This window comes from Coregonus clupeaformis, chromosome 20 (genome assembly GCF_020615455.1).
Source record: "Coregonus clupeaformis isolate EN_2021a chromosome 20, ASM2061545v1, whole genome shotgun sequence".
Classification (NCBI taxonomy): Eukaryota; Metazoa; Chordata; class Actinopteri; order Salmoniformes; family Salmonidae; genus Coregonus; species Coregonus clupeaformis.
In genome coordinates, this window is record NC_059211.1 from 2,360,613 (window position 1) to 2,484,928 (window position 124,316).

The following is a 124,316-nucleotide window of genomic DNA, read 5'->3' on the forward strand; positions in this document are numbered from 1 at the left end:
GTGATACAAAGGAAATAGAATGGGGTTAGGGGTTAAACTGGTACTTGATGGATCATGAGTAATGTCTTTCCTACCTGGAGTTGGATATGCACATTCTGGATTTATGAACATATTACAGTAAGTACCTTGAAGTACTTGTACTGTATGTGAATTTGTCTAAACAACCCAACCTGAAATCACCTGTTTTTTAAATGCATACTTTCCCAGTAGAGAAAATATCATTAAACATATCAACACAAAAATATAAACACAAATACTTGAATTAAGGAGCGCCAATAACGTAATGTGAAGTCTTTTGTAAAAAATAAAAAAATAAATAAAAATGTCTGAGTTGTACACTTCCAAGCTTGTTGAGGTCATCAGTTTAAAAATATATTTAAAAATATTTTAAAGTGGAGAGAAAAAAAAGTGCAAAAATAATTTGGGTTGTGTGCTTGAAAGTCAAATGTATGAGTTTGTGTGCAAACAACTGTGTGCTTGGCAGGCTGAGGACTGTTGTCATGTTCTATTCAGTATGTTGTGTATTGACATTGTTGTCTGTTCTTTTATTCAGTTTATTTTTGTCAAAAACTATATTCTAATAGACATTATCTTCTAACGTTGCACTGAGTGTCTTCTACTCCTCACTCAGCTAATCGTAGAAAAACAAGACTAAGTACTGAGGGGAGAGGGTGACAATTCATGTGTAAATGTTTACTCAAGGACTTCATGGAAAAAAAAGTTTGTTTTATCTGTAAAATGTTGATCTACCTTATAGTGGCTTTTATTGTGGAATAATCCAAAACAAGGATTATCATTGAGTATTGCACCATTTTCTTCTGATTACATTCACATTTAATGAAAAATAAAATACAAAAAAAAATACAAAATGAAAAATCGATAAAACAATCTAAGAATTGTGGCCATAGATAGTAGGACTAGTAATCCCTATGTTAACTTCATGGAGAAATGGAAAGGGATCATGTGGGGAGGTGAGTTTGTTACAAGACTCATTTCAGAGGTGCCTATCTTTTCTGTTCTTTTTTTGCAAAGCCACCCATCGTTTACAAACATTTCATTTGTCTGAAGTTGAGGAAAAATGAATTTATAATGGAATGTTGAAAAAGACAAATTCCATCTTCCATCAGATGAACATTTTTAAAAACTTTGCAAAATTAAGATTTATGCTACTTTCAGAACTCTGGGATTGATCAGTGTTGTGTCGTATTTCAATTTCTTCTTTTTTTTGATGTCGACAGACTATGTATGTATTGATTTATTTGATTTTTGTTTGTAAAAAGACAACGCAATTTGCTAACTATCTTGCACACTCAAAATACGTGGATCTTGTCTCGGGAAGGCCAGGATTTCTAGAGTTCCAACTCCACCATTTCTTATAAGTTTTAAATTACAATAACTTTGAGAAACGTATCTCCAAGCACTGAAAGTTAGGGATTTAAATAGAATATGAAATACCATTGCTAAAAATCCGTAGCGGTTACATATTTACCAAATAAATGACTGAAAATGAACTTTTTGAGATACAAAAAGTGGAGTGCTTTACATGTAAAAAATCTATGTAGAAATTGCTTTACATTTAAACAAAAATGATCAATGGTTTTGATTGTCAAAAGGCAGTGATAGTAGTATGTTTTACTTCTATATTTTCTTTGAGGTTCCATCTTGTAACGTTCAGGAGCATTGTGCATTACTCTCTCCTGTCTTTTATGTCTCTTCCTGTGGCAGGTATTCAATGAGTTAAGAGATTCTAATGTCCAATAGATGGTTTTCAGGAGACAGATTTGAAGTGGAGGGGGAAAACAAAAGCTGGTTTTTAAAGGATCATGATCTATGCACAAGTGGGAGGGAGAGTCCAGGCCTGCTTTTCTCTTGGGGCCCGCGACTCGTACTCTGGGGTTCAGGGTTTGATGTAGGGGCGTGTCTTTGTGCTACAAATTTGCTATGTTAGATTTTCTTCCCCCTCATTATCATCAGATTTATGGCAAATCGTTGTATTGCTTCGCCATGCTGTGTAATCCTTAACCAATGAGCGCTTATCCTTCTGCTAAAGCACTGTGGGTTATACTGAGAAAAAGCCTGTGACTTTTAAGGCTGTCCGGTTTTTGTAAGGGGAGGAGGTACTCTGCCTTCTGCCTTTTTTTTTTTAAAACGTTAAGGAGAAATGTCTGTACTGAGAAAGTTGTGGCTTTTAAATGTTCTTTTTTTCTCCTCATAATGTGATTGTTAATGACATGCACCGGAAAAAACATGTTTCCATGAGTTATGGAGCTTCTTTCGGACTATATTAATAAATTTACATTTTTCTTGGCTGTTAAAAAGCGTCTTGTCGAATTCTTGTGTAGTCTTTACTGTGGGTTTGATTTTTCATGTGGACATTAGTATTAATGCACCTCTAGAGACAAGGAAGCCACTAAACTAGATGCATATGGATAAGGACGCAACTTTAGTCTACTCACCACTGTCCGCATTGAGACCAGGTTTTCCTGGTCCCATCCGGTATGCAAATGATTTGACGCCATAATGTTTTCACTGTCCAGATCTGTCTACACTTGATATCCAGACAATGTGTACCTGACTATCTCCTGAGGTGATATAATCACAATGCATTTAATAGTCTACACCTGTCTCAGAATGTGGACAAGCTCCAGACAAAGGATGCATGTCAGCACCAGGCAGGGGCGGTGTGTTCATTAGGGCGATATGGGCGACGCACTGCCAAACGGGAAAAGGAAGGGATTTTTTTTCTAATCAATTATATCACGGCAACAGTAGTTATCAGTGTTCTAATCTAGACGTCTGATCTGCCACTAAATGTCCAATCAGGCTAAAGTCGTGCTTCAAATGGCCCCGCCCCTTTTGGGGCGATTTCAGTCAGGTTGAAAATCGCCCAGGGGTCTCTCAGACTATCATGTAAAATCTTTTTTTCAAATATCAGAGCTTTCAATACAATCTCTATGGGTTTCTGAGGGCTTGCACTTACGTCATACGTAACATAACCATGAACGTAACTAAGAAAAGAGCGGGTAGCAGCGTCAATCAATTCACGTACTACTATCAACATGGCTAGCGTTCAGTGCAACTCGATTGTCTCTTTGAAAGAAGTTCACATCAAAGACCATTCAAAACGAGCTACTGGAGTGTATGCTAGCGGTCATGAGGGAACATATTGTGGAGGAGGTGAAGTCGGCGAACTTCGTAGCTATCCAAGCTGACGAGACCACGGACGTTTCTACACAGACACAGCTGGTGCTTGTGCTGAGGTACATAGATAGCAACCACAAAGTGCAGGAGCGCTTTTTGAGTTCCTTCCCATCTCGGAATCAACCTCAGTCTCAATCGCCAGTGTGCTTTTGGAGAGACTGAACGGTCTTTTGCCGACGACGTGAAAGTCAAACTGGTGCACTGGCACTGTACCAGGTTCTCATGAGCTACAACCTCCAGGAGACGTTCTCTGAGACTGTGACTCTGTTGAACATCCTCATAACTACTCCCATGACAACAGCTGAAGCTGAGAGATGTTTCTCAACTTTGACACGAGTTAAGACATTCTCGCGAAATTCAATGGGCCAGGAACGTCTGAATGCACTGGCCATGCTTTCCATGGAGAGGGAACTAGTCCTCAGCATGCCTGATTTCAATGAGAAAGTCATTGACCGCTTTGCTGCATTGAAAGAGAGAAGAGAACAGTTTCAGTACAAGTAATGTAGCCTCTCTCTCTCTTTGTCCCTCCCTGTCTGTCTCTTTAACACACACACACGCCCAAATCAGTTCACAGTTGATGTTGTTTAAAATTGTTCTTTTTCATTTTAAAAAAAAGTGAAAAAAAAAATAAAATCTGTTCATGTTCATTTTTACAAATCTATACAATTGGCCAGAATATGGTTGTTCATATTTACAAATCTATACAATTGGCCAGAATATGGTTGTTCATTTTTACAAAGCCATACAGATAGCTGTGTTTACCTTTTCTAGAAATTATTTTCAAATTCTGTTTTCAGGCAAAATGTCTATCACTGTTCATTTTCACAAATCTATACAAGAGGGCAGAATATGGAAGTCTATAAAAAATTTCTTATTACCAATAACTTGCATCAATGTTTTCAGTAGCCTCTATCAAAAGCTCCTGCTTGCTTGTTGTGAATTATGCTCAGGTGCACATATTTCCAATTCAACCATGAGGCAAAAAATGTGGTAAAAGCTCTTGTTGATCCTGCAATCTGAACAAATACCAAGATGCTGTATTTTCAGCTGATATTTCATTTGTTTATGGAAATGCATATTGTTTATGCAGTGTTGAGGAATGTGAAAGAACACCCTTGATTATTTTTACTGTGATAACTTATTTTGCTTTTGTAAGCCAACACTTTTGAGATCAGTCAATAAATGCTTCTGGCATTGACTTATATGCTGCCCCTGTCTTCATGTTGTTGCTGGACATATCTTTTTTTAAATGTGTGTAGGTCACCTAAATCATCAGAAAAATTGCCCCCCCTGAGAATTTTTTCAGGAGCCGCCACTGGCACCAGGTATAAATTGGCATTTTGTAAGTCCTGGTATTGGGATGGCCACGATTCTTGTCTGTTTCCAGCACTGATCCAATAGGAATATTGATCCAACCTCCATGATTGGCAATAATGACAGTTCCCTGTGGACTGGACAGTGAGCATGGATAAATGTAACATGTCAAAATACTACACAACACTAAAGATAAGTATTACACTTTCTTGCTTATAAAATACCTTTAAAAAAGCAAAGCAGGGCTACATTGAGCACGCCTTGTCTACAACATTCACATCAAATACGAAACATCCTTGTTTAAAACTCCACAACAGCATTTACAGTACACCACACTAAGTTAGGTGGGTTAAGGTGGATGTTTGTTGTCCAAATGTAAGGTCGTGTAAGTAAGTTATAGTCCAGACTCCAGTTTATAAATGAATAGTCAAACACAGTGTTGGTGAGATTGGGCCGACCTCGTTCCTCACATCTCCCCAGCAGTTTCAGATACTAGTGGTGCCCCTTCGGGCCTCTCATAGTGGTTTTCCTGTCGAGACCTCAGAGGGGGGTTGTCATAGGCGGAAGCATCCATTTACTCCAGATGCAATGGGGGCCTCATGTGGTAAGAGGGGGCACTTTTCCATTCCCGTTGGGGGGCCGCACCCCGACCATCTCCTCGTAGATGGAAGCCTGGTGGGGCTGCGGTTTGACACGGTCGCCTTGGGTCTTACGCTGACAGAGGACAGAAGCCAATCAGAGAAGGCAGCAGCTGAAAACAACTAGTGAAACTAGTATATTTCCTATGTGAAATTCTGTGAATAGTAAGAGGATGGCTGTTTTTTATTCAAAGTGGCATCCTTCCTCAATGTGAGGTGTTTTACAAATCACTGTTACTTAGTCATACCTGTCAGAAATCAATGTTATGGTACTGCTACTTGAGGACTACAGTAGCTACCAAATGATTAATAAGTATCTAAACATAACAATATCATCTCTCCCCAGTCTTCAACCATAGAGGTTACAGTTGTGGCTGTAAAAGGTTACAGTGTGGCTTTATAAACTCAGAGTGAAGAATGGTTTGTGCATTCAAGAAAATGTTATATGAATTATTGCAAAATGTGAGGTTGTAATACTTTTTAAATTATGACCTCAGGAAAGCAGCAGAAAACTGGAGTGGCTACCATGTATATATTTGATCTAAATAATATTCTGTGCATCAATCCTTTTCTCCATAGTCAGTAGGTTACAGTCCTACTCACATAATGAGCCACTCCCAGGGCGATGAGGAAGATGAGCAGCAGCCCCACAGCAGCAGAAAGGACATAGAGCAGTGGAACATAACCGGTACAGCTACACGTAACACCTGGGGAAACAACAATAATGCCCAATATGCAGTATCACACTTAAAAGCCTTACACAGAATGTCAACTCACTTCCTGAATTAATTGAATTGAAAATAAATTGACAACCATTCATATACTGTGTATGTTGAACATGAAATTAATTACTAACAGAACCATGCCTGTTTGATAATTGTTACCTGGGTTACTTGATTGGCTACTAGAGTTAATAAACAATACAGCGTCATGGAAACAGCTTCCACAGATGGCCTGGACATTTACTGGCATGAATTTACAGCTTAAAGGGATAGTTTGGGATTTTGGCAATGAAGCCCTTTATCTACTTCCCCAGAGTCAGATGAACTTGTGGATACCGTTTTTATGTCTGTGTGCAGTTTGAATCATTGCGCTAATGCTAGTTAGCATTGGCTCACGAAACTACTTCCAACTTCATCTGACTGTGGGGAAGTAGATCGGGTTCCTTGCCAAAATCACAAACTATCCCTTTAAAACCAAAACCACTGACCCCAATTTCCTACTGCATCTGTCTAATGTCTAGTTTCAAAGTGAGTATAGAGACCGATGTGGTGAGGGGAAGTGGATAGATAAGACTTTTCGTGAAGGTCAAAACCTTGCATAGACACACAAAGCTTAGGCACATAAAATGGCCCATTTGAGATGTGTAAGCTCAACGAATGAACAAGCCTTAATAAATCAAGTGTTATGTTTATATCCACAAGCCCTATGATAAATCAGGTGTTTTATTGGGGTTGAATCCACTAGCCCTATGATAAGACCCACCTTGCACAGACACAAAGTACACGTGTCTCCCTAGCCTGGCGCTGTTGTCGGGCCTGCCGGGGAGCAGCAGCTCACAGCTGTAAAAAGCACTCTCTTCCGGCTGCATCTCTAGCAGGGTGAGGTTGTAGGCCAGGCCACCCAGCCCCGTGACCAGGTGAAGCCTCTCTTCTGGGGGGAACGAGGCAGAGGAGGGGAGCTTGGAGTGGAACAGCACCTCTACTGGATCCCGGTTCCACCGCCTCTTCAGGCATACCCCCTCCATGGCCGAGGGGGAACCGTAGGGGGCGAGGCAGGGGAGGACAGCTGACCCCCCGGCGCACGTCTCTATCAGGCCTACATCCATCTTGTTGTCTGGGGCATCTTCTCCACATGGGAAACAAACACTAGTATGACTGGCTATGAGGGCGTGGGAGAGGGGAGTCTGTTGCTAGAGCCAGGGCTATTCTTAGGAGGAAGCAGTGGCAGAATGCATGATAACATGAACAGTGGGGCTCAGCTATGGCATCAGGAGTTGTTCCAAAAAAAAGGGGAAAACACACAGGCTACTGTGACTGTTTAACACACATATCATGATGCCATCAACTCCACTCGCATCAAGAAACAAAAAAAAGGAAATAGGAAATCAATGGAGGAATCCATAAAGAATACTCACCAGCATCGTTGACGTACAGGAAGAACTCCATCTTGCTTGGAATCGTTTGATCGAAGCTGGTGTCGGGGAATACAAACTCACAGTAGTAGAGGTCCATGTCTGTTCCCTTCAGCTGGCTGAGGGTCACATTGACCCGGTGAGTACTTGGGTCTCCGGTGACATGGATGCGCTGTTTGACATCAGGGTAAAGAGCAGGCTTTTGTGCAGTATACATGAACAGGACCTCTCGGTTGGGCTGCAGCCACTTGCGTTTCAGGTAGAGCCCAATGGGCTTGGCGGCATTGAACTCAGAGATACAGTGGAACTCTACAGAGTCACCCTGCGGTCTCTCCATGAATTCCATATCACAGAACACTAGAAGGCAAGATATAGAGAAGGTAATACAACGTTAGCTCCCCGTTAGTGTCATTGGTTGTTTATGGCTTGTTGGTGGTCATATAAGGGAAGCCCACTGTACTGAGGCATTGTTTGGACCTTCCTAACCTGGTCAAGAAAGCATCTGCATAATGATCTATAGGCATTAAAATACTCCATGATAAAATTATCCCAAATTTGCAATGGCAGATTATTTTTTTGGCCAACACCACAGGAGGTTGGTGCCACCTTAATTGTGGAGGACAGGCTCGTGTTAATGCCTAGAGTGGAATGGTATCAAATCAATCAAACCCATGGTTTCCATGTGTTTGATGCCATTCCATTCACGCCAGCCATTATGAGCCATCCTCCCCTCAGCAGCCTCCTGTGGCCAACACAGTTCCCAAATAAACTAACCCCACACCAAAAGTGACAGAAACACAACTTACCCAACACAGTATGTGTGATGAGCAGCAGCCAAAATCCTGTCAGATGAAGATCCATCAGGACTTCCCTTGTTCTTATATGATGACGCTTTCACACACTTAACAGCATGCAGTGAGCCTCAGAGACATAAGTGGAGTAGTAAACTACAATTGTTGAGTGTGACTCACTGACTGACTGGGGGAGGGTCTCAGCCAGATAAGAAAATGGTGATGACTAGTTACAGGAACTTCTAAATGCTCCTCCCCAAACCTTAACGCTAAAGAGGAAGAGATGTTTCTAAATTTCTCCTCATCACTAGTGTCACAGCAAATAGCCAAGCCTACCATTAGTATTTACTACAAAACATGTATTCATTGTTAAGATGAGATGGTTCTGCAAATGCAAAATACTGAAACCAGACAGTGTTTTGACCTTATACTAAGAGTATAAAATACTGTGAGTATTTAGCCATTTGTAAAGCTTCAAAAATCAGTCAATTTCAGCCAAATACTGCTACTAAGAGAAAATGTAAAATATATTTAGGTATCAACCATCAACACATTAGTTACTTTAAGTTGTTTAAGGTTTATAAAATGTTATGAAAGTTAAAACATACCACAAATTACTAACTATTTACTGTAATGTCGTGGGAGATATTGGAAGTTCACAACCCAACAAGAACATCTAGTGGTCAGTTTACAAAAATGGTTCAGCTGTCCTGTTCCTGGTTTTTTTAACAAGATATGCTTGAAAAAAAAACAGACATACTAAAAATTGTACAGTATACACATTTATTATTAATAATAATACAGTGACTGTTTTGATACAAAGCATTTGGAATTTGCATTCATTTTACATTGGGATACATTTATGTATGCACATCAGCAAGGGGAGAGCAACTGTGATACTGCCTACATTGTCTTGTGAAATTACCATCACGTCTATTTGCTTTATGTGAAATGTATAGTTAGATGAGCAAATAGGCTCATGTTCCCTTTAAAAGGATGGTATAGTATGCACGTTGACAATTATTTATAAACGGGGGAAAATTCAATTATAATGGTGAAGCTAAACATAGTAACAGCTTTATGGAGTAACAGTTTTAAGTATTAGTGACAGCAGCATATCCAAGACAGTTTTGAGCATTGTTGTGGAAGTTGGAAGACGAGGTGTTTCCTACGTAGAACATTTTGGACACGTGTTCAAAGGACGACATCTAACAGGACAAATACTATAACCCATCATTATTAATAATCTGTAATCATAATGATCATAACTTGAAAAAACTTCAAACTGTCATTAGTGTAATATTGTCTGGCAGTGTTTTCAAATGAACTTGTCAATCATTATTTTACAACTGCCATGTACAGTGCCTTCCAAAAGTATTCACACGCCTTGACTTTTTCCTCATTTTATGTTACAGCCTGAATTAAAAATTGACAAAATTGAGATTGTGTGTAGTGGAATGATAGTTTGAAATTTTCACAAATTAATTAAAATGGAAAGCTGAAATGTCTTGTCAAAAATAATTCAACCCCGTTATGGCAAGCCTAAATAGATTCAGGAGTAAAAATGTGTTTAAGTCACAATATAAGATGTATGTACTCACTCTGTGGGCAATAATTGTGTTTAACATGATTTTTGAATGACTACCTCATCTCTGTACCCCACACACACAATTATCTGTAAGGTCCCGCAGTCGAGCAGTGAATTTGAAAACAGAGTCGCCAAAGACCAGGGAGGTTTTCAAATGCCTCGCAAAGGGTATCTATAGGTAGATGGGTAAAAATAAACTAAAAAGCAGACATTGAATATCCCTTTGAGCATGGTAGTTATTAATTACACTTTGGATGTTGTATCAATACACCCAGTCACTACAAAGATACAGGCATCCTTCCTAACTCAGTTGCCGGAGAGGAAGGAAACCACTCAGATTTCACCATGAGGCCAATGGGGACTTTAAAACATTTAAAGAGTTTAATGGCTGTGATAGGAGAAAACTGAGGATGGATCAACAACATTGTAGTTACTCCACAATACTAACCTAAATGACAGTGAAAAGGAAGCCTATACAGCATAAAAAATATTCCAAAGCTTGCATCCTGTTTGCAATAAGGCACTAAAGCAAAACTGCAAAAATAAACAGAATAGAGCTAAGCACAGACAAAAACCTAAAGGAAAACCTGGTTCAGTCTTCTTTCCAAAAGAGACGCACAAATTCAACTTTCAGTAGGACAATAGCCTAAAACACAAGGTCAAATATACACTGGAGTTGCTTACCAAGACGACATTGAATGTCCCGAATTGCCTAGTTACAGTTTTGACTTAGATCTGTTTGAAAATGCATGGCAAGACTTGAAAATGGCTGTCTAGCAATGACAAACCAAATTGACAGCGCTTAAATCATTTTTTAAAGAATGTGCAAATATAAATGCAATCCTGGTGTGCAAAGCTCTTAGAGACATACCCAGAAAGACTCAGCTGTAATCGCTACCAAAGGTGATGCTAACATATGACTCAAGGAGTTGAATACTTATGCATGAGATATCTGTATTTCATTTTCAATAAATGTACAAACATTTCTAAAAACATGTTTTCACTTTGTCATTATGGGGTATTGTGTGTAGAAGTGAGAAAAAATATATCGATTTAATTCATTTTGAATTCAGGCTGTAACAACCAAATGTGGAATAAGTCTAGGGGTATGAATACTTTCTGAAGGCACTGTATATATCATAGCCGATGTGAAATCCTACTTACCAAATGAGTGGGGTAAAAATGTGTCCAGTTTCCACCGAACTGTCTCCTTCACCACCAGACAGGAAGAGGCAACAATGGCACACCACAGCATTCAATATTCATTACATTTGTATTCAACCAAATTGTGTAACAAATCTTGATAGCAAGTACTTTAGAATGATACATCTACAATACTCAAAACAATATGTACAAATCTTGGAAAAACTCCCACAATGCATTATTTCAGTGTGATTCAATAACTAGTTAATACTTAACGGTACATCCGGTGCAAGATACAGCCACACTATGGTAAGGGAATGGGTACTTACAGATATAACTGACCTGTTTCGCAAGAAATCTGTGTTTTAGGCTGAAAAGCAGATAAGGACATTACCATCAAAATAGACATGGTACTGTGCAAAAGGACTTACAAAATGTTGCAAATGCTCTTTTGATTTTAATATGCTAAGCAGTGTTTCCCCTAGTATTATTTTCAGCAGCGGTGGCAAAGTTAGCATGTGGGGGCGGTAATGGGCGTGGCAAATGGCCCGGTTTTAGAGGCCCTCTTGGCCACAGAGAAACTGTAACTGGTTCTAAAGCAAATATTCTGCAATTCTACACATTTTGCTATGGGTCGGAGAACATTTTACAGTTTTAAAGCAAACTTCCTGCAATTCTTCACATTTTGCCATGGCTTATGCTGTCTTCATAAACTACCTAAATGACTCAAACATACCAAAATCAATAGGGGCCCAATGCCATGACATTTTGGGAATTATAGATTCTCCGACTGTCTAGTTTTAATTTAAGCGATTTTGTTGTTCTCAAATATATTGCTCCATTATTGTTTCTATATACCTGGTTTTAGTCATTTAATCAACAAAAAAATTGCAGTGGTGGCCACGATTTAGCAGCGGCGGTGTGCCGCTGCTAAATGCATATAGGGGAAACACTGATGCACCATAGTGGAATAACACCAAATAAGGCCCTCTGACTTGAAAAGGTAGATACCCGGAGGACATGAGTAGGTGGTTTAGGAAAAATACACCCGACATCAAGTAAAATGTATATTTATCATCAACCACACACACAGTAGAGCACTTGCATGCAAATGTTAGTGAACCTAAGGTGAGGAAAATAAACTCATTCAGGGTGCAGGTATTAAATGATTGATTACTATTAAAGAACATCTAGGCTATAAACGTATCTGCATCAAGACAATGTGTATATTAAAACATGTTTAAAAATACCAGAGATCTGAAATGTTGACATCATTATTTGAGCAATATTTCATAAGTAAAACATTTATGTACAAACCTTCATGATGAAGGTACTAACCTCCATGGTACAAACCTTCATGAAGCCTCATCCCCATCCACAGGTCAGGAAGAAAACAGTGTTGGATTTTAAGTGGGTTTTATTACAACAGATTGTTTAAAACAGTACAGAGAATAAATTCACACAAGTTACCCTTTTGATCATGGAATAAACCTGAAATAAGAATGAAGCTAGAGACTGATAGATAATAATCCATAGATCTGGTGGTAAACTACTAAACAGTTGGAATCATCGTCATAAAGGAGGTCCCTCACCAACCATACGGTTGGGGACAGGGTGTCCAACAACACCTAAGTGTGCTGTGAGGGCCTCGCCACCGACTTACTCTACACAACAGAAAATCATATTTACAGGAAACTTGCCTTTTTGTAAGGGGGGGGGGGGGCGGTACGGTACGATCATGTTACTCCAGCAGCGAGCAGTCAAAACAATATGAACCATATTTAACACACTTCACTTCTACAAACCTGAGTGAAACATGAGAAGAAAAACACCATACATGTATCAAATCTGCACAACGACAAAGTTGTCATCATCAAGTTGTTTTGTGTGTTGTGTGTTTCTATGTTTTTTCCCCCCATTAAAGATGTAATGTTAAATGTCCGTGTGCTGCGTATATATATATTTTTTTTCATCAATACTTTTCTTCACCATCACTGGTTGGTCTTACTGCTCATTGGCTTGGGCTAGTTTTAAAAAGCACAAGGTGAGAAAAGGTTTAACCTCCAAACCTAGTGAGGGGTCAGGTCGTTGCGACTGCTTCAGTATCGTCCGGCAGGAGACATGACGGGGGGCCGCATGCCCATGGGAGGCCCTCCTTGGTATCCCATCGGAGGGCCCTGCCCATACGGAGGCATCCCGCCCTGCATGTAGCCAGGCATGCCCTGGGGGGGACCGCCATACTGACCTGGAGGGAGGAGGAAGCATATTAAAACATCACGCTCACAATGCAAAGTGGCAAAAGCAAAAACATCATGTTTTTGTTTTTGTTTTTTGTTCTCTACCATATGTTTTGACTGGTATGACACTTGGTCTTTCATGCCATCACAAAGGCTACAAGTTTCTCTCCTCCAGTTCATTTTTTGGTCTGGTGATGCCATAACGTCTCTTACCATGCATGGGGTGCCTCATGCCAGGCTGCTGGGGGGGCATGCCCTGCTGTGTGGGCATCATGCCGCCCACAGCCGCCACAGGAGGGGCAGACATGTGGACCTGCCCCTGCCTGGGCACGTTACGCTGGTACCGGGGCAACTGAGCCCGTCGCTCCTCCTGTTACCGGGCAGACAAACACAGAGGGGATTCTTAAACATCACGCAACTCTAGCCTATCCCTTTCAGTGCAACGGCAAGGACAAATCACACAACTCAATTACATATTTGACTACTTTGTTTTAAACAAATATTACAAGTATCAAAACAGTAACGCGACAGATAAAAGTACTTTATCTCATTCATTACTTACTGTGAAAGGGCAAAACGCAAAGCAGGAGCAACTTACCAGTGAGATATCCTCATCAGGGTGGATCAACTTACTGGTTGCACTCGTGGTGGTGAGGGTGGCTGGCTTACTGGTCACTGTGGCGGGGGGCTTGGCCACAGTGTTACTAGGGGGGTTAGAGGAGGAGGCAGAGGACTGGGTGTAGGCGGGGAATGTTGCTTTGGGAGGGTCGGAGGAGGTGGAGGGCGCGCTGTGGGGCACAGCTCCAGAGGCACTCTGCTGGGCCTGGGAGACAGGAAGGAAGAGGCACTGTCAGATGGGTGAGTGACTCAATCACACACAGATTACAATGCTGTCCTCTCATAGGAATCAGATATTTAGACTTTTGACCCATTGATTCCTTAAAAGTGCTTCCTAAATAGAATTTCTGTCCCATGATTTTTGATCACAACAAGCGATTGGTTGATTCCTCAGATTTTTATGAGCAGAGTGCACTGTACATCAAATTAACGCTGAGCCGATTAGCACTTTCAATGACTGGAAAATATCAGGATTCCACAGGTGGTTATATTCATATAAAACTGCACTTTCAAAAAGTCAGTTCAGCATTTTTTCCGCAAAGGCTGAAACACTCAAGAAACACTTGCGTCATGTCACACATTGCTGATAAGCATTGCATTGTGAAAAATACCATCTGAGGAAATCATGCTAACAAGTCACAGGAGGGAAAAATAAGCTAAATGCAAGCTGTGCCTAATCAAAATACATTTTAAAATCACCAATCCAGTGCTAAGAAAACGAAGGAAGGCCACACACAGGCATGCAGCAAGTCCTCCCAAGGGAAAGCCGAACGTCAGCTCATCCTCTTGGTGGAGCGATTCATAAAAATGCATAAGGAATGTCAAAAAAGCCTGCCGAATATGTTACCTTAACTTGTTTATATGTCAGAACAGTACGTTTGTAGCATTCTCAACCAAATAAAGCTGATATGCTGCATGCCACAAGCATCTCTATGGGACATTAAGTGAAACAGTCCTGCCTACTTGTGGAGAGTTAGAGAACCGAGGCTTAGAGGCAGCAGACTGAGAGTCTGCAGTGCTACTGGGAGAGGCTGTGATGGTGTTTGGAACATGAGAGCCCATCTGAAGCATAAAGAAGAGAGGCAGAGTGTGAACAACACTAGCAGAACCTAGAGTGAATACTAGCAGAGGGCAGTTGATAATGAGCTATAGTTGACCATTGTTCCTTACTATGGATGCATTACTGATACAACGCTGCTATCTATTAGGCTTGGGCGGTATACCTGGGTATTTGGAAATAGCCACGGGATGGTTTTTCAATAACGTTGAAACTATTTATTTGAAGTTTTTTAATACATTTTAATATTTGTAGCTACTTAAGTAAATACCTGCAGTCAACTTGTGCAATATGTTAGGAGATAAAGATTGCGTTTTTCATTTAACATAATTGTTCATTATGAAGATTACTGGTAGTACCCAGTCACATGGTTTGTTTACAAGCACACAATAACAAGAGACCAGAGCCTTGAGTCACTCACTGTTGTGCAGCACACCCCAAGGTGATCTATTTACAGTATGGAATTCACAACTAAATGTTTGCCAGCTAGATGACGCCACGTGTAGCTCAGTTGGTAGAGCATGGCGCTTGCAACGCCAGGGTTGTGGGTTCGATTCACACAGGGGGCCAGTATGAAAAAAATGTATGCTCTCACTAACTGTAAGTCGCTCTGGATAAGAGCGTCTGCTAAATGACGTAAATGTAAAATGTAGATGTCTTAACTTTAACTTAACTGTCTAAAATGTGCTAAATGCTCTGCAGCTGTACATTTGGTTTGTTAATTTAGTAGCTAGTTAGCTATCTAGCTAAGTGGTTAGCTTCTTACAAAATCAAGCTTCGCTTGCCGTTATCAGCAGAGAATCCCCTCCTGGATCAAGAGACTTGCCGTCTAATATTTGTTTTGTAGCTGCAGCAAACTGTAGCATTTTTTAGTTACTTTTATAACTTTGTGAGCTGGGATGTCGGTCCTGAAAATTGTTTAGGTCAGAGACTTTCTTAAAATGTTCGCAATGTGACAGTTAGCATTCTCTATGGGATTTTACATGTACTTGTTAGTATTGCTAACCTTCAGATTTTAAAAGCTCAGTGAATTTGAAAATAGTGCCCCTTGTGTTCAGTACCGGTATTACCGAATATCCCAATATGGCACAAGATCGGTATGAAGGTATGACAATCTGGATACCGCCCAAGCCTACTCCCTATCATTAATGATGATACTCTGATAGTATGCATGTGCCTGAGATGAGCGCACCAGTACAACCTTCAGACAGTGACTCTTAAAATAAGCACTTCATCTTACTACAGAGGAAATCCTCTTGGTGAACTACTCAATGGACACTATTTAAATAAGGTAAACCAGTTATGACAAGCTACACCTCCATCTCACCTCGCTTCTAGGCGAGGAGACCCACCTGTACTGCGCTGGGGAACAGGGGCTTGCTGACGGCAGCAGGGGCTGCTGCGGCGGGTCGGGGCATCCCTGCCGCGGAGGGGGCCTGGCCCATGTGGGGCATACCAGGACGGTGACCCATGTGGGGTGGCATTCCTGGAGGACAAGACATCAGGGCTCAATATCAAATCACAGTTCTTTCTCAGGAAGTTAGGGAATCCATTACAAATATCATAGCAGATGCTTTCTAGGATATATTTGAGAGTGAACATGATTCTGTGCTACTAGAGCTGGGACAATAAACCAAAAACGATCAAACTTATCGTGGACATTTTGCTGATATCGTTCATTTCTATAAATAACCTATAGGGCCCTACTAGAGAAATGTGAAGTTTGAAACTAAATAAGTTTGCTAATATAGGTGATTGATAACTGGACAATTGATAGCTACAACATTCAGAGAAGTAGTAGTAGTTTAAGGGTAATATTAAAACAATAACTGTGGAGCACATTAATGTTATAAGCTTATCATTTAATAGATCTTTGTTTATGTCGCCCAGCTCTATGCGCTATGCTAGTTTTGTGAAATTGTCAGCTCTCACAAGCCTCATATAGGAGAATAGTCCTAGATGAGAGAGGGCCACATTGCTGTATCCCCTGTCAATGCCAGACCACCCCACTGGGTACAGAGTGACTGGAGTAAGGGAGGGGAAAAGGGGTACCACCTAGGACAGTGCTTACCTGGGGGCATACCGGGAATCCCTTGCATCATTGGAGGCATCATCCCTCCCATCCCGTGCATCATGCTGTAAGGAGATCAAACCAACAGGTGTGAGTTATAATCTAAATGAGCAAATCTAACTGTCTGAAGCTGTAATAATGAGGCGATTCTTCAGTGACGGACCAGTTCCGTGAGACATTTTCCTCCTGCAGAGTGAGCAAACGCACCGTGGCTTTGTGTGTTTTTGAGAGGGGAAATGTCACCCACTGAGTAGTATGAGTTAGTATTACATTTTAGTCATTTAGCAGACGCTTGCTCTTATCCAGAGCGACTTACAGTTAGTGAGTGCATACATTTTTCATACTGGCCCCCCGTGGGAAACGAACCCACAACCCTGGCGTTGCAAGCGCCATGCTCTAACAACTGAGCTACAGGGGACTATTGAACAAAATCCTTATCCTGCAAGCCTAAATATTCCCCCTCTTGTCTCAACTACTGATAAAAAGCAATGCCTTAATTGTCAGTTTGAATTGGAGCTGAATGTGAACGGGACGCTCACATTTTCCTATACAGACTGGGGTGACGCAGTACTCACCCTGGTGGCATTCCGTGCATACCAGGGGGCATCCCATGCATCATGGGCGGGACACCGTGTCCTGGCATCATAGGGGGCATTCCTGTATTGGGAAGAAAATCGATTTTAAACAATACACCAGGTATAGTTTATAAGCCATTATATGGTGATGCTGGAAATTTATATTTTCCAGTTTGTGGTTTGTTCAGAACGGGCATGATTCATTCACAATTCAGAGCAGTTGAACATTTTTGCCAATCATCATTACTTCATTCGAATGTCTTCCTGGCAGAAAATAGCAATCGTATGGCCATTCTGCCCATGTTCTACCTGAGTAAGCTCCTGGTGGCATGCCGGGAGCCCTGGCCCCGGGGGGCATGCCGGGCTGGGCCATGGGAGGGACATAGCTAGCCTGGGGCTGGGCAGTAGGCATCTGCTGCTGAACGAACGAAGGGCCTGGAGCATCATCATCCTCGTCATCCTCATCAGAGTCATCCTGATTCTGCTTCTTCTTCTGGCTCTCTGTAAACACAAGGTAAAGGGGTATTTTAGTCATGCAGTATTTCTTTAAGATGATTTGCCCTGAGACATGGCTGTAGACTTCTATTGTCAAACTCCCCCCATGTCTCACTACAAATGCAGGGAAGGATGTTGACACTAACCCTGTTTTTGTTCTAACGTCCGTCTCCTCTCCTGCATATCCTTCTCTGGAATTCCTTCCATGCCATAGATTTCCAATTCTATGTCTACCCTTCCAGGTATGGCGTTGGGGACCCCATCGATGGTCTCTTTGTGAACCTGAAACACACACAACATCAATGATTCATATCACAAATAAAAGGTTTGACAACACAGATGAATTAATACCCAACATGTTGTTAATGTGAATACCAACCTGCATACAGTGGATTGCCAGCCCTGGACCAGTGTACAACTTCTTGTGACATATATGGCACTTAAAATGTTTGGCCTTTTGATGTTGGATGAGGATCTTTTCATCATCGAAATCTCGATTACAATACCTTCAAGTTGTGAATTAAGGAAATTTCAGACAGAAAGTATAAACTAACGTTAGCAAGCTAGCTAATGTTAGATGATTTCATTTAATTCAATCGAGGGTGCTTGCTCCCTGCTATTACCCCTTTATTTCTATATATATATATATATATATATATATATATATATATATATATATATATATATATAACTACTCTTTGAGCACAACTTCTGTCCACCATCTATGACAGACAAAGTATGCCGACTAAGCGTCATAAACTGGGTAGCTGCATAGAGATAGCTAATTAGCTAACTTACATAATTAATACAATACCGTGCTAACTAAAGTCTCTAGTTAGTTAGCTAACGTAGCTATATTTCCGGCTAAAATGTTTGTCAATATACACCATCAGGTTTACTTTGTTGAAATAAAACTAGAAGAGAGACTGTTGGAAATTGAAATTGCCACAAAATTATTACAAAAAGACGATAAAGTGCGAACAGGTCTTGTGAGGCCTACAGTATCTTACGCCGCTAGCTAGCTTGCTAAGCACTCGAGCCATCACTTTCCTTTCATGATTCGCGTTTACTCTATTCCCCAAACCAAAGGATACCAGCACCATGGCTTCATCTGCTTCTTCTTCTTTCGCCCCATTTTCAGATAGTACTTAGAAACCTAACGTATAATAACAAACACTGAAATTCGTTCTTATTATGTGATAAACATTAGCGACATGCTTTATGACAACGCCGAAAATGGCGCTTCTTCAAGTGGAGGAAGTGGATTATGATAGCACCCACAATGCTGTGCTGATGGAACACGTGCAAATTTCCCCTAAACAAAAGTGATTTAAATATGTCTTTACACTATTTTGACGAAGTTGTACATTTTTGGGGATTTAATCGGATATAATCTGAAATTAAAAATCATACCAAATTATTATATGCTTTCATGTTTTTCTGCTCGCGTCATTTCAATGCATTCTGTGCTGGTGTAATAAGTTAAATGTCCACATGGGGACGACATTGCACCATACTATTGTATGGTGATGAAGAGGGCGTCAATACTGTTGTCAATTTAAATTTAGATCCATATAGTCATTGACTGAGACCTACTGACTGATGTCGTGACTTGAATAAATAAGAATATATTGAGTTGCGGGCCTATCCCTCCTTATAATAGAACAACAACAACAATACTGAATAGTCCATGCTCGAATTCTCAGCACCAACGTGCAATGCATGCCATGTATTATGATATGGATGTTCAATTTCATTTGATTCAATAAAATGTTATACAAAATGTATTAGATCAGCACATAGACTCAATAGGGCCTATATTGTGAGTACCCCAGCCCAGTGCCTTGCATATAAGCCAGACTAATTCGAATAACTGAAAACCTTACCCAATGCTGTGCTCAGCTGTCTGAGCAGAAAGGAAACAATACATCTACTTGAGAGATTCTCCATCTTCCCCCTCCCTCCCTCCCTCTCTTTCTCTCCCAGGTGAATGATTAATTTGGAAAATGGGATATTTATGCAAGTGGGCAAACACAACAGAAGTCGATTTCAGGGCTCCTAATGAATGTTTCATTGTAGGCATTGGGAGCTGCTGTTGTTTCCCATATGGCAGTGACTAGACTGAAGAGAGACCACTGTGGCAAACCTACCTTCTCTGAATGAATTAGGGGCCACTCTTGTGTCCCAAGCATTTTTTTGTTGGTAATATTTAGTTTTCCTTTTTCTTTTGTTTTTATTTTTTACAATAAACAAAAACATACATAGACAAAAACAATAGACAACTTAAAATGTATATACATTTCCACAAATATTAATGATATCACACTTGCTCAGACCCACATGTTCCCACCATATTCACACCCAATGTTGTTTCTAATGTTTGTAAGACCCATTTTACTTCAAATTGTTTTATGTTGTTTCTGTCTGTAGCCAGATTTTTTGAAAAAATATTTAAATAATAAGGCATGTAATTTCGTTCTTTATGTTCCAACACTCCCTCCATCAATTATCAGTTATATTTCAGTCTTGGTTCCAATAGTTGATATATAGGGAGGGAAAAAAGTATTTGCTCCCCTGCTGATTTTGTACGTTTGCCCACTGACAAAGACATGATCAGTCTATAATTTTAATGGTAGGTTTATTTGAACAGTGAGAGACAGAATAACAACAAAAAAATCCAGAAAAACACATGTCAAAAATGTTATAAATTTATTTGTATTTTAATGAGGGAAATAAGTATTTGACCCCTCTGCAAAACATGACTTAGTACTTGGTGGCAAAACCCTTGTTGGCAATCACAGAGGTCAGACGTTTCTTGTAGTTGGCCACCAGGTTTGCACACATCTCAGGAGGGATTTTGTTCCACTCCTCTTTGCAGATCTTCTCCAAGACATTAAGGTTTCGAGGCTGACGTTTGGCAACTCAAACCTTCAGCTCCCTCCACAGATGTTCTATGGGATTAAGGTCTGGAGACTGGCTAGGCCACTCCAGGACCTTAATGTACTTCTTCTTGAGCCACTCCTTTGTTGCCTTGGCCGTGTGTTTTGGGTCATTGTCATGCTGGAATACCCATCCACGACCCATTTTCAATGCCCTGGCTGAGGAAAGGAGGTTCTCACCCAAGATTTGACGGTACATGGCCCCGTCCATCGTCCCTTTGATGCGGTGAAGTTGTCCTGTCCCCTTAGCAGAAAAACACCCCCAAAGCATAATGTTTCCACCTCCATGTTTGACGGTGCGGATGGTGTTCTTGGGGTCATAGGCAGCATTCCTCCTCCTCCAAACACGGCGAGTTGAGTTGATGCCAAAGAGCTCGATCTTGGTCTCATCTGACCACAACACTTTCATCCGGTTCTCCTCTGAATCATTCAGATGTTCATTGGCAAACTTCAGACGGCCCTGTATATGTGCTTTCTTGAGCAGGGGGACCTTGCGGGCGCTGCAGGATTTCAGTCCTTCACGGCGTAGTGTGTTACCAATAGTTTTCTTGGTGACTATGGTTCCAGCTGCCTTGAGATCATTGACAAGATCCTCCTGTGTAGTTCTGGGCTGATTCCTCACCATTCTCATGATCATTGCAACTCCTCGAGGTGAGATCTTGCATGGAGCCCCAGGCCGAGGGAGATTGACAGTGCTTTTGTGTTTCTTCCATTTGCGAATAATCGCACCAACTGTTGTCACCTTCTCACCAAGCTGCTTGGGGATGGTCTTGTAGCCCATTCCAGCCTTGTGTAGGTCTACAATCTTGTCCCTGACATCCTTGGAGAGCTCTTTGGTCTTGGCCACGGTGGAGAGTTTGGAATCTGATTGATTGATTGCTTCTGTGGACAGGTGTCTTTTATACACGTAACAAGCTGAGATTAGGAGCACTCCCTTTAAGAGTGTGCTCCTAATCTCAGCTCGTTACCTGTATAAAAGACACCTGGGAGCCAGAAATGTTTCCAATTGAGAGGGGTTAAATACTTATTTCCCTCATTAAAATGCAAATCAATTTATAACATTTTTTACATGCGTTTTTCTGGATTTTTGTTGTTGTTATTCTGTCTCTCATTGTTCAAATAAACCTACCATTAAAATTATAGACTGATAATTTCTTTGTCAGTGAGCAAACGTACAAAATCAGCAGGGGATCAAATACTTTTTTCCCTCACTGTATGTTTTTAATAGATTATCAGTTGAATAGGCTCTCTGCAAGCTTTTGTATATCTTACCTATCTATCATATGAGTATCTGTTTCTGACTCAAATAGGATTCCCTCAACAGTGATCTGATGTCCAAAAGCTTTCAGGTCGAAATTTTGTGATGTAAAACTTTTAAGTTGCATATATTAGAAAATGTCTACATTGTTCAGTCCAAAATTACTTTTTAATTAGGTAATGGAAATTATTGTATTTCCTATGATCACGTCATCTACAGTTTCTATGTCTTTAGTTTCCCATGTGGGCCAATCTATCGGTGAATTCGGAAAAGCTATCCAAAGATTGTTCCATAGGGGTATGTTTTCAGGAAGTGATATTGGTTCTTGTAGAATCTGTTTCATGTTCTTGCATGTTGTTACAGTGTTCTTAACTATGAAGTTGTTAATGTTCTTAACTCCATCCTTTGAAAACAGACACGTGAAAAGATTCTGGGGATGAGCATTCGCATCTTCAATATGTACCCATTGTTCCTCTTTGGTGCATTTAACAATACAATTTTGTGGTCCTCTGTAGCTCAGCTGGTAGAGCACGGCGCTTGTAACGCCAGGGTAGTGGGTTCGATCCCCGGGACCACCCATACACAAACATGTATGCACAAATGACTGTAAGTCGCTTTGGATAAAAGCGTCTGCTAAATGGCATATTATATTATATTATATATATTATATAATATGTTGCAAGTAAAAGCCTTGAGTGGCGAGTTGATACAATTCCAAATCTGGAAGGTTAAAACCACCCTCAGATTTAGGGACAGGTAAAGCTTTCCTATTTATTCTATGATTTTTATTTGCCCATATGAAGTCTGTTATGGCAGAGTATACTTTTTTAAAGAATGTTTTCTGTGGGGTAATTAGTATTACCAAAAATAAATATACAAACTTTGGGAGCCATGCCATTCTAAAGAGGTTTATTCTACCTGTAAAATGTATCGGGAGATTGATCCATTTAATTAGATCTGCTTTCAAGTTGTTGAGTAATGGGATAAAATTATCTTTCTGTATTTTTTCTTTGTTGTAACCTATTAAACATCCTAAGTCTTTAATATTTTTGTGGTCCACATAAAGGATTGCTGTAGATCATGAGTTATTATTTTTCTTTTTCCTATTGGCATTATTAACGTTTTTAGAGTATTCCGAAAATATTTTTAACAAGGGGTGCATTGAGTTGTCAATATTAGTCAGGTATATCAGGAGATCATCGGCAAATATATTACTTTATATTCATGTTTACCAATACTGATACCTGTTACGTTTGGGTCCTGTCCAAGCGGTTCAATTGCCAGTACAAACAGGAGGGAGGAGAGAGGACATCCCTGTCTCGTGCCCCTTTCTAAAGCAATTTCATCAGATGTATTATTTGTGCATATTTTTGCTTTAGGATATTTATATAATATTTTTATGAAATGTATTATTTCAGCTGGAAAGTTGAATGCTTCCAAAGTTTTGAATAGAAAAGGCCACTCAAGACGGTAAGTAGAAAGCCTTTCGACATCAACAGCCATTATTGATGTCCTCACGCATTTAATTGATTACTGTGACATCCATTGTTTTCCCCAAAGCCTCCTCGGCCACTCAGGCTAGAGCTCTCTCCAAACGCCATTTGTAAAGTTAATCCGGTTTTGTGACTGAACCATATTTGGTCCGAGAAGGTCTCTTCGCACAACAGGGGGTCGGGTGAGCCCTGACAACTGAGAAATACTGGTGTTTAGATATCTTCACAACACTGAGGCCTTTTCTCTAATGGTCCCTTATTGTCTCCATGGTTTGCCTGTGTGAAAGGGGCCTTAGTCTACTCTAGACAAACACTTTCTACATCAGTTTGCTGAACAGTCATCTCAGCTAAAATGTGTCTGGCTGGGGTGGTTGTGCAATAGGGTTATTGTGTGTGTGTGTGTGGGGGGGTGCGGGGGGGGACAGTAAAACAAAAGGCATTGAATGAAAATGGTCTTTCAAAACACTTGTGCAGGTTGAATCATAAATAACACCAAGAGGTCAGAATACGTTTCATTATAAAAACAGTTTAATGTATTCCAGTATTTACATATAAAATCTACAAAATATGCACGTTATAATATTGTCAGTTACCACTCTGTTCCGTGTCATAGACCTTATTATATACAATCAACAAATGTTTAATACACAGGATATTTTATACATCACAATGTAGACCAATTCAAGAAAATCATCAACCAGCTATTGTATGTTAAAATATTCATTTGTTAATAATTAGTCTTTGTTATTATTCATTATGTGTGAAGCCGTGTAACGTGAGGTTAAGTTAAAAACACGCTTGAGCTAGCCTCTGTGCCAGTCTGTTTCTGGTACCATGTCAACTCCATCATCATGCCAAACAGCTGTGGCTTGACAACGACAGCAATGGAGTTTGTAAGAGCACAAACAGATCTGGGACCAGGCTAATTTGAGCCTTGGTTGGTTGAGATGCGACGTGTTCTCCTGTTGAAGCAAACCCAGCATCCAATACAACATGGTTTAGCTTTCTCCTTAAGGGCATTGACAGTACAGTACTAATTGAAGGCTAACTCTGGAGAGAGGGATCTATTTACATGTAGCACCGTGTCCGTGTCCACAGTCTGTAACAGAGTTAAATATTGGATACATATCAATAAGTCTGTGCCAGAGGGAGAATGCTGACGTTCAACTCAACCAGTACTCATCCCAAAAGGCAACATATTCCGCTATTAATAATACAGTGCATGTTCTCTGTAGTGCTCTGTCTTTTGTATGTTATTGGTTAAGGGATGGTTTTGGCAACAGTCAGGAACACAGAGGATTTGAACGGCACTTTATCTCTGTTTCAACTTCCATTTTCATTTGCACATAACAAAATAATGTAAGCCAGTGTAACCCGTATGATACTGTCCACTCCTCCAATACTGTCCACTCCTGCAAACTGTGCATGCATGCCATACTGTATAGATGACAACTCACGCGCACGCACGCACGCACGCACGCGCTGCGCACGCGCGCACGTACGCCGCACGCACGCACGCCGCACACGCACGCACGCGACGCACGCACGCACGCACGCCGCGCAACGCACGGCGCACGCACGCACGCACGCACGCACGCACGCACGCACGCACGCACGCACACGCACGCACGCACGCACACACACACACACACACACACACACACACACACACACACACACACACACACACACACACACACACACACACACACACACACACACACTTCTTTGAGGTGACCAGGGTGTTTGACACAGTTAAGACTTACTTAGAGCAAGATATGTGCTTCCATACCCCTTTCTTTTAATGAATGGCACACACACCAAAGGCAATAACAAAACATAAGCCTATTCTCCCTGCAAATATCTAGCTTGAGTACCCACCTCTTTCTGCTTTAGCCATTTGTCTTTGTCTTGCCAAACATATTGTGAAAGGCAGCAATGTAGCATCGTTGAATGTAGAAACAGTCAGGTAACCAGACAAAAATCTGGAAGTTGGAACAAAATCATGTCACATCAGATGTACTCAGTACAGTATAACATGTCAACAGTGGAACATTTCATAGCTTCAGTTCAGACTTACATATAACAGTACTATAGTATGACAGATTGAAGACACCTGTGTATCATAACAATCTCCAACCCTATGAAATTGTCCTTTACTGAAGCAAGCTGTCATAATAACCTCTTTCTTAGAGTAATAGGCACCATTGGGTTTAAGAGGAGGTGCCGCCATACTCTGTTCTATACAGTACTCTAGAATGAAGATACCAATTCTGAAGTCTTGGACCTAGACTGTTCTGTTCCATTGGATCTGAAGTACGTAGTTGGCCCTCTCAGTCTTCTCTGAGATTTCTCTGAAAAGCCCAACTGGCTTAGCATGCAGCACTGCACTATTGAGACCAGTCTAGTTCGGAGGCCTGGAGAGCTGGAGAGCTGGAGGGGAGGGGGCGAGGCAGCTCACGTAGCCCCCTCCGGAGTTCATGGCGTGGGGGGGAGCCGGACGTCCAGCAGGCTGTAGGCAAAGACGTTCCAGAAGACAGCACAGAGGACAAAGAGGAAGTAGACGGAGAAGAAGATCCAGAATAGAGACTGCTCCTGGAGCCGCTGCTCGTAGTTCTGGAGGACTACAACTCCCAGGGTGAGCCCCACCATGACACCCCCCAGGTGGGCCACGAAGCTGGGGTTGGGGCAGGGCGGGAAGGCCGGCGGGTAGAACCGCAGCCACACGGCACGGCCGAACTCCACACTCACTGATGAGGGTGGAGAGAGATGTGTTACGATAATGCTGGTAATAGTAATGTTTCCATAGTGAACAAGTGATATTGTTATTTTTATATTACAACCTTTTTATTTTTAGTTTATTGTAAATACTGCTATGTTTATCTCTTACAAATCATGGTAACTCGCCAAATTGTAAGAGTATGCTTATACTAAAGTGAAAAAGAAGAAGTTGGTTATGTACTATAAAGGTTAAGACCACAACAAACCTGTCCTCGTTGCTCACATTAATCTTACATGGGTGGGTCTGTTCTTTCTATGCTTCTATTGCTAGCCACAGGGCCCTTCCTGTCTACAAACCTACATCCACCACGTTACTAACTAGGTCAAGAGCAAGGTTGTTGTAACAGTACGCAAGGGTGGAGGTCCCTCTAGCGACTTAGTTTTTTAATGATCCAAATAAACCGTGTGTTGGTTTTGATTACCTGCAGGCCGTAGCTAGTCCTTCAGTGCTGTAGGGACTGGGGTATCTCAGATAGGATTTTAATATAGAGAAACTTCAGAGTTTAGACAGACTTACTGCAGACCAGAGCCATGGCCATCCGGAACAGCTTAAACTGACATTTCATTCCTGACCAGTTCTGGGGAGAGAGGAGCAGAGTGAGTTGATGAGAAAAGGAGTGAGAGAGAGTGCAAGATGAAGGGTTTATGATTCAGGCCAGGAGTTTTCCCATGTTAGATAACATGGACCTGGGTTTGTCCCTGACCACGTAGCCTGACCAGGAAAAACTCCTGGCCCTATTAATAATGATACCACAATCCATGACACTAAGCCTCTTTCATTAAATGCTTAATACAGTAATGTAACAGACACTTTTATCCAAAGCGACTTACAGAACTGTCAACATTCAGAGTGACACATAGATTACAACAATAACATATCTTTCCCCTTTCATGATAGCTTTCAGAGCCAATAAAGATATCACGTGATGACCCTTGACCTTCTCTCTTTTCTTGTTGTTGTAGGAGGAAGGACCCCTGAGGACTGTGAAGGGCCCATCAGTGTAAATACTTGATGACTGGGACCATCCTATTATATAGACAGCGGTATGGCCTTATGGCCCCTACTTCTAAGGTCATGACCTTGTAGGGTAGTATGCATGGACTGAACCAATCAGAGCATAGCTAAGGTCAAAGGTGAATTTACATGCAGCCTCGGAATGGGAGAAAATCAAGTTATATGACCATGATCTAATTCCCATCCCTGATGGGATGTGTACACTCTTCAACTCGACACAGTGCACACACACTCACGTGCAACACACACACACACACACACACACACACACACACACACACACACACACACACACACACACCCACACCCACACCCACACCCACAGAGATACACTTTTCAACACTAGATAGTCGACACACACTTCCTCTCTTTGTAAATGGGAAAGCTGAAAGGCAGGAATGTATGGAATCCATAGACAGACAGAGCACCTGCTAGGCCCCAGAATGCCCTGCTTTGATGCCACATGATGTATGTCTGAACATGATAGTTATCTCATGACAAGAGAACTGCTCTGACACACACACACACACACACACACACACACACACACACACACACACACACACACACACACACCCTTACCATGACGACGTTGGCCAGGTGTGCTGAGACCAGGGCGTAGACTCCTCCAGACGACCCCACCACCGGAGCAGTCATATCAGTGACAGACACGGCCAGGGAGCCTGCCAGGGTCAGAGGTCAGAGGTCAGAGGTTAGAATCAATCAAATAATCAATCACCTTCATATTCACTGTATCAATAGGGCAATTCATATTCAATATGTCAATTCATATCCATAGCCATAATGTATCTCAGAGCAGCTTCGAATAATAATCATTGATTCAATGAGCAGCTTCAAATAAATAACATTCATAGGTAGAAACAGTAGACACTGTATATGAATGCAGTCACTCCTGATGTTTTTTGTTGTTGTGTTGAAGCACAAACAGAGGCTTACATTGGTCAATGAGTCGCCATTGATCATTTTAAGAATAATATGTATCAACACAGTCTGTTAGTAGACTGTTAGTGTTACACTGAATAAAGCTTACCACTGGTACCATTGTGGCACCAATTCAACCCATTCACAGAAGAGTCAACCATTTAAATTTTTATCCAGAGCGACTTACAGTTAGTGAGTGCATACATGTTTTTTGTTTTTTTCATACTGGTCCGCCGTAGGAAACGAACCCACAACCCTGCCGTTGCAAATGTCATGCTCTAACAACTGAGCTACACGGGACTAAATTGTCCAGGCATTGAAAGGAGTGAATATGGGGCAAGTGAATGATTGAATCCCCAGTGAACATTGGTGTAATACAACCAGAGCAACAGATACAACCAGAGCAATAGAGAACTGCTTGCTGAGGGGGGAGAGAGAGTTCATAGTATTCCCTAGGAGAGTGTGTGGACAGAGGAGTTCTGACACAGACTCTATATGCAGGCATATGTGCACAGACACACACAAACACATGCACGCCCGCCCACCTACCCCCACACACTATACCCCAGGGGTGTATCCTCCCCACTCCTTAGCTCAGCGACCATTGGCCGGCTTTCTTGAATTATGGATGCTAACTACATGAGACGCACCTGTCTACGCAGGGGAACATGTGATGAATGATCTCCACTGTGTGTGTGTATATAGGTATGGCTGCTGTCATGAAGAGTCTGCTCTGTGGGAGCTTCACTATAGTAGCCCTTTCCTGCAGTCACATGACCTAGTGGCCTCATGGGTGGAATGTTATTAACGTTATACTTTTTTTAACGCCGAAAATCCGGTGATTCTATGTCAAATGGTTTTGTTATATTTCAGTCTTCTGTGACGTATACAATATAAATTGTAATATTGGGATGCAAACTCAAAATTGAATACATTTCAACTCTATATCTGACATGGTACAGTTGTCTTATTTTTCTTAAGCCCATAAACACGTGTGTGAGTTGAAAACTTTTGTTTCAAAGTAGATTTGTTTAAGACTACCAAGAAACAGTGTGTGACCAGGATTTAGCCCACTGCAGTAAAAGGTTAAATCACCATACCATAATAAGTAATCACAATCAAGCTGCTATTTATGGAAGGAAAACAGCAAGGGGTATTTTTGTATTTTGTATTTATTAAGGATCCCCTTTAGCTGCTGCCAAGAAGCAGCTACTTTTCCTGGGTCCCGCAACATTAAGGCAGTTATATACAATTTAAAATGTACATTACATTTCATAACACTTTTCACAACACATTAAGTGCATTCCCTCAGGCCATTACTCTACTACCACATATCTACAATGCAAAACCCATGTGTACGTGTGTGTAGAGTGCGTGTCTTATCATGTGTATGTGTAAGCGTGTGTCTGTGCCTGTGTGTGTCTCTTCACATTCCCCTCTGTTCCATAAGGTGTATTTGTATCTGTTTTTTAAAACTGAATAGAGTTCCATGTAGCCATGGCTCTACGTAGTACTGTGTGCCTCCCATAGTCTGTTCTTGACTTGGGGATTGTGAAGAGACCTCTGGTGGCATGTCTTGTGGGATATGCATGGGTGTCCGAGCTATGTGCTAGTAGTTTAAACAGACACCTCAACACTTCTTACAAAAACAAGTAGTGATGAAGTCAATTTCTCCTCCACTTTGAGCCATGAGAGATTTACATGCATATTATTAATGTTAGCTCTCCGTGTACATTTAAGGGCCAGCCGGGCTGCCCTGTTCTGAGCCAATTGTAATTTTCCGAGGTCCCTCTTTGTTGCACCTGACCACACGACTGAACAGTAGTCCAGGTGCGACAAAACTAGGGCCTGTAGGACCTGCCTTGTTGATAGTGTTGTTAAGAAGGCAGAGCAGTGTTTTATTATGGACAGACTTCTCCCTATCTTAGCTATTGTTGTATCAACATGTTTTGACCATGACAGTTTACAATCCAGGGTTACTCCAAGCAGTTTAGTCACCTCAACTTGCTAAATGTCCACATCATTTAGTACAAGATTTAGTTTAGGTTTAGGGTTAAGTGAATGATTTGTCCCAAATACAATGCTTTCAGTTTTGAAATATTTAGGACTAACTAATTCCTTGCCACTCATTCTGAAACTAACTGCATCTCTTTGTTAAGTGTTGCAGTGATTTCACTCGCTGTAGTAGCTGACATGTATAGTGTTGAGTCATCCGCATACATAGACACACTGGCTTTACTCAAAGCCAGTGGCATGTCATTAGTAAAGATTGAAAAAAGTAATGGGCCTAGACAGCTGCCCTGGGGAATTCCTGATTCTACCTGGATTATGTTGGATAGGCTTCCATTAAAGAAAACCCTCTGTGTTCTGTTAGACAAGTAACTCTTTATCCACAATATAGCGAGGGGTGTAAAGCCATAACACATACGTTTTTTTCCAGCAGCAGACTATGATCTGACAAAACAGCTCCCACAATCTTTTTATCATCAATTTCTCTCAGCCAATTATCAGTAATTTATGTAAGTGCTGTGCTTGTTGAATGTCCTTCCCTATAAGCATGCTGAAAGTCTGTTGTCAATTTGTTTACAGTAAAATAGCATTGTATCTGGTCAAACAATTATTTTCTCAAAAAGTTTAATAAGGGTTGGTAACAGGCTGATTGGTCAGCTATTTGAGCCAGTAAAGGGGGCTTTACTATTCTTGGGTAGCGGAATTACTTTTGCTTCCCTCCAGACCTGAGGGCACACACTTTCTAGTAGGCTTAGATTGAAGATACGGCAAATAGGAGTTTCAATATCGTCTGCTATTATCCATAGTAATTTTCCATCCAAGTTCTCAGACCCCAGTGGCTTGTTATTGTTGATAGACAACAATCATTTTTTTCACCTCTTCCACACTCACTTTACGGAATTCAAAATTACAATGCTTGTCTTTCATAATTTGACCAGTTATACTTGGATGTGTAGTGTCAGCGTTTGTTGCTGGCATGTCATGCCTAAGTTTGCTAATCTTGCCAATGAAGGGGTGAGCCCAGGCACAAACACACATACAGTATGTGCAGTGGTGGAAAAAGTACCCAATTGTCATACTTGAGTAAAAGTAAAGATACCTTAATGGAAAATGACTCAAGTAAAAGTGAAAGTCACCCAGTAAAATACTACTTGAGTAAAAGTCTAAAAGTATTTGGTTTTAAATATACTTAAGTATCAAAGTAAATGTAATTGCTAAAATATACTTAAGTATCAAAAGTAAAAGTATAAATCATTTAAAATTCCTTATATTAAGCAAACTAGACGGCACCATTTTCTTGTTTTTGTAATTTATGGCTAGCCAGGGATACACTCCAACACTCAGCCATCATTTACAAACGAAGCATGTAAGAGCGGTAGCTTAGTGGGTAAGAGCGTTGTGCCAGTAACCGAAAGGTCGCTGATTCTAATCCCTGAGCCGACTAGGTGAAAATCTGTCGATGTGCCCTTAAGCAAGGCACTTAACCCTAATTGCTCCTGTAAGTCGCTCTGGAGAAGGGCGTCTGCTAAATGACTAAAATGTAAATGTAAAAATGTTTAGTGAGCCCGCCAGATCAGAGGCAGTAGGGATGACCAGGGATGTTCTCTTGATAAGTGTGTGAATGGACCATTTTCCTGTCCTGCTAAGCATTCAAAGTGTAACGAGTACTTTTGGGTTTCAGGGAAAATATATGGAGTAAAAAGTAAATTATTTTCTTTAGGAATGTAGTGAAGTAAAAGTAAAAGTAGTCAAAAATATAAATAGTAAAGTAAAGTACAGATACCCCAAAAAACTACTTAAGTAGTACTTTAAAGTATTTTTACGTAGTGTACTTTACACCACTGCATATCTGAAGTCATACAAATACTGTTCATGCATACAAATACACATGTATGTACATATGTGCACGCTCACACACAAACACACACACACACACACACACACACACACACACACACACACACACACACACACACACACACACACACACACACACACACACACACACACACTGAGACCAAGTAGCCACTAAATCATCACTTAGAAGTTTAACAGTACATCACATCATCAACTAACTAGAAATGTATGAATGTACTGTATTAACTGAAATACCTGAACTAGTTGAAGTAGCTAGTGCTCTTCCTGAAGTAGGCTCTTACCAGGTGTCATTTAGATCAAAGCAGAGGAGGTGTGTGTGTGTAATTAAAATGTATTTAAGCATCAATCACTGAATGGAGATCTAAGCAGATTATTACATGTTTCCTGAGACACACACACACACACAAACACACAGAAACAGAAAGAGAGAGAGAAATATACACACACAAAGAGAGAGACACATACACCTGTTAGACAACAAACACCACCCTGGTTCCTCTGCTCAAGGTGTGTGTGTGTAGACAGATGGAAAGACCATTATTACCACAATTATCTCTGTTAATATTATTGTTTTATCACTGTAACAACACCCACACCCACTAAAGGACTTCCTTCCCTTTGTAGCCTCTCTGGAGGCCCTCTGGGTCAGTTGTTGGGTGAGAAACTGACGTGTCATTTATCTTGTTTGTTGGTTAAACTTCCAAACTAGGACACAGAGATGAATCCTGCTGCCAATGAGGGAATACTACGTTTGGCCACATTATCTACACAGCATCAGTGCTACTCATCATCAGAGACAGGTAGTGTTCAAAGTTACTGACTGTCCTTTAAAACTTCAGAGTCATCTTATAATAATCAGATACAGAAAGTGGCAATTCAGTGTTTCTCTCTCTCTCTCTCTGTGTCTCTGTGTGTCTCTACGTATAATAATCAGATACAGAAAGTGGCAATTCAGTGTTTATCTCTCTCTCTCTCTGTGTCTCTGTGTGTCTCTACGTATGTGTGTGTGTGTGTGTGTGTGTGTGTGTGTGTGTGTGTGTGTGTGTGTGTGTGTGTGTGTGTGTGTGTGTGTGTGTGTGTGTGTGTGTGTGAGAGTGTGTGTGTGTGTGGGCTTGTATTACTATCCTCGTGGGTACCGGAAATCCCCAAAAGTCCCCACAAGGATAGTAAAACAAGGAACATTATCACTTGTGAGGACATTTCGCCGGTCCCCACGAGGACAAATACTATTTTAGGCTTAGGGGTTAGGTTTAGGGTTTGGGTTACAATTAGGGTAGGGCAGGAATTAGGGTAAGGATAAGGGGTTAGCGTTAGGATTTATGGTTAAAGGAAAATAGGATATTTAATGGAAAACAATTTTAGGTCCCCACAAGGATAGTAAAACATATGATGTGTGTATGTGTTTTTGTTGTTTGTGCAGGCATTCGATCATGAGTCTCTCTAAGTATTGACTTCTCGCTGGTCACCTGAGTCCCTTTTCACCTCTGACTCTGAGCCTTCCCACCATAACAACATTATCCCAGACAAAACAACACAAAGACAACCTCCCTACACACACACACACACACACACACACAGACACACACATACACTCCTCCTTCCAGTGGGTCGATATCTAATTAACCAGCAGGTTCCCGTGGGGACAGTGACCCTCTCAGTACCACCACTATCTGTGTGTGAGTGTGTGTGTGTGTGTGTGTGGGGGGGGGGTTATAGATACAGGCCAATACAGCTGGGGCCAAAAGGCTTCTGTGTACACACCAGATACAAAGCCTCATACACATATAGAGTATTTATCTCCACAAACACACACCAACATAAACACAAACACACACGCCAATGTAAAATAAACACACACACACACGGAATGGGAGATGTGATCATTTAATCACCATTGCACTCTCTGCTGGCAATCCCTTACCCTGCCCTTCTACAGCTTCTTCCCACTCACCCACAGGGCTGTTATATCCCTGCTAAATATCCCCACACGTCTCTCAAACATCATCAATTTTCATCCAAATATTTCCACTCCAAATATTTCCTGAGCATTTAGTTCCCAGAGGGCAGCAGGCAGAAATCCCTGATAATATTTGTTTGGCTCCAGAGGTAGTTGAAGCTAAAGCTGGATTATCACCACTCCTCATGTACACTGCATGATGAGTACGCAGTGTAGAACATACCCCATGGTCATATGGTAATCACTGAGCACTGAGCCACAATGAGCCAAGCCTGAGCTGGGCCGGGGGGAGAGGGGAGAGAGGAGGGAGGGGAGGCAGAGGGAGATAGGGGAGCCCTGGGCGTTCAAATGACATTAGCAGCTAATGTCACTAGGGAGCTAGAGATGACATTTGCCTTCAAAGCCTCTTCCTCTCTCTGATGCATAACATCCCAGTAGGCTTGGTCCTTTTGCTCTCTCTCAATGTTCATGGACCTCCTATGGAACATGAACAAGTCTCTCTCTCTCCTTTACCTCCCTCCCTCAATCCCTCCTTCTCTCTCTCGCTCCCCCATTCTCTCTCTCTCTGGAATGTGTTTTGAGATGATTCACTTCCCCCTCTCTCTGTTGTCCTGGACCAGTGGGGGAACATTGACGCTCAACATTGTCAGAAAAAAAAACAAGCCTTTGAAGAGACGCAACAAGAAACCCTGTCAGAACACAAGCCCATCTGTCCCAAACATCCGTGTTTTCTGAATGACTGTTATCCAAACACAGTGGGGTGAAGCCTGATAGCAGGGGGTTGAATACACACACCTACTCAGATGGGACCAGGCCCGTTTATGAACATGAAAGCTGGGAGATGTGTGTGTGTGTGTGTATGCGTGCGTGCACCTGCACCCTGTGTGTGTGTTCATCCGTCAGTTTGTGTGTGTACCCTAATCCAGTACTCACCTGCCAGTACGCCACACACGTAGACCAGTCCTATCCTCAGCGCTCCATGGACCATCTCCAGAGGGACTCCCACCAGCAGCTGCATGGCCATGTTCAGACCCAGGTGTTCTATCCTGCTGGGACACAACACACAGCCGTTAGTTAGAGGACAGGACACATCCACAGTCATATACAGTTTATGGTCATATTATATATTTTATCTGTAGAGCAATGTTTCAATCCTGGGAGTAGAAGGCCTGATCTAGGATCAGGTCCCCCTGTTCATGTAATCTAAATAAAATCAAATTGTATTTGTCACATGCGCCGAATACAACAGGTGTAGACCTTACCGTGAAATGCTTACTTACAAGCCCTTAACCAACAACGCAGTTTAACAAATAGAGTTAAGAAAATATTTACTGAATAAACTAAAGTTAAAAATAAAAATAAAAGTAACAGAATAAAATAAAAGAACAATAATGAGGTTATATACAGGGGGTACCGGTACCGAGTCAATGTGTGGGGGTACAAGTTAGTTGAGGTCATTTGTACACGTAGACAGGGGTAAAGTGACTATGCATAGATAATAAACAGCGAGGAACAGCAGTGTAAAAATGCTATTAGTCCGGGTGGCCATTTGATTAATTGTTCAGCAGTCTTATGGCTTGGGGGTAGAAGCTGTTAATATTAGGTTGGGTGGGGGACTCAGGTGCAGAGACGGACACACGGACAAAGAGGGTGGATTAGGATGTAATTTATTCAGCGTGTCTTGGCAGAGAGAAGCAGTTCAGGGTGGAGTAGCTTCAGGCCGGGGTAGGAGCTGAGTGGGGTGGAGAGCCAGTAGTCCAGAGAGCTGGATGACGAGGATATCAGACAACAGAGGAGCAGGTTGCGGCGTGGGAATGGCAGGCAGGCAGGCAGCAGGAACAGACGGGATCTGGTCGAAGGAGAGACAGGTTACAAATGTGGCAGAAACAACTATAATACTGAGAGAGTACAACTAAACTGAGATTTGCTGTACGGAGCCAAGTTACCACAGGTGGTGTAGGAACGAACTGGCGCTGGAGAGGTGTCCAGCCCGGGTAGATAACTGCTGGTTGATTGATGACAATGAGCCGCAGCTGGAAGTAACGGAGCATGAGAGAGAATGGCCACGCCCCCTGACCTAGATCCTCTGACTGGGCTGCACAGCAGGGGGAGACAGACACAGACCACACACACACACAGGGGAAAAAGGAACAGGGAAACAAGCGGGAACCGGACCAACAGTGCCGAACCGTAACAGTACCCCCCCCTCAACGGGCGCCACCCGGCGACCCACCCGGCTTGTCAGGGTGGTCCCTATGGAAGTCAGCCACCAGCTGCGGATCCAGTATAAATCGTCGGGGAATCCAGGACCTCTCCTCGGGACCGTATCCCTCCCAGTCCACCAGGTACTGAAGCCCTCTACCACGCCTCCGGACGTCCAGCAGTCTCCGCACCGTGTAGGCTGGATGGTCGTCAATAATACGCGGTGGCGGAGGGGGATCCACAGGCGGACACAAAGGGCTGGAGGAGACCAACTTCAGCTGGGACACGTGAAATGTAGGATGGACTCTCATGGCCTGGGGAAGCTTCAACCGAACAGCCGAAGGGTTGATGATGGAGTCGATCTCGAAAGGACCCAAATACCGGGGCGACAGCTTACGGGAGTCAGTGCGCAGGGGATGTTGCTGGAGGAGAGCCAGACTCGCTGACCAGGCTGGAACTGGGGAGCGACTACCCTGTGCCTGTCCGCCACCCTCTTGTTACGCTCTGCTGTCCGTAGAAGGGCCTCACGGTGTCCACCCACACCTTGCGGCAGCGACAGAAGGTTATCCTGAACTGACGGGGACGGCTAACTCCCTTTCTTGAGACGGGAACAATGGCGGTTGATACCCCAAAGCCGCCTCAAAGGTGAGAGGCCGGTGGCAGATGAGGTGAGGGAATTGTGGGCATATTCGACCCACGGGAGATGTTTGGCCCAGGTGGACGGGTTCTGGGATGTCACACAGCGTAGAGCAGCCTCCAGGTCCTGATTGGTCCTCTCAGTCTGGCCATTGGATTGGGGATGGAAACCTGATGAGAGACTGACAGAGGCACCCAGAGCCGAACAAAACTCCTTCCATACCCGAGAAATGAACTGTGGACCTCTATCGGACACTATGTCCACAGGGATTCCATGGGGACGGAATACATGTAGGACAAAGAGGTCGGCTGTCTCACTGGCAGACGGTAATTTTGGTAATGCAACAAAATGGGCAGATTTAGAGAATCTGTCCACGATGGTGAGTATGGTGTCATTACCCTCAGACATAGGAAGTCCAGTGACGAAGTCCAAGGCCACGTGAGACCAAGGACGACTCGGGACTGGGAGAGGCCGCAGCAGGCCCGAAGGAGCCCTGTGGGAAGCCTTATTTTGGGCACAGATGGAACAGGCCGCCACGTACTCCCGGACGTCAGCCTCGGCGGATGGCCACCAAAAGTGCCTCTTAAGTAGCGACAGTGTACGGTTCATACCAGGGTGGCAGGAGAATCGTGAGGTGTGGATCCAGTTGAGCACTTGCGGCCGCACGGCTGCGGGAACATAGAGAAGGTCGGGGGGCCATCGGCCGGTCAGGTTCCAACTCTTGTGCCGATCGGACGAGGGACTCGATTTCCCAGTGAACAGCCGCCACCAAACAGGAAGCGGGCAGAACAGGTTCAGGATTGCTGAAGTCTTCATTGTCTGTAAACTGGCGAGAGAGAGCATCAGGCTTGACATTACGTGTGCCAGGACCGATATGTTAAAATAAACTTGAACCTGCTGAAGAACAGAGCCCATCTGGCCTGGCGGGAGTTCAGCCTCTTGGCTGACTGGATGTAAGCCAGGTTCTTGTGGTCTGTCCAGACTATGAAGGGTTGCTCTGCTCCGTCTAGCCAGTGCCTCCACTCCTCCAACGCCAACTTGACAGCAAGCAACTCCCGGTTACCCACGTCGTAGTTCTTCTCAGCAGGGGTCAATCTCCTGGAGAAAAAGGCCACAGGATGGAGCTTCTGGTCCGTGGGGAACGTTGTGACAGGACTGCCCCCACCCCGAATCAGAGGCGTCCACTTCCACAATAAACTGCAAACTAGTGTCTGGATGAATAAGAACAGGTGAGGTGGTGAACAGTTCCTTCAATGTACTCACAGCTGACTCGGCCTCAGGCGTCACAGGAATGGCACCTTAGGGGAGGTGAGCTTGGTCAGGGGGGCAACCACTCGGCTGAAACCCCTGATGAAGCGGCGGTAGAAGTTGGCGAAGCCCAGGAAGCGTTGTAGCTGCTTCCGAGACGTGGGTGTGGGCCACTCCACAACCGCTCTGATCTTGTCAGGGTCTGGTGACACTTGTCCCCGCTCGATAATAAAGCCCAAAAAGGGGACGGACTGCCGGTGGAACTCACATTTTTCTGCTTTCACATACAGTTTATTTTCCATGAGGCGTTGGAGAACCAGACGGACGTGGGAGACGTGTTCATCCTGTGACTTAGAGAATATTAGAATGTCATCCAAATAGACAAACACAAAACGGTGTAGAAAATCCCTCAACACATCGTTAACCATGGCCTGAAACACTGCTGGGGCGTTAGTGAGACCGAATGGCATGACTAGGTATTCAAAGTGTCCGAGAGGGGTATTGAACCCAGTCTTCCATTCGTCTCCCGGCCTGATCCCTAACGAGGTGGTAAGCGTTACGTAGGTCGAGTTTGGTAAACACGGTGGCACCATGAAGGGGTTCAAATGCTGAGTTGATGAGAGGCAGGGGTACGTATTTCTGACTGTGATGTTATTAAGTCCTCTGTAGTCAATGCAGGGCGTAATGTTTTGTCCTTCTTCTCAACAAAAAGAACCCAGCACCAACAGCGGAAGATGAGGGACGAATGATGCCAGAGGTTAGGGGAGTCGCCTATGTAGGTTTCCCATAGCTTCTCTCTCAGGACGGGACAGATTGAAAAGCCGACTGGACGGCAAAGGGGCTCCAGGCAGTAACTCAATAGCGCAATCGTATGGCCTATGAGGTGGTAGTGAGAGTGCTTTGGATTTACTGAATACCTCGGCCAGGTCCAGGTACTCCTCAGGGACTGAAGAGAGGTCTGGGGTTTTGACAGGGGAAGCAGGGGAACCTACCGAGGGCGGAATAGCCGACCCAAGGCAAACAGAATGGCAGTGAGTGCTCCAACTGTGTATTTTGTGGTTTTGCCAGTCAATATGGGGGTTGTGAATGCTAAGCCAAGGGAAACCGAGGATAAGGGGGAGGCCGAGGAGGAGACTACTTTAAACTGGATGGTTTCTTTGTGATTGCCGGACAGCATGAGAGAAACGGGGACAGTTTGATGGGTGATGTTGGCAAACTGATGGCCGTCAATAGCGGTTACTGTTATAGGCTTAGGCAGGGGCTTAACAGGGATCTCAGCCTGAGTGACCAGGTTAACGTCAAGGAAACTATCCTCAGCACCAGAGTCGATGAGAGCAGCTAGTGGGAGAGATAGATTCCTGAACTGGACTGTAGCTGGGATAACTAGACGGGGTGCTGTGGGCATTGAGTCAGGTGTAGCACTTTCGCAAGTATGCCCACTTTTACCTGCGAGCTTGGTCTTTTGGGCGAACCGGACAGTTAACCAGGAAATGAGTGCGGTCCCCCACAGTACATGCACTCACCAGCCCGCATGCGCCCGTTCCTTTTCGGCAGGGGACAGACGAGCACGGCCCAGCTGCATGGGCTCGTCTAGTTCCGTGGAGGGATCCGCTGCGGTGTGGACCCGACCGCCCCTCTCCTGTCTCCTCTCCCGTAGCCTGTTGTCTATTCGGTAGCAAGGGAAACGAGAACATGAAGGTTAGCAGGCTCATCAGCGAACAGCTAGTTCATTCTTAATCGTGTCACTTAGACCGTTAACAAACGCTCCCTGAAGAGCTTCGTCATTCCACTTGGAATCGGCTGCCAAGGTCCAAAAATCAATGGCGTATTCAGCCACGCTACCCGTGCCCTGTCGTAGCTTCAATAGTCTCTTTGTGGCGGTCCCGGCATGGTCCGGGTGATCAAACACAACTTTCAATTGAGAGGAAAAATCGTCAAACGACAGGCTGGCAATCTGCTGAGTAGAAACAAGCCGCTTCTGCCCAAATCAAAGCTTTGCCCCTCATTAACCCCAGTGCGTAATGTACCTTTGAGGATTCCGTGGAGAAAGACAGGGGCTTCTGTTGGAACACCAAGCGGCACTGAAGCAGGAAACCACGGCATTTGTTCAGGTCCCCGGTGAAAGGTTCGGGTGAGGTTGTAGGGGGTTCCCGAAGGGCAGGAGCGGAAGCCGAGCCTGGAGCCACTGTAGGAGGAACAGGCGGAGGAGAAGCAGAGGGGAGGAAGGGTAGTGAGTGTTACCAGGTTAGCTACCTGAGAGGTGAGATGAGATACTTGATCCAACAACTGCTGGTTGTTATCCACAAGAGTCCGGATGAGTTGGTTGTGTTGTCCCAATAACATTCCCTGTGAATGGAGGGCGCGTTGTACGCCATCACCCGTTGTTTCATGTGGCATCTCTGCTGAGTCCATGTTTGGCCAGTTCGTTTCTATTAGGTTGGGTGGGGGACTCAGGTGCAGAGACGGACACACGGACAAAGAGGGTGGATTAGGATGTAATTTATTCAGCGTGTCTTGGCAGAGAGAAGCAGTTCAGGGTGGAGTAGCTTCAGGCCGGGGTAGGAGCTGAGTGGGGTGGAGAGCCAGTAGTCCAGAGAGCTGGATGACGAGGATATCAGACAACAGAGGAGCAGGTTGCGGCGTGGGAATGGCAGGCAGGCAGGCAGCAGGAACAGACGGGATCTGGTCGAAGGAGAGACAGGTTACAAATGTGGCAGAAACAACTATAATACTGAGAGAGTACAACTAAACTGAGATTTGCTGTACGGAGCCAAGTTACCACAGGTGGTGTAGGAACGAACTGGCGCTGGAGAGGTGTCCAGCCCGGGTAGATAACTGCTGGTTGATTGATGACAATGAGCCGCAGCTGGAAGTAACGGAGCATGAGAGAGAATGGCCACGCCCCCTGACCTAGATCCTCTGACTGGGCTGCACAGCAGGGGGAGACAGACACAGACCACACACACACACAGGGGAAAAAGGAACAGGGAAACAAGCGGGAACCGGACCAACAGTGCCGAACCGTAACAGTTAAGGAGCCTTTTGGACCTAGACTTGGCGCTCCGGTACCGCTTGCTGTGCGGTAGCAGAGAGAAAGGTCTATGACTTGAATGACTAGAGTCTTTGACAATTTTTTGGGCCTTCCTCTGACACCGCCTAGTACATAGGTCCTGGATGGCAGGAAGCTTGGCCCCAGTGATGTACTGGGCTGTACGTACTACCTTCTGTAGCGCCTTATGGTCGGATGCCGAGCAGTTGCCATACCAGGCGGTGATGCAACCGGTCAGGATCCTCTCGATGGTACAGCTGTATACATTTTTGAGGATCTCGGGACCCAAGCCAAATCTTTTCAGTCTCCTCAGGGGGAAAAGGCATTGTCGTGCCCTCTTCACGACTTTCTTGGTGTGTTTGGACCATGATAGTTTGTTGGTGATGTGGACACCAAGGAACTTGAAACTCTCGACCCGCTCCACTGCCCCGTCGATGTGAATGGGGGCGTGTTCGGCCCTCCTTTTCCTGTAGTCCACGATCATCTCCTTTGTCTTCCTCACGTTGAGGTAGAGGTTGTTGTCCTGGCACAACACTGCCAGGTCTCTGACCTCCTCCCTATAGGTTGTCTCATCATTGTCGGTGATCAGGCCTACCACCGTTGTGTCGTCAGCAAACTTAATGATGGTGTTGGAGTCGTACTTGGGAGTACAAGAGGGGACTTAGCGTGCACCCCTGAGGGAACCCCGTGTTGAGGATCAGCGTGGCAGATGTGTTGTTGCCTACCCTTACTACCTGGCGGCGGCCCGTCAGGAAGTCCAGGATCCAGTTGCAGAGGGAGGTGTTTAGTTCCAGGGTCCTTAGCTTAGTGATAAGCTTTGTGGGCACTATGGTGTTGAACGCTGAGCTGTAGTCAATGAACAGCATTCTCACATAGGTGTTCCTTTTGTCCAGGTGGGAAAGGGCAGTGTGGAGTGCGATTGCAATTGCGTCATCTGTGGATCTGTTGGGGCGGTATCCGAATTGGAGTGGGTCTAGGGTTTCCGGGATGATGGTGTTAATGTGAATCATGACCAGCCTTTCAAAGCACTTCATGGCTACCGACGTGAGTGCTACGGGGCGGTAGTCTTTTAGGCAGGTTACCTTCATTTCTTGGGCACAGGGACTATGGTGGTCTGCTTGAAACATGTAGGTATTATAGACTCGGTCAGGGAGAGATTGAAAATGTCAGTGAAGACACTTGACAGTTGGTCCGCGCATGCTCTGAGTACACCTAATCTCATGAATTATGATCTAAAAGGTCAAACTGATCCAAGATCAGCACTCCTACTCTGAGATGCTGTATGAATCCGGGCCCGGACATTTGTTTTAAGTCTCTGTATTGGATGCCTCTATAGCTTTTAGGATCCATTTGTAGGAGAGTAAGTGACATACAGTAATTTAATCTAAATCAGAATACTCTCTACCCCCTCCCACAATGAGCACCAGACTAAATGTATTATCAGCCGAGTCCAGGTTAATCTGGTTTAATTAGCCTATACTGGCCAGATAATGTGTTCCTAGGTAATAAAGAACTCTAATAAAATGCTAATAGAACGCTAATAATTCGTAAATTAAATTAGCCCAACCCAATGGTTGTAGAAAGTGATGGATGGATGGATGGATGGATGGATGGATGGATGGATGGATGGATGGATGGATGGATGGATGGATGGATGGATGGATGGATGGATGGATGGATGGATGGATGGAGGGATGGATGGAGGGATGGATGGAGGGAAGGCAATGTGTTGCTGAAAGATAATCGTGCCCACAGAGCAAGTAAGACATTTAACATACATTGGTTATCTAGTGAACATACTGTAATAGTCTCCCCTGGGGGGGCTTACAGCAGCTCTAGGAAGCAGCTCATACCGCCATTATCAACAACAACACATGTTTAAAGGGCCAATGGTGACTGGGAATAATATGCTTGTGGAGGGAAAGGAGTTAACATGTAGGCTTTACTACAACATCCGAACTAGGCCAACTGTATTGCAGCAGTGCTATCCACTGGTTTTGGCTCTAGTGCTAGTGCATCAACATTCTGGGAACACTTCAGGAACAGCAATAAACCTCCGGTAAACCTTTTGTAGATGATGTCTCAGTATTGATCCAGCATTGCTTGGCTCCTGCTGCCATGTGCTGGCAGTTGACACGTTTGATGCGTCATCATTGGCTGAGATTTTAGCTCTGTCCTCTCAGTCCAACGATGGTGCTGGATCCCTAACAGGCTTTTACAGTGTCCCTCATCTCCTCTCTCTATCTATCTGACTGGCTGCGTAGTGATCTCTCTGACTGTGATATGTCCGACATATTACACCCCTCCACAATGTAATCCCTTCACTGGCTCAACAACACTGCTGATACCCTCCCAATCCTACAACAACACAAACAGAATGCACATACAGTTGAAGTCAGAAGTTTACATACACCTTAGCCAAATACATTTAAACTCAGTTTTTCACAATTCCTAACATTTAATCCTAGTAAAAATTCCCTGTCTTAGGTCAGTTAGGATCGGCACTTTATTTTAAGAATGTGAAATGTCCGAATAATAGTAGAGAGAATGATTTATTTATATTTTCTTTCTTTCTTCACATTCCCAGTGGGTCAGAAGTTTACATACACTCAATTAGTATTGGGTAGCATTGCCTTTAAATTGTTTAACTTGGGTCAAACGTTTCGGGTAGCCTTCCACAAGCTTCCCACAATAAGTTGGGTGAATTTTGGCCCATTCCTCCTGACAGAGCTGGTGTAACTGAGTCAGGTTTGTAGGCCTCCTTGATCGCACACGCTTTTTCAGTTCTGCCCACAAATTGTCTATAGGATTGAGGTCAGGGCTTTGTGATGGCCACTCAAATACCATGACTTCATGGTCCTTAAGCCATTTTGCCACAACTTTGGAAGTATGCTTGGGGTCATTGTCCATTTGGAAGACCCATTTGCAACCAAGCTTTAACTCCCTGACTGATGTCTTGAGATGTTGCTTCAATATATCCACAAAATGTTCCTTCCTCATGATGCCATCTATTTTGTGAAGTGCACCAGTCCCTCCTGCAGCAAAGCACCCCCACAGCATGATGCTGCCACCCCTGTGCTTCACGGTTGGGATGGTGTTCTTCGGCTTGCAAGCTGCCCCCTTTTTCCTCCAAACATAACGATGGTCATTATGGCCAAACAGTACCATTTTTGTTTCATCAGACCAGAGGACATTTCTCCAAAAAGTACGATCTTTGTCCCCATGTGCAGTTGCAAACCGTAGTCTGGCTTTTTTATGGCGGTTTTGGAGCAGTGGCTTCTTCCTTGCTGAGCGGCCTTACAGGTTATGTCGATATAGGACTTGTTTTACTGTGGATATAGATACTTTTGTACCTGTTTCCTCCAGCATCTTCACAAGGTCCTTTGCTGTTGTTCTGGGATTGATTTGCACTTTCACACCAAAGTACGTTCATCTCTAGGAGACAGAACGCGTCTCCTTCCTGAGCGGTATGACAGCTGCGTGGTCCCATGGTGTTTATACTTGCGTACTATTGTTTGTACAGATGAACGTGGTACCTTCAGGCGTTTGGAAATTGCTCCCAAGGATGAACCAGACTTGTGGAGGTCTACAATTTATTTTCTGAGGTCTTGGCTGATTTCTTTTGATTTTCCCATTATGTCAAGCAAAGAGGCACTGGGTTTGAAGGTAGGCCTTGAAATACATCCACAGGTACACCTCCAATTGACTCAAATTATGTCAATTAGCCTATCAGAAGCTTCTAAAACCATGACATAATTTCCTGGAATTTTCCAAGCTGTTTAAAGGCACAGTCAACTTAGTGTATGTAAACTTCTGACCCACTGGAATTGTGATACAGTAAATTATAAGTGAAATAATCTGTCTGTAAACAATTGTTGGAAAAATTACTTGTGTCATGCACAAAGTAGATGTCCTAACTGACATGCCAAAACTATAGTTTGTTAACAAGAAATGTGTGGAGTGGTTGAAAAACAAGTTTTAATGACTCCAACCTAAGTGTATGTAAACTTCCGACTTCAACTGTATCTGTCCACAAACAGCACAGGACAACCCTCCACTAACTCTACAGGTAGGACTACTTTTTATTGTATTTTTTATTTTAGGGGGTCTAGGACAAATTTTGTAGATTACCATTGACCAAAGACTAAGCCATTTCCCAGACACTTAAGATTTGAACGGCATCTCTGCTCTATCACGTTTCGGCTGCTTAACTCCTTATGTTATCATCAATGTAAAAGCAGGATTTGACTTATTTTCCCGCCTTTAAGCTGGCATTGAGTGTACTGTACAGCAGCTCAGTGAAAACAGCATTGCGTTCTTTGTTTTCCTTTGTGGTTGTCTAGAGAATGACAGTGATCCATGTATTTGTCTGTGCCATTGTGTAGAGACAACGGGATGTATTCTCATAGGAACGTGTGTGTGTTTGTGTGTGTGCATGTGCATGTGTGTGTGTGTGTGTGTTTTTGTGTGTGTGCTTTTGTGTGTGTGCTGTGTGTGTGTGTGTGTGTGTGTGTGTGTGTGTGTGTGTGTGTGTGTGTGTGTGTGTGTGTGTGTGTGTGTGTGTGGAGGCATCCCTCTTGGACTGGTTAGCATTGGGAAATGAATAGTCCTTTTAATCTCCAGTGGAACGTCCTTGTGTATTTGGACAAAGCCTTGCTCCTCCACAAGCCAATCAATATCGCCCTTGTCTCATTGTCAACTACAATGATTCTCTCATTCTCTCACTACACCAAGAGGACTCTTGGACGCTTCAACAAAACAACTCATAGATTTTATTCTGTTTGGGGATTTGTTTCTATGGATACCTCCGCTGTAGGGATTTTAAACCAATGTGTTCATAATATCTGAGGCTGAAACACATTGGGTTTTTTGGCCTGGTTTTGGCATGCTATCGTTGCTATGTTATAAATGGGAAGGTTAAACTATGTCCACTAAGCTGGGAGAGAGAGAGGGACAACTAGGAGAACTCCTGTCTTTTGGATTCTGCTGTGGCACCCACACATGTCAGTGCTGAGTGCAGGCTCTGTAGGCATGAAGGACACGTGTGTGTGGATTCTGGGTGTGTGGCAGTCACAATACTGAACGACCTTTCCTACACACACTGCTGATAGAGAGCCAGAGCTTTGGGACGTTAGACATTTGGTTATATTCCCAGCAGCCTCCGCCTCTCTCAGAGCTGTGTGTGTGTGTGTTTAGTAATGCATGGCTTGCCACGACCATGTGCTCTCATGACGAAGCAGATTTGGTGTGTGTGGGAGCATAATCATTTGGAAAGGAGACAGCTGATACTTAAGTAATATCACGACACACACACATCCAGGAATAGATTGAGAAACACTGCTCTACAGAGCCATAGAGTAGATATGACAATGTATTTACAGTACACAGTGCATTCGGAAAGTATTTAGACCCCTTGACTTTTTCCACATTTTGTTACGTTACAGCCTTATTCTAAAATTGATTAAATTATTTTTTTCCCTCATTAATCTACACACGCCATAATATGGATTTTTACCAAATAGGGCTATCTTCTGTATACCACCCCTACCTTGTCACAACACAACTGATTGGCTCAAACGCATTAAGAAGGAAAGAAATTCCACAAATTAACTTTTAAGAAGGCACACATGTTAATTGAAATGCATTCCAGGTTATTACGTCATGAAGCTGGTTGAGAGAATGCCAAGAGTGTGCAAAGCTGTCATCAAGGCAAAGGGTGGCTACTTTGAAGAATCTAAAATCTAAAATATATTTTGATTTGTTTAACACTTTTTTGGTTACTACATGATTCCATATAATAATAATAATATAATAATAATATGCCATTTAGCAGACGCTTTTATCCAAAGCGACTTACAGTCATGCGTGCATACATTTTTGTGTATGGGTGGTCCCGGGGATCGAACCCACTACCTTGGCGTTACAAGCGCCGTGCTCTACCAGCTGAGCTACAGAAGACACATATGTGTTATCTCATAGTTTTGATGTCTTCACTATTTTTCTACAATGTAGATAATAGTAAAAATAAAGAAAACCTCATGAATGAGTAGGTGTGTCCAAACTTTTGACTGGTACTATAAGTATTCAGACCCTTTGCTATGAGACTCGAATTTGAGCTCAGGTGCATCCTGTTTCCATTGATCAACTTGATTGGAGTCCACCTGTGGTAAATTCAATTGATTGGACATGACTTGGAAATCGGGGGAGAAGGGCCTTGGTCAGGGAGGTGACCAAGAACCCGAAGGTCACTCTGACAGAGCTCCAGAGTTCCTCTATGGAGATGGGAGAACCTTCCAGAAGGAAGGACAACCATCTCTGCAGCACTCCACCAATCAGGCCTTTATGGTAGAGTGGCCAGACGGAAGCCACTCCTCAGTAAAAGGCACATGACAGCCCGCTTGGAGTTTGCCAAAAGGCATCTAAAGGACTCTCAGACCATGGGAAGATTCTTTGGTCTGATGAAACAAAGATTGAACTCTTTGGCCTGAATGCCAAGTGTCACGTCTGGAGGAAACCTGGCACCATCCCTGTCGTGAAGCATGGTGGTGGCAGCATCATGCTGTGGGGATGTTTTTCAGCGGCACGGACTGGAGGACTAGTCAGAATTGAGGGAAAGATTAACAGAGCAAAGTACAGAGAGAAAACCTGCTCCAGAGTGCTCAGGACCTCATACTGGGGCAAAGGTTCACCTTCCAACAGGACAACGACCGTAAGCACACAGCCAAGACAACATAGGAGTGGCTTCGGGACAAGTCTCTGAATGTCCTTGAGTGGCCCAGCCAGACCCCGGACTTGAACCCGATCGAACATCTCTGGAGAGACCTGAAAATAGCTGTGCAGCGACGCTCCCCATCAAACCTGACAGAGCTTGAAAGGATCTGCAGAGAAGAATGGGAGAAACTCCCCAAATACAGGTGTGCCAAGCTTGTAGTGTCATACCCAAGAAGACTCAAGGCTGTAATTGCTGCCAAAGATGCTTCAACAAAGTACTGAGTAAAGGGTCTGAATACTTATGTAAATGTGATATTTCAAATTTTTAATACATTTGCTAAACATTTGTGTGTAGATTGAGGAGGAAAAAAACAATTTAATCAATTTTAGAATATGGCTGTAACCTAACAAAATGTAGAAAAAGTCAAGGGGTCTGAATACTTTCTGATGCACTGTAGGACTGTACATGACTGTGACACGCACATCCAGGACTTGATTGACAAACATAACAGAGGATAGGCTTCGGGAAGAGCCAGGGGCGGACTGGGACCAGAAATCGGCCCTAGCATTTCTAACAATAAAAAAATGGACCAGCCCATCTGGCATTTACCCGAAATGCCAGCTGGCCAGTCTGCCCCAATATTCATACTTAGCATTAGCATGCACGGTCAATACATCACCAAATACTAAGTAGTATGCAAGTGTGTATATTGGGACATAATCTGATCATAGGGGGGCATAGTCTTACCCTCCCCGACCCAGGCTAGGTACCCACCCTGCATGCATGAAGGCGTAGCTGACGTATCTCCAGGCCTGAATCCGTAGTTGGGGGTGGTAGGGCAGCGGGCCCCTCAGGAAGTGGGGACTGGACACCTGCAGCACCCAGCGGTCCAACTGCAGACCATAGTACATGAACACTGCCACCTAGAGGACGGGAGGGGAAGTTATTGTAGAGGAATATAAGATCTAGCCTGGGTACTAGCCTAAGAGACACATTTTAGTTTTCATTCTTCTGTCTGGCACCCAGGCTGGGGTAACACAGAGATATTTAGGTTGCCTCCATGAACAATGTAGTTTCACAGTAGTATAGACTGATTTCAAAGGCTTATCTCAATGGGGAGTTGGGCAAAGCCAAGGGCAAAATATAAATGATACTGTTGCTATCTCCCAGTCCTACCAAGTTAGAAGAAAAGAAGGACAAACTTTACAAAAGGCAATTCACACTATCTTGAAAAGAGAAGTTGAACGATAGGGTTCTCTTGGTTATCAAAACCAATACTTTACAGCATCAAACCCTCATCAGAAGGGTTAAGCCCTAAATCTCCCAGGGGCACATGCCAACTTTACACTTCAGTCGAATATTCACTTAGTCTCCCATTGACATTCATGCATGACTAAGGGAAATTTGACTGAAGTAGAATTTAGGATTTACCCCTACATGAGTGGAACCTTACCTCAGCGATGGTGATAGCCAGGATGAGCCAGGGTGGTGGGCAGCAGGTGTAGCTGTCGAAGTACCACTTCCTGTCGATCTCCCGGGGCAGGGTCTCGTAGGCGATGTGCCTCACCAGCCTCTGGGACAGACCCAGACCCACCTCCTCCCCCAGGGCCCCGGCCCCCTTCAGCTGACGACTCCCCTGGAGGATAGCCCGCCGGAAGCTGTTGCTGCGCTTGCTGGACATCTAGCAGGGAGAGGGGAGGGAGGAGGGAGAGAGAGAAGTAGAGAGAGATTTATGGAGAGGGAGGGATGCGAGAGGGGAGAGAGAGGAATAGAGAGAGAGAGATGGAGAGAGTGAGACTGTTATGAGCGAAATTCCAACCTTACAGGTCTTGAAACTATTGCTGGCTTCTCTACAACACCCTAGTGTGTCGTCATAGCTCCCCTACGTTGTGAGCCCCTCCATCCTACATCCCACTGTGACAGCAACCACGCTGCCAGACCCTCCCACCTCGCCCCAGCAACAGAATGCCTCTGTCGTCACCTAGCAACCGCTGAGCCCTTCTCCTCGTCCCAAGTACTGGCGGCAGCTGCCTGACAACGCAGCCCTTCTACCCAGATTAGCAATATTCATGGTCCTCCTATGGAACATGGAATGTGGACAAGTCTCTCTCTCTCTCTCCCTCATTCCTCTCCCTCTCTCTCTCTCTCATTCCCCTCTCACTCTCACTCTCATTCCCCTCTCTCTCTCTCTCTCTCTCTCTCTCTCTCTCTCTCTCATCCCACTCGCTCTCTTTCTCTCTCTCTCGCTCTCTCTCATTCCCACATCTCTCTCTCTCTCTCTCTTTCTCTCTCCGATCCTAAAAGTAGTTTACAATAGCACCATTCTTCAATCTATAATGACCATTCAAATTGAATAGATCCACAATTATGTGAGTCTTGATTGCAGTCAAGCGATAGTGTGGGATTCTTCATGACTGTAGGTTACCATGGCCACTCCCAGCCCCAAAGCCAAAAAGAGAGTGGGATCAAACAGTACCAAACACACACATTCTGCACCACACGCACACACACACACACACACACACACACACACCCCACACACACATTCCTCTCCAGGTCACCCCACATGGCCCAACCCCATAAAGACACAGTCTTCTTTCTTCCAGCAGTGCAGGGGCGATTCTTGTCCTCTTTTCTCTTCTCTTCAAAAAGAGAGAGAATGGGAATGTTGTTCTATCTATTCACCCACAGCGAAGAGAGATTGGTATTCATCCAGCAAGGACTGAGGGACCAGGGACAATCTACTGCTATACTGGGAGATACTGTCAGGGAGAGGAGTGAGAGGAAGAGAGAGGAGAGCGAGGGGCGAGAGGGAGGGAGAGGAGAGCGAGGGGCGAGAGGGAGGGAGACGGAGAGAAGAGGCAGGGAGATAAAGAGAGCGAGAGAGATAAGAGAGAGCTAGGCAATAACTCCCAATCACGCTGACAGCTTTATGGAATAGGCAGCTGTGCAAAGTAAAGCTAGAACTGCAAATAAACCCCAGCAAGCCTGTCTCCCACTCCCACTGCCACACCTCCTCCTCCCTCTCTCCATCTATCCTTCCCTCACCCTGCTTGGCTTCTGTTGTGGTTCCAGTGAATGTGAAAGCCATGGGGGGTGAGGGGCGGTCTTTGTGGGTAACAATAGCAGCCACGCCCCCCAACACACACGCATACACACACACACACACACACACACACACACACACACACACATATCACTTGAGTACATGCTCCTCATTCCTCTCTGTCCCACTTCCAGTTCCTCGCCCTGACCTTTGACATGACCAGGACCGACCAATCAAAGATCCCCTTTCACAAGTTCCCACAGGCCCGTTCTCAGCCCACTGTACAAGACAATGGACAGCTTTGCAGGAAGCGGAGAAGACAAAAAGAGAGAATAGGAGAAAGGGAAAGTGAGAGGGGAGAGTTGGGAACCTTCACAAACCCACCCCCCACCGGCCACAACTTTAAACGTTTCCAAACAATTGATTATTTCTCCAGATGACTTCACCGTCCAGGGTCAAGAGTTCAAACTCTCAAGTTAAACACAACAGGAGCTAGACGACGTGTGAAAGTGCCAATTTAGACCAAGCTGTGTTGTCTTGTCTAATACCATGGAATATCCATGGAGACTTGGGTGAGTAGAAGGATGATAGTGGCATAGATGCATTTATAGAGGGTTGATATCATAAGACCACTTCCTCTCCACTATATGTCTCAACATGACCAATCGGTGTACAGTATAATCAATGCTATGCTTATACAATCATTATGGTTATCAGTTACTATGGTAACAGGAAGTGACTCGTGACTCTCACCAGGTTGACAAAGTCCTGGTAGCAGATCTTTCCATCTGCGTTGCCGTCGGCGAGGGCCAATAGAACCTCCAGCTTGTGAGGGTCCAGCTCCGAGCCGTGGGCCGCCAGCAGGTCCCTGAACCGCTCTGTACTGATGAAGCCTGAACTCTCTGGGTCGAACTGGAACACACAGGGAGAGACATACGGTTAGAAGTTCTGTAGATAAACACAGAGCCAGGGACGTAGACACATGCAGGCAGAGACACACACACACACACACACAAGAGACTTGACAGATGTAGTCAAACAAAGCACATTTACAAAGACACAATGCACATACACACAAGCCTTATCGCATAGAGACACACAAAGGTTATTATCACAAATGAATTATAAATTAAGTCAGTATATAATCGCACAGTACAGCCTTGTACCGAACATTCAACACTGCCAACAAAAAAACAAGCCAAAAACCTATAAAAAAACATTTTGTTCATAATTTATGCTGCTTTGTAAAGAATTTAAATGAGCCTGAAAAGCTCATCTGGTGAGATTTAGCCTTGTATCATATTTATGGCTTTGGATTTCACAGGGAATTACTGTGGTGGGAAAAATCTAACCAGCAGCCATTTTGTTTCATTTATTATTTTCATTAATCACATTCAGTAGCTGAGGAAAGATCCAATAACTTCTGAGAATTTCCACAATTTAAAGAAGTTAGCTAATGTTGTGTATTTCAGTTCAATGTCAAGTGTACTGAAATGTTTAGATGCACTTTAAATAAAGTTTGATTTTATCTGACTATTTAAATACAGTTGAAGTCGGAAGTTTACATACACCTTAGCCAAATACATTTAAACTCAGTTTTTCACAATTCCTGACATTTAATCCTAGTAAAAATTCAATTTCTTAGGTCAGTTAGGATCACCACTTTATTTGAAAAATGTGAAATGTCAGAATAATAGTAGAGAGAATGATTTATGTCAGAAGTTTACATACACTCAATTAGTATTGGGTAGCATTGCCTTTAAATTGTTTAACTTGGGTCAAACGTTTCGGGTAGCCTTCCACAAGCTTCCCACAATAAGTTGGGATTTTGGCCCATTCCTCCTGACAGAGCTGGTGTAACTGAGTCAGGTTTGTAGGCCTCCTTGCTCGCACACGCTTTTTCAGTTCTGCCCACAAACTTTCTATAGGATTGAGGTCAGGCTTTGTGATGGCCACTCCAATACCTTGACTTCATGGTCCTTAAGCCATTTTGCCACAACTTTGGAAGTATGCTTGGGGTCATTGTCCATTTGGAAGACCCATTTGCGACCAAGCTTTAACTTCCTGACTGATGTCTTGAGATGTTGCTTCAATATATCCACATAATTTTCCTTCCTCATGATGCCATCTATGGTGTGAAGTGCACCAGTCCTTCCTGCAGCAAAGCACCCCCACAGCATGATGCTGCCACCACCATGCTTCACGGTTGGGATGGTGTTCTTCGGCTTGCAAGCCACCCCCTTTTTCCTCCAAGCATAACGATGGTCATTATGGGCAAACAGTTCTATTTTTGTTTCATCAGACCAGAGGACATTTCTCAAAAAAGTACGATCTTTGTCCCCATGTGCAGTTGCAAACCGTAGTCTGTCTTTTTATGGCGTTTTCAATAGGCAGCAGCAGCCTCTAAAGTGCTAGTGATGGCTATTTAACAGTCTGATGACCTTGAGATAGAAGCTGTTTTTCATTCTCTCGGTCCCAGCTTTGATGCACCTGTACTGACCTCGTCTTCTGGATGATAGCAGGGTGAACAGGCAGTGGCTCGGGTGGTTGATGTCCTTGATGATCTTTTTGGCCTTCCTGTGACATCGGGTGCTGTATGTGTCTTGGAGGGCAGGTAGTTTGCCCCCAGTAATGCGTTCGGCAGACCGCACCACCCTCTGGAAAGCCCTGCGGTTGTGGGCAGTGCAGTTGCCGTACCAGGCGGTGATATAGCCCGACAGGATGCTCTCAATTGTGCATCTGTAAAAGTTTGTGAGGGTTTTAGGTGCTAAGCCGAATTTCTTCAGCCTCCTGAGGTTGAAGAGGCTCTATTGCGCCTTCTTCACCACACTGTCTGCGTGGGTGGACCATTTCAGTTTGTCGGTGATGTGTACGCCAAGGAACTTGAAGCTTTCCACCTTCTCCACTGCGGTCCCGTCGATGTGGATAGGGGGGTCCACCCTCTGCTGTTTCCTGAAGTCCACGATCATCTCCTTTGTTTTGTTGATGAGCCCTCACCTCCTCCCTGTAGGCGGTCACGTCGTTGTTGGTAATCAAGCCTACTACTGTTGTGTCGTCTGCAAACTTGATGATTGAGTTGGAGGCGTGCTTGGCCCCGCAGTCATGGGTGAACAGGGAGTACAGGAGGGGGGTGAGCACGCACCCTTGTGGGGCCCCAGTGTTGAGGATCAGCGAAGTGGAGATGTTGTTTCCTACCTTCACCACCTGGGGGCGGCCTGTCAGGAAGTCCAGGACCCAGTTGCACAGGGCGGGGTTCAGACCCAGGGCCTTGAGCTTAATGATGAGCTTGGAGGGTACTATGGTGTTGAATGCTGAGCTATAGTCAATGAACAGCATTCTTACAATGAACGGTATTCCTCTTGTCCAGATGGGATAGGGCAGTGTGCAGTGTGATGGCGATTGCATCGTCTGTAGATCTATTGGGGTGGTAAGCAAATTGAAGTGGGTCTGTGGTGACAGGTAAGGTAGAGGTGATATGATCCTTAACTATTCTCACAAAGGACTTCATGATGACAGAGGTGAGTGCTACAGGCAATAGTCATTTAGTTCAGTTACCTTTGCTTTCTTGGATACAGGAATAATGGTGGCCATCTTGAAGCATGTGGGAACAGCAGACTGGGAAAGGGAGAGATTGAATATGTCCATAAACACACCAGCCAGCTGGTCTGCGCATGCTCTGAGGACGTGGCTAGGGATGCCGTCTGGACCGGCAGCCTTGCGGGGGTTAACATGCTTAAATGTCTTAATCACGTTGGCCATGGAGAAGGAGAGGCCACAGTCCTTGGTAGTGGGCCTCGTCAGTGGCACTATGTTATCCTCAAAGCGGGTGAAGAAGGTGTTTAGCTTGTCTGGAAGCGAGACATCGGTGTCAGCGACGTGGCTGGTTTTCTTTTTGTAGTCCGTGATTGTCTGTAGACCCTGCCACATACGTCTCGTGTCTGAGCCGTTGAATTGCGACTCCACTTTGTCTCTATACTGATGTTTTGCCAGTTTAATTGCCTTGCGGAGTGAGTAGCTACACTGTTTGTATTCTGCCATATTCCCAGTCACCTTGCCATAGTTGAATGAGGTGGTTTGCGCTTTCACATTTGCGTGAATGCTGCCGTCTATCCACGGTTTCTGGTTAGGGTAGGTTTTAATAGTCACAGTGGGCACAACATCACCTATACACTTCCTGATAAACTCAGTCACCGTTTCAGTGTATACGTCTAAATTATTTTCGGAAGCTACCCGGAACATCCCAGTCTGCGTGATCAAAACAATCTTGAAGCGTGGATTCCGATTGGTCAGACCAGCGTTGAATAGTCCTTAGCACGGGTACTTCCTGTTTGAGTTTCTGCCTATAGGAAGGGAGAAGCAAAATGGAGTCGTGGTCAGATTTGCCGAAAGGAGGGCGGGGGAGGGCCTTATAACCATCCCGGATGTTCGAATAGCAATGGTCGAGGATTTTAGCAGCGCGAGTACAACAGTCGATATGTTGATAGAACTTCGGCAGCCTAGTCCTCAAATTTGCTTTGTTAAAATCCCCGGCTACAATAAATGCAGCCTCAGGATATGTGGTTTCCAGTTTGCATAAGGTCCAGTGAAGTTCTTTGAGGGCCGTCGTGGTTTCGGTTTGAGGTGGGATATACACGGCCGTGACCATAACCAAAGAAATTTTTCTTGGGAGATAATACGGTCGGCATTTGATTGAGAGAAATTCTAGGTCGGGTGAACAGAAGGACTAGAGTTCCTGTATGTTACTACAATTACACCATGAGTTGTTAATCATGAAACACACACCTCCGCCCTTCTGCTTCCCGGAGAGATATTTATTCCTGTCTGCGCGATGAACAGAACCCATCTGGCTGGACCGATTTCGACAGAATATCCCAAGAGAGACATGTTTCCATGAAACAGAGTATGTTACAGGCCTTGATGTCTCTCTGGAAAGAAATCCTTGACCGTAGTTCGTCGACCTTGTTGACCAAAGACTGAACATTAGCGAGTAGAATACTTGGAAGCGGTGGGTGGTGTGTGCGCCTCCTAATTTGAACCAGCAGACCGCTCCGAGTGCCTCTCCTCCTCCGGCGATGTTTTGGGTCAGCCGCTGGAATCAGTTCAGTTGCCCTGGGGAGAGCAAACAAAGGATCTGCTTCGGGAAAGTCGTATTACTGGTCGTAATGCTGGTGAGTTACCGCCGCTCTGATATCCAATAGTTTTTCCCGGCTGTATGTAATGATGCAAAACACTTTCTGAGCTAATAATGTAAAAAATAATACATAAAAAAACAAAATACTGCAAAGTTTCCTAAGAGCTAGTCGCGAGGCCGCCATCTTCGTCGGCGCCAGGATAACAATCTCTAGGAGACAGAATGCGTCTCTTTCCTGAGCGGTATGATCGCTGCGTGTTCCCATGGTGTTTATACTTGCGTACTATTGTTTGTACAGATGAATGTGGTACCTTCAGGCGTTTGGAAATTGCTCCCAAGGATGAACCAGACCTGTGGAGGTCTACCATTTATTTTCTGAGGTCTTGGCTGATTTCTTTTGATTTTCCCATGATGTCAAGCAAAGAGGCACTGAGTTTGAAGGTAGGTCTTGAAATACATCCACAGGTACACCTCCAATTGACTCGAAATATGTCAATTAGCCTATCAGAAGCTTCTAAAGCCATGACATCATTTTCTGGAATTTTCCAAGCTGTTTAAAGGCACAGTCAACTTCTGACCCACTGGAATTGTGATACAGTGAATTATAAATGAAATAATCTGTCTGTAAACAATTGTTGGAAAAATTACTTGTGTCATGCACAAAGTAGATGTCCTAACTGACTTGCCAAAACTATAGTTTGTTAAAAAGAAATTTGTGGAGTGGTTGAAAAACGAGTTTTAATGACTCCAACCTAAGTGTATGTAAACTTCCGACTTCAACTGTACATCCTGGTCGTCTATATCATGACCTTTCACCTCCTACCCACTAAGGACTTCCAAGGGTCACAAGTCCTTGGCTCCACCCCCACAACAGTCTCTCACGTTCAGCAGAAGCAAGTGCCAGACATCCCACACTAGGAATTCTTCACACTCACTCCTTAGTTCTCTCTCTCTCTCCAATGACGCATATACAGCACAGTGACTGCATCAGTGAATCAAAGAGAACAGTATCAATAGAAGCAATAGTCAACTTAAAAATACAGACACTGGATTCAAGACTCATCTCATTCAAATAGGTGTTTGTTTTTTCTCATACCAAATGTTATATGAGCAAACCTTCTTACACATTACCTCAATCCTCTCTGCTATGAGTGACAGTAATTCCAATGGAACTCAAACAGAATTGAATGGAGCCACTTTAGACTTCAGAGTTGTCTGTTCAACGGACGGTTAAATGGCCTAGATTTGAGTCCTCTTCTATTCCTGGATGCGCTTGTGTTTGATTTGAATGTCAGGTTGTTTGTGAATAGGGTCAGAATACAGCTGTCGTGCGTATAGTGTGTGACATATAGACTAAATGAGCAGTGAATCCAATTCCATCGCCCTGAGCAAAGCCTCAGACAGTGTGTTTGCCTTCTCCATATGCCACGTTTGGCAGGCAGCACAATGGAAGACAGGCAGAGGCCATAGAAATACCATCACAGACCATTGACTTGAATGGGGATTCCCCTTCTAGTTATTAGACAGGTCAGTACATCACTGGGGCCGAGCTCCCTGCCATCCAGGACCTCTATATCAGGCGGTGTCAGAGGAAGGCTCGAAAAATTGCCAAAGACTCCAGCCACCCAAGTCATAGACTGTTCACTCTGCTAACGTCCGGCAAACGGTACCGGAGCGGCTCTCGGACCAAGAGACAGTTTCTACCCCCAAGCCATAAGACTGCTGAATAGCCAGACGTCTAAATAGTCAATTAATGGTACCCGAACTATCTGCACTGACTCTATCTTGCACTGATCCTACGAACACTCACTAGACCTTCTATACACTCCATATACACACTCTCACACACACACTACACTGTCACTCCCACTACATACGCACACACACATGCATACCGACACAACACAAACACAAACACATATACTGTACATACACACACACTTTTACACTCATCATTTGCTGCTGCTACTCTGTTCTTTGTTTTACTCTTATTATTATCTATCCTAATGCCTAGTCACTTTACCCTGCCTTCATGTACATATCTACCTGAAATACCTTATTATTATCTATCCTGATGCCTAGTCACTTTACCCTGCCTTCATGTACATATCTACCTCAAATACCTTATTATTATCTATCCTGATGCCTAGTCACTTTACCCTGCCTTCATGTACATATCTACCTCAAATACCTTATTATTATATATCCTGATGCCTAGTCACTTTACCCTGCCTTCATGTACATATCTACCTCAAATACCTTATCATTATCTATCCTGATGCCTAGTCACTTTACCCTGCCTTCATGTACATATCTACCTCAAATACCTTATCATTATCTATGTTTTGATTATATTTCTATGGCAGTAGAATGGCAGGATGGGCATAAAGGGATGTTCCATTTTGCTCTTCAGAAAAACAACTGCGAGATGACAGTTGACTCTCATGCAGTCCTTTTCTATGGTAATTCCAAAAGTCATTGTTTAAAGACGCTACAATATGGTTGGAGCATTTTGGTGAAATTATACATGATAACTATAAAGACTGCATTGGTGCTAAATAAACAAGTTGAAATCGACCACATTGACTCTTTCCTGAACAATATCCATATTCATATACTGGGAAAATGAGGTCAGGCATCAGGATTAGGTGATACAACCTCAACCCCCTACTTTCACACACTGGAGACTGTGTAAACACACATACACTCCAACACTATATCTGTCTTGATGCAGTGCTCACACACACACACACACACACACACACACACACACACACACACACACACGCTCACACAATCATACACACATGCACACACACACACCTTCCCTGAAAATGAAAGTGAAACCAAACTAACCTTCTCCTGCAGGATGTCTGCCAGTTTCTGCTGGGCACCCAGAACCATATCTGATGTGTGCTAGCCAGCTAATAGTCACAAGAGACTAGTGTCTGTGTGTCTAGTCCAGTCCTGCTGCTCTCTGTCTCTCTCTGTTAGTATCTACCAGACTGTCTGGTCCAGAATGAGAGCTTGTTTACCCCTTTGACGGATTACAGTCCCATATTGAACCCCCACCCTCCAAACCCCCTGTTCTTAGCCCCCCCACAGACCCCCACAATACAACCCAGCCCCAAACCCCATTTTAGCCTACATTCAGATCTCAGACCCCCTCGCTCTCTCTCACATCCACAAACACGCCCCTAAGTAGGCGCATATTCACATACTCTATCTCTAACACACACTCTCACATCTCTCTTAGACACACACTCCTACAACTCTCTCTCAAACTGAAACTAACACACACACTTTCTCTCACATGCCTACACACTCTCACTAAGACCCACACATACACATTCCCACACACCAGCTCCACATCCAGCCCTTCATACTCCAGTTCACACTCTACTGGCAACAGGCTCACTAGCAGGCGGGGATGAGTGTGATGTGGGGAACCCCTCCTTAACAATGGGGGCCTAACGGAAATTTCATGCACGGTTTACCCAATCCCTTTCCCCCAATAAGACCCTATTTCCCCTCATCCAGTTGAGGGCTTCACATAAGACATAGGAAAGACACATTAGAATATGGGAACAGCCCTGATGATGACATAGACACATTAGAATATGGGAACAGCCCTGATGATGACATAGACACATTAGAATATGGGAACAGCCCTGATGATGACATAGACACATTAGAATATGGGAACAGCCCTGATGATGACATAGACACATTAGAATATGGGAACAGCCCTGATGATGACATAGACACATTAGAATATGGGAACAGCCCTGATGATGACATAGACACATTAGAATATGGGAACAGCCCTGATGATGACATAGACACATTAGAATATGGGAACAGCACTGATGATGACATAGACACATTAGAATATGGGAACAGCCCTGATGATGACATAGACACATTAGAATATGGGAACAGCCCTGATGATGACATAGACACATTAGAATATGGGAACAGCCCTGATGATGACATAGACACATTAGAATATGGGAACAGCACTGATGATGACATAGACACATTAGAATATGGGAACAGCCCTGATGATGACATAGACACATTAGAATATGGGAACAGCCCTGATGATGACATAGACACATTAGAATATGGGAACAGCACTGATGATGACATAGACACATTAGAATATGGGAACAGCCCTGATGATGACATAGACACATTAGAATATGGGAACAGCACTGATGATGACATAGACACATTAGAATATGGGAACAGCCCTGATGATGACATAGACACATTAGAATATGGGAACAGCCCTGATGATGACATAGACACATTAGAATATGGGAACAGCCCTGATGATGACATAGACACATTAGAATATGGGAACAGCACTGATGATGAAATAGACACTGAAACGTGTCCTCTTTTTTGTTTATCACTTATTGCACTTTGCACTGGTACGTTTGGCATTCTTTTGAGTATGGAATTACATCTCGGCTTCCTTGGGTTTTCCTCTTTATGTTTGAGTGTGAGTACCTGCTGAACTCTATTACCATGGCATACACACACAGGGACATATCATTATGTTGTACTGTCCATATTCAAATGTCAATCTCCACCCAAAATGTAATATAGGCTAAGCCAGGACTTGCTACTGCCTCCTCCTGACCATGGGGGTTGTTTTGGGCACAACAAAGGGGTGTGGGGTGTGAGACAAACCCAACAGATTGTTTCCCTGGACCAATGATAGAGTATTATGCAGGCCTTTATTTGATACATACACACACACGCGCACATATCCAATAATCCTGCCATTTGGGCTACTCCATAGCCTAGTTTCAAGGGCTGAGGAGAGGAGAGGAAAGTAGAGGGAATGAGAAGAGAAGAGAAGAGAAGAGAAGAGAAGAGAAGAGAAGAGAAGAGAAGAGAAGAGAAGAGAAGAGAAGAGAAGAGAAGAGAAGAGAAGAGAAGAGAAGAGAAGAGAAGAGAAGAGAAGAGAAGAGAAGAGAAGAGAAGAGAAGAGAAGAGAAGATTGGGGACAATGCTAGGCTGGGTCCTTTGCCTCATTTTTATAATGCTGCATATTAAGAAGCTTGAGGCAGCAGCCCTGGAGAGTTTAGGGAGTTCACCAAGCCTAACAGCACAGTCTGAAATATAATTGGTTCAAGTCTAATTTTGAGCAACCTTTTTCCCTCTATATGAGCTGACCACAAGGTCGTTCCTCCAACCTATTTAGATCTAATATCTTTCTAACATTAATACAACAGATGAATCCATCCAACACGTGGGGAAATGTGATTCTGTTAGCCCTCCAGCCACTCTAATATACATAAGAGTGTTCAGGCAGCTACAGACATAGCCCTGTTGGAGTGATGTAAACCAGTCAACCCTGATATAATGACTCTACCACATCCACTGGGTGGGTGACCTCTGACCTGAACTTAATATGGGTCACTGTCCAACAGGCCCTGCCCTGCGCTGAGATAAACCCATGAGGCACTTTCTGGAACAGTGACCACCACCTCAAAGGAGAGCGGTTAACTGGAGTATAGGATAATGTAGGGTAATGATGTAGGATAATGAAGTTCAATTGGAAAAGACAACTGACAACTCAGTTTTGTGCAACTGATTGCTCACAAATTGTTATGTGGTTAGTTGATATTTAGGCTAAATCTTAAATCCTCTCTTTTGTGAACTACCATGGCAGGTGTCTCCCTGAAGCATGACAGCTGTAGGTGGATGTCCCACTCAAATGGTTAAAATTCATAAAGTCCTGAACAATGGAAAAACTACCGTGTCAACCTAGAGCTGGGCAATACGGACCAAAATCTATATCGCGATAAACTGCCTGAATTGATGTGATAACGATGAATAGAACGATACTTTTACAACAATGTGCACCACAGTCTTATTAATGATCCTTTATACTTCTACTACTAGTTTGATGGTTGTAGCCATCAGTTGTCCCCTAAACAATCACCCATATTAGCAAACTTATTTCATTTCAAACTTCACATTTCTCTAGTATAGGCTACTTATCGTAACGATATCAGCAAAATGCCTGCGATAAGTGATCGGTATGGTCGGTAATTTCCGGTTTATCGTTCCAGATCTATGTCCATCACAAAAACACTGGAATAAGTTCACAATTCTACATAGTCTATTCAGTGAAGTTGAATAATGAAAGTAGTATTTTAAAGTTTCACCTACAATGATATTATCAAAAATAAATAGAGACGTCTCATTCACATTCCTTTACCACCTACAGGTTGCCGTGGTAACATGCTTGACTTGGCCGATCGGCACAGTAATAAGCCCCGTGTAGCTCAGTTGGTAGAGCATGGCGTTTGCAACGCCAGGGTTGTGGGTTCGATTCCCACGGGGGGCCAGTATGAAAATGTATGCACTCACTAACTGAAAGTCGCTCTGGATAAGAGCGTCTGCTAAATGACTAAAATGTCAATGTAAAATGTGATAACATGCGCGACCTGACTGTCTGTAATAACACGCATTCCCCTTAGTGCAGGGGTTCACAATTCACATAACTGCGGTGTTATGCCACTAATGGTACCCCATAGAGATGACAAAAGACTGCTGTGGAGCTGAGGGAGGCCATTAGTGAATATATGTTCCCTTTGGGGGCTTCCTGTACTCTGCATGATGGGTGATGACCTTTAACAGGTGATTAGGCTAGCTGTTAGCTCAAGGCTTGTGAAAGTTTAACAAGACACCAACAACCGGCAAAGTCAAAATTGCTCTCCATCCAGCTTTATAAAAGTTTAAGAAGCATATGATCTACATGCTATTCTAGAGAAGGGTTCTACCCTATCCTATTGGCTTCAACTAAATGACATAGACTACAGTAGCTACATGAAACAATAACATATCTACATTTTTTATATGACCCTCGATCGGCCTCATCATCTCAATCACTCAAGGCATGCAATGAATTATACTGCTGTAGAATAACACCTGACACCTACACAGTAAGGTCATACAGAATTATAAATGCATTAACATATAGGGAATATATTTATCTGTAGGCTCTTAGTCTCCAAAATGGCACCCTATTCCCTATGTAGTGCATTACTTTTGACAGGAGCCCTATCGGCCCTGGTCAAAGTCAGAGGAGGACTGGCCATCTGGCGCCTCAAGGGAAAAAATGGGCTGGTGTGGGGGCTCAAGGGAAAAAATGGGCTGGTGTGGGGGCTCAAGGGAAAAAGGGCTGGTGTGGGGGCTCAAGGAAAAAAATGAGCTGGTGTGGGGGATCAAGGAAAAAAATGGGCTGGTGTGGGGGCTCAATTAAAAAAATGGGCTGGTGTGGGGGCTCAAGGAAAAGAATGGGCTGGTGTGGGGGCTCAAGGACATAAATGGGCTGGTGTGGGGGCTCAAGGAAAAAATGGGCTGATGTGGGGGCTCAAGGAAAAAAATGGGCCGGTGTGTTAGAAATGCCAGGAACGATTTCTGGTCCCAGTCCTCCCCTGTCAAAAGTAGTGCACTATATAGGGAATAGGGTGCCGTTTGAGACACAGCCTAGAAGTGTCAGCTGCAGTGGGCCATTACTACACATGTTCATTATGCCATTGATCAACAGTGAGTTACTGATCATGATAGATGAAGAACTGGTGAGGGGCAGGCAGCTGAACATGCTGCAGGGTCATGGGACTGGGGGTCACACACACACACACACACACACACACACACACACACACATGAACGAACGAGTTCACACACACACACTCACACACACACACACACACACACACACACACACACACACACACACACACACACACACACACACACACACACACACACACACACACACACACACACACACACACACACACACACACACACAAAGTTAGAGTGCTCCCTTGACATGATCCAATTAGCTGGTCTAATTAAAAGCTACTAGACTGGTGGGGGAGAAGCTTGTTTCTCTCTCTGCTAATTACAGAGCAACACTGGGGAGGACAGGAGTGTCTCAGGGCTGTGATTCTTTCTCTCACACACACACAAGTGCACACACGCATTCACACACACCCACGCATGCATTCACACACACACGTGCATGTTCGCCCACACACACACACACACGCATGCACACGCACACGCACACACTCACTCACTATCCCATCTCTCCTGGTAAGTGGTGTGATTGTAATGATCACGTCCTCCAGTCACGGAGACTGATAGGATCTGACTCCAGAGGGAGATGGAGAGGAGTGTATGTGTGTTCCAACAGCACTCTTCACTTAGCTACATTTACTATTAGATCACTCACGAAGACACACACACATGGAGTGATTGATCTAAGTGAGCAGCAGATGTATACTGAACAAAAATATAAAAGCAACATGTAAAGTGTTGGTCCCATGTTTCATGAGTTGAAATAAAAGATCCCATAAATGTTCCATATGCACAAAGAGCTTATTTCTCTCAAATGTTGTGCACAAATATGTTTACATCCCTGTTAGTGAGCATTTCTCCTTTGCCCAGATAATCCATCTACCTGACAGGTGTGTATCAAGAAGCTGGTTAAACAGCGTGATCATTACACAGGTGCACCTTGTGCTGGGGGCAATAAAAGGCCACATGCCAAATGTGCAGTTTTGTCACACAACACAATGCCACAGATGTCTCAAGTTTTGAGGGAGCGTGCAATTGGCATGCTGACTACAGGAATGTCCACCAGAGCTGTTGCCAGAGAATTTCTCTACCATAAGCCTCCTCCAACGTTATTTTAGAGAATTTGGCAGTACGTCCAACCGGCCTCACAACCGCAGACCACATGTATGGAGTCATGTGGGTGAGCGGTTTACTGATGTCAACGTTGTGAATAGAGTGCCCCATGGTGGGTGTGGGGTTATGGTATGGGCAGGCATAAGCTACGGACAACGAACACAATTGCATTTTATCGATGGCAATTTGAATGCACAGCGACACCGTGACGAGATCCTAAGGCCAATTGTCATGCCATTCATCCACCACCATCAACTCATTTATCAGCATGATAATGCACAGTACCATGTACACAATTCCTGGAAGCTGAAATGTCCCAGTTCTTCCATGGCCTGCATACTCACCAGACATTGAGCATGTTTGGGATGCTCTGGATCGACGTTTAAGACAGCGTGTTCCAGTTCCTGCCAATATGTAGCAACTTCGCACAGCCATTGAAGCGGAGTGGGACAACGTTCCACAGGCCACAATCAACAGCCTGATCAACTTTATGCGAAGGAGATGTATCGCGCTTCATGAGGCAAATGGTGGTCACACCAGATACTGACTGGTTTTCTGATCCACGCCCCTACCTTTTTTTAATAAGGTATCTGTGACCAACAGATGCATATCTGGATTCCCAGTCATGTGAAATCCATAGATTAGGGCCTAATGTATTTATTTCAATTGACTGATTTCCTTAAATGAACTTGTAACTCAGTAAAATCGTTGAAATTGTTGCATGTTGCGCTTATATTTTTGTTCAGTATAGTTTTCTTTGGCCCATACATCACTTTTAGGGGCTTGACTGTGTAGGTTGGGGTGTTAAAGGGGTCAGCTGACAGCTGGGAAATGGGACACTCCTGTGACTCAAAGGTTTTGGGGAAAGATGAAAAGGGATGGGGTGAGGCGGGGGTAGGGTGGTCCATGACTAAAGGGGGGGGGGGACCCCTTCAAACCCCATATTCTAAGTCCCTGCCATCACACATGCACGCACACACCTACGCACACAAACATACACATACACACTCACACACTGTGGCTCTACTGCCTTTCGAATGCTAATTCAGGGTTCTGAGTGTGACCTTGACACCAGCGAGGGTCCCTTCCTGTGTGATATCTGCCTAATCTGACTCTCTCTCTCTCTCTCTCTCTCTCTCTCTCTCACACACACACACACATCACGATCTACAGCTGAGACAACACTAATGCTAGATTACATCACTACTCCCATTGACTAGCTATAGAACACTACATGAGTTGATCTGTATCTCCACTGACCAGAGAGAAATATGGTGCTAACTCTCTCCTCGTGGTCGTCTAGGAGACTAGTTCAGCGTGCAAACAGCAGCTTGCAAGCGGGCTGGGACGGGGACAAAGGGGGTGTGGCTAGGACCTGACAGCCAGGGTTGAAGGGTCATGGCTGTGACTGGAGTCTGGGTCCACAGAGTCACCCCAGACAGTCCTACAGACAAGACTGGGTGACTCCAAAAAATGATGGAAGGTAATCCTGCTATCAGTGGGAACATGATATGTGGTGTGTCAGTGTTTCCCATCTTGCACTAATATCTGACTCTAATCCCTCCGCCGTAGGTCTGATCTTGGTCTGATCCAAACCATAAGACAACGTAAAGATGTCTGATCCAAACCATAAGACAACGTAAAGATGTCTCATCCAAACCATAAGACAACGTAAATATGTCTGATCCAAACCATAAGACAACGTAAAGATGTCTGATCCAAACCATAAGACAACGTAAAGGTGTCTCATCCAAACCATAACACAACATAAAGATGTCTGATCCAAACCATAAGACAACATAAAGATGTCTCATCCAAACCATAAGACAACGTAAATATGTCTGATCCAAACCATAAGACAACGTAAATATGTCTGATCCAAACCATAAGACAACGTAAAGATGTCTGATCCAAACCATAAGACAACGTAAAGATGTCTCATCCAAACCATAAGACAACGTAAATATGTCTGATCCAAACCATAAGACAACGTAAAGATGTCTGATCCAAACCATAAGACAACGTAAAGATGTCTGATCCAAACCATAAGACAACGTAAAGATGTCTGATCCAAACCATAAGACAACGTAAAGATGTCTGATCCAAACCATAAGACAACGTAAAGATGTCTGATCCAAACCATAAGACAACGTAAAGATGTCTGATCCAAACCATAAGACAACGTAAAGATGTCTGATCCAAACCATAAGACAATGTAAAGATGTCTGATCCAAACCATAAGACAACGTAAATATGTCTGATCCAAACCATAAGACAACGTAAAGATGTCTGATCCAAACCATAAGACAACGTAAAGATGTCTGATCCAAACCATAAGACAACGTAAAGATGTCTGATCCAAACCATAAGACAATGTAAAGATGTCTGATCCAAACCATAAGACAACATAAAGATGTCTCATCCAAACCATAAGACAACATAAATATGTCTGATCCAAACCATAAGACAACGTAAAGATGTCTGATCCAAACCATAAGACAACGTAAAGATGTCTCACAAAATATGTTTTCTTCAGTCAGACTGGGTGGTATGAATAGAACATGTAGGCTATTTGTCTGTGGAAAGCGAGTCTTAGACCTGGGCAGTTTGTAAGAACATGGCTCTGTGTTCACCAGACCAGATCTGACACCGACTTCACACTCCAAGTTAAGTGGATGTAGCAAAAGGCTGTGTTTTGACAGCTGCTGGCTGTCTCGGACACTGATGGGATACAAGAATGGGCGTCAGGCACGATTTCGACATACGGAGTGAATTCTGCAGAACAGAACAGAACAGTGCTTTTCATACCTCAAGGAGAGGAGATTTCCAAGTACCATACAATAGGAGGTGATGAGGGGATTGTTATTTTTGCAGTGTGTGCGTGTGTGCGTGCGTGTGTGTGTGTGTGTGTGTGCATGCAATTTTTTGTAAGACACCAACTTTCAAAGTTGCACAGTTCAAAGCTAAAAGCTCCAATCAAGCTCATTTGTGGGATAGAATCACATAGATTCACTTTTGGAATCTCCACATTCATTCTCATTCTGCTGGGTGTCTTGGTTTAACTATGCATTCGTCTCAGCTGGGACCAGCAAACGGAGATGGGCAGAACCAATATATCAGTCTAATAATTTGGTCCAATCAGTGTGAATGTATCAGCATCTCATGCAATCAGTGCCAATATCTCAGCATGTTATTCAATCATGCCAATCAGTGCTAACATTAGTCTTTTAATCAATCAGCGCCAATATGTTAGTACTTAGTCCAATCAGAAGACAGTATATTTGTCTTGCATCCAATCAGCGCCAATATATCAGTATTACTATCCAATCTGATGATTGAGTGGCAGAATGAGGCGAGTCTAGGAGAGGGATATCGTCTCCAGACCGTTAATTACCCAGACATCATCTCTCCCGTCGCCAAACGTCTCGGCGAAAAGGTCACCGTCTGGCTCAAATGGAGCCCTGTTCGCAATGCGTGTCACGACCGGGCTCGCAGACTTCCTATGCCACGGTGACTTGAGCGATGACTAATGCTTTGACAGGACTCTAATAGCCTTTCAAATGCCATGCCAATGTCTGATAAAGCAATCGCAAGTCCACACTCACTAAGAGACTGTGGTAATCCATAGAGGACAGGAGGGAAGGTGTGTGTGTGTGTGTGTGTGTGTGTGTGTGTGTGTGTGTGTGGAGGTTCACTCGTTAAAAGAAGGGAGGGAGAGTGAGAATAGAGGTAAAAATAGATGAGGTGATAAATGAATGTGTCTAGATGTGAGGCGCATTATCCTCCTGTGTACAACGCTGTATCCACCTTGGTGAGCTAGCTAATATAAGGCTGAGTCCACAGTTCCCTGATGACAGGTCAGAGAGTCTACGGTGGCACACGGACATCTACAATGACTAAAGTAAGAACTTTTTTGAGGTAAGAATATGCTTTTCCTTTAGGGAAGGGGAATGTTCTTTCATAAAGAGATTTAGAATATATGCAACTATTTTAGTCTACCAAGTATAAAGCAACGTGTGGAAACCACAGCAATGCTACTCAAGACTTTCTCATACTGCAGGTCGGAGGTTGAACAGACAGCATGAAAAACCCACCATCCAAACCTCCCATCCACCAACCCTTTCCAAGATACCCACCCCTTCCACTCCAAAACAACACCTCATGATTCCTACTAAGGGTGTTCCTGCGCTACACTCTTAGAAAAAAGGTGCTATCTAGAACCTGAATGGATTCTTTGGTTGTCCCCATAAGAGAACCCTTTGAATAACCCTTTTTGGTTCCAGGTAGAACTATTTTGGTTCCAGGTAGAACCCTTTTGGGTTCCATGTAAAACCCTTTCCACAGAGGGTTCTTCATGGAACACAAAAGGGTTCTACCTGGAACCAAAAAGGTTTCTACCTGTAAACAAAAAGCGTTCTCCTATGGGGACAGCCGCAGAACCCTTTTGGAACCCTTTTTTCTAAGAGTGTAGCCTACATATTTAACGAGTGGTTACTCTAAGGCTTCCCTGTCTCTCTTCCTGTACCCTTTCTCTTCTACATCAAAGGTAAGTGGATTTGGGTCCACTCTCCTTCTGCCATAATCATCTCTTCACACAATGAGCGGGAAAATAACAAGGTCAAGTGCCATTTTCTGTCTTTTACTGGGGTTCTGGGGTACAATGGAATAACTGTAAAGAGAAAAAAGGAAAGAGAAAAAGAGTGAGAACGAGAGAGAGAGAGAGAGAGAGAGAGAGAGAGAGAGAGAGAGAGTTCACAAACACAAACAGACCCCACAGAGCCCCAGGACAACAACAACAACACAATTAGACCCCACCAAATCATGAAAAAACAAAAAGAGAATTACTTGACACATTGGAAAGAATTAACAAAAAAACTGAGCAAACTAGAATCTTATTTGGCTCTAAACAGAGAGTACACAGTGGCAGAATACCTGACCACTGTGACTGACCCAAACTTAAGGAAAGCTTTGACTATGCACAGACTCAGTGAGCATAGCCTTGCTATTGAGAAAGGCCGCCGTAGGCAGACCTGGCTCTCAAGAGAAGAAAGGCTATGTGCACACTGCACACAAAATGAGGTGGAAACTGAGCTGCACTTCCTAACCTCCTGCCAAATGTATGACCATATTAGAGACACATATTTCCCTCAGATTACAGAGATCCACAAAGAATTTGAAACCAATTTGAAATAAACTCCCTTATCTACTGGGTGAAAAACCACAGTGTGCCATCACAGCTGCAAGATTTGTGACCTGTTGCCACAAGAAAAGGGCAACCAGTGAAGAACAAACACCATTGTAAATACAACCCATATTTATGTTTATTTATTTTCCCTTTTGTACTTTAACTATTTGCACATTGTTACAACACTGTATATATACATAATATGACATTTGAAATGTCTTTATTCTTTTGGAACTTCTGAGTGTAATGTTTACTGTTAATATTTATTGTTATTTCACTTTTGTTTACTATCTACTTCACTTGATTTGGCAATGTTAACATATGTTTCCCATGCCAATAAAGCCCTTAAATTGAGAATTGAATTGAGAGAGAGAGAGGGAGGGAGAGCGAGTGAGAGAGAGCGAGAGCGAGAGCAAGAGCGAGAGCGAGAGCGAGAGCGAGAGGGGGGGGTGGAGGGAGAGAGAGCGAGAGAGATAGAGAGAGGGGGAAGAGAGAAGGAGAGAGAGAGAGAGAGAGTCAAGATCGTCATGGAGAGACCAAGGCGCAGCGTTGAATGCGAACATTATATATTTATTTAATGATGATCACACGATCAAAACAACAAAAACGAAACGTGACGTCCCTGGTTACATAAACCAACCAACACGGAACAAGAAACCACAAACACAACGTGAAAGACAGACAGTTAAATATGGCTCCCAATCAGAGACAACCAGCTGACACTCGTTGCCTCTGATTGGGAGTCACTCAGACCAACATAGAAAATCAAACATAGAATTACACACCCTGGCTCAACATAACATTGTCCCCAGAGCCAGGGCGTGACAGTACCCCCCCCCCTAAAGGCGCGGACTCCGACCGCGCCAACTAAATCCCACAGGGGAGGGACCGGGTGGGCACTCCGCCTAGGCGGCGGATCCGGCTCCGGACATGACCCAGGCACGGGTTGTGCTGGACTGACGACGCGCACCCCTGGCTTGGTGCGTGGAGGAGGAACGGGCCTTACCAGGCTGACGACGCACACCGTAGGCTTGGTGCGTGGAGCAGGGACAGGCCGGACTGGGCTGACGAAGCACACCACTGACTTGGTGCGGGGAGCAGGAACGGGCCGAGCCGGGCTGACGGCGCACCACTGCCTTGGTGCAGGGAGCAGGACTGGGCCGGACCGGGCTGACGAGCGCACCCCTGACTTGGTGCGGGGAGCAGGAATGGGCCGGACCGGTCTGACGACGCGCACCACTGACTTGGTGCGGGGAGCAGGAATGGGCCGGACCGGGCTGACGACGCGCATCACTGACTTGGTGCGGGGAGCAGGAATGGGCCGGACCGGGCTGACGACGCGCACCACTGACTTGGTGCGGGGAGCAGGAACGGGCCGCGCCCGGGCTGACGCAAACGCACCACTGACTTGGTGGGAGTGGCAGGAACAGGCCGGACCGTACTGGGAACACACACCACTGTCCCTACTTGGGGATCAGGAACAGGCCGGACCGGACTGGCAACACACGCCAGTACCTCTCGCCGTGCCTCTACAACCTCCTTCCCCCTGGTGACCAGTGACTCCCGTAACCTGGCGGCCTCCTCTGCCAACCCGCTGGACCGCTCTATCGCGGCCTCCTGCTGCCCCGACGTCGTGAGCCCCCCCCTAAAAATTTTCTGGGGTTCTCTCCTCCCCGTGGGCCAGGCCTCCATCGTTCTCGCCCAACTCTCGCTCCTCTGTCTCCAACTCCCGCCATTCAGCTCCTCAATGGGCTTGACCCAGTCGAAGCTCCTCCTCAACTGGTCCCAAGTCCACCCTCTCTGCTCCTCACTAGGCTTGACCCAGTCGAGGTTGCCACGGAGATCTGCCAGCGATGGCTCCTGGACACGCTGCTTGGTCTGGTTTAGGTGGTTTCTTCTGTCAAGATCGTCATGGAGAGACCAAGGCGCAGCGTTGAATGCGAACATTATATATTTATTTAATGATGATCACACGATCAAAACAACAAAAACGAAACGTGACGTCCCTGGTTACATAAACCAACCAACACGGAACAAGAAACCACAAACACAACGTGAAAGACAGACAGTTAAATATGGCTCCCAATCAGAGACAACCAGCTGACACTCGTTGCCTCTGATTGGGAGTCACTCAGACCAACATAGAAAATCAAACATAGAATTACACACCCTGGCTCAACATAACATTGTCCCCAGAGCCAGGGCGTGACAGAGAGAGAGAGAGAGAGGGAGAGAGAGAGAGAGAGAGAGAGAGAGTAAATACAACCCATATTTATGTACTTTAACTATTTGCACATTATATGACATTTGAAATGTCTTTATTCTTTTATAACTTTTGTGAGTGTAATGTTTACTGTTAATTTTTGTATTGTTTATTTCACTTTTGTTTATTATCTATTTCACTTGCTTTGGCAATGTAAACATATGTTTCCCATACCAATAAAGACCTTAAATGGAATTGAAATTGAATTGAGAGAGGGGAGAGAGAGAGAGAGAGAGAGAGAGAGCGAGAGAGAGAGAGAGAGAGAGAGAGAGAGAGAGAGAGAGAGAGAGAGAGAGAGAGAGAGAGAGAGAGAGAGTAAATACAACCCATATTTATGTACTTTAACTATTTGCACATTATATGACATTTGAAATGTCTTTATTCTTTTATAACTTTTGTGAGTGTAATGTTTACTGTTAATTTTTGTATTGTTTATTTCACTTTTGTTTATTATCTATTTCACTTGCTTTGGCAATGTAAACATATGTTTCCCATACCAATAAAGACCTTAAAATGGAATTGAAATTGAATTGAGAGAGGGGAGAGAGAGAGAGAGAGAGAGAGAGAGAGAGAGAGAGAGAGAGAGAGAGAGAGAGAGAGAGAGAGAGAGAGAGAGAGAGAGAGAGAGAGAGAGAGAGAGAGAGAGAGAGAGAAAGGAAATGACCGTGTGCATGGGAGACAAGGAATTTCTGTCTTATGAATGTGCACATTGGTTAATTTAATGGACGAGGACTGTCTCTAGACCTGTCGTTGTGGGAAAAGTCAGGTCAAACTGTGTTAGGACAACCCAAAACTGATCAGTAGGCACCAAATGGAAGAAAACGGAGTAAAACATTTGTCATTTTTTTCAACGTTTTGTTACGATGTGCTTTAATGAACACGACCCAGGAGAAGGATACAGTGTCTGACAGTATAGTCCATCAATCTCCTTCCCCCTTCAGTGTTCTATCCATTCCTACCAGCCCCTGATCAAAGGAGGAGAGACAGACAGACTGTCCCCTTCTACAAACACACAGCTTCATTATCTTCTCTATTCCCTGGCTGGATGGGAAGTGAATAGATATAGATTAGCCTGGCCTGGTGATTGCTTTCTCTCTCCAGGTGAACTCATTCACTCTCCCTCCCTCTTTCATTTGAATCTCTCTAAAAGCACAAAAAAGCCTGATAGGATTCATAACTCTGCATACAGTCCAATTTACTGGCTGAAATTGTTTTTCAGACCATGCACCTGTGATCTTTCTCTTTCCTCTCAGAGCTGTACAAGGGTAGTACAGCATTTGTTAGCTTGGTCCCAGATCTGTTTGTGTTGTTTTGCAAAACTCCTATGCTTGTTGACGACAGCAGAAACAGATCTTGGACCAGGCTAGGGGTTTTTGGGCTATGCTGCTAGCGGAGGGGGTGAGTGAAGTGCCTGTCTGTCTGTGGTAATGGATGCTGGCTGGGTGTGTGTCGCCTCGCCCAGTTGGTCTTTTAGCAGTGGGCTGTCAGGCTCTCTGACTGAGTGTTTAGGGTCCCTCATTCATCAGATCACTCTCATCAGGCTCCAGGCTTGCCGCCACAAATTAGCACAGTCTGTCACACCCCGCCACCCGAAGTGTGTAACCTAGCAACACTTCCATGTTACATGGACATGTGATGATGTCACCCTGAGGGACAGGTCACAGCCAGGTACAAGTCACTCCCCATGGAGAGGGGTTGAGATGTCAGATAAGTGTCAGAGTCTCTGGTATTTCACCGCTCTCTGGCTATTAAGTAGCATAGCGGTTAAGAGCTATGGGCCAGTAACCGAACGGTTGCTGGTTCGAACCCCCGAACTGACTAGGTGAAAAGCCTGTCAATGTGCCCTTGAGCAAGGCACTTAACCCTAATTGCTCCTGAAAGTCGCTTTGATAAGAGCGTCTGCTAAATGACTAAAATGTCAAATGTAATACCATATCCCTGAAACACTCCCACATCTTGATTGGTCTTCCTCTAACCCTGAACCACACTCATATTACACCTATAGCTGAACAAGTCACACCCCCTGATCCAATCACATCTAAACTACATCATCATGTAGCTGGGTCGACAACCAAAACAGGCAGGGATTTAGCAGCATTAATATGCCTGATCAACAAGTAGCAAATGAATTCATCAGTTCAGTATGGGATCCATCCATCCACTATTTCCAATCAGCAGCACCAACCTGCACAGCTACAGACACCCAAGATCTATTACTGGGACTGAGACGACTTTTCGCCCACTCCTTGTCCTCCTCCTCCTCCTCCTCTCAATACCCCGGCGGCACCAATACTTAATTACCGTCTTATTGCACTGAGACATGTCCCTGGTTCAATTAAACAATACACACGCAGACACACACACACATCATAATGGCTGCAGGCCTAGTGTAAAATGGAGTACAGTACTATCATAAGGCTTAGACAGATGCTGCTCTGTGGGAACAATACAAAACAAAGAGGCTGGGGGCTGAGATGTAACGAACTCCTGCCTGGCTGTTAGCTAGGAGCTAGAGGCCGGTGTGTGTGTGTGTGTGTGTCTATACGCTGGGGTGCCACAGAAGGGGAACAGAGAGAGAGAAAGGGGGAATCAAAAGGAGGAGAGTGCTTGCTTTGCCCCAAGGGCTCCTGTGGTAACAGGGATTCACACAGCAGACAGCTGGGTGAGTAGTCCTCAGCAGGTTCCCTAGCATGTGGGCAAATAAACAGTTTGCCCCCCGTCGCCTGAGTCTAAAAGGAGTGTGTGGATTATGCGCACACATACACACGTGATAACTGATTCATACACACACACACACTCGTGGACGCACACACACACAGACACAGATCAGCCATAGATTCATTCAGCACAGTTGTGGGCACACACACACACACACACACACACATATACATCTTATTCATCACACACAAAAGCAAACACACATAAATGCCATGAGACACAAACTCAAACAAAAAAGTGAAGTCTTGGTGAAACACCCACACACACCTACAAAAGAAAAGTTGTAGAAGAAGAAAGAGAGGGTGATGGAGAGTCCATGTTGTTCAGCCACAGGGCATGGGCAGGTCAGTACACAGACAAAGACAGGAGGCCATAAAACCCTTCCGACAAATCTCTACATAACATTGGGGTGAGAAACCCTCATTACCAGCGGGCCAAGCCCTCTATAAAACAACCATTTACAGCAACCACCGTCAGAGGCCACTCTGAGGCCACTCTGAGGCCATTCTGAGGCCATTCCGAGAACGAGGGAACAAAAAGAGGGAGAAACACTCGTTTTCTGAGCTTTCTCTGTCTGTCTTTCTCTCTATTCAGTCCTTCTTTCTGGGGGTCGCCCTAAACTGACCCCTTTTTATTAGGGGGCGGCGGCTCCATTCACCATAGAGATTTATGGTCTTTAATAGAGGGGAAATGGACCCGGCCTGGGGCTGCCCTCAGGGGGGCCTGATTTAAATTCTACAAAAATGTAGGAGAGGATTTGGAATTGGGATTGGGGGAAGGGAGGTGGCGATCGGGGTGGGTGGGGTGAGATCCCCTGTCTGTGACATTTTCAAGGTTGCCATCTGGGCAGGGAGTGGGAGCCTTCAACTGTCAGCCAACATCTCAAGCAACACTGCCCCCCCTGGATAAAGCTGCAGTGGAGTGGGCTGTGGTGGAGAAAGGGAATACAACATCAACTGGGGGAAACAGATGCCGTCTATCACGGCCCTGGTGGTGGTGACTCACAGGCTGCTTGTCCACCTGGGTCCTTTTCTCCACCCATAACAATAAGCCAGTCAGTCAGTCAGTCTCCTGATCTGTGGCGGCTGGTTGTGAGCCCTGCTGCGGTGTGGATCACCCTCTATTTCATAATTCTATTACCATAATCCCGAAAGGTCAGGGAGCACAGAGCACTTTCTCCTTCTCTCTCCCCCCAGAACGCCTCTCCTTTAAAGGCAGAAGGGAGTGAAACTTTGGCCCAAAGGTTGAAAGAAACTTCCAGAAAGGCAACTTAAGGGGAGAAGAGCTGGGGAGTATGCTAATGGTTCTAACATGGGGCTCAGCAGAGTTATGACCCATAGACAACCACCAGAAGGGCTGAAGGTCTCCACAGCAGGCCAGTCAGAGGTCACTGTGGGCTATAGCAGCATGAGGTTCAACCCCTTAGCCAAGCCTCTCATATTGAGACCCAGGAATTTCATAAAAGTCCAAGATAAATTATGATATTCGTGACTGGTTTCATTTTCTCACAGATACATTGGGAAGAAGCTCAGGATAAAATGAGAAGATGAGTGCCACAACCCTGAAATGAAAGACGGCCTTGAGCCCAAACGCTTTCATTCCAGGATATATCTGTTGGGCTTTTCCCACGAAAACACTTTTCTATTTTGGAAAGGCAAGACCACAAAGTCCAAGCAACACGTAAGGCATCCCTCCATCTGTAGCGTTGGTGTGAAAGATCCTCTTGGCAGACACATTCTCCTCAAATCTTCATATTCAAACTATCATAGAATCGAAGACCACAACATTTTATATCAGACCTCATATTCAAACTCATATTGACACTTTCAAGGCAACTCCTTGACAGCAACCTTGATGAGACATTACAGTTCCTACTTTGTGACTACGTCCCAAATTGCACACTTATTCCTTTAAAGTGTCGTATTTTTGACATTGGTCCATTGGCCTCCAGTCAAAAAAAGTGTACTATGTACGGAATTCGGTGCCTCTGTGGTAAAGCCAGTAAACCAGGAAGGAATCCACAGTTCCCAGGCTCTCAGATGCTTCTAATTACACGCTTATCAGGAAGACAGCCTTGACAAGTGGTATTCTGTACTGCCCTACCAAGCAAAAGAGCAGTAACTGCACATTTGGTTAAAACATTTGTTAATTACATTTTTGATTCATTAGATACAGTGCCTTCGGAAAGTATTCAGACCGATTGACTTTTTCCACATTTATAGCCTTATTCTAAAATTGATTAAATTAACTTTTTTCCTCAGCAATCTACACACAATACCCCATAATGAGAACGCGAAAACAGATTTTTAGAACTTTTTGCAAATGTATTACAAATATAGAACAGAAATACCTTATTTACATAAGTATTAAGCCCCTTTGCTATGAGACTCTAAATTGAGCTCAGGTGCATCCTGTTTCCATTGATAATCCTTGAGATGTTTCTACAACTTGATTGGAGTCCACCTGTGCTAAATAAAATTGATTGGACATGATTTGGAAAGGCACACACCTGTCTATATAAGGTCCCGCAGTTGACAGTGCATGTCAGAGCAAAACCAAGCCATGAGGTTGAAGGAATTGTCCGTAGAGCTCAGAGACAGGATTGTGCCGAGGCACAGATCTGGGGAAAGGTACCAAAATATTTCGGCAGTATTGAACGTCCCAAGAAGCCGCCATTAATCTTAAATGGAAGATGCTTGAAACCACCAAGACTATTCCTATAGCTGACCGTCTGGCCAAACTGAGCAATTGGGGGAGAAGGGCCTTGGTCAGGGAGGTGACCAAGAACCTGATGGTCACTCTGACAGAGCTCTAGAGTTCCTCTGTGGAGATGGGAGAACCTTCCAGAAGGACAACCATCTCTGCAGCACTCCACCAATCAGGTCTTTATGGTAGAGTGGCCAGACGGAGGCCACTCCTCAGTAAAAGGCACATGACAGCACGCTTGGAGTTTGCCAAAAGGCACCTAAAGACTCTCAGACCAGAGCACTCAGGACCTCAGACTGGGGCGAAGGTTCACCTACCAACAGGACAACAACACTAAGCACACAGCCAAGACAATGCAGGAGTGGCTTCGGGACAAGTCTCTGAATGTCCTTGAGTGGCCCAGCCAGAGCCCGGACTTGAACCCGATCGAACATCTCTGGAGAGACCTGAAAATAGCTGTGCAGCAACGCTCCCCATCCAACCTGACAGAGCTTGAGAGGATCTGCAGAGAATGGGAGAAACTCCCCAAATACAGGTGTGCCAAGGTTGTAGCGTCATACCCAAGAAGACTCAAGGCTGTAATCGCTGTCAAAGGTGCTTCAACAAAGTACTGAGTAAAGGGTCTGAATACTTATGTAAATGTGATATCAGTTTTTTATTTTTAATAAATTAGCAAAAATTATGTTTTTGATTTGTCATTATAGGGTATTGTGTGTAGATTGATGAGGGGAAAAAAAACAATTTAAACAATTTTAGAATGAGGCTGTAACTTAACAAAATGTGGAAAAAGTCAAGGGGTCTGAATACTTTCTGAAGGCACTGTACATGCTTTATCATGTGGACAAATATCCTGCCTCCATTGTGTTGTGTTATGGAGAAAATGGGAGGTCATGTTTGTAGTAACTACAAAAAGCTACAGTAAAACCAAGGAAAAAAGCAGTAACTGCCATCACTCACGTCAGTTACTGCCTTTTACCTTGGTTTCCCCAAGCTTTGGGCTGCAGTGTCTATGGTTTACCTTAGTATTATTGATTGTTCTTTGCTGATACAAGTATCAAACTATATGAAACTGACAGCCACATACAAATACATTAATGAACACAAGTTTGTGTAAAAAATGTTTGTCATGGAAACGTATTCCAGTGGGTGTACCAAGAAGGCAGTAACTGCTGTGTCAGAGGTCAGGGTCAATATGAATAAAACATTACCTCATAGTAAGACAACAGATAACCACATTTCCAGTGATCTGCCTACAACTCATTTGGCTGAACAATAAAAAAACTTTCAAGACATTTTTTTCAGGTACATTCACTGAGCAGTTACTGCCCTTTTGCTTGGTAGGGCAGTGTAGAGCTTCCGCACGCAATGGTTCATGACCTTAGTACCATTAGAGACACCCTTCAGTCAAGATATGAGAGCACAAATCATGAGGCCCTGTGACAGACGAGCGTTCTGTCCAGGGGGTGCAGTTGTACATCAAGCTGCCTCACGCTACAGAACGCTTCAACACCCTCACACTGGAGCTGTGAATACTAAGCAATTCCTGTTGGCGTCCAGTTCACATCAGTGACATGATGTGTAGAGAGAGAGAGGGAGAGAGAGAGAGAGAGAGAGAGAGAGAGAGAGAGAGAGAGAGAGAGAGAGAGAGAGAGAGAGAGAGAGAGAGAGAGAGAGAGAGAGAGAGAGAGAGAGAGAGAGAGAGAGAGAGAGAGAGAAAGAGAGACACAGAGAGAGAGAGAGAGGAGAGGAGAGGAGAGGGAGAGGGAGAGGGAGAGAGGAGAGGAGAGGAGAGGAGAGGAGAGGAGAGGAGAGGAGAGGAGAGGGAGAGAGAGAGAGAGAGAGAGAGAGAGAGAGAGAGAGAGAGAGAGAGAGAGAGAGAGAGAGAGAGAGAGAGAGAGAGAGAGAGAGAGAGAGAGAGAGAGAGAGAGAGATGTAAGAGGAGACAGCCCGGCGGTCCAAGTGAAAGCTAAGCACTGTCAGTCGATCACCTTGGGCATGTGCTGAGCCGACGAGGTGACCATGACGATAACAAAACAAGAGGGGGGACCAAGAGGGCTTCCCCAAATAACAGAACTGAGACCTCCACAATGATCCAAGACTTTGCAGAGAATTCGAAAGAGAGAAAAATAAATTCTGTTACCAGTTGCCACTTCGCTTTTTCAACCAAGGTGAATGAACTGCATATCAAGCAGAGGTAAAAAGATATTCAGCCGGCAACTCTTGGTAGGACAATGGAAGTTCAGTTAGAGGAGAGAAATTTGCATGAGTAAGTATAGAATACGTTATTCTATTCTAAAAACGACGGTGTGCTATTACCATGAACTTCTCATGGTATATCTTTAGCTTCCCAGCAGATTAAACCGCTTCCCAAATTGCACCCTATTCCCTATGTAGGGAATAGGGTGCCATTTGGGACGTAGTCACCCTCTCTAGTGCCACGTGATAATTGTTTCTTCACTCCCATATGAAGAGTGTTGAGATGGCTAGGGGACTGAAAAACTGCATTATTGGTTGCAGTGAGAGAACAGGTCTCATAGGCTACAATGTGTAAGCCAAAGCAGGAAATAGTGCTACTGAGGTAGAATACGGAAGTTAACAGACCAAGTATGAGTCTCAGACTAGGAGTGCTGAAAAAGGGTCAGTTTAGCCTTTTAGAGTGGGTTTGTGAGTGGGAGGACAAGGTTTGTGAGTGGAAGGAAAAGTTGCTGCAGGAAACGCAATTATCTTTGAATTGCCTCTCGCTTTATTTAATCTAAACCGCAAGCTGTCCTCACTTCAACACTAGTGTACTGTCTAGGGAGACGATATACTGTACACAGCTAGACGGTGAGGTGTTTTAAAACGGACCGCTTCATGGCCTGGTGAACACAAGGGATGTATTCAGTTACACTGGTTTGTGGTTTAAATTAAATGCATACACACACAGTCACATACGCCACACACACACACACACGCTGGTTTAGTGTTTAAATGCATAATGCTGCATCGTCAATGTTACGCATTAACCAGTCAGAGAGAGAAACATCTGCAGAGGTTTTGTCTGCAGCCTCTGTTTGTCCATGTAGTCAATGTACCATCTGTCTCAATAAAGACTCAATTGTTCTACCGAGGGAGAAGATAGAGGAGTTTGATATTGGAAGTTGTTGAGTTGTACATGCGGCATAGCCACTAATAGGCAGTGCTTGAGCGAGGATGGGAGATAGAAATCTGTTCACAAACACACACACACAAACACACACACACAAACACACACAAACACACACACACACAAACACACACACACACACAAACACACACAAACACACACACACACACACACAAACACACACACACAAACACACACACAAATCTGTTCACCACATTGATGGGTAAACACACCGTTTATTGTTGCAGTGTCTACAGTCCACCTGCAGGGCTTCAGTGTTGAACCAGAGACAGACCCCACTGTGTGTGTGTGTGTGTGTGTATGTGTGTGTGTGTGTGTGTGTGTGTGGGTGTGTGTGCGTGAGTGAGTGAGTGTGCTCTGATTCACTAGACCAGTGATAACCAAGGCATTCCTAGTCAATCACCAAACATTTCTGTAAAGAAACAACAACGATTAAGCCTTGCCAAAGACAGTACAGTATGAAGATAGGCTAAAACTGCTTCTCCAATAGAAATCCCCGATCACACTTGTAGGCGATGTCATGGCGACGTTGGCTAGCTAAGCTCATGCGCAGAAACACGTCGTTGGGTCTAACGGTCGTCTCGCGCTGAACTGCACATCTGCAGGCCTTCAAATCAAAGGCACTCCTTCGATATAAAGTTGTTTTTGACTAAAATAAAAACGTGTCAGTTTGTCACTTTCACAAAGTTGGAGAAATAACATGTTTAAAATACTTAAGACATTGGCTTGAATCTAGGTTGTGCAAAAATTAACAACTAAGGAAGAATTTTTCACTTCTCTCATTGACTTCTCAAACCCCAAACCCCGGCCAGGTCTGCTTAGTCTGCTTCCCGAGTGTTCCCGGAAGTCTCGCGATGTTGCGTCTCTGGGTTTAGAAACTCTGTGGCCTTTCGTTCCTAGTTGGCAGTAGGTGCACTTGTTTCAGCAGCCTTATCACCGAGATGGCAAAGTGTTCCCATTTTGAACCAGTTCATGTGTTTGAAGGTAGAACTCCGCCTACCCAGCAGGTCCAGAGCAAATCACGTGCACTTATAGACCTACCGCTGGCAAATCAGATAGCTCAGATCACCGTGTCTGCAGTTTCCTCGAGCCATAAACTAAAAAGAAGCCTCAAGCACACAGAAAAGTTGATACTGTGAAATTTCAACTAGAGAGACTCAACGAATACAGCAAAGAGCTGCTGTTTTTATGAGTAAGTTCATGTTAAAGTTGTTATTCAGCACTGGCAACACTTTGTTCAACACTTTTATAAGCCATAAAATACACGTTTCCCTACTTCCACTAGCGCTACAACCAGCACTGCAGCTGCAATGAATGAGTAGGAAAGTGTATCAATAGGCTTGCGTTGTTATTATTAGCGGCTTGTGTCTTTTTTAATATCATGGAATATTTCACTTTCTCTGTTCATAGGAGTAACAACATGAATTGGTGGATGAGGCCGAAATAATGCAGTATGACTTGAGTTTCGCCATCAACGGAAGACTGTGTCCCCGGAGGGAGGGAGAGCAAAGGGACGGTGAGTCGGCTGCGTCCTCCCTCCACTCAGACTGACCATCAGATGCAGGTCATAAGTTATTATGCTCACTCATCTGTACCTCACAAGTAAAACATCAAATGATATATTACCAGTGTGATCATATACCTCAAATGTTGTAATATAATTTCAAAATGGTCTGAGAAGAACAATGTTGGCAGGGCAATTCAAGCATAGCCAACATGTAGTGATAATGTATTGGGCCTATAGCCTATTACAAACCTCATTGCTACAGAACTGTTTTTAATAGGTTAATGTTGCACAGGCTTACGTTTTTTAAGTTGTGTTTAAAATAAAATCTGAGCGGCAGATCTCGGCTTGCATTTTGACTCGGAAAGTGATCTTGACTCAGAAAAGGTTGATGACCACTGCACTAGACCTTTTGTCTAACCTAAACCCCAGTAGAACCATATAACCATAACCCGAATACACACACTCTCACAAACACACACTTTCACAAGACACACACACAAACCCAATGTGTAAAACGTAGGAACTCCAACAAACACATTCACAAAGACCACGGAATGACTTTGGCACAAAAGGCATGAAACCCACACATACTGCTGGCCCCCAGGTGTTTAGATTATAGTGGTGGGTCCCTGCCAGGATAGGACTCTCCCAGTATAGTATCCCTGTAACCACAACCTGTGGGAAGGTATCACAGTTTCAGCCATAAGGAATGAATGGACCTTAGTGTCTTTGATCCCAATAGATCTGAGAGACAAGCTGAAATAGGAGGATACAAGCCGTTTAGTTTGGGGAATCTTGATCGGTATGTCAAGGGTTTCTGTGGAAACAGGGGAGTTCATAAAGATATTGCAGACATTGCAGGGCAGGTTCTACTACTGTACTCAACTTATGTGCGACACTGGGAGCTATGAGTGACATGTAACGTGCTCCCACAGTCAGAGAGAAATTAAGAAGATTCACTTTCACTGAGCGTAGAAAGTTAATGATACACTGAGTATAATAACTTATGTTAATAAAAACTCAGAGGATATCACCCTATCAGACCCCTTCAGTAATCTACTGAAGTGTGTGTAAACGTACTCAAGCAGTGGTGAACTTATGAGAGCCTGTAAGTGGATGATGGGTACTCTCTCCTCAGCAGTGTTATCCACTTCACTGTAGAAACTGAAGCCAAATCGGCCAAAAAACTAAACGAAGAGAGAGAGAGAGAGAGCGAGAAGAGAGAGAGAGAGAGAGAGAGAGAGAGAGAGAGAGAGAGAGAGAGAGAGAGAGAGAGAGAGAGAGAGAGAGAGAGAGAGAAGAGGGATAGAGAGAAGAGAGAGAGAGAGAGAGATGAGAGAGAGAGGGGGGGGGGAGAGAGAAATGACACAGGGTCTCTGCACTGGCAGCTGGCGTGTCCCAACATCCACACACAGATTCAAACACTCTCCCCGGAGTACCCCTCACTGGCATCGATTCCACCCCGCTGACCCCCTCTAACAGATTAACATATCGAAGAAAACATAGGGACATACTGTATGTACACACAGTCACACACACATGCACAAATAAATACACATTAAACAAACATGTGCTGTACACACACACACACACACACACACACACACACACAAACAGAGGGGACCACCCTGTACCATGTGGGTAGAGCACAGAGCATTGAACCATCAAAAGATACAGTTTCATTTGGTGCTGCCATCTTCTATCTCTCCATGTGTACACACTGCAGTCTGCAGCCAATTATGACTGAAGCAGCAGCACATCTTTCTTTCTATCGACAGATTGACAGGCAGGGGAGGGGCTATTTATAGCGCAACATAAGAAGAGCTGTTCACACCTCACTGACTGGAACGCCCTTTCATTAAGGAAATAAGGAAATGTATTTCAAGCATTTAGAGACTAGTAAGAGAGCTGGAAACAGATTGGGTCTCTCAATAAAAACCATAGATATAGACTATAGCCTATGTATAGAGCTATACATATAGACTATACAGTGAGGGAAAAAAAGTATTTGATCCCCTGCTGATTTTGTACGTTTGCCCACTGACAAAGAAATGATCAGTATATAATTTTAATTGTAGGTTTATTTGAACAGTGAGAGACAGAATAACAACAAAAAAATCCAGAAAAACGCATGTCAAAAATGTTATAAATTGATTTGCATTTTAATGAGGGAACTAAGTATTTGACCCCTCTGCAAAACATGACTTAGTACTTGGTGGCAAAACCCTTGTTGGCAATCACAGAGGTCAGACGTTTCTTGTAGTTGGCCACCAGGTTTGCACACATCTCAGAAGGGATTTTGTTCCACTCCTCTTTGCAGATCTTCTCCAAGTCATTAAGGTATCGAGGCTGACGTTTGGCAACTCGAACCTACAGCTCCCTCCACAGACTTTCAATGGGATTAAGGTCTGGAGACTGGCTAGGCCACTCCAGGACCTTAATGTGTTTCTTCTTGAGCCACTCCTTTGTTGCCTTGGCCGTGTGTTTTGGGTCATTGTCATGCTGGAATACCCATCCACGACCCATTTTTCAATGCCCTGGCTGAGGGAAGGAGGTTCTCACCCAAGATTTGATGGTACATGGCCCTGTCCATCGTCCCTTTGATGCGGTGAAGTTGTCCTGTCCCCTTAGCAGAAAAAACCCCCCAAAGCATAATGTTTCCACCTCCATGTTTGACGGTGGGGATGGTGTTCTTGGGGTCATAGGCAGCATTCCTCCACGGCGAGTTGAGTTGATGCCAAAGAGCTCGATTTTGGTCTCATCTGACCACAACACTTTCACCCAGTTCTCCTCTGAATCATTCAGATGTTCATTGGCAAACTTCAGACGGCCCTGTATATGTGCTTTCTTGAGCAGGGGGACCTTGTGGGCGCTGCAGGATTTCAGTCCTTCACGGCGTAGTGTGTTACCAATTGTTTTCTTGGTGACTATGGTCCCAGCTGCCTTGAGATCATTGACAAGATCCTCCCGTGTAGTTCTGGGCTGATTCCTCACCGTTCTCATGATCATTGCAACTCCACGAGGTGAGATCTTTCATGGAGCCCCAGGCCGAGGGAGATTGACAGTCTTTTGTGTTTCTTCCATTTGCGAATAATCGCACCAACTGTTGTCACCTTCTCACCAAGCTGCTTGGCGATGGTCTTGTAGCCCATTCCAGCCTTGTGTAGGTCTACAATCTTGTCCCTGACATCCTTGGAGAGCTCTTTGGTCTTGGCCATGGTGGAGAGTTTGGAATCTGATTGATTGATTGCTTCTGTGGACAGGTGTCTTTTATTCAGGTAACAAACTGAGATTAGGAGCACTCCTTTTAAGAGTATAAAAGACACCTGGGAGCCAGAAATCTTTCTGATTGAGAGGGGGTCAAATACTTATTTCCCTCATTAAAATGCAAAATCAATGTATAACTTTTTTCCCTCACTGTACATATAGACTGATCTATCAATATGATGAAAACCTCAATACTGAGAGAACAGTGGTTTGGGAGGGGCAGAGAGGAGGTATGGTAAACCAGCATCAACACATACAGACGCAAGTTTGGGGAGCTAACAGGAAATAAACACCTAAATGCTGAGACAATTGGGATGAGAGAGGACGTATGGCAACCCTACAATCAAACCAGGGACACCATTTTGGCTCAAACCCAATTAGTACCAGTTACCTGGACTGTTGACAATCAACCCTCTGAGTCATGACAATGGAGAGGAGAGGGACAACAGGGTTGAGAGGCTGGCAGCTGTACCATGTGGGGACCGAGTGAGTAGCTATAAACAAAAGATGCCCGAAATGATGGCTGCCTGCCTTCCTATTCTGTCAATGGCAGCCACGCTCCACTTCACATGCTCACTGACACATACAACAGCATGAGATAAAGAGCCCAGATTGAGAGGCACACACACACACACACACGTACACACACACTGAGAACAGGTGGGTCCCTACTCCAATCAAAGAGCATTTGACTGGTTCATGTCCCCAGTTCACTGTAGTGTGTAATGTGATAGAATCCTGGTTAAAATAACTGGATGTGTGTACACCAGTGGGGGCTGCTGAGGGGAGGACGGCTCATAATAATGGCTGGAATGGAGCAAATGGAATGGCATCAAACACATGGAAACCGTGTGTGTTAATGTATTTGATACCATTCCACTAATTCCGCTCCAGCCATTACCACGAGCCCGTCCTCCCCAAGTAAGGTGCCACCAACCTCCTGTGGTGCACACTGTGTGCCCATGTGAAGAAGTCTTAATCCTCATAATTCCCGCTGTTCTGGATGCGTGCCTGTTGGCGTCTTAACAGGTCAGAGGCAGGCAGAGCAGGATTGTGTGTGTACAGTACAGTGGTACATGTCAACACAAAGGGTGTAGTGTTGGGACGACTGGCCATTGTGGGGACACACAGGGAAGGCAGAATGGGTAATAATGGGACTGGGGCCTGCAGAACAAGTGTTATTGCACAGCACTCCTTCAATGGTTCAGTCACAGTCTGTACCATAGAAATATAATCTGTAGATAGGGCTGGGAACCGTTCTATAGATTATATTTATATGGTATGTACTCTGTGACTCAAATAAGATGGTGTTAAGAGCTTTTGTTTAAGTCATTCAAAGGTCAGCCAGGGAGTTGTAACATTAGCAAGCAGGGTAGCCTCCATATGTTCCTTCACCCATAGGTTCCAAACCATTTGCATTAGTATACAGACTTAATATTCCATGTTCGGTGCTGACTTCACCGGAGCCCTTCCATGGAAAGGTAAGAGGGAGTGACTAATGGGGACATTCCCATCCCAGATAATGACTCGGTTGTACACAGAAACGTGTCAGCGCAACAAGCAACAAACACAATAAGATCCTTCTCCCTCTCCACCAACCACTAAGGAAACAGGATGAGGTAACACAACACATTTCCACTATAACATTTGTAATGCACACTGCACCGCCTTACACAGTCATAAAAACAAAAACAAATATCCCTTGGGTCATCTTTCAAGGGAAAAAACAAACTTGTTTGTTCCATTTTTCCTGATCCATCCTATTTATAACAACAAGCCCTTAATACATGTATACTTAGGCCTACATCTTTCCAATCCTGGGAAACAAGCAGAAAATCTGTGAGGGCACAGACTGTTGTGTGTCTTGAGTGGTTTCACCATCATCACTAATCAGGCTAGTACAGAGTTGGACTGTGGCCTTGCTGGAGTGCAGCTGGTAGCCTACTCCACTGATGGGCTGTCTGGTTCATTGAGAGTGTGTGTGTGTGTATGCGCGCATGCGTGTGTGTGTGTGTGTAGTAGTCCCCATTCCCTAGTATGTTTAGAGATCTTAGATGGGTAACACAAATCAGAGCTATCGTAGGTTTATTATCTTATTTCCTGGTTGAGGAGAAAGCACTTTCACTGCAACAAAGCCCTCTCGGGGGACAGTGTGGGAACTGAACAGAGCACACAGCACTTTGATTAAAACACCAGCCTGGGAGATATTGAGGTCAGTGTCCCAAAAGATACCCTATTCCCTTTATAGTGCACTACTTTTGACTAGGGCCTATAGGGTTCTGGTCAAAAATAGTACATTACATAGGGAATAGGGTGCTATTTGGGACATATCCTAGATAGTTGGTTTGGCACATTGGCCAGCTAAACAATCTGGGTGATGTGGATGGACAATTTGTGCTCTCAAGATGTCAAAGCAGAGAATTATGGTAAACTTTATCCCTGTATCATATTATCTGTGTCCCAAATGGTATCCTATTCCCTAAATAGTGCACAACTTTTGAACAGGGCTCTGGTCAAGAGTAGTCTACTATATAGGAAATAGGGTGCTATTTGGGGTGCAAACATTGCCATTTATGAACTAAACATCCAACGAGCAAGGCCTATTCCTCAGTTTCTGAACGTCCAACTATTCCTGTTTTTCAGTCACCCAATGGTTGCCAGTGTTGTTAAAAATCCCCATTTCTGCTCCACCATCTACCCCATAATTTATCTTCCTTAGTGTCCACTGTGAGGAGCTGAGTGACCCTAAAGGTCAACATTTCCAATGTATGACAAATGGAACGGGTCATTTAAGAGGTGGAGGGAGGAGGGGAGGAGGGAATAAAAGAGTGAAAGGGCATTTGTAGCTGCCAGACTGGACAGCAACCCCTTCTATAGGCTCTATTTGGTTCGCCCCCCACCTCCATCCCATCTAGTCTGAAGTCCACTTCAGAAATTCAAAGTGATGCCGCGCCGCATAAAGGCAGCGGATTGAGAGGCCCGCTTAATGCCTGTCCACAATGACTACCCAACCTCACACACACATATACACACACCAAAGACCCCCTACCCCCTTTTCCCGTAATCCCATGAGTCCCCGGCCAGTCCCCCCAGAGCCTGAAAGAGCGAGCCTGACACGAGCCTCTGACTTCCCCCCAGTCCCCCTGTCCCCCTCCCCTACCCCCCTATACTTCCTTTGTCCCCCCATGAGGGACCAGGAGTGAGTGTAGGACCCGCCAGCCGGGCTGGGGCAGGTGTTGAGGCAGCTCCAGTGGGATGGAGTGGTGGGAGAGAGGGTGTGCGAGTCGGGGGAGGGTCTGGTTCTCCGTCTGTCAGGCCAACCTGATGGCCTGGGCCTTACACACACATCCCTTGTTTGTCACAGTGGCCGCTGACATGACAGCCCACAGGGCCACAGGCGGAGCAACAGCAACTGTAACCAGGATTATGTATCGCTCTAATTGCATTTCGGAGGGTCGATGTCAGGAGGACTGGTGGAGGGACACCCATCACAACCTGCTTGCATCTTCTATCTGGTTCTCCACCTTCCATTCCTTGGGCATCAAGGGCTCCACTCACCGCCACCGCAGGAATGACGGGAGTTAGACTTCATAATAATGGCAAGGATAGTTTACTTGCTATTCCATGAGTATTGGCCGAAGATGAAGCTCAGCTCATAAGTCACAGTTTTCGTACTACATACGGTAGTAATGAAGCACATGTTAACTTGTAACAAGTTACAAAGTTAGGACAGCAAACAGTTCCTTACATAAAAAGACAGGTAAGTTGACACTCGTCATGAGTGCGCATGCAACAGAGACAGAGACTGTAACACAAGGCCTGTACATACCTTGTCGAACAGAGATTTCCATTGCTGAGAGGGAAAGAGGAAAGGAGCGGGAAAGAGAAAGGTGTAAAGAAAATATTTCAGAGAGAAAGGAGCCATTTAAAAGATAGACACACCTGTCATTAAGGAGTGATGTCAGCAGGTAGCCTACAAGGGCTTTCATTCATTCAATGAATCAATCTAATTTAACTATTGAGGACATCATCAATTATGTATGGTAGTAGCCATGCTATGCCTGCTTTGGTAGCTGTAATGAACACATATAGTCAATGGATTGTTGACTGTGATGATATAATGACTATGGTCTACATACAGTATGAGTCTATGAAGCTGTCTGAAAATGGTCGCTGGCATAATGATATTCATAGCTTACAACCATAACACAGTATGATATATTGCTGACATAACATAGGCCATCATTATAAATACTAATTAGTTATTATTTGAATTGCCTAATTAAAGAAAAAAAATACACTACTGTAGAATACACCAGGGGAAAATGTGCCTTTAGGGTGATCTTCTGTATTAGGAGGAAATTGAAAAACGCTGATGACAATATAAATATGGCTCAAGACTTACGTCCTCTGGGGCCACGGGAAGGACATCGATACTCTCCAGCACTTCTATCTCGTCTCCCTCCGCGTTCGCCGCCACTGCTGGAGAGGAATGCACCGGCATGTCCCGAGACGCGTCGGGCATTGTCAGGCTGCGGCTGCCCCTCTCCTCAATCCACCACTGAGCGATTCAAGATTAAATCCTTACCGACAAACAATATCCATTCTCTGCTATTTGAGCCACATTACGCATATAATCCATATTTGAGAAATCCCAAGTGCGGCTAATCAACGCAGGTGTCTCAAACACAATTGGCCATCCTTATTCCAACCCTGGTCCTTTGAGGCTATTTGGAAAAATATATTAGCCCACAAAATAACATCTATCTTCCGTTTGTTCACAAGGTCATTGAAGAGAAAAGATATGTTCACTAGATCCACGCACAGAGCAAAAGTTTAGTGCCGAGTTGAGTGTCCGTGGAGTGCGCATTTGCGTCTCGCCACTCCGAGCGACAGTGTGTTTGTAACAACTGAATTGAGGGTGTGTGACCACCAAGTCCTTCTACAATTTCATACGACAGCCCACCTGCACCTCAGTCCAGCTCTCTATGGACAGACACGGCGTTTTTCACTGCCAAAGTGCTGAATTCTCATTGGGACGGACAGGCAGGCAACTATCCAAGTTGACAGCCGTGAGTGTTCATTCCAATGTGACTCACCTGAAAATGAAATAGAACAGAGGTGTGTGTAGCGATATTGAAAGCAATTGGCTACTCACTTCAATAGTGAATAAGAGAAGACGTCATAGTGTATTACAAAGCAATAGGCATAGTTGGGGGGGGGCTGCATAAAACAGCATATTAGGCTACTCAATCTACTGCGCATAAAGCAGCATGCATAGCCTAAATGTCATGCCAGTCCGTCACTGAACACTCACTCCAAAGATGTCTAGTCGATCGTCCAAAAGTCGCGCAAGTGTAAATTCTGGTGCGTCATTGTACACTCGCAGTTGTTTACAGCGACGCAGCTCGGCCAGCTGCCCAACTCCGCTGTGTCTCAGTCAGCAGCCTCTAGGAACACTGACTCCGCTCCCCGAGTTGGATCGGGACCAGCCGGCACTCTGGCACTGTTCAAGCCGGTAGGCAGGCAGGCAAGCAACTTCGGCTCCGTTCCACTGCCGCATGCGTGCCTCCCGCGCAGAGAAAGATGGATTTTTGGCCGCGAGGTGAGAACACCACCCACACCCACAGAAGGCTTCGAGGAACCCCAGTTCCCACCAGCTGGCTCTCACTCCGGTACTTTATCACGTTATGTCATCAGATAGACAGTGCGCGCATATGAATCAGTGAGTAGACTTGGCTGAAGAGTATCCAAATTCAACACTCTCACAAATTTGGGTGTAGGCTATTAGAAATACACAAAATAGTATTCAAACAGTTGAAGTGCCTGATACGGATTTCATTCAAAGAGGGCCAATTCTATCCTTTAATATTTCCATCCAACATTCACTGAAAGGGTGGTGAATTCAATCATGAAGGATAGCACCTACTGATCTAGTAGGATCAGCTTAGAACACTTATGGTACCAAGTAGTGACCAATGTTTGACCTTTCTTCCTCTCTGTATCTGGGTGGTAGGCGGGTAGAGGTTCAGAGGAAGGTAATAAGGGCTCCACTCCTGTAAATTCCAGGTTGCGTTTTAGGGCCATAAACAAACACTCCCCTGCAGGCCTGCAATGACAATCAGCAAAATGATGGGTCTTCCATTCCAGAAGATCACCTACCCATTATCTATAAACACTTCAAACAAACCATTCATTTAAGATCAACCTGTGTGTGTGTTGTGTGCACATCTATGTGCTTCTGTGTGCCTACTTGTGCACTTGTGTGTGTGCGCGTTGTGTGTGTAAGTTATGTGTGTAAGTTATTTTGTGGCTGTGAGGTGATGCTGCTTTTGAGTGGGCTGGTAGCACTGTAAAGAGATTGTATCTCTCTCATAAAACTTCCCCATGCTATTCGATAATATTACCATGGAAACAATATGGCCATAGGTTATTTTTAACCTTATGGGTCTTCTGACACCTACACAGCACTTTTGGATGAAACTGCAGCCAACAATGTTTGAACAGTGAAATACTATACTAGCAACCCTACAGTCCTCAACTGGCCTCAAAACGCTTCATCCGAGAGAGCGCTAAGCTGTTGAGATGCCATCTGCAGTCAGCTGTAGAATTACCATGTGTGAGATCACAATTAAACTAACCTCATCACCCAGAACCAAATCTCAACTACTCTATAAGGCTGTCACAAAACTGACACAAGAATACTGAATGTGGGGTCTCAATTTCTAATGACTTTGCCTATTGCTGTAGTTTCCATTCAAACTTCTGTTTAGATCATGCTCACTTGTTTGTCCATCTAAGAAAGAATCACCGTCCGATAGCCTTGGATGAACTAACCCATGAGGAAAGCATTACAATACCCTGCTGGTTGCGCATATTGAAATCAATGCAATTTGGCCAGTCAGTTACACAGCCACTTACTCATAATATCTTACTCATTCCCTCATTATGAGTTACAGCGACACTCATTGTATCAACATCCTCCATATCACCAGTGAGTGACTGAAACCATTGGCCCCCCTGTAGTGCACCCCAACAGGAGAGCAGAGGAGAACCGCCAATTAAAATGATCTAATTGGGCGTAGCGTTCACATGTCAACTTTCACAGCTCAACTTTCACAGCTCAACTTTCACAGGTCAACTGCTGGTGGCGTCGGCTCAGAAAGTGTAATGCAACCCACGGAACAGAAGAGCGAGCAGAGGAACTGAGCCTAACTACGGGTAAACACCTGCACTGTGACAGGAATGCTTATCAACTCTGTCTCAGAACGTGAGTAGTAGCTCTGTCTGTGTATTTGTTAACTGGTGAAATCAGGTACAAATGACTTGTTAGACACAGATGTACTCACTCACACCCACACACTGTTAACGCTCTGCGTTGCATGTATTTGTGTCTCTCTCATACTCACACACACACAGAGAGAGAAAATAGACAGACCGATCAGTTCCTAGGGAATAATCTTCATGGCTAAACAGGCGATTTTATGCAGAGAACTGTCTGGTGGGGATCATTAGAGAGAGACTAGTTACATCTCGTCCCTGAGGGATCCGACTGGGCCCTGAATATTGTTATTAGGTAGCCGTGGTGGTGTTCAGTCTGTGCTGTCTGTAGATTTTGGAATCATTATTTTGACTATACTGCCTCCATGTGTCCACAGGCAGACTTACAGTTACTACACCATTAATAATAATATAATAATTGCCATTTAGCAGACGCTTATCCAAGCGACTTACAGTCGTGCGTGCATACGTGATGGGTGGTCGGGATCGAACCCACTACCTGGCCTGCTCTACCACGCTCAACCACGAGACCAGCTGAGCTACATTACCTCATCCTTCACGGGAACTTTGGGAGGAAGATCAGGGGAATTACACACTGGCTGCCTCCTCACTACCCCTCAGTAGGATCTTTCCTACCCCTCAGTAGAATCTTCCCTGACCAATGTAGTAAGGACCTGAAATGAAGAGAACATACAGCAGCATTACCTCAATACTACAACAAATAGTCTGAAGCCAAAACTACACCAATCACTTCTGCAGTCTGCGGATGACTTGCATAATGTGCTCTGAGGAAGGCACTGTTCGAAACATTGGCGAATAAATCATTGGGAGAATACAGTGGGGGAAAAAAAGTATTTAGTCAGCCACCAATTGTGCAAGTTCTCCCACTAAAAAGATGAGAGAGGCCTGTAATTTTCATCATAGGAACACGTCAACTATGACAGACAAATTGAGAAAAATAAATCCAGAAAATCACATTGTAGGATTTTTATGAATTTATTTGCAAATTATGGTGGAAAATAAGTATTTGGTCACCTACAAACAAGCAAGATTTCTGGCTCTCACAGACCTGTAACTTCTTCTTTAAGAGGCTCCTCTGTCCACTCGTTACCTGTATTAATGGCACCTGTTTGAACTTGTTATCAGTATAAAAAGACACCTGTCCACAACCTCAAACAGTCACTCTCCAAACTCCACTATGGCCAAGACCAAAGAGCTGTCAAAGGACACCAGAAACAAAAATTGTAGACCTGCACCAGGCTGGGAAGACTGAATCTGCAATAGGTAAGCAGCTTGGTTTGAAGAAATCAACTGTGGGAGAAATTATTAGGAAATGGAAGACATACAAGACCACTGATAATCTCCCCTGGATCTGTGGCTCCACGCAAAGATCTTACCCCGTGGAGTCAAAATGATCACAAGAACGGTGAGCAAAAAATCCCAGAACCACACAGGGGGACCTAGTGAACGACCTGCAGAGAGCTGGGACCAAAGTAACAAAGCCTACCATCAGTAACACACTACGCCGCCAGGGGACTCAAATCCTGCAGTGCCAGATGTGTCCTGCTTAAGCCAGTACATGTCCAGGCCCGTCTGAAGTTTGCTAGAGTGCATTTGGATGATCCAGAAGAGGATTGGGAGAATGTCATATGGTCAGATGAAACCAAAATAGAACTTTTTGGAAAAACTCAACTCGTCGTGTTTGGAGGACAAAGAATGCCGAGTTGCATCCAAAGAACACTATACCTACTGTGAAGCATGGGGGTGGGAAACATCATGCTTTGGGGCTGTTTTTCTGCAAAGGGACCAGGACGACTGATCCAGTGTAAAAGGAAAGAATGAATGGGGCCATGTATCGTGAGATTTTGAGTGAGAACCTCCTTCCATCAGCAAGGGCATTGAAGATGAAATGTGGCTGGGTCTTTCAGCATGACAATGATCCCAAACACACCGCCGGGCAACGAAGAGTGGCTTCGTAAGAAGCATTTCAAGTGTCCTGGAGTGGCTCTAGCCAGTCTCCAGATCTCAACCCCATGGAAAATCTTTGGAGGGGGAGTTGAAAGTCTGTGTTGCCCAGTGACAGCCCCAAAACATCACTGCTCTAGAGGAGATCTGCATGGAGGAATGGGCCAAAAATACCAGCAACAGTGTGTGAAAACCTTGTGAAGACTTACAGAAAACGTTTGACCTGTGTCATTGCCAACAAAGGGTATATAACAAAGTATTGAGAAACTTTTGTTATTGACCAAATACTTATTTTCCACCATAATTTGCAAATCAATTCATTAAAAATCCTACAATGTGATTTTCTGGATTTCTTTTCTCATTTTGTCTGTCATAAGTTGACGTGTACCTAAGAACAGCCTTAACAAAGTGGCTGACTAGAGACTTTTTTTCCCCCCTATAAAGTGTGCGATTTTATTTTAAGTGTACCTTTCCATTAGTCAGCACCTGCTTAACTATTTGGGTGTGCATTAGCTGCTGCTTTTTATTATAAAAATGCATAATGGGGGGGAAAAAATGATGGATCCCAAATGCAATAATAAACATTCTTGACACAGGATTAAAGTAGATTTATTTATTATAAACTTAGGAAAGGCAAAGGTGAAACACAATTGTTCTAATGTTCTGGGAGGTTGGGGTACTTGATAACATTTGGATAATTGGAATAATCCCACTGAGAGGAATGTTAGCTTCATAATAAGTATATTTTATATTATAACAATATTGGAAGATGATCAGAAAAGCAAAGCATGCACATACAGCTCCTGCAAATATAACGACTGTACAGCCTCACATACACGCATAGCAAGCACACACAATTTTGACCTGCACGCCCAACACACACAATTTGATTTGACATGCACGCCCAACACACACAATTTGATTTGACATGCACGCCCAACACACACAATTTGATTTGACATGCACGCCCAACACACACAATTTGATTTGGCATGCACGCCCAACACACACAGCACCTGGGTGGTCCACACCCATACAGGAAGACATGGGAGGGCCACGGAGGCTACTACTGCATTACTGAGTCTAGGGGTAAGGCGCAGTCACCCAAAAAGTATCATCCCATACGGAACATCCATTGATTGAACATGGGCCAATTCAGACATACAAATTTGCAAGTGTGCAACCAAGCTTCTGACCCTGGAATGCGAACTAAAGAACAACCTTCTTTTAATAACATCAGAACAACCTCTACTGAACTGGTTTGAGGAAATTAGAATGATTGAAAGCGAATCCCTTTATAGCATCCAATGTGGCTTTGTTGTACCATTATAGCTTCAGCATATGAACTTCATAATGTCGTTTGTTCATGGGAAAACAAATATACAAGGAGTTATATATACATTATTTACAAATTTGTTCACTTTTTGTTTTAAAGCATATATTTTTGTGTATGGTATTGGTTCTTTTGCATACCCATTTCCATTTCACTACCCCTCCTTCAACTGATTAACATTGAATTGTTTCACCATTTCAATCCACACAGGTAACCAAAAAATAGATATATTGCTTAAAGAGAAGAAATCACTAGCTTCATCAGTAGTAGTTATATCCTCACATTTTCAATATAAATATTATATATAGCCATACTGTCAGTGCAGACACCAAAATAAAGAACAATAGCAGTCATTTTCTTGCGAAATCTCTAGGTATAAAACTAAATAATGTTTGCTTTTTTCCCCTCATCACATGGGGGACATACTGAAGCTTTTATTATCTTAGCGATATATTTATTGGGGGAGGGTGCAAAGTTTAGCCTGGTCCCAGATCTGTTTGTGCTGTCCTGCCAACTCTTATGGTCTATGGGGCAGATCCTAACTTTCACTTAAGTTGAATTTTCACTTAGTCTCCCATTGACATCAATACATGACTAAGTGAAAATTCAACTTAAGTGGAAGCTAGGATTCACTCCATAGACCATAGTAGTTGGCAAAATAGCACAAACAGATTTGGGTACAAGTCTCGCAGAGGTTGGGTTTGCATGGTGATGGTGGTGGGTGGATCACCGTTGTTTGAGCAGCACTCTGTACATGGCGAAGCCCAGCACGGCGAACACGGTGGCTCCCACGCTCACTCTCAACCAGAAGGTGGAGCTCTTCAGGTCAGCCTGTGTCACATGTCTGAGAAGAGAGAGAAGGAGAAATACACAGAGAGAGAACAACACGATCCAGAGACAGAAAGAGAGCGACAGGCACAGGAAGACAGCGAGAGAAATAAACAGAGGGAAAGAGAGAAACAGAGAGAGAGCACATAGGTCAGTTGGCAGAGAAATAACTAAACCACAACATGTAATGCTTTTACATAACCTCTCTGCTTACACAGATGATCATGATACATGCTATGCAGGAATTCCCTCAAAACTGTTTGACTTTGACCCTCCTTACAGTCCTATGTATTAATCACAACTAAAGCAGCCAAAAGATGAAAGTCCAACAGGATGAACAGATATGACACTAGAAATCTGCATTAATAGACTACATATGTATTATTCATTCATGAAGAGGAACATAAGGAACAAGAGGGTTGGAATAAAACAAGATGGTAAAACAAGTGACGAATGACGAAGAGAGAGGATCAAGGAACTCAGAATCAGGAACGGAATCCAGGAACATTGGGATGAGGCAAAAGAATAAGAGTGAGATGTCATGAGGATTTACATGAAAACAAACAGTGGGTTATGACAATCCACAGGACAAAATCCACATGATGAGCAAAACGCCAAAATTCCAAAACAGGGTCAAAACGGATGTGATGAACAGCAAATGAAGAAGAAGAGGGACAAATGAAGAGGAGGAGTGTTAAAACAGAAGAGTGTGAAGGCAAACACAGGGTTCTCAGATAGACAGAAAAGGAAGACAAAATCCACATAATGAACAAAATGACGAAACTTTTCGGGGGCAAAATGAAATGGCAAGAGAAGAAAAGGACGAATGACGTAAAGGAGGATTGTGAAACAGAAGAGTTCAAAGGTCTCTGTGAAAGAGTAAGGACCTGCTGAGAATGGCAGTGTAGAGCTTGGCCTTCACCGTCTGCACCAGCTCTGAGTTGATGAAGTTCTGCAGGTGGCAGAAGGTGCACCTGTTACAGGTACACATACAGCGCAGCCGAGCGTGACTGAGGAGAGAGAGGTGCACACACACACACACACACCCCCACACACACCCCCACACACCCCCACACACACACAGGCACAAAGAAGAAGAGTTAGAACAGAAAGAACCATGCCACCAGAAGGTTTGAGCTCTTTGGTCCATAGAGCTCATCTCTTAACAGGGGTTCAATTACCAAGAGCACCCACCCAGGAAGATAGGAGGAGAATTGTCTAATTAATCAACGGGAGAGCATGACCACAAGTCTGATCCATTGTAATCTTCACCTCACACTGTTGGGGGTTGTAAACTCCAAATAGCCACTTTGGATCAATTTGGATAATTGTCAACATTGTTAAATGTCCCCATGCCACCACAGAGTTAGAGGTCCATAGATGAAATCAAAATGCACTGGATTAAATACGTGATACATTGATGCTGTCCCCCATGTGTTGGCTATGCTTCTGAGGATTACAGTTCACTGTGTACATGGGTTATGTGACCTGTTACAGAGAGGTGACCAGTGTGGACAACACCCTGACAGAGAGAGTAGTGGGAAAGGGGGCATGCAAGGGCAATACAAATACAGTAGCAGCTAATGGCAAATTTAATCCACCACCGTAACCACCACGTCTAACCAAGATGGTGGATACCGTTCACCCCAAGAGTTCAGAGTCTCTATATTTCAATGTGAAGTGGGACTAATTTGGGAAGTGAGGGATGAGGTAGAATTTAACAGCTTAGGGGCAGTTTTGGGGCTTGAGGTGGGGTTTTGGAGCTTGGCAATGGGTCTTACAGCATGAGATGGGGTCTTAAAGATTTAAAGGATTTTTTTAGGGATTGTGGAGATGGTTCAAGGGCTTAAGGTAGAGCTTTAGGGTTTGAGGGAGGGATTTGAAGGTTCGACATGGGGTTTTAGGGCTCCATGAGGCCTAATACAACAGAGTGCTCCACTACTCACGGGTGCATGGCCATGGTGGTGAGTTTGGTGTAGATGTCTTTGCAGGGTGCGTCTGCCGTGTTGCAGGTGAAGGCCTGCGGAGGGGGCATCTTGTGCTTCCTACAGAACTCCAGAGGGGTGAGGGCATATAGCTGCTTGGTCTCCTGGAGGTCCGACTTGGCTGCGATCATCATGCACGGCGTCTTGGTGTCCATGAAGTATTGCTGCAAAAGGCAGAGGGATATTGTTATTGGACACTGTCATGTTAAATTCAGCAATATACTTTTTTTAAAGAAGCCCATATTTGTAATAATATGGTAATAACAGATGGCTTCCGCTTTAAAAACATTTACTCTAATTCAGTGGTTGATTAGAAGAGTATTGGGTAGCCATCTTGAAATACTAAATAGACAAACACGGAAAGTAGAAGGACTGGTTGTGAACAGCACATACCTTGAAGACTCTGGCGCAGTACTCAAAGGAGTGGGGGTTGCTGGCGTCGTAGACCAGACACACAATGTCACAAGCCAGGTCAGCGTCCGAGAGGACGTCAAAGTCTGGGAAGACCTCGTGGAGCTGAGGGAGAGGAGGGGAAAGAAGAAATGAATGAACACACACAGAAACACACACACAACGTTTAGGCTGAAAAGCTGTGGACAAACAAACACCATCTAATAAACAGACGACTCACCAGTAGATATTTCTCCTGCCCATACACATATGCATTGCTGATAGCATAGTAGGACATGTGCTCTTCGCTAATGGTGTTTTGACGCTGAGAAAAAAAAAAGGAGGGGGAAAAATTCTTCAAACATACAAAAGAGTTTACCAATACCAAGAGGAATTCCAAAAAGTTTTAAACAGGAAGTAGACTGAAGTATTTGGAGTGACATGGAGTTGTTTAAATTTATGTTCAAATGTTTCTTCCGTCCAGGGAAGTTTTCCTTGCCACCGACTTACAACTTCCTCTTTGAGGGAATGAATTCATGTTGACACTGACCATGAGGTTTCTTCCAAGGAAGGCTTGTAGGAAGCTTGTCTTGCCGCTGCCGCTGTCCCCGAAGACGTTACAGCGGAACACACTGCGCTGGGTCTGCTTCTTCTGCAGGTCAATCTTCTTGTCCCTCGTCACTGTAGAACGGAGAGGACACACAAACACAGTTTAGATTATGCAGCAAATTAATGTATATAAATTAATGCTTAATATGCTTTGGATGTCATTAGTCCTATGCAGAATGTGGTTTCAGTAAGTGTAACTTCGTCACTGCTCTCTAGATAGAGAATTGAATACAACATGAAGTTCTAGCACACAATGTTTACAGGTTGGCTGTAGACTACAGCTTACAGCTAACTTCGGTAGAAGCCATCTTCATCTTCTATATCTATATGTCTCTGCTCATATCTAATCTAGCGCTCGTCTCAGTTGCCATGACAACGGGCTGTCCTCCCACCTGTGATGGCTGCTGCCTGGGACTCCTGCTCAGAGATTATGGAGTAACCAAGATAACCCAGGTACTCCAGGCAGCGCTGGACATCCAGGTAGGTAGTCAACCTGGGCACAGGGAAACACAGAGGAGTGAATGGAAACTGTCATACACTGTAAGACACACTGTCTTGGGGGTTCATTCAGACTTCAATAGTTTAGATAAACAAAAGAAACACTTTGTGCATTTAACACAGCAGTACATCTCTCTTATGTGTGTGTGTGTCTGTCTGTGTGTGTTCAGGTGTGTGTGGTGGTAACCTACGTCCACTGGGACAGGTAGCCCTGGTAGGTGATCCAGCCTTCGTCGTTGGTGCACACCGTGTTGTTGACGTCGGGACCCCAGGGCATGTAGGGAAACACGTCAAACAGGTCCTTCAGCTCCTCTGGGGACAGGGCACAATCCCGGTCCTGAAAAACACACACACACCTCACCGGTCATTGGCATCTAGAACATAAGGACAAACACTAGCTTGACCACTCGATTTATAGTTCATTCACTGCCAACAGAGTTTAGAAACGGTTTTACTTTTGTTAGTCTGAAATGTTGGCTCCAAATTCAATGGTATCATATACCACAGGAAAGGTCAATACCTTGTCATGCTTGTCGAAGACACTCTGGAGGAAGAGGTAGGCATTGTGATTCAGCTCTGTGGTGCAGTCTGGAGGTATTTTCAACCTGACGGTACAGTAGAGGTGGGGAACACACACATACACAACACACCCACACACACACACACACACACACACCACAACAGTCAGATGGAGAATCCTCCAGAGATTACGAGATAAATAAGAAGATGACGGATTCAATTACGTCCTCAATGGACGCTCGGCAGGGGGAGAGAGAGAGACTTGTGGGTAAATGAGGTCAGAGCTAGAAGGGGGATGGATGTTAATCCTGACTGTTATGCTGGGGTTTAGTGGCCCATCTCAATCTGAAAGAAGGGAGGCAGACATCTTTTGTTGTACTGGTGAAGCCGAAGTGTATTTCTGCATGGGAATCAATGTTGATAGATATTTATTATTACTTATTGGAAGTCTCTAAGGCTCAGATTGTCCTTGAGGAAGACAAAGGCAATAACAGCATAATGGACTAGGCACACGGAATGGCCAATGTCTGTACCTGTGGGTAGAAGTAAAGACAAGCACACTAATAGGTAGGGCTGGTAATTGCCAGGGACCTCACGATACGATATTATCACGATACTTACGTGCCGATACGATATGTATTACGATTCTATATGTATAGCGATTCGATACTGTGATTTAATTGCGATTCGACGTTCCAAACATATTGCTCAACATATGTCTGCTGCAGAGGGACAAGAGAAAACAAGTTTTGATCAGTCATGGAAATAACAGTGCTGAAAACAAATTGGCTACCTATTTAAAAAGAAGTTATGAAGGAAAAATACTGGAGTTTTGGTGCAGGTACAGCCAACTAGCGCAAAAATAATATTTTGCGATATTGTCAAAACGATACAATATTTCATCAAAACTAACATCCCGATTTGAAACTGTATTGATTCCCCCCATCACTACTACGAGGGGAGATAGTTTGTTGGTATGGGTGTAGAAGTAGACAGTACACCCTGGAGGAATAGGTTATAGTGGAGATGCGGAAACAGACAGTACACTCACGTGAGTGGGAACAGGTAGTCTTGGTGGAGTTCCAGGTCATCGTCGTAGCCGAACCTCCTGAGGACCGTCCAGGTGGTCTCATGTCTCCCCCTCTGGATGAAGAGGGTGTGGAGGAACAGGAACCCTGAGGAGGACCACAATGATATAGGTCAACTAGAGTGAGTGTGTGGGTGTTCGGAATGTGGAATATGGGGACATTATTCAAACATATCACAACATGCTCAAACATGGTGCTTCAGAAAGGTGTGACTAGTTCTTTAAGAAATACAGGACTGAGCTGGCAAAGAAACAGAAAAGGACAAACATTTGGATCAACAGGAACTTCATTGTCCACTCCCTCCTTTTGCTAATAGAGCATACCTTTGAGAGTGAGGCCGTTGTCACACACACCGTCGATCACATTCTTCCTCACAACATTCTTCACATCCTCCAGGGCCTGAGACGCCAGTGGGGCATTGAAGCATGTCCTCTGTGCACACACACACAAATCACCAAAGCTGCCAAGGAAAACACTGAAATAACTCTATTTAAACCCTTCTCCTGAATGAAAAAGGGCTAGTTAACTTGTTATTACTGTAATTAATTTATGCTTGTGCTGCTCTAGGAGTCAGAGTCACAGAGTTCAAACTTACTTGGAAGAAGTTGAGCTCATTATCATTGAGGATCCCATCGTTGTCCAGGTCTGATACCTTGAAGATACGAGTCAGCGCTTTGATGCAAGCAGGCTTCATCTGGGAATCAAGTCAAATCAACAGTATAATGATACAGTTGGCCTCAAAGTAAACGTGAGATTTTATGAACAATTCTTATTCTGTAACATTCTGTTAAGAGGGCTTCTTCACCCTTTACCTGTTTCTCCTCTGGGCAGTATAGGGGACCAGTGGGGTGCAGGACAGCTTTTTGGGCGTAGTAAAACAACTCAGAAATGTTCTTCAGGTTCTTTGCTGAACACTAAAAAAAAAAGTTATGGAAATACAGAAAGATCATACAAAATATGAATTCATTCATCCTGAAATTATATTTACCAACATATCAAAAACAACAATGCAGTTCCTGCCCTGAACTAAAATACCTAAACAAATATCACAGTGCAGAAAGCACTTCAAGCTGGAATCCTTAAACCGTGAAACTGCCACGACAATTTGGGATATTACAACAACAAAGAAGTTACTGCCTACAACGAACACTGCAAGCTGCTCGACTCACCTCAGTTTCGTCCACAAAACAAAAACAATAACAAAGGTGCTGGGGCGGACAGTGCCGCTGTTTCCCCTAATGCGGGGAAACAACAAACTCTCTCTCTTTCTTTCCACTAGATGGGTCAGGAAAGTGAGAGTTGTTTACAGTAGAGTATAGTAGTGTTCTACATCAGTCTCCATTGTGACCTGGCTGGCTGGGGCCAGGGAGGATCTAACAGCCAGGATCTGTCTGAGGGATAAGCCATTACTAATTAGACTGTGAAACATGGAGGAGGAAGCAGCCAAACCGGGACTTTGGACACGGCTCTATGGCTAGCTGGGTGGAGGAAAGCCATGGGGGTCAAACTCTAGGGTTGATTGGATCAGTTGGATTGTCAAGTCTGTTTCCTTGAATTGACAATCAAATGTATCCATAGTATACAGTGCATTCGGAAAATATTCAGACCCCCTTGGCTTTTTCCACATTTTGTTACGTTACAGCCGCATTCTAAAATGGATTAAATTGTTTTTTCCCCCCTCATCAATCTACACATAATACCCCATAAAGACAAAGCAAAAACAGTTTAATTTTTGCTCATTTATAAAAAATTAAAAACTGAAATATCACATTTACATAAGTATTCAGACCCTTTACTCAGTACTTTGTTGAAGCACCTTTGGCAGCGATTACAGCCTTGAGTCTTCTTGGGTATGACGCTACAAGCTTGGCACATCTGTATTTGGGGAGTTTCTCCCATTCTTCTCTGCAGATCCTCTCAAGCTCTGTCTGGTTGGATCGGAAGCGTCGCTGCACAGCTATTTTCAGGTCTCTCCAGAGATATTAGAGATAGGGTTCAAGTCCGGGCTCTGGCTGGGCCACTCAAGGACATTCAGAGACTTGTCCCGAAGCCACTCCCGCGTTGTCTTGTGTTTAGGGTCATTGTCCTGATGGAAGGTGAACCTTCGCCCCAGTCTGAGGTCCTGAGCGCTCCAGAGCAGATTTTCTTCAAGGATCTCTCTGTACTTTGCTCCGTTCATCTTTCCCCTCGATCCTGACTAGTCTCCCAGTCCCTGCGGCTGAAAAACATCCCCACAGCATGATGCTGCCACCACCATGCTTCACCGTAGGGATGGTGCCAGGTTTCCTCCAGACGTGACGCTTGGCAGTCAGGCCAGAGTTCAATCCTGGTTTCATCAGACCAGATAATCTTTTTTCTCATGGTCTGAGTCCTTTAGGTGCCTTTTGGCAAACTCCAAGCGGGCTGTCATGGTCCTTTTATTGAGGAGTGGCTTCCGTCTGGCCACTCCACCATAAAAGCCTGAATGGTGGAGTGCTGCAGAGACGGTTGTCCTTCTGGAAGATTCCCCCGTCTCCACAGAGGAACTCTGGAGCGCTGCCAGAGTAACCAACAGGTTCTTGGTCACCTCCCTGACCAAGGCCATTCTCCCCCGATTGCTCAGTTTGTCGGGGCGGCCAGCTCTAGGAAGAGTCTTGGTGGTTCCAAACTTCTTCCATTTAAGAATGATAGAGGCCAATGTGTTCTTGGGGACCTTCAATGCTGCAGAAATTTTTTGGTACCCTTCCCCAGATCTGTGCCTCGACACAATCCTGTCTCGGAGCTCTACGGACAACTCCTTTGACCTCATGGCTTGGTTTTTGCTCTGACATGCATTGTCAACTGTGGGACCTTATATAGACAGGTGTGTGCCTTTCCAAATAATGTTCAACCAATTGAATGTACCACAGGTGGACTTCAATTAAGTTGTAGAAACATCTCAAGGATGATCAATGGAAACAGAATGCACCGGAGCTCAATTTCGAGACTCATAGCAAAGGGTCTGAATACTTAGGTAAATAAGGTATTTCTGTTTTTAATTTTCTATGTTTGCAAAAAAGAAAAAAGAAAACAGTTTTCACTTTGCCAGTATGAGGTATTGTGTGTAGATTGATGAGGAACATTTGTTATAAGGCTGTGACGTAACAAAATGTGGAAAAAGTAAATGGGTCTGAATACTTTCCGAATGCACTGTACCTCTTGGAAGAGAGCACACATGCACATTTTGACATGCAACCTGTCTATTAGGCCTAATGGATTTTCCTAGAAAAATGAATGCACACTCACATACTGACTTGAGCAAGTTATATAAATCCCTTAGCAATAGCTCCATTAAGAATCTAGACTGAAACAAATACCAAGCTGACCCTGTGCATCACGCTAAGCACATGATTGACCCATAGAATTCCAATCATGACAAAAATAGCATGAAGATTGTCTCGGTGAAGGTCATGCTCATAAATAATGCTCAACATAGGCTATAGAACCTAAGTGAATATACAGTAAACAAGCACAACATACAGTGGCTTGCGAAAGTATTCACCCCTTTTGGCATGTTTCCTATTTTGTTGCCTTACAACCTGGAATTAAAATTGATTTTTGTGGGGTTTGTATAATTTGATTTACATAACATGCCTACCACTTTGAAGATGTAAAATATTTTTTGGGGTGAAACAAACAAGACATAAGACAAAAAAACTGAAAACTTGAGCGTGCATAACTATTCACCCCCACAAAGTCAATACTTTGTAGAGCCACCTTTTTGCAGCAATTACAGCTGCAAGTCTCTTGGGGTATGTCTCTATAAGCTTGGCACATCTAGCCACTGGGATTTTTGCCCATTCTTCAAGGCAAAACTGCTCCAGCTCCTTCAAATTGGATGGGTTACGCTGGTGTACAGCAATCTTTAAGTCATACCACAGATTCTCAATTGAATTGAGGTCTGGGCTTTGACTAGGCCATTCCAAGACATTTAAATATGTTTCCTCTTAAACCACTCGAGAGTTGCTTTAGCAGTATGCTTAGGGTCATTGTCCTGCTGGAAGGTGAACCTCCGTTCCAGTCTCAAATCTCTGGAAGACTGAAACAGGTTTCCGTCAAGAATTTCCCTGTATTTAACGCCATCCATCATTCCTTCAATTCTGACCAGTTTCCCAGTCCCTGCCGATGAAAAACATCCCCACAGCATGATGCTGCCACCACCATGCTTCACTGTGGGGATGGTGTTCTCGGGGTGATGAGAGGTGTTCGGTTTGCGCCAGACATAGCGTTTTCCTTGATGGCCAAAAAGCTCAATTTTAGTCTAATTTGACCAGAGTACCTTCTTCCATATGTTTGGGGAGTCTCCCCCATGCCTTTTGGCGAACACCTAACGTGTTTGCTTATTTTTTTCTTTACATTTACATTTACATTTTAGTCATTTAGCAGACGCTCTTATCCAGAGCGACTTACAGTTAGTGAATACATTTTTTTTTTTTTTTTTTTATACTGGCCCCCCATGGGAAACGAACCCACAACCCTGGCGTTGCAAACGCCATGCTCTATCAACTGAGCTACATCCCTGCCGGCCATTCCCTCCCCTACCCTGGACGACGCTGGGCCAATTGTGCGCCGCCCATGAGTCTCCCGGTCGCGGCCGGCTGCGACAGAGCCTGGATTCGAACCAGGATCTCTAGTAGCACAGTTAGCACTGCGATGCAGTGCCTTAGACCACTGCGCCACTCAGGAGACAAGCAATGTAAAGCCCAGCTCTGTGGAGTGTACGGCTTAAAGTGGTCCTATGGACAGATACTTCAATCGCTGCAGCTCCTTCAGGGTTATCTTTGGTCTCTTTGTTGCCTCTCTGATTAATGCCCTCCTTGCCTGGTCCGTGAGTTTTGGTGGGCGGCCCTCTCTTGGTAGGTTTATTGTGGTGCCATATTCTTTCCATTTCTTTATAATGGATTTAAAATGGTGCTCCGTGGGATGTTCAAAGTTTCTGATATTTTTTTATACACTGGTGGACTTTATTTAACTAATTATGTGACTTCTGAAGGTAATTGGTTGCACCAGATCTTATTTAGGGGCTTCATAGCAAAGGGGGTGAATACATATGCACGCACCCCTTTTCCGTAATTTATCTTAGATTTTTTTTTTAAACAAGTTATTTTTTTCATTTCACTTCACCAATTTGGACTATTTTGTGTATGTCCATTACATGTAATCCAAATAAAAATCCATTTAAATTACAGGTTGTAATGCAACAAAATAGGAAAAACGCCAAGGGGGATGAATACTTTTGCAAGGCACTGTATAGTCTTAATGTATATAGTCTATGTATGGACTCACATTGTCACCCTGTATGATGATGGTAAAAGCTACATAGATCGAGCATGTTTTCAGGGACCAGCTTTAAACCCTACAGATTTAGATTTACAACATATAAAATGTGTAAGCTCTATAGCAGCACAATAAAAGCTTTATAGCTGTATAAGAAGGACTGTTCAAATATAAGCCCCACCCCTGTTATACATCTTTAATAGATACCGGAACTGTTAAAGCCATTCTTTAAATAGTTACTGTAGCAGACATTTACAGTCATTTCTTTTCATTGATTTATCTTCATTGCTACATTTGGAGGTGCATCACTCCTCTGTTAGAGTGATAAGTGTGCATGATAAGTGATAAGTGTACATGATAAGTATACATAAGTGTGCATGATAGGTGTGCATGATAAATGATAAGTGTGCATGGTAAGAGATAAGTGTACATGATAAGTATACATAAGTGTGCATGACAAATGATAAGTGTGCATGGTAAGAGATAAGTGTGCATGATAAGTATAAATGATAAGTGTGCATGATAAGTACACATGATAAGTGTGCATAATAAATGATAAGTGTGCATGATAAGAGATAAGTGTACATAAAGTGTAAATGCTGATAAATCTACATGGGGTGAGTAGGTCAGTGGCTTTTACGCAGCCTCTGTGCTATATCTGCCGATGAATCACTACTCTGTGTAGTGAAGTCACAGTGCTACAACACAGTGGGTGACTCAGTACAGAAGCCCTCTGGCAGTCTCACCTCCACACATGTCTCTATCTCAGTGTACTGGTTCATGATGGGCAGGATGGTCTCCATGCTGCTGTGTTCCACCAGGTCAGACTTGTTCCCCACCAGGATGACAGGAACCCTATAGGGGGAGAACGGAGAGAGAGAAAGGTTGTAAATGGTTGATTGGATTGTTTTTATATAGAGTTATTTACTAGGTTTTAAAGCTTTACATTCAGGGCCATTTTCCCAATCCAGACATAAATTCATGTGATTGTAGTGTGTGATAGTCATGTATACTGGCGAGGTCTCCCTTGGAAAATACATATTTTTTTATCTCAATTGGTCTTCCTAGAAATAATATTATAATGTGGTGGGTCTGCATGCATGAAATTAGGCTCAACATTACTTATTGTATTTCTTGACTGCTGTTCTACTGAGAAAATGAGTCAATTTACTGAAATGACTCAAGTTGTGAAAAGCGTGGACTTGTGTCTATGACTCATGCCCATCTCCTCTTTCAAAACGTTAGGAAAACATCCATGCATATATCATATATTGAGGAGAAAACACATTCATGTAACTTCATGTAGAGTGCCTTTTACAGCGACCCAGTTGGGTGAACCCTGGTGGTGGTTGAGCATTGCAATACACATACTACATACGATACCCACTACTACACTGCACCCCCCATACTCTTCATGTTATAGGTCATTAAGACAATAGCGTAACCATTGCAAAGCTCATGCAGGAACTGGGCTACATACGTAAGAACCGCAACTAAACCTAGACTGCATCCCTCACCTGCTGTCCTTGTCTGTATTGTCATTTATAAGAGGAATCCAATGGCTGGTCACCTAACGGAATACATGATGGTGAAGACATGACCTTACAAAAAGCAAACATGAGTATGAACTGGCTGATATCATAACATAATGTGCATATAGTACTTCAAAAATACACATATACAATGAAATCCTAGGCTATGAATAAACTCACCTTCTCAATGGACTCCTTGTTGTTGACGGCGTACACTATGCAAATCACATTGGCCTGTAAAGGGAGCGACAACCATTACGATCTGGACTCTGCAAGACTCAAATCTTTCTATAATAGTAAACATTGATTCTAATCTCACCTTTGATATTTCTGAAGACAACTGCTCATCTGTTTGTTCCGCCTCTGGGCGAGTTAAAACATGCAGTTAGTGAACAACAGGACAGTATTAGTGTAGTAGTTCAGTGTACATGGCTTGAATGTACAATAACATGTTTACCCATGGTTTGCATAGTACAACTGAGATAAGGTATACATGATATAGCTACACTGTTAGTACAGTTACAGTACCTGAGTAGTCTACTATGTGTGTAGGAACTCTCTCTGGGGTGACATCTGCCGGTATGGTGATCTCTTCAGCCCGGTAGGGCACCTGTTACAAGGAACCAACCAAAGATGACCGTCATAAAGAGACACCAATGGGATCCTCAAAACGTACATTCCACTTAGGTAATGCATGTATTATAACTGTTTATGAGTACTACTGCTGATCATCCAGACGTGCATCTCCCACGGGGAGTTACCCGTCTACCCGATACAATTCAAAGCACTCAGTTTGAGAAAAGTGCTTCATAGGCTGAATAGACATACCAGTAATCATTATTATGAAATCGATTTACTAAACACAGAGAGGTTACAGGAAGCGTCTTTACGTACCACCTGTGGGAACTCCTCGCTGACCAGCGACATGATCAGGGAAGTCTTCCCCACCTTGGCTGTTGGGAAAAAAGAAGACGAGGAGGATGTGATATTGGCTCAGTGTCACGCCTGGCAATGAGACTCTTTTCAATTCTAGAATTGGCAGAGGGAGAGGCAATGTGCTCAGCCTCACACTTTCTATTGCATTATTATCATGTGTACGTAAAGTAACTGTTTTGGAATTGCAGCCTGTCATGCATTGTTTCTCTGTACATTTCAAGCATCATAGCTGGCATGAAGAGATAGGCTTGCCTTGTACAAATTGGCAGTCTGTGCTTCACACACACAAAGGAGAGATAGTGATGCTGCTGCTTCTGCTGCTGCAGTGAAATATTAGATCCCACTTACACCAAGTTGCCGCTCAAATCTAAGACATGAGCATTGGCTCTAAGCCCATTCGTGGCCAGAGAGAGCTACTTGACAGCTTACTAAATCACAATAGGGCTTTGCTTTAGAAGGGAAGAGAATTGCATTTGGCAAATGTGAAATTTAGAGCCCTGGGTCCCTGTATAAACAGTACAGTGCATTCGGAAAGTATTCAGACCCCTTGACGTTTTCCACATTTTGTTACGTTACAACCTTATTCTAACATGTATTTAATTTGTTTTTTTCCTTATAAATTTACACACAATACCCCATAATGACAAAGCAAAAAACAGGTTTTTAGAATTGTTTGCAAAGTATTCAGACCGTTTACTCAGTACTTTGTTGAAGCACCTTCGGCAGCGATTACAGCCTTGAGTCTTCTTGGGTATGACGCTACAAGCTTGGCACACCTGTATTTGGGGAGTTTCTCTTATTCCTCTCTGCAGATCCTCTCAAGCTCTGTCAGGTTGGATGGGGAGCGTTGCTGCACAGCTATTTTCAGGTCTCTCCAGAGATGTTCGATCGGGTTCAAGTCCGGGCTCTGGCTGGGCCACTCAAGGACATTCAGAGACTTGTCCCGAAGCCACTCCTGCGTTGTCTTGGCTGTGTGCTTAGGGTCGTTGTCCTGTTGGAAGGTGAACCTTCACCTCAGTCTGAGGTCCTGAGCACTCTGGAGCAGGTTTTCATCAAGGATCTCTCTGTACTTTGCTCCGGTCATCTTTGCCTCGATCCTGACTAGTCTCCCAGTCCCTGTCTCTGAAAAACATCCCAACAGCATGCCAGCACCATGCTTCACCGTAGGGATGGTGCCAGGTTTCCTCCAGACGTGACACTTGGCATTCAGGCCAAAGAGTTCAATCTTGGTTTCATCAGACCAGAGAATCTTGTTTCTCATGGTCTTTACCTGCCTTTTGGCAAACTCCAAGTGGGCTGTCATGTGCCTTTTACTGAGGAGTGGCTTCCATCTGGCCACTCTACCATAAAGTATGTGGACACCTGCTCGTCGAACATCTCATTCCAAAATCATGGGCATTAATATGGAGTTGGTCCCCCCTTTGCTGTTATAACAGCCTCCACTCTCCTGGGAAGGCTTTCCTCTAGATGTTGGAACATTGCTGCGGGGACTTGCTTCCATTCATCCACAAGAGCATTAGTGTTCGATGGGGTTGAGGTCAGGGCTCTGTGCAGGCCAGTCAAGTTCTTCCACCCCGATCTCGACAAACCATTTCTGTATGGACCTAGCTTTGTGCACAGGGGCATTGTCATGCTGAAACAGGAAAGGGCCTTCCCCAAACTGTTGCCACAAAGTTGGAAGCACAGAATCGTCTAGAATGTCATTGTATGCTGTAGCGTTAAGATTTCCCTTCACTGGAACTAAGGGGCCTAGCCCGAACCATAAAAACAGCCCCAGACCATTATTCCTCCTCCACCAAACTTTACAGTTGGCACTATGCATTCGGGCAGGTAGCGTTCTCCTGACATCCGCCAAACCCAGATTCGACCATCGGACTGCCAGATGGTGAAGTGTGATTTATCACAACTCCAGTCGACGCTTGGCATTGCGCATGGTGATTTTAGGCTTGTGTGCGGCTGCTCGGCCATGGAAACCCATTTCATGAAGCTCCCGGCGAACACTTCTTGTGCTGACGTTGTTTCCAGAGGCAGTTTGGAACTCAGCAGTGAGTGTTACAACTGAGGACAGACAATTTTTACGTGCATCAGCACTCAGCGGTCCAGTTCTGTGAGCTTGTGTGGCCTACCACTTCGCGGCTGAGACGTTGTTGCTCCTAGACGTTTCCACTTTCCAATAACAGCACTTAGTTGACCGGGGCAGCTCTAGCAGGGCAGAAATTTGACAAACTGACTTGTTGGAAAGGTGGCATCCTATGATGGTGCCACGTTGAAAGTCACTGAGCTCTTCAGTACAGGCCATTCTACTGCCAATGTGTGTCTATGGAGATTGCATGGCTGTGAGCTTTGTTTTATTCACCTGTCAGCAACGGGTGTGGCTGAAATAGCCAAATCCACTAATTTGAAGGGTTGTACACATACTTTTGGCCATGCAGTGTATCTTCAAAGTGGACAGGTGCTGCTCAGGTGAGTCAGAGTGAATGTTTTGAACACATTAACTAAAGCTGACATTTAGCTGAAGCTAATTGCTTAGATGTCAATTGCAAAACCATGCACTGATATGACAAACATGTAATGTGGGTGGACAGGCAGTCAGTCAGCATCACAGCAGATGGTAAATAGCCAATGTCACTTGGTCTAAACATCAAATTGTTTAGGATAGTAGTTAGCTAGCTAGCTATGTTATGACACTAATGGCCGAGTAGTGTGTAGCGTAGCTACCATCATCGTGTGTGTATGTGGTAGTGTAACGTTAGCTATAAAACTGGATGAACCTAGTGGAACAACACAGCTAGCTAGCTAGATAACGTTATTCCTCCGAGTCCTCGTACCAGCATCACGCGCACCTCCAGCTGGCTGTCATGCATGCAGGCTGGATGCTGGAGCTTGACAGTAAGACAGAACTACCAGAGTAGACCAAAACAAATCCACTTACGCTCTCCCACCAGTAATATTCTGACGTCCTTCCGCATCTTCACCACTGTTGATGACCAAATCTGCAAATTCGTTCATGAAAATCATTTATGCTCTCGTGTGGTTGAATACAGTCAGCGTTCAGCTATCTGGCCTGGTTTACGTTAGCATTTTCCCAGTTGAGCTTCACCAACAGAAACCTAACTGACACTGCGCTGCGTTCGTAGTAAATGCCCTGCACTGAATTATATTCCCAAAGCGGTGTCCTCTCTTTGACATAAATCTTAGCTGCTGTGGTTGGTTGTAGGTGCTACTGTCGACATTGATATTACAGTCATTCGTCTGCACACAAACTTGAATGTTACGACCGCGCAAGCTAGCCTGAACCTGAAGTTACGACCCGCCTCCAACGAGGCGCGCGAGGGGACAAATGTTGTACAGCTACTACAACAATGCAAAAGTCCATCCATTCTTTGGGTGAAATAAAAAAGCTACAATTTTATTTTTTTAAGTGATTGTCATTTTATTTTTTACCTCTAATAGGAATATTGTGCTAAATATATTCATTCCTAAATATTGTATTTTATTTATCTCATTCATAAACAGACAACTCTTTATGTTGTCCCCATCCTTACATCACCTTATGACGCCCAAGGAGGAAAGGACAGAGCATTGTTTGGCTTCAGCCCAAACAGCCAGAACACTGGCCTCACTGGCTCTGTGAATCCCTCCTCCACACAATGCAGCAGTGTCTGACTGTCAGACAGGCTATAAAACGACAAGGTCCCATTCGTCACGTCCAGAGACAGTCTAACGATACTGGGGCAGCCATGTTTGATAAACTCCTCTATGTTATCGTGCCAGTAGCACAACTTGTCCCTGCTCCACTCCAGGCACCAGGAGTTGGCTGTGCGACCCAGATGATCTCTGCGGCCGATGCTGGGGTAGGAAACCCCGACCGCCCAGCTCGCACTCGCCGACGTATCCACGTCCCAATAGTGGTAGCCTTCACTGTACTCCTGCTCCGCCATCCATTGGCTGATGTCAAACCGGTCATCGTGGCATGCGGAGGACACCCTTTTGGTCATCACTCTGTGCTCTTTGGGTAGGATGGTCAGGCGCCTGTGGCCCAGGGCTGGGTTGAAGGTGAGCCAGGAGAAGCTGGCCCCAGGCAGGGGATGGGGTGGAGAGGCGAAGCCTGCTGACAGATATGGTCAGATACGGACAAAATGTGAGATTGAAGTCATTAGATGAATGCAGTAAAGTCTTTCAGCTTTATGTAGCCTTCTGTATCTGACCATTGCGGAAAAAGTACCCAATTGTCATACTTGAGTAAAAGTAAAGATACCTTAAAGGAAAATTCCACCCAAAAACTATATTTTGGTATTTGTTTCATTAGTCCATTGTTGACATAGTCCCACAATGGTTTGCTTGTCAGCAATCAAGTTTTCAAGATATGTAACTTTCAAAATACAGAAATCATCCCTGTATGATGCATTTTGCAAATACCAAAATATAGTTTTTGGGTGGAGTTTTCCTTTAATAGAAAATGACTGAAGTAAAAGTGAAAGTCACCCAGTAAAATACTACTTGAGTAAAAGTCTAAAAGTATTTGGTTTTAAATATACTTAAGTATCAAAATTAATAGTAATTGCTAAAATATACTTAAGTATCAAAAGTAAAAGTATAAATCATGTCAAATTCTTTATATTAAGCCAACTAGATGGCACAATTTTCTTGTTTTTTAAATTACGGATAGCCAGGGGCACACTCCAACTTAATTTACAAACTAACCATTTGTGTTTAGTGAGTCCACCAGATCAGAGCCAGTAGGGATGACCTGGGTTGTTTTCTTGATAAGTGCGTGAATTTGACCATTTTCCTGTCCTGCTAATCATTCTAAATGTAACGAGTACTTTTGAGTGCCAGGGAAAATGTATGGAGTAAAAAGTACATTATTTTCTTTAGGAATGTAGTGAAGTAAAAGTAAAAGTTGTCCAAAATATAAAAAGTAAAGTACAGATACCCCCCAAAACTATTTCAGTAGTCCTTTAAAGTATTTTTATTTAAGTACTTTACACCGCTGGTATCTGATGTACTCTAATGACACAGATGTCTTTTAATAATATAAATAATAATATGCCATTTAGCAGACGCTTTTATCCAAAGCGACTTACAGTCATGCGTGCATAAATTATTTTTGTGTATGGGTGGTCCCGGGGATCGAACCCACTACCTTGGCGTTACAAGCGCCGTGCTCTACCAGCTGAGCTACAGAGGATACTGTATATAGGCTACCCCATCTAGTGGTTGATTGGTGAAAACAGTACATTATATTTACAGTATTCAGTACATTATAAGGAGTAATATTCAAATGAGACTCAAGAATAGGACAAAGTCTACAGTCTACCTTCGGCCCTGTGTCTGTCATTTGAGGGAGGGGAGATGGGCAACTCCTGAACCCGACCGTCATGGGAGGCTGGGACATCAGGACACCTGTCATCTGTCACCTCTGAGCTTGTGTCATTTATAAAAACAGGGGCCTCCGCCTATATGACAGGTGGCACAACACAGGAGCATGAAAATAATCTTTTAAAAATATGATCTTTAAAAAAGATTATCTTTAAAAAAGAAAACCGACTAAGAATGAGGAAGTTGTAGCTTACTGTAAATACTGTATCTGGGAAGTTTACCTGTTGCTGTTGAATAGTACTTCCAGGCTCAGATGGTCTGTTGATATCAGTATCTTGTGAGTGTGAGGCCACACATTCTTCAGCTTTATCCTCTTTGAAGTCCTGACAATTATATAATGTAATATCATATAATACAATTAAACGTATTCTATAGTTGTGCACTTGTTTATGTTAAAACATAAAAAGTGTATCCTCCAACCTGATTTATTCCTATTTAGAATTCCATGTACACACAGGTGTTATTATGTAGCGACGTTGATCGTGACAGGAGACAATAAGCATACTCTGTAAAAAAAAAAAAAAAAAAAAAAATAAGGATACTTTTTAACTTACCACTTCAATTTCATGTCCTTTTGTAGATTCTTCGTTGGATACAAAACGTTTATGGTCGTAATGAACATTCACGATGTTACAAAGTGTAACATTTTTATGCAGTTTTAAACCTGCTTTAATTTTACCTCTGCATTGGGGACAATCCTTCTTCAATTTCGCTAGTCCACGTAGATAATCATCTAAACATGTCATACAATAACTGTGCCCACAAGTTAAAGTCACTGGATCAGTGAAAATTTCAAAGCATATTGAACATGTGAGAAATTTTCCTATATCTGTAAGAAGTCCTTCAAGTAGTAACGCCATTGCGGTTTGGTGTGTGGGCTAGAATGCCTGAATTGAAACCGAAAGTAAAATAAAGCCGAATGCAGATTGCTGAACGGGATTTTCCATCTCGAAGAAAAACATTTTTTATTTGTCATTACATATTGTTGTGCCGGCCTGATTAAACTGGGAGCTTTACCACTGACTACACAACACCTAATTAATACACAACACCTAATTAATTATCTCTCTCTCTCTCTCTCTCTCTCTCTCTCTCTCTCGCTCTCTCTCTCTGTTTGTGTCTGTGTGTGTGTGTGTGTCTGTGTGTGTGTGTGTGTGTGTTTGAAAGCAGGGAAATACAGTGTGTGAGTTTGTGTGTGTGTGTTTGTGTGTGTGTGTGTGTGTCTTGAGGCTGTTGCTGATTGCTGAGAGAGAGGTTTAATGAGAATGTCAATGAATGCAACTGTTGGCTTGTAATGTATGACGTCTGCTGGTTGTATTATAATTGTTAAAAAGTTAGACACTTTCCAAGACTGCCATCTTTCTGGTTAATATATTCACTCACCCCAAAACTCTCTATAACCAGAAGTTTCTCTCCTACTGAAAGCATGGTAGCATTGCCACCTGATCATATTTTTTTGCCCAACCTGGTATTCTTAAGTGTAGGATGTGCAGATCACCCTCCTTTTCTGCTTTAAAGGCGCAGTGCAGTCAAAAACGTGATTTTACTGTGTTTTATATATATTTCCACACTATGAGGTTGGAGTAATACTGTGCAGTTGTGAAAATTATGATAATGCCCTTTTAGTGTAAGAGCTGTTTTAAAAGACCACCTGAAATTTAAAAGACTGCCTAATCTACCGCCTGGTGACATCAATTAGTTAATAGACCAATAAGAAAGAGAGTTTCAAATCTCTCTGCCAATAACAGGTCGTTTTCAGTTTTCCTCTCCCCACCCAGGCCACTCCCAGACAGTCCTAGCATAATTGTTGCTTGGGAAATTGCTCTTTGCTAAGGAGCTATTTTTGTTGTGAGAAGAAGGATGAAGAAATGAGATGAGGAGAAACAGAAGCATCATCGTTGTGGGTGAAGTCGGCAGTGACGCTCTCAACCACCTGGATGTCCTCCTTCTTGGAAGCCATTTTAGCCAACAGCAAAAAAAACTAGTAGAGAAAAATCTATGAAAACAGCCGTTAACGATATTAGTATCAAAATAGTTAATATTTTTTTAACACATTTTATTTTACTTTTTTTTGTTGACAGTAAACACAAACATACATAGACAAAAACAATAGACAACTTAACATTTACATACATTTCACACTTGCTCAGACCCTCATGTTCCCACCTTATCCACACCCAATGTTGTGTCTAATGCTTGTAAGACTCTGTCCCAAATCAAATCAAATCAAATTGTATTGGTCACATGCGCCGAATACAACAGGTGCAGACATTACAGTGAAATGCTTACTTACAGCACTTAACCAACAGTGCATTTATTTTTAACAAAAAAAGTACAAATAAAACAACAACAAAAAATGTGTTGAGAAAAAAAAGAGCAGAAGTAAAATAAAATAACAGTAGGGAGGCTATATATACAGGGGGGTACCGTTGCAGAGTCAATGTGCGGGGGCACCGGCTAGTTGAGGTAGTTGAGGTAATATGTACATGTGGGTAGAGTTAAAGTGACTATGCATAAATAATTAACAGAGTAGCAGCAGCGTAAAAAGGATGGGGTGGGGGGGCAGTGCAAATAGTCCGGGTAGCCATGATTAGCTGTTCAGGAGTCTTATGGCTTGGGGGTAGAAGCTGTTGAGAAGTATTTTGGACCTAGACTTGGCACTCCGGTACCGCTTGCCGTGCGGTAGCAGAGAGAACAGTCTATGACTAGGGTGGCTGGAGTCTTTGACAATTTTGAGGGCCTTCCTCTGACACCGCCTGGTATAGAGGTCCTGGATGGCAGGAAGCTTGGCCCCAGTGATGTACTGGGCCATACGCACTACCCTCTGTAGTGCCTTGCGGTCGGAGGCCAAGCAGTTGCCATACCAGGCGGTGATGCAACCAGTCAGGATGCTCTCGATGGTGCAGCTGTAGAATTTTTTGAGGATCATATGACTTCAAATTGTGTTATGTTGTTTCTGTCTGTAGCCAGATTTTTTTACAAATATTTAAATAATAAAGCATTTGATTCTTCCATTTTCTTAACGTTGGAGTATCATTTGACTTCCAGTATTTAAGTAATAGCTTCTTCAATATAAGTGACAAAAATAATATTGTTGAACTCATTGGGTATCTCACCGCACCCTCATATGGCATGTCTTGAAATATACAGATAGACTGATTAAAAGTAAACGTACATTGTAAAACTTCTGACAGGCAGCTTTCTAACTCTGACCATAACTTTTGGACTTTATAGCACTCCCAGAAGGCATGTATTATTGAGTCATTGCTAGTTTTACACGTAAGACATGACTCTGCCATTATGCTGCAGAATTTGTGAATTCTGTCTCTTGTATAATACATTCTATACATTAGTTTATACTGGATGAATCATATATTTTTATTAACTGTAATGTTCCAACACTCCCTCCATCTTGTGCCAATATCAAGGTTTTGTATATCTTACATATGAGTATCTTTTTCTGACTCAAATAGGATTCCCTCAACATTGCTCTGATCTCTAAAAGCTTTTAGGTCGACATTTCGTTGCATATACTGTATTTGAAATGGTCTACATTGGTCAGTCCAAAATTGCTTTTTAATTCTGTCATGGAAATAATTGTATTTCCTATTACCACGTACGGTTTACGGTTTCTATACCTTTACCACGTACGGTTTACCATTTACGGTTTCTATACCTTTAGTTTTCCATGTGGACCAATTTATCGGCGAATTCTGAAAAGCTATCCAAGGATTGTTCCATAGAGGTGTGTTTTTAGGGAGTGATATTGGTTCTTGTAGAATCTGTTTCATTGTCTTCCATGTTGTTATAGTGTTCTTAACTATGAAGTTGTTCATGTTAGCTCCATCCTTTAAAAACAGAAACGTGAAAAGATTCTGGGGATGAGTATGCACATCTTAAATATGCACCCATTGTTCCGCTTTAGTGCATTTAACAATACGTTGCAAGTAAAATCACCCTCAGGCTTTCCTATTTATTCTATTAGTTTAATTTGTCTGTTATGGCATAGTATAATTTTTTAAAGAATGTCTTCGGTGGAGTAATATGTATTACCGAAAATAAATATAAAAACTTTGAGAGCCATGCCATTCTAAAGAGGTTTATTCTACCTGGTAGATTTATGGGGCGATTGTTTCAATTAGATCTGCTTTCATGTTGTTGAGTAATGGGGTAAAGTTATCTTTATATATTTGTTGTTTGTCATCACTTATTAGGCATCCTAAGTATTTCATATATTTTGTGGTCCACTTAAAGATTGCTGTAGATCATGAGTTATTATTTTTATTTTTCATATTGCCATAATAATGTTTTATACGTGTTAATTTTATATCCTGACATTTTAGAGTATTCCGAAAATATTTTTATCAAGGGGGCATTGAGTTTTCAATATTAGTCAGGTATATCAGAAGATCATCAGCAAATAAGTTTAGTTTATGGGTGATTCTGCAACTACGGGCACTTCTATGTCCTCTGGGTAAAGTTTTAGGATTTTATTTCAATTTTTTAATGTTTTATTCTTTATATGTTAAGTTCACACTACATTCACCCCAGACTTTTTAACAATCAAATTCAATCAATCACATTTATTTATAAAGCCCTTTTTACATCAGCAGATGTCACAAAGTGCTATACAGAAACCCAGCCTAAAACCCCAAACAGCAAGCAATGCAGATGTAGAAGCAAGATGGCAAGGAAAAACTCCCTAGAAAGGCAGAAACCTAGGAAGAAACCTAGAGAGGAACCAGGCTCTGAGGGGTGGCCAGTCCCCTTCTGGCTGTGCCGGGTGGAGATTATAACAGTACATGGCCATTCAAGTCAGATTTTTCTCCAAGATGTTCGAACGTTCATAGATGACCAGCAGGGTCAAATAATAATCACAGTGGTTGTAGAGGTTGCAACAAGTCAGTACATCAGGAATAAATGTCACTTGGCTTTTCATAGCCGGGCATTTAGAGGTTGAAATAGCAGGTGCTGTAGAGAGAGTTGAAAACAGCAGGTCTGGGACAAGGTAGCACGTCCGGTGAACAGGTCAGGGTTCCTTAGCAGCAGGCAGAAGAGTTGAAACTGGAGCAGCAGCATGACCAGCTGGACTCGGGACAGCCAGGAGTCATCAGGCCAGGTAGTCCTGAGGAATGGTCCTAGGGCTCAGGTCCTCCGGGAGGGGAGGGAGAGAGGGAGAGTGAATTAGAGGGAGCATACTTAAATTCACACAGGACACCAGACAAGACATGAGAATAACACCAGATATAACAGACTGACCCTAGCCCCCCGGCTGAGACGGGGGGGGGGGGGGTCGGGAGACACTGTGGCCCCGTCCGACGATACCCCTGGACAGGGCCAACCAGGCAGGATATACCCCACCCACTTTGCCAAAGCACAGCCCCCACACCACCAGAGGGATATCAACAGACCACCAACCTACTACCCTGAGACAAGGCTAAGTATAGCCCAGGAAGATCTCCTCCACTGCACAAGCCCCAGGGGGCGACAAACCGGACAGGAAGATCACGTCAGTGACTCAACCCACTCAAGTGATGCACCCCTCCTAGGGACGGCATGGAAAGCACTAGTAAGCCAGTGACTCAGCCCCCGTAATAGGGTCAGAGGCAGAGAATCCCAATGGAGAGACGGGAACCGGCCAGGCAGAGACAGCAAGGGCGGTTTGTCGCTCCAGTGCCTTTCCATTCACATTCGCATGCCTGGGCCAGACTACACTCAATCATAGGACCTACTGAAGAGATGAGTCTTCAGTAAAGACTTAAAGGTCGAGACCGAGTCTGCGTCTCTCATATGGATAGGCAGACCATTCCATAAAGATTGAGCTCTATAGGAGAAAGCCCTGCCTCCAGCTGTTTGCTTAGAAATTCTAGGGACAACAAGGAGGCCTGCGTCTTGTGACCGTAGCATACATGTAGGTATGTATGGCAGGACCAAATCGGAGAGATAGGTAGGAGCAAGCCCATGTAATGCTTTGTAGGTTAGCAGTAAAACCTTGAAATCAGCCCTAGCCTTAACAGGAAGCCAGTGTAGAGAGGCTAGCACTGGAGTAATATGATCAAATGTTTTGGTTCTAGTCAAGATTCTAGCAGCCGTGTTCAGCACTAACTGAAGTTTATTTAGTGCTTTATCCGGGTAGCCGGAGAGTAGAGCATTGCAGTAGTCTAATCTAGAAGTGACAAAAGCATGGATTAGCTTTCCTGCATCATTTTTGGACAAAACATTTCAGATTTTTGCAATGTTACGAAAATGGAAAAAAGCTGTCATTGAAATATTCTTGATATGTTCGTCAAAAGAGAGATCAGGGTCCAGAGTAACACCGAGGTCCTCACAGTTTTTTTTTGATGACTGTACAACCATCAAGATTCATTGTCAGATCCAACAGAAGATCTCTTTGTTTCTTGGGGCCTAGAACTAGCATTTCTGTTTGGTCCGAGTTTAAAAGTAAAACATTTGCCACTATCCACTTCCTTATGTCTGAAACACAGGCTTCCAGGGTTGGCAATTTTGGGGCTTCACTATGTTTCATCGAAACCTCTCTATCAAGAATTCTAGCTACTTTTCAGATGCATTTTGCCCTTGTCCCTGACCCAGACTTTTGAGCTTCTACTATGTTTTTCTATGAGAAAACATGAATACTTACACATTATAATGTTATCTACTAGAGAAAGAGTCAATGAAATAAAATCTATATCAATATTTATTGTGAGCATGCCCTTTATATTGTTTTTTACACAAAATATACCTGTCCTTTGGTAGTGGTGTCATTTCCACCACTGAGGACAAATTACTCATTAATAAAGTTTTTTCAAGAGAATGTTAATTTAGTTACCATGGAAACTTATTGTGACACTGAAGCACATGGCTGCAGCAAACAGTTGTTCCAGATGTGATGTCCAGAAGTTGAAGAAAAATCTAGGTAAATATTGCTTGTGTAGAGAATATCTTTATTGTCAGTCATTTCCAAACAGGCTATAATTTCTTTAATTTGTGGTAGAATTTAATAAAAGTTTGTCTATTTGATGTATCTTGGGCGTTGAGTCGGGTCACCATCGAAATCCACCCTGAAAGAAACACAATGACAACACAGGGTAAACAAAACAGAATTTTAGCAATATAAGCAAGGGACATTCTCGTTTTCACTCAATATGTACCTTCTCCCGAACTGTGCACTTGTTCACTATTTCCCACAAATCTACATTTACATTTACGTCATTTAGCTGACGCTCTTATCCAGAGCGACTTACATTATTATTTTCATACTGGCCCCCCGTGGGAAACGAACCCACAACCCTGGCGTTGCAAACACCATGCTCTATCAACTGAGCTACCTCCCTGCCTGCCATTCCCTCCCCTACCCTGGACGACGCTGGGCCAATTGTGCGCCGCCCCATAGGTCTCCCGGTTGCGGCCGGCTACAGCAGAGCCTGGATTCAAACCAGGATCTCTAGTGGCACAGCTAGCACTGCGAAAATCTAAAAACATTGGATTGGTGGAAGCATGGGCTAGTGGGTGTTTCAATCATATTTCTTATACCAGACATTTCCTTTCAAATCAGTGAATTGAAGTGAACGAGTGCTGGCTTTGGGAGGAAGGAGAGATAATTGGGACATAGGGTATTTTCATTTACAGCTGTAAAACCTAATTTTGCATGGTTACATTGCTTGGTAACTAACAACAAATGCCTACAGCCATATTCTCTTAAGATTTGTTTTATTATTTCATTTCTAAGAATGAAATCTTCAATTAATATTTGACTTTAAAGAGGAAAATGTTTTGTATTGTTCTTACCTGAATTGTTCTTACCTGAATGACAATGTTTGTCTTCAGTGAGGATGAATGAAAAGCTTGCCATAATGCTGTCTCTCTCATTGGTTGTCGATCAAGAAATTAAGATTTCTTGAGAGTTCTGAACATATCCCTTGAGTTCTGGAGTTCCCTATGAAGCGTCAGCATTGTGACCATCTCGGTCGCTTAGAGATGTAATTATTTATGCTGTATGGCATTACACAGTATTTGGAATCGGACTGGAATTTACATTCTGTTTACCACACACTCTGGCCATAAACAAAAGGGAAATAATACCTAATCCAGGGGTGTCAAACGTCCAGCCCGCGGGCCGGATCAGGCCCGCAAACGGGTTTAATCCGGCCCGCGAGATGATTTTGTAAAGTATAAAAATGAGCTGCAATTTTTCAATAAAAGAAACTGCTGTTCCAATTGTGTCCACTGGATGGCGCAATAGCAATTGTGTTAAGCAAGCAAACTGTTTAATACCGGGGCAGAGCAAATAGGTCAAGCAAGTGCAGCCAGTCCGGATGAGCTACTTTGTTTTGCCCGCGATATTTATTACGGCTTCTACCTTTAACATTATGTGCTTTGGCACCCTCATTGCCCCAATATGTCTCTGTCAAAAAAGAGAAAAGTGGACGCAGAGTGCAGAGTGTTCCAAGAAAAATTGTCATCCTTCTATTTATTCACGGAATTGAATGGGAAAGCTGTATGTTTGGTGTGTTCACAGCATGTTGCAGTGCTGAAAGAATATAACCTTCGTCGCCACTATGTGAGTCTTCATGCCGACAAATATGACAACTTTCAAGGAGAGCGGAGAAGAGAGAAGGTGAATGAACTGTTGGTGGGTCTGAAGAAACAGCAGTCTGTGTTTACTCACAGCCGATACATCAGTGACGCTGCAGTGAAAGCTAGCTACCTCATTGCTAATGAAATCGCAGTGGCTTCAAAACCATTTAGTGAGGGTGAATTTGTAAAAACATGCATGATGAAGGCAGCAGAGATTGTGTGCCCTGAAAAGCACCAGGCTTTTGCAAATATCAGCCTGACAAGAAACACAGTTGCAGACAGGATTTCCGATCTTTCAGTGGATTTGGACAGCCAGTTGAAGCAAAAAGTAAAGTCATTTATTGCGTTTTCGGTTGCAATTGATGAAAGCACGGACATTACAGATGTTGCACAACTGGC

At 43.8% G+C, this 124,316-nt stretch overlaps 5 protein-coding genes and 1 pseudogene across 11 annotated transcripts; all 6 read right to left on the reverse strand.

Annotated features, from left to right (window-relative positions):
• Positions 1–4,460: 4,460 nt before the first annotated feature.
• LOC121554064 lies at positions 4,461–8,461 on the reverse strand. The gene is made up of 5 exons (XM_041867514.2): positions 8,094–8,461; positions 7,291–7,644; positions 6,639–6,998; positions 5,757–5,860; positions 4,461–5,229 (listed from the first exon to the last, which is right to left on the reverse strand). Exons 1-5 carry the CDS (start codon positions 8,146–8,148, stop codon positions 5,113–5,115), a joined length of 990 nt encoding a protein of 329 aa, XP_041723448.1. The 5' UTR covers positions 8,149–8,461; the 3' UTR covers positions 4,461–5,112.
• Positions 8,462–12,208: 3,747 nt separating this feature from the next.
• LOC121554063 (BUB3-interacting and GLEBS motif-containing protein ZNF207) lies at positions 12,209–19,120 on the reverse strand. 2 transcript variants are annotated; one of them, XM_041867512.2, is made up of 11 exons: positions 18,957–19,120; positions 18,242–18,368; positions 18,009–18,144; positions 17,677–17,868; positions 17,368–17,449; positions 16,793–16,857; positions 16,074–16,207; positions 14,628–14,726; positions 13,645–13,869; positions 13,260–13,416; positions 12,209–13,054 (listed from the first exon to the last, which is right to left on the reverse strand). In XM_041867512.2, exons 1-11 carry the CDS (start codon positions 18,995–18,997, stop codon positions 12,909–12,911), a joined length of 1,404 nt encoding a protein of 467 aa, XP_041723446.1. In that variant the 5' UTR covers positions 18,998–19,120; the 3' UTR covers positions 12,209–12,908. The 2 variants fall into 2 exon arrangements, with proteins under 2 accessions (XP_041723446.1, XP_041723447.1); XM_041867513.2 differs by lacking the exon at positions 14,628–14,726.
• On the reverse strand, positions 16,639–16,765 carry LOC121554116 (annotated as a pseudogene).
• A 6,098-nt stretch (positions 19,121–25,218) lies between the features above and the next one.
• On the reverse strand, positions 25,219–91,315 carry LOC121553962 (rhomboid-related protein 3). 3 transcript variants are annotated; one of them, XM_041867367.2, is made up of 10 exons: positions 91,017–91,315; positions 90,105–90,798; positions 89,529–89,552; positions 51,783–51,941; positions 49,437–49,664; positions 48,758–48,906; positions 35,069–35,181; positions 27,931–28,031; positions 26,851–26,911; positions 25,219–26,302 (listed from the first exon to the last, which is right to left on the reverse strand). In XM_041867367.2, the coding sequence occupies exons 2-10, from the start codon at positions 90,222–90,224 to the stop codon at positions 26,031–26,033; spliced, it is 1,227 nt and encodes a 408-aa protein (XP_041723301.2). In that variant the 5' UTR covers positions 90,225–90,798; positions 91,017–91,315; the 3' UTR covers positions 25,219–26,030. The 3 variants fall into 3 exon arrangements, with proteins under 3 accessions (XP_041723301.2, XP_045061167.1, XP_045061168.1); XM_045205232.1 differs by lacking the exon at positions 89,529–89,552; XM_045205233.1 differs by lacking the exons at positions 89,529–89,552; positions 90,105–90,798; positions 91,017–91,315 and adding an exon at positions 59,017–59,162.
• Positions 91,316–95,543: 4,228 nt separating this feature from the next.
• LOC121553905 (mitochondrial Rho GTPase 1-A-like) lies at positions 95,544–113,267 on the reverse strand. Of its 3 annotated transcripts, XM_045205234.1 has the most exons (20): positions 112,891–113,267; positions 109,917–109,975; positions 109,551–109,632; positions 109,342–109,385; positions 109,203–109,256; positions 109,008–109,060; positions 108,237–108,345; positions 103,008–103,109; positions 102,791–102,889; positions 102,519–102,627; positions 102,159–102,282; positions 101,109–101,193; positions 100,780–100,925; positions 100,483–100,583; positions 100,032–100,162; positions 99,723–99,806; positions 99,485–99,607; positions 99,053–99,255; positions 97,994–98,116; positions 95,544–97,122 (listed from the first exon to the last, which is right to left on the reverse strand). In XM_045205234.1, the coding sequence occupies exons 1-20, from the start codon at positions 112,925–112,927 to the stop codon at positions 97,005–97,007; spliced, it is 1,986 nt and encodes a 661-aa protein (XP_045061169.1). In that variant the 5' UTR covers positions 112,928–113,267; the 3' UTR covers positions 95,544–97,004. The 3 variants fall into 3 exon arrangements, with proteins under 3 accessions (XP_045061169.1, XP_045061170.1, XP_045061171.1); XM_045205235.1 differs by lacking the exon at positions 109,342–109,385 and having other exon boundaries at positions 109,203–109,237; XM_045205236.1 differs by lacking the exon at positions 97,994–98,116.
• Positions 113,268–113,379: 112 nt separating this feature from the next.
• On the reverse strand, positions 113,380–116,426 carry LOC121553949 (tripartite motif-containing protein 65). 2 transcript variants are annotated; one of them, XM_041867352.2, is made up of 4 exons: positions 115,895–116,426; positions 115,562–115,663; positions 115,279–115,417; positions 113,380–114,066 (listed from the first exon to the last, which is right to left on the reverse strand). In XM_041867352.2, exons 1-4 carry the CDS (start codon positions 116,198–116,200, stop codon positions 113,510–113,512), a joined length of 1,104 nt encoding a protein of 367 aa, XP_041723286.1. In that variant the 5' UTR covers positions 116,201–116,426; the 3' UTR covers positions 113,380–113,509. The 2 variants fall into 2 exon arrangements, with proteins under 2 accessions (XP_041723286.1, XP_041723285.1); XM_041867351.2 differs by having other exon boundaries at positions 113,380–114,069.
• Positions 116,427–124,316: the final 7,890 nt, after the last annotated feature.

What these genes read in the sequence shown, in the direction of transcription:
- LOC121553905 (XM_045205234.1), bottom strand. Translation starts at nt 112,927, where the DNA reads ATGCGGAAGGACGTCAGAATATTACTGGTGGGAGAGC. An exon ending in GGCTACCTGTCCCAGTGGAC is followed by an intron (nt 100,584 to 100,779) that starts GTAGGTTACCAC and finishes CCCTGTGCCCAG; the next exon opens with GTTGACTACCTACCTGGATG. An exon ending in ACTGCGCCAGAGTCTTCAAG is followed by an intron (nt 99,256 to 99,484) that starts GTATGTGCTGTT and finishes TGCCTTTTGCAG; the next exon opens with CAATACTTCATGGACACCAA.
- LOC121553962 (XM_041867367.2), bottom strand. Translation starts at nt 90,224, where the DNA reads ATGCCCGACGCGTCTCGGGACATGCCGGTGCATTCCTCTCCAGCAGTG. An exon ending in TGGCTATCACCATCGCTGAG is followed by an intron (nt 48,907 to 49,436) that starts GTAAGGTTCCAC and finishes CCCGTCCTCTAG; the next exon opens with GTGGCAGTGTTCATGTACTA. An exon ending in CGTGTGTGGCGTACTGGCAG is followed by an intron (nt 28,032 to 35,068) that starts GTGAGTACTGGA and finishes TGACCCTGGCAG; the next exon opens with GCTCCCTGGCCGTGTCTGTC.
- LOC121554063 (XM_041867512.2), bottom strand. Translation starts at nt 18,997, where the DNA reads ATGGGGCGAAAGAAGAAGAAGCAGATGAAGCCATGGTGCTG. An exon ending in CAGATGAAGCCATGGTGCTG is followed by an intron (nt 18,369 to 18,956) that starts GTATCCTTTGGT and finishes CACAACTTGAAG; the next exon opens with GTATTGTAATCGAGATTTCG. An exon ending in TGTTCCCCAGCGCAGTACAG is followed by an intron (nt 14,727 to 16,073) that starts GTGGGTCTCCTC and finishes TTTATGCTTCAG; the next exon opens with ATGGGCTCTCATGTTCCAAA.
- LOC121554064 (XM_041867514.2), bottom strand. Translation starts at nt 8,148, where the DNA reads ATGGATCTTCATCTGACAGGATTTTGGCTGCTGCTCATCACACATACT. An exon ending in CATCACACATACTGTGTTGG is followed by an intron (nt 7,645 to 8,093) that starts GTAAGTTGTGTT and finishes CTTGCCTTCTAG; the next exon opens with TGTTCTGTGATATGGAATTC. An exon ending in CCCTGGGAGTGGCTCATTAT is followed by an intron (nt 5,230 to 5,756) that starts GTGAGTAGGACT and finishes GTCCTCTGTCAG; the next exon opens with CGTAAGACCCAAGGCGACCG.
- LOC121553949 (XM_041867351.2), bottom strand. Translation starts at nt 116,200, where the DNA reads ATGGCGTTACTACTTGAAGGACTTCTTACAGATATAGGAAAATTTCTC. An exon ending in AAGGACATGAAATTGAAGTG is followed by an intron (nt 115,664 to 115,894) that starts GTAAGTTAAAAA and finishes TATAATTGTCAG; the next exon opens with GACTTCAAAGAGGATAAAGC. An exon ending in GTACTATTCAACAGCAACAG is followed by an intron (nt 115,418 to 115,561) that starts GTAAACTTCCCA and finishes CCTGTCATATAG; the next exon opens with GCGGAGGCCCCTGTTTTTAT.